At 40.0% G+C, this 144179-nt stretch overlaps 3 protein-coding genes across 14 annotated transcripts in view; 1 reads left to right on the forward strand and 2 right to left on the reverse strand.

Moving 5' to 3' along the window:
- TMEM131 (transmembrane protein 131) overlaps positions 1-3711 on the forward strand; it is a 642113-nt gene extending 638402 nt beyond the window's left edge. The window contains exon 41 of one of the 2 annotated variants that reach the window (XM_032100312.1): positions 2696-3711. In XM_032100312.1, coding sequence (XP_031956203.1) covers positions 2696-2992 — 297 coding nt within the window. In that variant the 3' untranslated portion in view covers positions 2993-3711. The other variant, XM_032100313.1, reaches the window with a different exon arrangement.
- A 12256-nt stretch (positions 3712-15967) lies between these two features.
- INPP4A (inositol polyphosphate-4-phosphatase type I A) lies at positions 15968-89804 on the reverse strand. Of its 11 annotated transcripts, none has more exons than XM_032100317.1 (26): positions 89763-89804; positions 65036-65098; positions 62477-62695; positions 61601-61645; positions 60019-60137; positions 59788-59904; positions 58699-58778; positions 57162-57315; positions 56127-56217; positions 55299-55446; positions 52331-52461; positions 51885-51989; positions 51003-51111; positions 49342-49359; positions 46651-46834; positions 44945-45163; positions 43560-43830; positions 40770-40802; positions 37705-37877; positions 35843-35966; positions 34888-35014; positions 34367-34507; positions 32932-33029; positions 29271-29383; positions 28776-28930; positions 15968-18935 (listed from the first exon to the last, which is right to left on the reverse strand). In XM_032100317.1, exons 3-26 carry the CDS (start codon positions 62580-62582, stop codon positions 18803-18805), a joined length of 2994 nt encoding a protein of 997 aa, XP_031956208.1. In that variant the 5' UTR covers positions 62583-62695; positions 65036-65098; positions 89763-89804; the 3' UTR covers positions 15968-18802. The 11 variants fall into 11 exon arrangements, with proteins under 11 accessions (XP_031956208.1, XP_031956209.1, XP_031956215.1 ...); XM_032100318.1 differs by having other exon boundaries at positions 49342-49356; positions 57162-57273; positions 89763-89797; XM_032100324.1 differs by having other exon boundaries at positions 43692-43830; positions 49342-49356; positions 57162-57273; positions 89763-89796.
- A 50744-nt stretch (positions 89805-140548) lies between these two features.
- LOC116440051 (cytochrome c oxidase assembly factor 5) overlaps positions 140549-144179 on the reverse strand; it is a 5411-nt gene continuing 1780 nt past the window's right edge. The window contains exon 3 of the mRNA XM_032100331.1: positions 140549-142964. Coding sequence (XP_031956222.1) covers positions 142923-142964 — 42 coding nt within the window. The 3' untranslated portion in view covers positions 140549-142922. The remainder of the gene's footprint in view (positions 142965-144179) is intronic.

Genomic DNA, 144179 nt, shown 5'->3' on the forward strand with positions numbered 1-144179 from the left:
CACTGCCAGCTGAAATCCTTCTTCATGTTGACTTCTGAAAATGTTTTTGTAGTGAGTAAGAGGCAGTGTTTACTTCACCTGGGAGCAGTTCAGATGGAGTGAGGGAAGGTAGGGACAGGGGAAGCCAGAGAATGTCACACAGCTTCTTATAGACACAGGCTTGCTGATCATGTGGCTTGTCATGTGGCTACAACCAGAGCTGGAACCTCACTGAAACCATGTAAGGAAAGATGTTTGGATTTTGGTCACATGGAGGGCAGGTTTCTCAGCATTTGATAGAGGGAGGGCTTGAGGACAACCAGAACAAGCTCTCTAGCTCCTATTTCCCAGCTGCTTCTGAAAAATTTAGCAGTGTGCTTCAAGAAGCATCAAGATGGAAGCCAGACAAATGGTATAGATGAAGTGTCAGCTACTCCATTTAAGTACTTTGATTTGGGAGGAGACATTTTAGGAGCTAACTCAAAGAGAAGATCACTTAATAAACAAGAAGCAAGCAGCAAACTGACTGAAATATTCAAAGCTGTTATAAATGATAGTGATATTTTCAAGTGCTTATGTCAAGCCGGAACAGGAAAGCTTGGCTTTTCCTGTTACTGAGCCTCCTTGCTCTAGGTGCCTGATAAGAGAGCAGGTACCAGGCCAGGGCCTGCCCTTTCCTCTCTTCTGGGACAAGAGCCAAAGCCATTGTTGCAAACAGCACTTAGGCAGTGGCTTCTGTGTTACCCTTTTTTTCTAGGAAGGTTTCTGGAGAGTTGATTTTGATTGTTCTCCTTCCTTATTCCTCTTGCTTTCTCCTTTTATGCACAACTCTGCTTCTGTGCTAAGTAGCATTTGCTTTCTGGATCCCATCTCCCCTCAGCCTTGCTGCCTTGCTAGCACTTCTCCCCAAGTTTTTCTGACCACATTCCCCTACTCCCTGTTCCTCTATTTCTCTGTGTGTAGTTCTGCCTGCCAGCCACTTTGTACCTCCTTCCACCAGCTTTGAAAGGGCATAGCAGGTGCTTCTCTGCTGCTCCTTTCCTGGTTGCTTCTGATATATGAGCAAGTGCCTTTCTATCAGGACCTCCCAAACACTTTCGGGACAAGTAGGAACAAATAGTTCCTGGCTCTTGCCTGCAGCAGGAAATAGGGTGGACTTTTAGTGTGTTAGGGCTGGTGCCCGAGCAGCAGAGTGAGTGTTTCCTGCTTAGTAGTCTAATGCTTGTATAGCTTAAACATAACATTTATTTTTGTAACAGTAATAACTGTGACCCTGGTCTGGCTCAGTTTCTCAGTGACATTGGAGGGTCCTGATGATGTTGGCCTGCTTAACCCCCAAGTAATGCTCAAAACTCCTGTCAAGCCCTTGGTAGCAAATTCTGTGGTGTGTTAGCATCCAGCCAGTTTTGGGTATGATTAGTCTTGAGCCTATCTTCTTCATTCCAGAGCAGAGAATAAAAACCTGAAAGGAAGAAATTCTCAGATTCTACCTTGTTTTCTTTCCTAAAGGGATTTTTATTTAAATCTTCAGATGCAGGGTACCCTGATACTGGTTAACCTTTAGTGTGTGTTATCTAAGGGCAGAGATCGTGGGAAAGGGGTGCCCTATCTCCAGCCACTAAATTCAAACATAAGGATGTTTGTACCTTACAGCACTTACTCAACAAGTCCACTGCCTTTTGGGTGTATCAAGTTTCCAATATATTTGCCGATTGAATTTACAGGATATGTACATTAAATCTGTTGACACTGGGGTATGTAGTGCCATAAGCCCACATGTAGCAGGTTCTGTGCTAATATTAGCAGAAAGTTATGCTAACCTTTCTCATCTCCATCTTTGGCTGCTTCCGGGTATCACTTTCCACCACACCACGGGTCAGGTTCCTCTGCTTGCTGTTTGCTACTGTTTGGCCTTTAGTAAAATACAGTTGACAGAACCTGGGCCTTCCTTGTGTTCCTGCATGTGTTCTCTAGGCTTGCTGTACCTGTCCTATATATCCCAGATGCATTTGTGATGTGCTGGAACTCACCTGCATCGGCACCATGACCATTTGTCAGAGATTTCCAAGTGTCAAGGACAGACTTTCTGGAATTCAATGATAAGTGGCCAATTCTCCTATCCCCTCTCCCTTCATCTGGAGAAAATTTGGATGGGGAAAAAGTATATACTGGGAATATGGGTTAGGTACAGTGGGACTGAACACAGGTAGATTCATCCAAAACAGACAGGTCTGACTACAGGGAGATAAATTTGCAAACAGCCAAAAAGATCAAAAAACAACTTTGCTGTTCCCTTCCATTGCATCTTGAATTTTGTTGGTTTTTTGATACTTAAACCATGTTTATCTGCCTCATTCTAACTGGTTTGTTTAAGCTTAAATGTTCTGGCCCTTGTGTGTTGAATACTCATAGTGCTTAATTTAGCAGTGGTGTGGGGATGTCTCAGCTCAAATGAAAACAGCTTGAAAGCCTGTAATGGACTGCACTCTGCAGCCCGTGCAGCTCCCGGAATGTTTGGCTGCAGGAGCAGCGTGGTTCCTCTGGGCAAGCTCTTGTAAAGGGAGCTCAGCGCTCCATGTTGCAGTGAGGATGAAAGGGGTTCCAGAGCAGGCTTCTTGTTGCTGCTGCTCAGACAATTTTCTTTTTGGGGGGCTGTAAACAAGGTGAAAACTGAGGCTACCAAACTGCCACTTACCTTGTTCTGTCTTTACTGCAGTCGATCCTGGGCAACCCCAGTGGCCTGTGGTCCACCACTCCATTCAGCAGTTCCATTTGGTCAAGTAATCTCAACAGTGGCCTTCCCTTCACCACTCCAACAAACGCCTTGTCAGGCATCGATCTCATGGGTAGTGAAAACTCCGCCGCTGCTCCACCGCCACCCGCTGCTGCCACCGTTGCCAATCCTGCTGAAGACATGGGACAGACCTACAATCCTTGGAGAATTTGGAGCCCAACGATTGGAAGAAGAAGTTCAGATCCTTGGTCAAATTCACACTATCCTCACGAAAACTAAAGCAAAAAGAAAGAACTCTTATCCAGGTCATGATACAATTCTGAATGCAAATTTTTGAAACGTCATTTTCAGGCCATTGCTTCCCCCTGCCCCACTCCCCATGTCGGTCATGCTTTCATCACTCGCTCCTTTTTGAAGTCTGTCCTGCAGTATGGTAGTGTGAGATTGCAGATAAGCTTGGAAATGTCTGGGTGTGGTCACAAATCCCAACTACAGCTGAAGCCTGTAAATATGAACAGTTTCACTGGTTTCATATTTTACCATCTGCCATCTTTATTTAGGAAACAATTTGAACTCTAAAATGGTCCTGGCATGCAATACTTTCATGAAAAGTTTGGGTTTTTAAATTTTTTCCAGTGTTATCCTCCAAGTTCTAATTTAAAATCAAAAGGCACTTTGTGCTAAAATGCAAAGTATTTTTTTAAAATAAGGCTGTCTTTGTTAACACAGGTTGTAAGAATGTAAAAAAGGAAAAAAATCAACAAAAAATACCAACAAAACCAACACAAAACCTTAAGAGCAAAGTGGCTGAATGTAAGAGCATTCTGTTGAGACTGTAATACACTTTGTGCTGTTTGTACATTTGTAAACCTGAATGCATTTTTAAGTTGAACTGAAATGCACACAGCCAAGACTTGTGCAAGAAACAAGATACCATGTGCATTTCTTACAGATACAACTTTGGGTTGTACTTTAAAATAAATACGCTTTTTTCAAGATTTGTCTTCTGTAGTTCTGTTCCCCTTATTTTATTATTTTCTGAACTTGTGTATGCATGACTCCACTTGGCACAACCTTTGGGCCAAAATCTACTGCACACAGAGCCTGTGTTACCAGAAACTTCACTGCAGATGAAACCTGGCTTCTCAACAGCGTGGGTTTGTATTGCAGCAGAGAATAGAAACTGTTCTCAGGGTTATGCAGTGCCACCCACTTGAAAATTCACTGGATAGCAAAAAGCTGGAGAAATAACTACATTCTTGAGTTTCCAGGTATCAGGCATAAGAGCAGCTGCTGTTTATGCTACGCCCATACCTTTGTAACACTGTTCTTGCATGGGTCTGAACAAGAATGTTACTGTTCTTAGATACTATTTATCTGTCCCTTGAAGTTTCCATTCATTAACAGTAAGGCAAGCCCCACTGACTACATATATGCCTCTGAGCTGAAGCCAAGTAGAGATGAACCCTTCCATTGCCAGAAAGCATTAACAGACACTAGCACTGTAAATTTACTTATGACTCAGTGGCACTGCTACAAATTTACAGCAGCAGATGTTTATCAGAATCCATTCTGTAAAAGAGTAAGAACTGTATATTTTAGTTAATATTCCTTCTAGCATGAAGGTTTTGTATGCAACAAAATATGAGTGTCCCATTTATTTAACCAAGTGAGCCCCTTTCCAGCTTGCATTATGTGAACAAACTCTCCAAGTGTGAGGCTGCTGCCTTCCTGGTGCCACCAGCAGAAGCTCAAAGATACAGATCTCTCAAATAGGAAACTGCTGGAACTCCTTTGTTCTTAAAATTTGAGTACTTTTAGAGCCATGCAAGGTCATGAAATGTTCAACTTGGATTTGTATGCAATTTCTTTCTGAGAAACTGAGCAAACAACTCTCTTACTGCATGGAAATAAAGAATAAGCAATTAAGCTCCTGACGTGCCAGGGCCTGCTTCTCTGCAAATGGTGCTTGGGAAGATAACTAGCAGTAACTTCAAGGTGAAAGGAGCTGCTTAAGGTCATATGCCACCTCTTTTACCCAGCAGGTGTTTACATTGGAATTGATTCCATGGAGGATAGAAGCAGAAATTAATTCTGAGATGCTAATAGTCTGCAGTGGTTTAATCAGTGAGGACAGGAATAAAAAAATCTGGTTTAATAACATTTCCTTTTGAACAAGACAAGGCAAAACACAAGTAATTTAGATGCCTTTCTCTGTCCCTTCCCCTTCCCCCCAAAATTGTGAGCCATTCCCTTGTGATAATGCAAATAACCTTGGCCACTGTTAAAATACTCTTAGTTCTTGTTTTGGAAGAGCTTCCTCTTGAGCACCAGTTAAACATAAGTTCCAGTGAAATGACCTGAACTGTGGAGATTTTTGACACACAGTTTTCAGTTTTCTAAGAGGGGAAAAATCATGTCTTTCTCCCAAGGGAATTATCCAAGGCCTAAACACTCCCTGAGAGTCTTATCTTGTTTCTCCAATGTAATTTTGGAGAGCACCTTCACTTTGTTTTGCCGACTTAAAGAAGGCAAAAGAGGTGCCTTAAAGAGAGTCATAATTGCAATGGACAAGAATTTGGGTGAAATAAAATCTAGGCAAAAGTCTGGTATAACTAAAGAAACCTCTGTGTATGGTAAGTACAAGTACAAGGCAGCTTTTGCTGCCTCCTGCTGAGGTCCTTACTTGCCAGCTTCTATGGTACAGTTACTCTTGACATGCATTGAAGACTCTCTTAAGCAGCAGGTGAGGTGGTAATATGACAAGCATCCACAATCACAGAGTAATGGAGAGGACAGACCTCTTGTGATCTTATGATGAGGTAAAAATAAAAGGGAATGAAATTTTGACAAAGCACATGCAGTCTTGGATGAAAATCTAGATGGGGTTGAAAACATTGCAGCGTGCTGGGAGGACAACCTGAGCATGGGGAGATGCAGGGTCAAAAGCTCAGCAGCAAGGTGACTGCAAAAGCAGCATGAACGAGACTGAAGCTCAGACATGAGGGAAGTTCTGTCTGAAGTAAAAAGACCAGAGGAAAAATATCTTTAAGTCCTCAGAAGACAGGCTGTCCTAGAAACCATGGAGCTCACAGCTTTGGATCATTTGAAACATTTCTTTGGAGCAGAATCAGGGCCAATCTGCCATGAGGCACCTCTGCTCTTCCAGACCTGGAAACTAATGGGAGTGCAAAGTTCCCAGCAAGGAAAAAAAACAAGAGAAACAATTACTGTTAATTTTGGTAATTAGTTCAGTGCTCCTAAAGGGCAGTTCTGGCCTGTTACTAAAATCAGGAAGCCTGAGGTGGGAAGTATGGCCCTAACATGTGAAATCAGTTTAATTATCATGAGCTCTATTTCCAAAAGCTCTTGAGAGGTACTGGACACTTCATTAAAGTGTAAGGCTGTATCAGAACAGGATCTGCAATTCCAGTCAAGGGACAGTGAGTGTTTATTTAACAGATAGAGACACTCTGGGCCCAGCTCTGTCAGCAGCAGTGCAGGATGTGGCTGGGCCACTGCCCTGTGAGAGAAACACGGAACTGGGGGAAGCTCCAGGGCAATGTAGGATGAGAATGTGAGTGAACAGCAGACTGCCAACACTGGAGCACCGCAGTGAAATTGTACAGAAGTTGTGCTCTGCACTTCAGCTGACGATGAGCTGTGCCTGACTGAATGAGAAGTAAAAAGAGGAGTACACAAAGTATGAAGCTGTCTTTCGCTGACACTATTTCACCCAGATGTTTTAACACAAAGTACAGCTTTAACCGGGCTTTGTCTGTTTTCCCAACCTGTAATTATGAGCAAGTTTTCTGAGTTCTGGTGTTTTGGCCTTATGAAATAACTGCAGCTCTCAATGAGTCAGTTTGTTAGAAGAGGGATTGAAAATAACCCAGCTTCTACTGTGTGGCTGGTGCAACTGGAAGAGCATTCAGTCACCTTGTGTTAAACAGGTTCTGCTTCAAAACAGTCTTTTGCCCAGAACCTGTTTTTGTCTAATGCCACTCACTGATGGACCTAATGTTCAGCTGTGCTTTAGTCACGTACAACCTAAAGCAGTCTTCAAGATGATGGGATCAGCATGCTGTTCAGCAGTCCTCTGAACACAACTTCTAACCATGCTTGCGGCTCCTAGTGTGTTGCTTCATGCTGTGTAATCCAGCAGCAAGCAGGGCATAACTTTTTTAATGTGAGTATATATATATATATATATATATATATATATATATATATGTGGAACGTGAGAACTGTCCTGAACAAAATTTAACTTTTTTACCTTTTTTTGGTTTTGAGCAGAACTGTGTACCAGTGACTGCTCAGATCCGAGGACATCAGTTGGATCAGTTGATCTTAAACAGCAGATTACATTGTACCAAGAGAAGTGCAGAAAGCAGAGGGAAGTGTCAGTACAGATTTTATGTCCTCTTTATAAGAAAATCCCCTTGAGATGTTTCTGTCAAGCTGGGATCTCAAACAGTAGTCCTCCAGAAAGGACCCTATATCTGAAAATTTACTGTGCTCTCTATTTGCCTATTGTGAAGCAAATGTTTGAGTCAGAGTGTCATTAGCACTGGATAAAGTGGGATCTTCAGGAGGTACACTGACTCTCCTGAAATTTTACAAGATAACACTCAAGTAGTCCTTGAGTGGCAGCAGGAAGTGAGTGGGTTGTTCTCACACTGCAGTAACAGGCTTCACATGGGACTCTCTTGCAAGCTGTGAAAAATCACAGCTCAATTACTTGCCCTAAACAAGCCAGAGGATCTGGAGTGTAGCATCCATAAGAGAGAAAAAAGGTATTGGCTGGGGGAGGGCACCAAGGGAGTGGGGGTGGGTGGAGAGACAATCAAATAGATACAGGCTTACCATTTTATAGTTAAGGGGTTAATAAAATTTTCCCAAAGGGAAAAAAAAAAAAAAAACAAAACCCACAACACAAAACCAATTAGCTATTCTGGAAAGTTTCCTGAGTGTTTTTAGTATGAGTCCATGGCAGGATGAAATCACTTGTGTTTCAGCTTAGTTACAAGGATCTTGCTGGGAAACAAGTGTACCAGGAAAGCAGCACCTGGAGAAGCTTCCGCCTCACCCACTGTCACTCCCTGGCGCACTCTGGAGTTACTGTCAGGGAAGACACTGCTCACCGGAGAGAGAACATTAACTTGCTTTATGGCAATGTAGGACACAAGAGAAGCCAGTGAGGACGGCCCACTGCCTGTCAAGAGGGAAATATGCAGAAGCTGTAATCAGAGGAGAGACTGAAACACTCCTTCAGTGGCTATTGCTGGCTTTCTGGAAGGGGGAAGGACTTTTATCCCCTTTGGCTTTCCATTGCCTGTCTTCCTGCTCTAGCCTGTCCTTATCAGTCAATTACCAGCAAAATCCTGCCAATGCTGAAGAGTCTGACAACAAAGAATGAAGCAGGTCCCTAAAAACTACACAACATTCTTCATTAAATGGGTATGACTCAGCTTACAGCTCACAGGGGAATTCCTGATGTGCTAGAAATCTATTTGGACAACAGTAATTTTAAGGAATATTCATTTATGTCTTATCCCAAACCAGGAGTTTATTCCTATGAGCTTCTGATGCAGGTCTAGCTGCCAAACCTAGCCCACATTTGCTCATCTGCCAAATTCTGCTCTGTGGCTGAAGACTGGATCTCCAGTTCAAGGGAGGGGTGGGGTAAAAATCAACAGATCTTAAGAACACATCAATAGTATCTTAATGCTTCAGTTTGTATAGTTTGTATAGTAAACTATACAAAGGCCATGGCAGAAAATATTATATTAATGCTTTGAAATAATGGGGAGGCACACAAGGAATAAAATAGTTCAGCTGCATTTAGCAAGTTAGTGAGAAATTCAGATTTCATGTGCATGTGAGGAAGGGAGGTTGGAAAAAAGAAGTTTAGATTGGCAGAGAAAACTTCTTCACAAAGAGTTGTCAAGTATTGGAACAGGCTGCTCAAGGAAATGGTGGAGTCACCATCCCTGGGGGTATTTAAAATACATGTGGCACTTGGGGACATACTTTAGTGATGGACTTGGCAGAGTTAGGTCAACAGCTGGACCTGATGATCTGAGGAGTCTTTTCCAACCTAAATGGTTCTATGGTTCTGTTTCTATAAAAGATGGTCTTTTCTTTGAAGCAGCTGAACTCAACATTTTAAAGAAATGCTCCAAAAGGAAAATTCATGACAGCTCAAACAGAGAGCAAACACCCACACTACAACTATCAGCACACAGAATATCTCATGGTTATTCAGAAATTAATTTCAGATGTGAAAATGTGGGAGCTGGGCACTGGCTGTCAGTTGAACCCACAGTTCCAGGTATGTGGAATGAGAATGAGGTGCATTGTGAGCTGACTTAGTGCCCTTGCATTGATCAACTGCATGAAAAATCCATATGGTGCAGTTATTAGAACAATAAAAACTGAATATTGCTCAAGTCAGCTGGTTCAGCACCAGAGAACTTCAGGAATGGACAGTATTTGTCCTGACTTAGCAATTTAATGGAGCCTCCTTGTGAAAAGACTGATTTAGTCTGTACTGCAATAATTCATGGGGGGAAAAAAAGGCTTTTAGGAACTCTGATTAAATCGGCACACTGGAAAACACTTCCCCAAACTCAATAAATTTGAGTAATGCCGTTTCCTCCCTTTGCAGAGTGAAGAATGAGTTCCACTATTGGAACAACAGCCCCCCTCTGTGGCTGCAAACAGCAATCCGGACACCACAGCAGTGCCAGTGGCTTTGGGATTTCCTCTAAAGCTTTTCCTTACACTTTTTCCTGAAAAAAGCAGTTCAACTTCAGTAGTATCATTTTACTTTAATTAGTTGTGCATTGGGAAAATAAACACTCCTTTCCCCACTGTCAGGCTACACAGCTACTGTTCCTCAATAGTGATGTGCCAGGAGTCCTGAAGAAAGAGGAACTGGAAAGTTCTTGCAGTTCAGTAGGGAAAGTCCACAAACCAGGGCAAAAACCAGTCACACCAGGCTTTTACTTCTCTTCAAGCATAGAATCACAATGCGCCAGACAAGCCTAATGCAATCAAACTATTTATTTCCTGTATTTATTCTGGTATTTCTTTCATCAAACTAAAAGGAACAACTTTTCTTTCTTTCCTCTTCTGCATTCATATGTTCAGTATGTCTTTTTCTAGATCTGCTCATCTCACAAAATTATTTTCCCAATATAGAATAATTGAAAGGATTCTGTACGTTCAAGACAGCTCCTCCAAATCACACGGAACATTTTTAAAACTCATTTCTCCACCCCTATTTGAGAAATTTTATGCAGTTATTTTGTACTTTTGTTCAAATCTCCAAACACACACGTTGGTTTCGGCTCTCCCCCCCTATCTTTCCATCCTCTTTATCCTTGTGAAAGGCCTTTGCTGAGATTTTTTTTTTCCAGGGCTCTGCATCCTCTCCCCTTAGAGCATTTCAGTTCTTACTCTTCGTGCTGTCCCACTAACTAGTTCCAACTCCCAGCACCTGACAGGGCAAATGATTTACTCACCATCTATATTCCTTCCCTTACTCTACCTTATTAAAATGGCAATGTTATTGCACTGTGTGCTGCTGTGTCTTTTTTCCTGAGACCCAAAGGAGCCCCATGACTGCCCCGTGCAGGACTGAGGTCACCTACATACCAAGATTCATGAATAAATATTGGTTGTACAGAGAAGGGCAACCAGACTCATGAAGGGTGTAGAGAACATGTTTTATGAGACACAGCTGAGGGAGCTGGGGTTGTTTAGGCTCAAGAAGAGGAAGCTCAGGGGGAACCTCATTGCTCTCTACAACTGCCTGAGAGGAGGCTGTGATAAGGCGGGGGCTGATCTCTTCTGCTGTGCTTTCAGTGAGAGGACCAGAGGAAATGGCCTTAAACTGAGACAGGGGAGATTCAGATTAGACATTAAAAAAAATTCACTGTTCAGATGGTCAGGCATTGGAATTGGTTGCCCAGGGAGGTGGTGGAGTCACCATCCCTGGAGGTGTGCAAGAGGTGTGTGGATCTGGCGCTGGGTGATGTGATTCAGTGGTTTAGGGGTTGCAGTGATAGTGCCAGGTGGGCAGTTAGACTGGATGATCTTGTAGGTCTCTTCCAACCTTGATGGTTTGATGATTCTATGATTATTCTATGATTAAAGGAAAGACCAAATTCTTTAAAGAAAAACTCAGCCTAGGTCTAAGTGCCTTCAAAGCTTCCACCCCTCTCAGTACCACTTTTCTATTGGATTTTAGCCCTGACTCGTGGGTCAGCTTTTCAACAACCAACTGGCAGCATCAGCACAGTCCCTGCACCTGCAGAACACTGCAGTGGCACTTGAGTACCAATACAGGGGATGACCCTGAACCACCCCCACACGCCCACACATGGTCACTCTCAATCCCTGCAATTCCTTCCTTAGAAAAGCTGCCCACCTTTTTAGTAGCACAATTCACCAGTTTTGTATTCTCTAACTAACTATCAGTCTTGATCTATGAAAACAAGAAAAGTGATCATATTGCTGTCTATCTACATCCACAGCCTGACAGTAGACAGGAATGTATCAATAAAACAAAATCAGTAATAAAAAAAATCCAAAGAAAACAGCTACAGTTTATTGATGAGCCATTGTCTTTCAGGTTAACTACTTCCACCACAGAGACAAACTCAGTTCAAGTACTCTGTGCACAATCTGCATAAACATCATAATCCTCATCTTCTGAGGACTCAAATGATGAGAGCCCAAGAAGAAATAAAGAAGTGAATACTCAGAGAAGGGGAAGTAGAGATGTGACACAATGGAAAACACCATAAGGGCACTAAATAAATCAACTCAGAGCTAACACTTCTGACAAACACACTTCCAAAAATGCAAATCATTAAAAAAAATTGTGCAAATGCATGTGGAAATTTCGTGCTATGTTTACGCTGCCCTTTCACAGATATAAGGTAGAAGCCACTGTTGAGACAGGATGTGAGATAGGGCTGGGTTTTCCTATCACTAAGTACAGATATATTGAGGCTTCTAATTCAGGTTGGTAAGGCTTGAATCTATCTGGTTGCTCAATCTTACCTAATAACTGCCTGTTTGATTAAGTAATTCTCACTTCTGTGCTGTCCAAGCAGGACCCAGAAAATGAGTTTCTCTGGCCTCTGGGTAGCCTCACCAGCCAAACAGCAATGCTCACAAAATGCAAGCCCCACTCCAAGAACCCTGTTCATGGAGGGAACATTTGGGCCACAGAATTACAAACAAGAGGCTGTTTCTTGCCTTCACCCCAAACTGTGAAAAACAGGTAGCTAACCTAGGATAAGCCCAAGAAACCGTTTGTCCCTGGAAATGCCTCACGGCATTTCCTGCCTGCCTTACTGACAATACCTCCTGGCAAAATGAGATGTCACTTTCCCATCTCTCCACTCAGAAAAATCCTCACTGAGTTCCCACAACCTAAACCAGGAGCACCTCACTGCCTTACTGAAAAAGCCACCTGGTGCTTCTGGAGTTGCCTTCTGAGGATGACTGAGGGAAAGGCAGAGAAGCAAAGAACAGAAAAAGAAGAGCCCAGTTTCCTGCATCCTGTGCAACAGCTCATGCAGTGAAGCTGCAACGAGTTTGGAGAGGAAGGACCATGCCTGCTGCTGATGGATTTCTGAGGACTGCAAAGCATCAGAGAGACTGGAATAGGCAGCTCTTGAGGACCTTGTCCACAAGCCATGTTACTCAACCAGGTGTGACAGACGTGGCTGGGGTAAGGCTGTAGCAGTGCCTGCAAGGCCAGAGACAAATCCCTGTCTCTACTCCCAGCACTGGGGTGAGAGAAGGAAGCCCAGGCTGAGGTGAATCTCACTGACAAACTTCCTTATTAGCAATTCCCAATACAGAAAGCCTCAGGAAGATCATCAGGCAACCAAGACACCTACAAGTTGGGCAAGCTATAGGTTGCAAGTGTCCTTTGTAGATTTAGTCAAAGTGGCTCTTGCAAAGCTTTGCTGATGGCAGCAGTGGAGACAGAATCTGGAGTGTGCAACTCACTCCAGATCCAGCAACACAGCCAAGGATGAAAGGCGGATTTTGTGTGCTGGGTCAGCTCACGTTACCCCACAGGACCAATCACAGATAGATACATATGACACATAGATACACATGATAAACACAAACATTGCCCATTTCCTCAGTAAATAAGCACTCTACTGGCTGATATTTCTTAATAAGCTTTACTCTAGCTCCTGCCATCAGCCACGTCACACAGGTGTTCCAAAGTGATCCACTTCCAGAGACTAATCCCACAGAGGTATTGTAAAGCTGTATTTTCCACACAGAAAGTTCACCTTTTTTTGAAGAACTAGAAGTGTCACGAGAGAATTCTAAATCTAGCAAGGAACTGAGAAAAGTCAGAGACTCCTCTTCAGCCATTTGCCTACAGACCTTGAGGTTGTGGATACGGCCACAGCATTTCAAGGGAACACCCACTCACTCACACAACTTGAAACTAAAGCTGATTCAAAATATATATTTGTGTGCTGTGAATCCAAGGCCTGACACACTCAAGGGAAATTTGGTCAAAACATAACATGAAGAACATGGAATGAAACACCACGGTAAGAGGAACAGAATGGGGCAGGAATACCCCCGAATGAGAGAGTTCTGATGTCAGAAAAAAATACAGAAAAACCCATCAGAAGAACTGTATCCTATTGCAGCTAACAAATGCTTTTCCAGACCCGACAGATGTCTCTCAAACACCTAGGCAGGATCACCTCATGTTTGTTACAAACCTATTTTACCAACATTTTCAGAGCATTTCTATAGCAGCAGTTAGTCTCAATGATTTCAATGCTAGGTTCTAGCGCCATCATCTGCCTGATACCAACATCAGTTGGTGGCAATTCTGTCAACATCTTGATATACCTAAAAAAAAGGGGGTTATTTCAATCTGCTTTTCAGGACTTCTCAAATCTCTACTGTATGCTTACAGCAGCATTTTGAGACATGGCTACAATTTAAGCAATATGTAGACAACTATTAAGAGCACTTAAAAGCTATCTTGCCTTAATGTAAACGTTTTACTGCTGTTATTTTATGAACTCCAAAGATCAACTTGCTTCTGTTTCAAAATGGAAATTGCAGGTGCCACCAATGTTCTGAGCCAATGGAAAACTAAAAGATAAGCAGCCACCGGAGTACGGTCTTTAGGATGTTTCACTAAGTGCGGGATCTAACAAACACTACAACAGGACTCTCAATCTTGCCAGATTAAAGGATGCTACATTCCCAGCACATTTCCACAAGAGATGCTGCACAGTGGGAAAGCAGATGGTCCGTGCTGCCAAGCAGCCCTTGCCCACGAGGAGCAATGTTTGAGGGAACGTGTGTGAGCACCACACCACCAGGCCAGCCTCGCTTCCACAGCGGCCTCCTTCCCTCCTTCCTTCCCTCCCTCCCTCCCACCACTCTCTCTGCCCAGAGGAAGGCAGTGGCCACTGCTGTGGGGCCACTCTGGCTGGCCAGCACACCCAGTGTAGGTGGGAATATGGAGGTGGCTGCAGGTGGAAGAGGGCGAGTAGGAATCCTGGCCACGCCATGGTGCTCCCAAACCTCCCCCATGCGCCTGTCACACAGAGCATTCTGAGTTAGAAGGCACCCACAAAGACCATCGAGTCCAACTCTTCAGTGAATGGCCCATACAGGGATCAAGCCCACAACCTTGGTGTTATTGACACCACGCTCCTGGGCGTTTCCTGTGGTAACCAAGGTTTTGGCCATTCCTGATGTCTGGTCCTGGGGCACAGGCTGAAAGGCCTCCAGTCCCAGGTGACCCCTGTGTCCATGTTGGTCATTCTCGTTACTTACCCGTTATTTGCTTACCCCTCTTCAAATCACGTTGTGAATAAATGGATAAACTGCATCCATCCCGAATTGTGAAGGGCAAAATATTTTATGAATTGGGAGAGAAAGTGTGCCTGACATTTAAAGCAATGTGAGAAAAAGAGGTTACTGTTATGTTTTCCCCTTCACTGCCGATAAGTCTTGTAGTTCATTGGGAAGAGCTGTTTTAAACAAACCCACATGCAGTCAGCAACAATATACAGATCCAGAGTTTCTGAGGTGGGTCTTAGAAGTATTTAGGAATTCATAAACTGAAGAAGGCTGAAAAAGTTCACCCGTGGTCACCAAAATTGCCTACAGTTTCTTCTGATGAGGACTCTTTCTCTGTTTTAAACGTGGTTTGCTATTTTTTGTTGTACCCTTCTTGGTTTTCTATTCTCTGTTGCATTTTTGTGTTTCATCTATTAGTATTTCCTCTCCTTTGTCAGAGTACACATTTCAGACTTTAGGCTGATACATTTGTGGCATCAGGTAATCCCTTCTGAAGTGCTGTTGGTGCCTCTACACAGATGCCTGTATCAGCACTTCAAGCCCTGCCTGAAGACTACAGCAAAAGTCATGGGAAAAAGATGGGAGTTCTGCTCCACAGCAAAGCACTTGGTCATTGCTGCTCCCAGCAGCTCCCTGTGGGATCATTCACAGCCCATGGGCACACACAGGCCCTTCACACAGCTACAGGTCCACAGGCAACCCAGACTCATGGTCACCACGGGTTCTGCACAGAGCAATCATTATGGAGGCACATTCACCACCTTCAAACACACAACATCTTCTGATAGCTCAGAATGCCTTTTAAAGATGTTAGATTTTCAACCATTTTTTAAACACCCCACCTTTTTAATTTAAGAATAATACTGGTAGATACTTTTTTGACACCAATTAGAAATTTTGAAATTTAGAGAGAGAGAGAGAGAGAGAGGGACAGAGACTTTATTTAATTTGAAATCAAAATGACAATCAACAAGGACAACCTATCCCTGCTGAAAAGCAGCCCAACTGCTCAAGCTGCTGGAAGGATGAGTTGGCTCAGTGGGAAGCAACAGTAGAGAAAAAATTCTAATGGAAGGAAAAGTGAAAGAACCGAGAACAAAACTCAGGAAGTTCTTACAGAACTTCTTCATTTAACTGCTGCTGCACAACGTGTGGCATGTGGGACAAGCTGGTGCCTGACTTAACTACAGAAAATTGGTAGCAGCTGTTCTTTAGCAGGGGTTAGAAGTAACTACTTCTGGACTTCACATCTGTGTGAAATGTCTCCCTACACAACTTGGCTTTATATACTCTCCAACAGGTAAAAGTGTATCAAGTCAAAGAGCCTGAAAGTGTTTATTTTCACTTACCATGAACACATTAAAAGCAAACCACTGTTATTCTTGTCAGTTCTTTATTGGTTTTCATCCTAAAGACTAGCACATTTACAGCATACATGGATTGGATGAACTAGAATATATAAAACAGTAGCCATATGTTTATGATATATTAATACTGCCCAAAACCAAATAAATAAAAATATTTCAATGCACAAAGCTTGGCAAATACAGTCGTGTTGGGACAAAACTGTGTCATATTATACAATAATTTTACACGTATAAATGAAACGAAAGGCAACTGTGCTGTAGGTACTTTCACAGAACATACACAGAACATACTTGGCAACAGTTTTCTTCTTTTACCTTTGTATGTTTTATAATTTAAAAAATGTACTCAAAAAAGGAACATTAGATAGAACTTCATTTTACAGTAATCCTTAGATTCGCCTCTCCTGTGCAACAGAAAAGCTCCCTTCCCCCTTGTGAAGGTCCCATGTGGATTTCATGAGTCACAGCTTTCCTGGAGGAACTGCGGGAGCCCTCGCTGTCGGTGCTGCCCTTGGGAAGACCCCGAGCTGTGCGTCCCGGCAGCGCCGTGTCCAGGATGCGCCACGGGGCCACCGCGCTCGGCGCGTCGGCACAGGCAGCACAGCTCCCCGAGCACAGCCCCGCGGCACCTGGGGCTGCACCTCCACCACACGCAGACAAAATTCAGCAACTTTTTCAGATTACATAAGCATACAAAATAAATAAAGGATTGCTAAGCTCTAGAGCAGGTCTAATGATTGTTGGCCACCACCTAAGAGAGTGGCGCTGCTAATGGTTACAAGAGACATCTTGTTATTTCCTTCTGAAGCTGAACATTGGAAGATTTTTAGTGTAACAATACAGGACTTAAAATTAACCATGTTTGAAATATACAAAAAAAAATCAACAACTCATAAAAACTAAGGGATACAAAGAGCACAGTTTATACAAAAATAAAGTAGCATTTAATAATGGGCCAGGGACTGAAGGCTGAGCAGAACTAATGGAATAACATGTCTAAAGAGATCCCATTGAAATTTTTTTTATCCTACATTTGTTTACTTATTAGCAAAAAATGAAACAAAATTATCATTTATTAATTGGCAAACAGGATTTGCAACATTTCCAAGGGACTGCTCTACTGTAGATGATTTGTTCAGACCTGGGGTAGGTACAATACATTGCTTTTGCACAGAATTCCATGTTTTGCTGTCCTAGAGAGTCTGAAATAATGGTAACAGCCTAGTTCAGCAGAACTCTCTGACTTGGCTTTGTGACATGCTGCTCAGTGATAAACTGCAAAAAGCAAAATGCAAAAACTGCTGGACCTGTAACCCCCAAAACTACATGGGAGCAGAATGAACATGGCTGATTGATAGAGCAGTGACAGCACAGACAAACATCAGTGAGAGGGAGAAAGAAATCAGAAAACAGCCATATACTTACCTGGCTGTTGCTACTCCCACAAGAATAAATGGGCAGATTTTTTCTATTCTAAAACTTAGATCCTTAGAAACCAAGAAGGAAAGGACGGTGTGCTGAATGAAACTAGCTAGAAATTATTTGATCCTGTTAAAATTTGGAAATGAATGTTTAGCTGCTTTATAAAATGCTATCTTAGCTTCGAAGGCATTCTTTGGGAGATTATTTCTGAAGAGATCTGTTGAACATTTTTTATCAAATGCTATCTAACTGACCACCTTTTTCATAAGCTAGAACCCACCTGTGGTTCTCAGGCACAAGCAGTAGCACTGAGCAGTTCCTTTCTATCAACACAGGGCATTGCTACATTCCTCAGAAATACCCTGACACCAGTCACACTTCCCCCCACCAGGATTCTCAACAGGTGAAATGCGAAGGTAAACAGAAACCAATTTTGGTTTTGGAGCAAGAGGAATGCATTGGGCACTTTGAGCATTTTTGTAATGACATACAAAAGCAATACAGAAAAATCGTACGCTGACCAAAATAATGTAACACCCCAAGATACTAATGCTTACAATCCAGAAGTGATATAAAAAAACCATGGGTAAAAATGTGCTAATTAATATACAACACCATGGAATATACTGAACATGTCGTGCAACATCAACAACTTGCTTGTTGCACTTGCCTTAGAGTGGGGAAGGGCATGGGGAACTGTTGCTGACATTAATAGTTAAGCATCATGATGTTTCTGAAATACTTTTTAAAATCAGTTGTGTGCCCAAGGCCTTATCTGCCAAAGGTGACAGGAATTTGTTTTATTTGAACAGAATTATAAACCAGACCTCACACGTCTGGCCTTTTATATGTTGTTAATTTGACACATGAAGATGGCATCCTATGTACAATAAAACAATTATTTCTCCTGGCCCTTATTGTGCCGATTTTTTTTTTAATTAAACCCCCTTTTATCGATTGTAACAATGCATTCTACAGTTACTAAACTGTCTAGGATCCTTTTTATTTACAGCTTCTGAGTTTTACTCTCAGTTTTAAAAAGTTTAGGAAAAGCTCAATCTCAAATCAACTCAGTATAAAAAGATGTTCTGTGGAAGAGCTGCCTAAATGCCTTTCCTAGAGTCCTTGCCCATCCAGGAGGTACCTAGCTATTTGCATATAGGTAATTATTAAGTAGCACAATATCTGCTCATCTTACATACACTGAAGGCTATTTAAATGGGCAGAGAGTCATCACACTATTCTCAAGCTAAGGTGTCAGAATAATTGTTACTATAGATTCCAATTTGGTAACATGCTCTGTATGACCTAGCGAAACGTACAAAAAGGTTATTTATGTCTTCTGGATGACGAAATCATGTGTTAATCTAGAGTGTACCCACATGTTTTAATGGAACAGCAATTAAAGGACATAGTATGCTTATGTTTCAACTTTTCCATAAGTTCCTTCTGGAGGCCTGTAATACTTTGGGAAAGCCTTCAGTTGCAGGGAATTAAATGCATACTTGCGACATCCAACATTCTTCATTGTATTTTCTCGGCGACAACCCTCACTGGGGAAAAAAAACAAGCACAAAAAATGACAGCAGTAAAAGGGGAAAAAAAAAGAAAAAAGACTTAAACTAAGATGAAATGAACTGGTTATTTTATAGCATTAAAATAAAGTCGGTTCTATTTAATGAGCGTTTAATTAATTTGCCACTGCAAATATTAAAAAAATGACTCATCATACAATGCTGGTAAGAAGCACACAGAATGGACACAAGCTATGTCTGATCGCTAGTTTTGCATTTCTAGAAAGCAGCAGCACATCTACCGAAAAGGTTCTTTCGTGCCGGTTTCATGTATTTCAAGGTACACTGTTGTGGAGTTCACATGCCATTCACTGCACAAGGGATCCCAAGGGATTGCTTATAAGCAGTTCTGCTAACTTACTAACACATAAAGCTGAAAACCAAAACCTGCTGATCTCTCTGTAAGAGCTTTAAAGTAATTTTATTGTTCCCTGTATATCAGTATTGTAAGTACTTACTTCAAGATTAGAGCTGATACAAAAATAATGTATGACTTTCCAGTTATCTCTGCATGCATAAATGGACTTGAAAACCAACAGTCTAAAAAGAAGTCCTAATCATGAAATAGCAGTGCAAAAAAGACTGGCTGCATTGACAGTCATCACCCCAAAGAAACAAAGCTGTGCAGAATTTAATTTTCCCCCAACGTTTTGGTGCAACTGCCCCACATTACAAAGAGGTTCTGTGCTACAATAGAAAACTACTCCAGTTATAAGGCTTCTTTACACTTGTAAATCTAATTCAGAGTTCCTTTGATTATATCCAAAAAACAGACATACAAAGAGGAAGCACTATGTTTTAAACACATATTATAAATCAATTTAGGCTTGCAGGAGAATGTCTTTCCCTGATTGAGGACTGGAACCTAAACAATGAATACGAGACCTTCATGGCAAAGTGTACAGTACAGCATCTTATGGTGGAAATGACACATTAGTCCTGTCTTGGAGATGGCTGCAGCATCTACCAGGTAAGGTGAGATCATCTGATTCAAAAGAAGGGTTTGGATTCTGGTTCAGTTTGAAAGCTCTCGTGCTCTTACAGACCTCACCGTTCTTCTAATTTTGGTTCATGGAACTGGCTGTAACTGTTCTGTATGTAACACCTAGTTTGGCTTCATAAAATATAGTAAATTTTTTTTTTCTTTTTGCTTTAAGGAACAGTTTAACTAAGTTTGAAATTTGTCTCCAGAGCACATTCTGTGCTTGCCTTTTATAGAATGGATCATCTGTGATGACACTATTTTTCTGGCACTGGTTTGTGTTTCAAAGCTCCCCCGACGGCTGTTGCAGCCAAAGAGATACATCAAAAGTTTGCACAAGTCATACTTCGGAGTACTAATAAAAGCAGTAAGTTTAACTGGCAAATATGGGATGCTAGGTGAGCATTTTGACTCCAAAGTGAATCATTCTCTTTATAACACATTTCACAGCATCTGGTTATTGCACGTGTCCCTCATGGAGCAGTGACAAAGATGTATTTCACACATTTCACATGCCATCTTCCTTCTCTTGGAGGCACATAAGCAGGATGCACTACTGCATCTGAAATCTGGATGCCTTAACAAAAGCACAGACCAGGCTCCAAAAGGAAAAAAACCCCAAACTTGTCCCCACCTACGTTCAAGAAGAAAATAAAAAACCTACATTGTTTTCACAAAGCCTAGGCTTTCATTCCAAATGGTTTTAAGGTGGTCTTACTGCAACGCTAGTGGTAATCACAAGCAGCACCTTCAAACAGATTAATAATCTCAGGGAGTTCAGTGGATATGCCTGCCACCTTACTACCAGAGGGTGGCTGGACACTGGAACAGGCTGCCCAGGGAAGTGGTCATGGCCCCAAGTCTGCCAGAGTGCAAGAAGTGTTTGGACAACGCTCTCAGGCACATGCAGGGATGGCTGAGCCAGGCCAGGAACTGACCCTTGATCCTCATGGGTCCCTTCCAACTCAGGATATTCTGTGATTCTACTAAAGTTACTTTCACATCTGGTTAGGCTGAACCCAGGACACTCTCCACATTGCAAGGTCAAGGCCACAGTCCAACCTGACAACTGCTCACTTTGTAAACAGGTAGCCTGGGGCACCCAGAGCAAACAAACCAGTGCTAAACAGAAAGAAGAGATGATGGGTATGGAGACACAGCAGTATCAGGTATCAGCACAGCACAGGGATATGTCCAAAACCACCACACCCTGATAAACCTCAACAGCAGTAAGGATGTACCAAAACTAATTGCATAAATAGGATAATAATAAATAGGATACGTGCTTTATATATATAGATATATAAACATATAAGTCTTTGTGGGGGTTTGTTTTGTTTTGTTTTGTTTTTTCTTTTAAAAACAAAATTGGAAGAATAGTGAGGAAAAATATTAAGAGATAGTGTACTGTACAGTCTGATTTCATGAAGACACAAATACAACCACACGCTTTTTTTTTTTTTAAGTTAGAATTATTAAATCCAAATTTAGGATTTAATTCTGATTTTTATTCTAACTGTACTTTTTTGGTTTTTTATTTCAGCATACTTCTCTCAGCAGCTCTCAATTCCATTAAAATTGATAATAAAAGCTAAAGCTACCTATGTCTTTTGAGCAAGTTAATAATAGTAGAAAATACAAATCACAGTACTAGTTCTCCTCAGAAGCCCAATGTCATCTCAGGCACCAAGCGAAGTAAAACTCTTTATGAATTTATCAAACTACATTAAATGAGGTTAGTTTTTTTATCAGCTATTGCTATTGACAAGCTCTGCCAGACCACAGCAGCAACAAAATCTTTCAGTTTAAACAGGCCTCCCTTAGTTTGACGTTATATATAAATGACAATCTAATTTCATCTGCAATTACTCTCCATCACTAAACTAGGAAGCCACTTTCGTCTCACCACTTAAATAAATGTTAACTTACCATTGCTCACTTATCACTAAGTCCCTATCAGCATCATAATTTATTAAAGCTGTGCAACGCTTAAAAATGGAAGTAACACTAATATTTAGTCTAATGTAATTAAAATAAAGCCGAGTGGAAAACCTGAAACCCACCTACAAAAGGAGTTAACTGATACCTCCCTCTTCTTGCCTGAAAATTAAAGACCATTATCTTTAACTTCTAGGATGACCCTATTTTACAATAAGTTCTATAACAGAGTACCTAAAATAGATAATGGATCATTAGCAGGCTAATGCCAGTCACATCCCCTTCCTAACCACAAGTCATTCTCCTCATGTCTTTAATACATTGCAAAATGCAGATCTACAAATAGAATGAAATAATTCTGCATGCAGCACACTGCAAGTTGTTTTCTGAGTGTTTTCTAGTCTATTAGAATATATTTAACCATGAGAAAGGAACAAGACTATGGTTCTACAAACTGTTCAGTAATGTAATTTGGATATTATGCTTTGAAATTAAGGTATAAATTTGTTACTTCTTTAAATAAATTTCTTACAATTTCTTATAAACCCCACCCATGTTTTTATTTTTCTCTTCATACCTCATAAAAATGAAAGGCAAGATTAGCATACACCTTAAATATACAAAAAGATACAAATTTTTTTCAGACAGAGTTCCTTTCTCTGGAATACATGAAACAAATAACACAAAACTGTATTTGGTAAGAGATCTCCAGGCCGGGTAAAGTAACGAGGTAACAGGCCAATGTCAGACTATGTTACAAGCACTGAAAGCAGAACAATAATTTAAAGTTTCAATACAATTCTTTTCGATAAAATAATTTGATGTATATTTACAGTTTAGTACAATAGAAACGGAAAATTGTAAGGCATAATAATAATTCTTGGCAGACAATGCTATGACACATTCCTTTGTCCAGCAGGTACCAAGTGGCAATACACATTCAAGCACTTTTTTGTTTTTGTGTTTTTTGTTTTGTTGGTTTTTTTTTTTCTTTTTTGTTTTTAAACTCTATTTTCACTTGCAACGTAATCTGGCCACCAGGTATGCTATGCTCAGAAACAGCCACACAATCAGTAAATTGGGGCTGAGAGCTAGTAAAGGAATGGAGTAGAGGAGGCTGGGATCTAGTCTGAAATCTCGGATGGGCACCAAGCCACTCAAGTTCTTCTGGGTGACTATCTCCCGTGTTCCAATGCTGTGAAAAGGAAGAAGGTTGGGAAGAGGGAAAATAAAACAGAAAGGAAGACGGACATGCAAATGAATGGATAACAAGAGATGGCAACACAAGGTGGTCAAGAAAATGAAAAAAATGGAAGAACGCACAACAAAACCAGAAGATGAAGTAAAGAAAGAGTGGAAAAACATCTCAAAAATATGTACCAGTACAATTATAGAAATAAGGAGAGGGAAAGAGAATAAAAGAGAAAAATAAGAAAGAAGTACTGTAGTCCAGTGAAAATAAACACATGTAGGTTGAACATTAATGGTTTTCCATGTTCATTCTTTCAGATTACCAAGCAATAATACCCCATGCTGCTCTGCCATGCTTTGGCATGCTGCAAAGAAGTGGAGCTCTGAAAAGCAAGCTGAACATGAATAACCATTGTAGTATTTGACCCTTTCAAACATCTTTCCATGGGGGCTGCAGTGATTTAATTGAACCTCTTAACTACCTGTCCAACACAGTAATTAAACCAAACCACCCACCTATTTTTCTGCTTGGATATGAATTTAAGCGTATATCAATAGGCATTTTTCTGAAGACATGCTGTGTGCACCCACTTCTTACATTGAGCACCGAAGGCTACAGTGGAGAACAACTCTTCAGATAACCTGAGGCTTTGTTGTGTGGTCTTTAATTTTGGATCACTCTTATACCCTGAGCAGTCCAACTCTTATTTTTAGTTTACAAAGCAACAACTAAATAACCAAAATGAACAGAAGGATGGAGCACCTCTCCTACAAGGAAAGGCTCAGAGAACTGGGTTTGTTCAGCCTAGAAATGAGATGGCTTAGGGCTGACTGAATTGCAGCCTCCCAGCACCTGAAGGGAGCAAACAAGACAGAGGGAGAGAGACTATTTACAAGAGCATGTAGTGACAGGACAAGGGGGCATAGGTTCAAAGGGAAAGAGAGGTTAGATTAGATACTAGGAAAAAATTCTTTACTCTGAGGGTGGTGAGGCAGCCATGGATGCTCATCCCTGGGAGCATTCAAGGCCAGGCCGGATGGGGCTTTGAGAAACCTGATCTAGTTGAATGTGTCCCTGTCCGCGGCAGGGATGTTGGAACTAGATCACATTCAAGGTTCCTTCCAACTCAAACAATTCTATGATGCAACCTGTAAGCCTGATGCTGTTAGAACTTGTGCACTTGCTCCATCCATAACAAGCCATCCATAACCTTGATGGCTGTGTAGCGGGGTTATGTAAGCATCAGACAGTGGCCTGTAAGAAATCAGACATACCCTGGAGGTGGTGAAAAAGAGCATTCAGATGCTGGTGACACATCAAGTCAAATGGAATTAGGTGGGCAGGGAACTAAAACAACTGTATTTCTGATCTGGATTTGATCCAAATTGGTGATCAAGATATGTTTTCACTCCTGCTGCCCACACTGGGCAAGGGCAGATTGAGTCTGTGATGCCTACAAATCCCAACTACCTTTGTAGCAGTGGGGAGGGGGGTGTGTGTGTGTGTGATCAGGAGAATCAGCCAGTGGAAACCTAGTGCTTACTGGAAAGCAGCCAACAAAGGCTCAACAAATAGCCTGGAGGAAGAAAAGTGTTTTAGAATATAGATAAAATGTAAAACAATGGGAGAGGGCAAGAAGGAAGGTTAAAAATGACAAGATGGCATTATGAACATCACATGCCACATCTCCACCATTAAAAATCAGTATCAAGCTACTCAAATTTACACAAAGACGTATACACAGACACATATGGTGGGAATGGAGGCAAGAGCTGGAAAGTGCTTTTCTTGTCACTGTTGGCCCATGTAGATGCTTCCCCCTGAGGGGTGAAAAGTCAGCTTTTGGAAATATCAAATATACCAAATTGTATGGTGTCTTAAATCAAAACATTCATCAGCAGACTACCTCTAGGAGAGGACTGGGGTTAAGACACAGCAATTTCCCTTCTAATTTAGCTCGCATATAGGAATCCTCTCTGTTAGGAGAGGCTGGGGCTGCCCCATGCTGGACACTGCGGGTCCCAGCCAGCTTCAGTGACCCACTGAAGCCACAGCTGAGCCCTCGGCCATGCTGGTGCCTCAGGGAAAGAGTGTGTGAGAAAAGGCAAAGCCCTGCATGGCAGTGAAGAGTGATGGGAAAAGACCTGAGAAAGAGCCCTGTGAGGACCAAAGTCAGGGAAGGAGAGGAGAAAGAGCTGAAGCAGTTTCTCCCACAGCTGTGGAGAGGAACTATCCACACTGCAGCCCATGGAGGACCCACAGTGCAGCAGATGAATATTTACTGAAGGAAACTGGAGACCATGGAGAGCCCATGCAGGAGTAGGTTCATCCTGAAGGACCGCAGCCCATGGAAAGGACCCACACTGGAGTGGAGGAAGTGCAAGGGGGAAGGAGCAGAGGAGAGCTGTTATGGACTGATTGCAAATCCCTGTTCCACATCCTCTGTGCATTGCTCAGCATGGGGAGGAGGTAGAGGAGCTGAGAAAGAAGCAGTGGAATACTTTGGCCTGGGACAAGAAGGGTGGTGGAGGTAACGTTTTTAATTTTTGTCTTTATTTCTTAACACCCCCAATCCATTGGCAATTAATAAAAACTTTTTCTCTGAGTCTGTTTTGCCTGTACCAGTAACTGGCAAGGGATCTCCCTGTCTTTACCTCAACTCATGAGCTTTTTCACGTATTTGTTCCCCCTGTCCTGTTGAGGGGAGGTAGTGAGCAGCTGGGTGGGCATCTGGCAAGTGGTCTAGCTCAACTCAACATGATTTTATTCTTAAAGCAGGTCAATCAGTGAAAAAATCCAACCAAGCCTGGTTTAATCATAGCTGTTTCATTGCAGTGAGTGGTCATACCCAAACATGACTCCTAGGACTTTGTTATGTAATCCTTTTAGTCAGCACCATCATGGCAGCTAGAAGACATGATTTTCCTCACCTCATTTCCAGCTGCTTTTTAAGAGCCCCTGTCAGAGACAGCTCTTCTCCGTTGGCTAAACTGCTTGTGTTGCAACTTCCTAATTCATTTAATTATGGGCTACCTGAAACATGTAAAGGATTTTGCTGCCCAGGATGATTTTGACTGAAACTGCCTTAGAGCACATTCCCACGAACAGCTCCACTGGCATTTCTGACAGGACAGAAACCTGGTAGGGGGAAGGAGGGCAGGGAGTCAAAGATGGGGAGTGTGGGCTGCAGATAGAAGAGGCTATAGTTGGACTTTCACCTCCTGTTTCTGCCTTTACTGGTGATGTAGCTATTTCCTCTGTAGCCTGAACTTCCAGACATATCATCATGATTTTACATTTTGTGGGCCGGGATTTACTGTGTGTTTGATTTAGGACTGGAAAAGCTGTAACTTTTTTACAGAAAATGAGTTTACTCTACTAGGATATTTGTTTCTAAGGTGACAGCCACGAACTTGTATCAGTGAATTTCTACAAGAATCTACAAGAACTCTCCATGTTCTCTCCCTGATGTCCCTGCTCACTGAACACAATTATCACAGATACATAATTATCATAAGACTAGGAATGAAGGGAAGACCTTGAGGACAAGTAACTGGGAATTAACACCTCTGAAGATCAACATCACATAGAAGAAGATTATGCTTTCTTAATTTTTTCAAGAACGGTGTAAGCAAGGATGCTTTTCTTCTCTGGGAAGTTGTCAGTAGGGAAGAGATGAAATACTTTGAGTCTCACAAATTACTAGTACTTCTTCCTTGTCCTTCAAACTGCCTCAGAAACTTCAAAAGTCTTTAAGAACAAACCAAACCTTCCTTTTCCAGTATAGTTACACAAATAAAAGATCCAAGGTAAAAGAACAAAACCCATGTTTTCTGAATACTCTGGAAGCAATTTGCTACCCTTTCTTATCCTGTATCTGTCATCTAGGTCAGGTCAACCTGTCCAGGCTGGAATGGGATTTGGTGGAGTGGAACTCCGACCTATTTGTTCCATAATCCTATATCTCCCATTAATCTTTTAATTAATTCTGTGCCATTGTTCCTGAGTAGAGTTGACAAATGATTTTAAAAACACAACCACCTATCCCAAAGAGCAATGAGATGTGAGAAAGAGTGATAGGCTTGAAGAATGCTCTAATCTTGGTTTTCCTTCAGGACTAGTCAGTATTTGTTCTGCAAAATCTCTCCTAGTCCAAGATTTAACAGAAGAGAAAGTCATGTACCTCACCTGCCAGAGGAAGTCCCTGATGTTGGTAGAACACTCAAGCCATAGGTTTTGATTAAATTGGCCCTCTTTCAATATCCCTGTGTAGGTCAACACAAAGCAGTATTTTTCTTAGGTCAATACTTTATCTGATCCTGTTATATTAAATTGGTCGACTGAAGGACCAAAACAATGTTATTATTAACCTTTCTCTCTCGTGTCCATGACTGCATTAAAAAAAACCCAGTGACCCAGTAAAGAATTTGAAGAAAGTAACAAGATGCCCACTATTTTTCCTAGTTGGTTTTATTCTTATTAAATACACAACTGTGAAACTGTGTAACAGTTTCAGATGTCTATGTCAGCAAGCTGCATAATTTAAATAAAAATGTTTGAAAACCACTAAGTCTATTTTAAGTTAGTAACTTCTCCCTCACAAAGCTGTTTCAAGTTTTGTTTCTAATATCAAAGTTTAATTAGTTCTTGAGTGCAGTCTTCATGTACTGTCCTAATTCTGTGACAATGTAGCAAAAAGTGCAGCAAAAACCTGAAAATAAAGAAGTCCAGTGCCACCCAATTAGATGTAGCTATAAATCCCCAAATTACTAGGGCAAGAGGCTGCAAGTGTTATTATATGAGACACTTTTCTTCAAGGTAACTGAAGAGTAAGAAAGGGTCAAACAGCAAAAACATACAGAAAGGATAAGAGAATTGAACACTCTAGAGAATTTGGTGAAAAGACACACAGTACAGTACATTCGGTAAGAGTGAATGTTGAAAAACAGGACTGAACAGCATTGTTGAACTACATTGATAAAGACTAAAGCTAGATTTCTTATCCTTTCTTTTGGTATGTGACTTACGGAGTTTTCCAGCAGTGCTTGAAACAAGGCATTGAACAACAGTAAACAGATTTTATTATTTTTTTTTAAGTACAGTACTTAATTCTGCAAACACCTCTGCTGCTTCAGAATACAGAACATCATTATATTGATATGACAACAGCACACTGACACGTTGTGATGAAATTTGGTTGCTGTAGTGTGAAACACTCATACTGACATTTCACCCAGTGAGCAGTGTTTCACTGCTAAAGAATACATGTGGCAAACCAGTGCAAACTGCAGGTGTCTGTGTTTCAAAGAACAAAAGACAGGTCATCCCTGAGTAATCTCCCTGATCTAGAACTAAGAAACATAGTGCTATGACAGTTCAGGTAAAGTCATCATTAAACAACTTTCAAAGAAGCACCAGTTTCCTGTTCTGTAAGCTCAGCATAAATGGAAAACATGTTTTCACATGCTCGTCGGAAAAGTCCTCATTTTCTACTGAAAACTCAAGCCCATCTGATACAAATCTGGTAAGAACCAGCTTTAGCATATGCAACTCACATGCACAGGAGGGATGAATTCTAGCAGTCAGTTCTACAGTTTCCTGACTTCAGTTTACTTTTTTTTTTCTTTTGATGGAAACAGAGACCACCACTCCTCTGCAGTTTGCATGGTTCCTTATTTAGGAGTAAGTGATGCGGTCAAACTCTTACCTCCTCATACACTCCAGAGCCTGAGTGAAGACCTGTGGAGCCATTCCATGTTCATGCTGTAGGATCAAACACTGCTCCAGGGTGACCGACATGGCAGTCCTATCCTTGGCACTTTTACAGCTCGTAAATCGAACACCATTAAGTCTGCGGCATATCTAGAAATGGGATATACAGTCCATCACTTCTTCTACATGCATAACCTTCTGTCAGAGAGAACACCTGTACTTCCCCTTAGAGAGACACAAATGTTGTGTAGGGCTTTGATGTCAAAGTTAGTCATCTTTCAGAGAGCAGAACTTCACTGCATTGAAGGGAAAATTCTGATATGGAAAATACATTTTATCTCCCCATGTCCCATTCTAGAGGAGGTCTAGCCTGGCAGCATTTCCAAGCTACATGCCAGCAAATGAAGAAATTCAAACATATCAGTAATAAAAAAGTGGAAAATACATATGCATACAGGTGAACTATTCAGACACTTAGATGAATAAATACCTCAGCAGCTTGCCAAAGGATATCAACATTCTTGTTTTTCCTTGCATGTACATTTTGTCCCAGAAATCTTAACAGTTCAGGCAGGCACGTCTGACTACGAGATCGAGGTAGACCTATAAAACAAATAAAACCGACGCCACTTATTCTTCTATATTCAACAGATCTTTTACAAAGTGTTTATATGCCTGTTGCAAACACACTTGCGTTTTCTTGAAACTATCAAAGCTTAGAACAATTATTCAAGTTCTGAATTACTTAGTACCATCAACAAAACAAATTCAAGCTTAATTAAACTTAATTGGAAATATAAACCCCAGTTATTTAAAACTTCAGGAACTCAGAATCTAATAGCAATATAATAAGAGAATGAACAAAGGGAGTAAGATTGGTATAGTATTTTGGTTTGTGTGTCACAGAGGTGACAGCAGAACATGCATGTCTTCAGAGAAACTCTGAAGCTATTGTATATACTGCTCACATTTTTTATTTTAAATTTGCAAGCTGGTCAGCTTTCAGTTGCAAGGAACACCCTCTTTGACAGGACGCCTCATTTTCATGATCTGTTTATTAATATTTCACTAAGTGGAAATAAAGTAGTGGAAATTTTTCAGAGCACTTTCAGTACTCATCTTCTGTGTTTGAATTGTTGCACACCATCTCTTACATATGTAGCAAGATACTCCAGATAATCAGTTACAAGTATTCAACAGGATGTCTTTTTTATTGTTTCTTTTTTTTTAAAGGCGTAACCACAGAGAACACCAACTAAAGCTGTGACTGAATAAATAAGGAGGTATGCACTGCAAGAGATGACATTGTGACAAAAAAAAATCCTACCTGAGTGACAAATGAGGTTTTATTTTAGGCCTACTTCTCACAGCAAATAGTATGTTAGACTAACCTGACCTCCTCCTACAAGAAGGTGACGCAGTGAGTAGATGAGGGAAGGCTGTGGACATTGTTTACCTGGACTTCAGCAAAGTGTTTAACGCTGCTTTCCACAGCAGTCTCCTGGACTAAGTGGCTGCTCATGGCTTGGTAGGACATACTGTTCACTGGGTAAAAACCACCACCTGGATGGCCAGGCCCACAGAGTGCTGGTGAATGGTGCTACATCCAGCTGGTGTGGGTCCCCAGGGCTCAGTTCTGCAGCCAGTCCTGTTTAATATCTTTATCAATGATCTGGAGGAGGGAATCAAATGCACCCTCAGTCAGTGGCAGATGGCACCAAGCTGGGCAGGAATGCTGATCTGCTGGAGGGCAGGAAGGCTCTACAGAGGGATCTGGACAGGATGGATCCATAAGCCAAGGCCACTTTTATAGAGTTTAGCATGACCAAGTGTCAGGTCCTGCACTTGGGTCATAACAACCCCAGGCAGCGCTACAGGCTGGGGACAGAGTGGCTGGGAAGCTGCCTGGTGGAAAAGGACCTGGGGGTGCTGGTCCACAGCATCTGAATATGAGCCAGTGTGTGCCCAGGTGGCCAAGAAGTCCAGTGGCATCCTGGCCTGTGTCAGCAACAGTGTGGCCAGCAGGACCAGGGCAGGGATTGTTCCCCTGTACTCAGCACTGGTGAGGCTGCACCTCAAATCCTGTGTTCAGTTCTGGGCCTCTCCCTGTAAGAAGGGCACTGAGGTGCTGGAACCTCAGTGGTGTTCAGAGAAGGGAAACTGAACTGGTGAAGGGTGTGGAGCACAAGTCTTATGAGAAGCAGCTGAGGGAGCTGGGGCTGTTCAGCCTGGAGAAAAGGAGGCTCAGAGGGGACCTTATTGTTCTCTACAACCACATGAAAGCCAGGGGGGCTCTTCTCCCAGCAATCAGCAACAGGACAAGAGAAAATAGCCTAAGCTGCACCAGGGAGTTTTAGATTGGATGTTGGGAAAAATTTCTTCACTGAAAGAGTGGTCAAGCACTGGAATAGGCTGCTCAGGTAAGTGGCTGAGTCACCATCCCTGAAGGTATTTAAAAAATGTGTAGATGTGGCAGCTGGGGAGACAGTTTAGGGGTGGACTCGGCAGTGCTGGGGAAACAGTTGGACTTCATGATCTTAAAGATCTTTTCCAACCTAAAAATTCTACATTTATATTCTATAATTAACAATTTTGTATCTGTCCTGGTCTTGTCTGCTTAAACTCTACACCTAGAAAGTAAGTAATACCTGTAAACAAAAAGAGGGCACAGGCCATCTCCTCTTTCTAAAGACAAGGAGAGCTAATACAACAAGGACAAGGAGCTAGTGAAGCAAAGACTAATTAATTTCTTAGAAATTCTGCAGATCTTAGAATTAAGAACACAGGGACAAGGACAGTGAATAAAGAATCAACTTTTCTTGTGGACTGTTCTTGAAGGGAACATTTCCTACAATCTGCCAACAGATACCTCACTGGGCCCTTTGTCCCCTAGAATGATCTGTAGGGTTTTACTTTTGCCTACCACAGACTGCATCACTGGGCATAATCACCTGGTTTGCAGTTAAATGTAAATGCTATTCTCTGTTGACAAGGGTTCAGAGAAAAGTAGATGTCACTTTGTATATCCTCAATATCACCACAACTTTCAGGAGAAAAAAAAAAGGCAAAAGCTAAAAGATGACTGGATCAAACATAAGAGGTTTGGGGAAGAGACAAGCAAAATTAAAGAGGAGAGGAAGGAGCTGAATGGGAATTATTATTATGAAAGACTAGGCACAGACATGAACAAAATCCATTTTAAACTGATTAATTTTTGAATCTTACAAGAAAATCTGATCCTAGACTTCTATACAATAAAAAAATTAAATTTTGCAGCTAACAATCCAGAGTATTAATTATGCAGGATTATGAATGCCTGGATGGAGGGAAGCAGGTTCTGCTCTCAGCCATATCAAGAACATTCAGAGTAACTGGACATGCAATAACACACTCTACAGATAGAATTCTTAACTATCCTGTTGCATGCTGTTGCATTTGAATTTCTGGAATAAAATTGCAACAAATTGTAGGACACATGAAATAACCTTACAAGAGATTTGATAGCAATAATAATGAATTGATGAATTTTCACCGTTTTTTGTGGTCACATGTAAATAACACTTATGCCACTGCCTTCTCAAAAAAACCCCAAGCAGTAACAAGCAAATTAACCAGTAAAAAAAAAAAAAACCAGTAAAATCAAAGCTTGTAGCTATTGTCTCTCTTCCAGGCTCTCTGCTGTTGGCTGCGGATGCAACAATTATAGGAAAGTGCCAAAGGAAAAACAGAGGGAAAGTCGCTGATTTCCTAAAAACTGGCAGTTGCTCTCTGTGCAGGTTTTATCTTAAGTGCAGGGAACATCACCAAAAACTGCACATAAAAGTGCTGCTGCTGCTAGAACCTGTCACTTTTACACCTTTACCTTACAACAATCTCACTGCCTAGCTGGATGATTACACAGTACACACTGCCACTTAGAAAAAGATGTAAAAGTAACCTTAAAAAGGAAAGTTAATCAGTCTGACCTTTAAACCTCTTGAATTCGCTCTACTTAGTACTAAAGTATTTAAAAAGAGTTGCATCATTTCTTGGAGGTTACTAATGCTGGTGTATCATCGACATTTACAAAACCAACGTAAAGCAAACAAATGAAAAAATCAGCCTGAATTGTGCTGTTCAACCAAATTTATCATTAATTACAAAATACTTACAATCATCAGGCAAAACTTCCTTGAACTGCTCAAAATATGAATTCAACCGCACTAAGCTTTCCATGTTAATTATTTCTTGCAGTGAGGTGTCTCCAAACCTGTAAAAGGAGAAGGAAGGAACAATTAAGCCCAGGGTAAAATGTTTCTCTTCTTCTTTGAAACAACTGCTCTTGGCAATATGTAAACCAAAAAACAGTTTAAAGATCAATCCCAGGAGTTCCCTAACCATTCAAATGCCAGGTGAAATGTAACAGAGAACTGTTGTAATGACTCATTACAGAGAAAGGAAATATATGAATGTGAGGGGGAAAAAGGGAAGGAAGGTATACAAAAAATCTTGTGGAAAATAGTATTTTAAATTCTTTGGCTTTCATGTCTCTCTTTCAATATTAAATTCCTACCTGGCAAATTGTTTTACCTAAATTTAAACTTTTAATAATGAATTTACTAGTTAGTTCATAAACCAATAATAACAACCACAACATCAGTAGGTAGGACTGAGAACGTTGACTTCATGTATGTAAATGAAAAATATGGATCCAGGAGTAATAAACCATGAATAAATATTGTCAACAATGCCCTGATTTATCTCATCTAAATATCTACATACACAGATGTACACACAGAGTGCTGACATCTGTAACTGTGCTAGTCATCTTGGGCTTGCTTTGTAGGAAACAGAGGACAACAGTAATTTCTGGAATGCTTTTGTTAGACTTTTTCTTGCTGTCCACCACCACAGTGCACACTTCAGCCTGGTACCGAGGCTGCTGTCACAACATGCATGTGCCTGACATTGCTGGAGTTCTCCATTAGAGCAGTGCTCTGTCAATGTACTCTTTACAGGATATGGCCACAATAGAGGGAATCTGCTAGCTCTTCCAGAACCAAACAGTTTCACTAGAAAATATAATTACGTAATTATGCTTTTCAGCTTTATAATAGCATTGTTGCATTGCATAAATACTGCAAGGCTATGTTAAAACAGACGTACACCTTGCCAATTATCCTGGATTTTGACAGTGACCAGGAGAGGGAGTCTCAGGGAGAGTGCAAAACCAAGACAGCAAATACGCAGCAATACTCAGAATGACCTCTCAGCCTCTAGTGATCTGTCACTCAGAGAGGTCTTAAGTCACAAAGAGCACCTGTGTGCTAAATAGCCCTTGATAGATCTCCTCAGTGTAAATTCACTTCTGAACCACATAAACCCACACTAGTCTCAAACCCATGAGGTAAGGAGCTTCACAGTTACGTGGTATATAAAGGACCTCCTTTTGTTTGGCATTTGACGGATTCATTTAGAACAGAGTACTCTTGTTTGTGTACTGGAGAAACTGAATCGCTGTTAGTTATGCAAGAGTGCAATTCCACAGCAACGTAGTTCCACTGCTGAACTGCCAGTAAGGCTGAGCTTGACTGACTGGATACCTACTTCTCTGCTAGGGTTTGCTGCTCATTGATTCCCACGTTGAAAAGAACAGGCTGAACCCTCAGTAACATTCCACTTTGAATCTCACGTGGCAACAAATCAAACAAGGCGCTTGGCAGGGGGATCCTCACATTAAATCCATCACTGAGAACAGATAAACAGCTGTTAGACATGGGGATCAAAAAGCTACATTCCAAGAATATGTTATTTATCTAAAGAGGGATAACACCTAGAATATAACATAACCATTAAAAAGCAACTATCAGTCAAAACTGACTTTAAAGAACTGCCACAACTTGCTTCTAGTCAGAAAATCTATTCTAGTTCAAAAACAAACCCGCAGCAACCTGTAATGTTGCATTTATATCCTCATGGACATTCAAATAAGATCTGCCAGTATCCTGACAATAGCTGATTTTGCTCTGCTCATTAGTACTGCAGTTCTTCTACAACTTGGGTAGAAAAAGCAAAGTTTTGGCATGTCCCCATCTCATCAAGAATAAAGTATATTTATTGTTTTTTACCGATTTCCAGTGATGACTGGCAGCATGTCAGTAGATGTGTTTGATGTAGCCTGAGTTACTTTAAAGGTTACATTCCTCAAGTCCATGATTCCCAAACTCATGTCCTCCAGCATTGCCAACTCCTCACCTAAATCCAAGAGGAAAAAGTGAATTGTAATTACTTGTTATGCACAACTTTCCTTTGTCAATTTGATGACAATAGTAGATCATCGCTCCATGAAGAAGTTCCACAGATGAAGAGGTCCTGCAGCTCAGGCCTCCCCTTTAACCTAGAGACAATGCCATGACTGAATTTTTGAGTTCAGCAAGTTTAGAAAATACCATTTATCTAGAACAGTCCAGACTACTGTCCTTCAAGTAGTTTATATGCTGATTTTCCAAGTTAGATGATGCTAGTAAGTACTTTTCAGCATTGTCAGAGCCATGATACCCTTTGTACTGGAGAAGTTACAAGGTATTCTGGATTTGTCTGGAAAAGCATTCCCTAACCAGCATCCAGACAGCTTTTGAGACACAGGAGTGAAACACTCCTGAGTGAAGTACTTTCCCTTTTTATATTCCCTCTTCAATCACACATTGTGCTGCAAGACTACACAAGTTTCAAGAAAATTCAAAAAGTGAATTTTGGGCAAAGTTTCTCCCAGCTTACCAAAACTTTAATCCATTTATTTTCTGAAAAAACCCAAAGACCACTGTGATACGTTTTAGCCTTTCTTAAACCTTTGACATTCTATTATAAAACAAATAACACTTTATCTTTTAGATATTCAAGTAAGAGCAAATAAATTCAGAGTTGTTAGATATTAAGTACTTCAGCTATAATCTATCTTTGCATTTTAGTTTTCAAAATAATTTTATAGCTGAGCTGCAAAACACTCAGATCCCATTGTAGCCAATCAAATGCAGAATTTGCTGACTCAACAGCTAATCCCACCCACTGGCCTCGTGCCTTTACCATAAGTGCTCAGCAGGCTCTCAAACTGTGCCAGCAAGCCAATGGTGTAGAGTTGTCTTAGAAATCCGTCATCATGCAGGCAGTTCCTCAGCTTGATAATGAAACCACAAATGAGTGCTGTCAGCTGTGAGAGAGGAAACAGACAAGAATGAAATGATTCAAGATAAAAGAGGTTCTTCAGCCCCAAACAAAAATGATAGCATGTATAAGAGGTGCCATAAAATCTGTCAAACAGATGCTCTTTTCCCTTAAACATCACTCTTCCTTGCAGCTGAAGAGAGACAACCAACCAATGAAAACCCAAAACATTAAAAAAATCAGATTCAGGGCATGCTGCTTTCATCTGGCAAGCTGTCTCAAAATGGGGCTGCTGTGGATCTCACACCTTTTTGTTTTCTGAACACGATCACTTGTGGTAGGGTCTACAACTTAGGAATTACAAAAATTTCTCCTTAGAGAATTGTTTTAGTTTTAGACAGAAAAGCAACACAGCTAGTTCCAAGCCAAGAATTTTGATATTTGGTATGAATAAATTACTGCTTTTCAAAAATGGCATTTGAGAAAGCTTAAAAATGCAGTATCTGTTTGCATTATGCAGATTCAAACTCTGGTGTTACAAGATATTCAGCACAAGATCCTGAACATCTAGTACTAAGGGCAGTACTATGATCTAAGATTAATTCTAGTCTTAATGCACTGTCAGCAAAGGTATTTCCCAGGTTATTGCCCTACACTATGTACACAGGTGTATGACTTTGTTATAGAATTAAACAGAAGAGAATAAAGTTCTGATCATGATAGGTAAACATACTCAAAGTATTGAGTTTAAAAATTATCTGCAATATGAGGTGGGTTTTATATAGGAAAATTCCCTCATTTTATCCTGATGAGATCACAGATTCAAAGAATCATTAAGGTTGGAAAAGACCTCTAAGGTCACCAAGCCCAACCCAGCACCACCACCATGTACACTGCTAAACCATGTCCACAACTGCCATATCCACACATTTTTTTAAACACTTCCAGGGATGTGACTCCACTACTTTCCTGGGCAGACCACTCCAGAACTTAACAACCCCATCCATGAGAAGTTTTTCCTAGTATCTAATGTAAATCTCCCCTGGCACAACTTGAGGACATTTCCTCTCATCCTGTCACTTGTTTTACATTTTTGATATTACATTTTGGGACAAAAGCCCTGCCAAATGATGTCCAGGAAATAAACTGTTTGAAATAAATGAACAGGATAGTGATTTCACAGGAAAGTGATTTCACACTATAGAAGTATAGAGGGCAGAAGAAATTTTTTTCTCTGGGCAGTGGAAATTTTTTTAGTGCAGTGTCTGCACAGTGTCTGACACAAGAGATGCCAGCAGGTGCAGAAACAGAACTTCTAAGAAAAAAACCCCAGAACTAATTTCTCTTCCCATAGCTGGGCTTCTCTCCTTAGATACCATATGTCTTGTTGGGTTTCTCAATGCAGAAAACAACAAAAGGTAACTGAGGGAGTACACTTGCTACTCACAGACCTTTTTGCTCCCCTCTTTCACATCTTACTTCTGCTTTAGCTTGGAGACATTGGAAGGCAAAGGTTGTTTCTGTATACAGCAGTATATTTTCACTAGTTCTGGGATAATTTTTGTTTTCAATAGCAAATGTGTATCCAAGGGGACACCTAATTTATGTATTGTCAAATGCATGTAAGTAACCAGTAAAGACAGGATAGCACAGCTTGTGAGGAGAAATCAGTGTCAAACCTGGGAAGAGTTCTGATAAATTCTGGAAAGAGTAATCTTTCATATTTCATAGAAACCCCACCAAACGTGGAAGTGAAATCAAATCATGCATATTTGCTTGCTTACAGTCTGGCAGAAGACAACATCCCTGCGATACTGAAGGCTCAGGCAGAGCCCTATTGTCGGGGCACTGTCCTGCATTAATAAAAAGACCATGGCTTTCTTTGCCTTGTCACTCATCATGGCTACGCAGTCAGTGAGTGTGGTCAGCAAGGGATAAAGAGCTTCGCTCCATTCACCTGGTTAAAAGAAAAAAAGAATTAGCAGCAGTGGAAGCACTTTATTTGAAACAAACACACATTAAGAAGAAACTTCCTGTTTCAAGTCAAAGTTGTTGATAATTCCCATTTAGAACTCGCTTTATTTTGGCAGGATTGTTACTCCCTGCTTTGTAATAATTAAGTAATCTTACAGTGTAGTTATTGCATGAGGAAAATGTGGAGAATCTGTAATCTGTAAGGCTGTTATGACTTTCCATGTAAAAGTTAGCAGAATTTGTGCCCACACAACAAGCTGTACAATAGCTGATTAGGAAATCATAACAGAAACATGAATAACTATATACAGAAGTGTATATAACTGCATGTTCATGTTCAAACAAACCTTTTCACTGCACGCACATGGACAGACAGTAAGGAGCCTATTGTACTACAGAAATAGGGACCATCTGCTTAACCATTTCTGTCAATGAGATTCTCCCAAATATCTTGCCTTTTGAATCTCTAGGCTCATAAGTGTATCATTCAACTGCCCCACCACCTTATTGATCCTTATTGCACCTCAGTGAGGCAAGATGATGCTCATCTCCTATTTGCAGCTAAGATTAATAAGGCGGAGAGGTGAGAAATTAATGTAGGTACTCTTTTAAGTGTTTTCTGTCTCCTGAGTGGTTTTAAAGGCTTTAAGCTAGCTAACAAGAAATACTAAATATAGTGATTTAGATGGGAGTCATACAGATTCTTGGAAGTAGTTTGGAGCTTTTCTTCCACTGAAATACAGAAGATATGACCTAGAGGGATTCTGTTCAAGGTCCTGCACAGGAAGCACAGAAATGAAACTGAATTGTCCAAGTCCTATTTTGGTACCCCAAATATTGTGCCATTCCTTTTCCTTAAGAGACTACTCAGCCTTAAAATATCCCACATGCTCAGTTCCTTTTCTTTCCTTATTTCATCTTTCATCTTAATCAATCACCAATTAAAAAAAAAAAAGCATTTCCATGAGTTTACAAAAAATTATTCAGATGCCATACCAAAACTCATTCTCTCTGCAACATAAAAAGAATACAGAGCAGGGCTTTGGTTTTGCCCTCCTTAATGTAAGGTTGAAACAGAAGAACACTTCTCTTTTTAAAGGGAAGGACAATATGTTTTATTTTTTAGAAGCACCAGAGCTCACGAACAGCTCACACACAACTCCCACCCCAGCTGGCTGCAGGAACAAGGCAACATACAAACCAGAACCTGCATGAATGAGACACTTGAAGCCCCTGAAAGGAAATTGTTTGGGATTTTGACTCAAAGGCAGAACTGAGAGTCAGTAATAGTAAGTGTTCCTTTGATAACCAGCCAAAGAGGGGAGCTCTGAAAGTCTGCTAACAGAAACATATCTGGCAAGATTAACAGAACTATCTTTTTGGCTTTTGTTCTATGCAGTAGATAGATAACCTAACAAACTACACAAAGGGGAAGTTGTTTGACTCTGTTCCATTGCCTTAAAAAAAAAGCAGGAAATGTCAAAAGAACAGGCAAGGATTCACAGCTTAAATTCTATTCAATATTTTATCTCAATATTAGTCGATGCCATAACATGGCCTTGTGAACACTTAGAAAGCAAAATACAGATGACACTAACAGTGTTTCTCTTACTGCATTTAAGAGCTTTTCCATAAACAAATGAGAATGAGAAAGAGAACTGAAAGTATCTTCCAGCACATCATCTCATTGTCTGGTTGTACACACATGTATATAGTTACTAACTCAGTGAGGATTTAAAACTGTAGTGTGTCTGACAGCACCTCATTTGAAAGACATGTTTATCTCTGGTAATCAAAAAGTACACTGCTGAAGATAATGCAATTAGCAGATGGGGTTTCTTCTCCCAACATTCACATACAATGCAGAGGCTCGTCTGGGGTGGTGAGCAAAAATCCTCTGTGCTTTGTATTCTCTTGGTTTAAAATTCTTGCCATGAAAGAACAAACCCTTGTCAGTCTGCAAAGTTCTAAATTATTTTTGCTACTTACTTCACAGAGGTGTCACCTGTGTTCTTTTATTTTTTAGCCAATGGTAGTTGTTATCAACAGCAAACTGGAATAAAAGGAATTGCACTCCCAGTCTCAAATTAGGCTGGAACAAGGTAGGGATGTTGGGAAGGCCTACAAGTTTGCATAGCAAACTTTTGCTGACTATATACTACTGATTATTTCATAAAAAAATAATGTCTTATTAAGAGAACCAAATACATAAAGCTTGTAGGACATAATGTCAGGTGGGAAAAGTTCTTGCATTTTTCACCCTAAGGGTCTCTCTTCTCCAGAGCAATAAAAATATTATTAAAACAGCTACCCTCCAGGGCCTTAAAAAGATATTTTTAGTCTTTTCATATTAAGTACAGAAGGAAGAAGGTTAACACTGGGATGAGACTCCTAAATTCTGTATCCTGAAACATGAGACTTGCAATCCCAAATACTACTTGGTGTGCACCCACAACAGAAATTTTCCATCAGCCTTGTTGACTCCTCCATGTTCTGCTCAACTTCTCATCCAGAAAGACCAACTCAACAGCCCGTGTGAAAGGGCATGTCTGAAATGCCACACTCCCACAGACTTCAATGACATTTGGAATAGGCCTCAAACCACTGTCACCTACATCAGTTTGCTAAAACACATCAGCTGGAGAAATCAAAGAGGCCATGAACATTCGCTCTCCCATATCTGGACATACAAAATGACCAGATACCCCCTGCACTCTTAGGAAATAATAACTTCTCAACAGCTTAGGTAACTCACGTGGTGTTGCAAAGCACTGCCATTTCAAAATGGTCCATCTTAAAGCAAGGCACTTGTTCAGTTAACTATGAACAAACCCCTGCAGTTTTCAGAAGAAGCAGAAGCCATGAATGCACATACCTGGGGCAGATTCTTCCGGAGTAGGGCTGCAATCTGCACAGAAATGGAGGGGCAACATGCATGATTAAGGAGCAGCAACACAGTCTAAACACAAGCAACTCAAATGCTCAATGCCAGGGTTCTCAAACATTTTCACTGAGTGAAGAGGAGCTCAGCAGAAATACTCTGTTGCCCATAGGTACCGAGGGCATGGGCATCTCCTCCACTCCATTGTTCTGATCAGAGGAACACCTGGATGGGGACTTGGAGGAAAGCCAGTACCTGCTAGCTCAGAGGCTCACTGTGGATTACCAGCAAGTGCACTGTCAATCCCCAGTGATCCACAGGGCACAATTTGAGAACCACTGGTTTACTGCAATTATAGAGTATGCTGGCAGTAAGGCTGCTAAACAGAAAAGACCAGCAGTAAGTTCAATGCACTTAACAGAAAATGACATTAAGGCACCCACAATGCAAGAGTGGTAAAAAACCAGTACCTTGCTACCTTAGTCAAATCTGTTAACAATTTCTGAGATAATTAACAGAAACATTAGAATGTATATTAAGGGCTGAAACCCCACCAGTGAAGTCTCTGAGTATTCCATACTCACTTCAGAGGGAGGATCAAGCTGTCAGATGAAAATATACAATGCCAACAGTAAAAAAAAAATGTACACCCTGTTATAGCAAGTCTTGCATCAATGAAAAGTAGTTTACTAAGCTAATAGGATTTAAGCTTCTGTTGTTTATATCTAGAGTCACTAGTCAATGAATTACAAATCTGAACATAACAACATAAAATATAAAATTCAACTAGTGTGCATCAGGACAATCATCTCAGCGAGATAATCAGAAAAAACTTCTCAGTAAATTAAAATTCATCATGTTCACTAAAGAAACGATATGTCCCCATGTGATTTTAGTAACGAATATCTAAGCCTATAGCATATGTACATTTGAAAATATATTTTTTAAGTTTCCTTTCTACTATTTCAGGCAGTATTTTCTTTCACAAACATTCATTTCTAGAGAGATCCTCTAAAGCCCTTCAATAAAATTTTACTGTCTCTCTCTTACCAGTTCTGGAACTATCTTGCTTGGCTGGTTTTGACATTGCTTTCAAAATAATTTCTGTCTGCTCTCTACTCATTTATTCAAAATTCATAATTACTAACAGGAAAAACATTAATTCTTTGAATACACAACAACAAAAAAAGTTGTGATTCTGAACTCAGAGAACCTTCAATTCTGCCCCAGGTTCTGTCAGTTAAATAGAAAGATTTTTTTTTTCCTACTTTGGAGGAAGAACAGGGAAAAGTTACAAAAATTCTTTGCACTAACAAAATCTTTGGTAAGGTCACGCAGCCAATTCCACTTTTACATGGCATAAGTGTCAAGATACAGAGCAGATTTAAAAGATCCACTGAAAATGGAAGAAAAATATTGTTCTAAGGTGTTTTCAGCATAAAATTGTCTTGGGAAAAGCTTCTGATATCACTCATCACACATATTTCCTGGGCTTTTTAGTATTAAAAATCCACAACATTTAATCATTCATGTGAATGTGCATTGAAGGTTACTGATTAAACTTACATGTAAATACATATAAAACTTCATGTAAACTAGCTAGCAAAAAAAATATTTATAGGTATCAAAGTGGTAGAAGAAATTTAGTCAAAGATTAATAGTGTACATATTCTGAAACAAGAACCTACTCTCCTATTTTTCAATAATACACAAAAATATCAGTCTAATCTAGAACATGGTTGTCTAAGATACTAAGTAAACTACATGTAACATGCAAAGCTACACAAAAAAATACTAACATTTATTTTCATGTCCTTTTTGCTTTTTTTTTTTTCTTAAGGCACTGCCTTCCACTGCAACACTAACAATGTGATGGACATGAAATCACAGACACACGTAAGGGACAAAGGGCCATCAAATGATAAGACTGAACAGGACAAAGGAAATGAGAACACAGATCAGTCTTTTTAGAGCTTCACTTCGCCCACCTGCGCTATTAAGTGGCCAAATCATAGTGACCACATGTAAAGAATGTGAGAATATGTCAAATAAGTACATAAGTAAATGAAATAATTCTGAAATTTAATGCACAGCTGCCAAACTGTCAATCTAAACTGATAAGGATATATTTCATTCACATGCTCACAACTTTACACTGGGTTCAATACAACATCCAGTTGACCTTAAATTTTGAATGGATTATTCAACTAAGAGCTTGCACTGCCAATTACTACCTTCCAGCTACAAGAAGTCTAAATAATGGAATGCCTCAGCACCACAATTTGGGTTAAAATTTGCTTTGAACTCCATTAGGTTCATCTGAATTCAGCTCAATCTAATGGGACTGCTTGGGCTCCTCTCCCGTGCTTTAGCAGTCCAGCTGGGACCATCAGTTTTTCAGTAGTGCCTGAACTTGTCTCATGATTTAATTATCTGTAATAAGCTTTGATTGCTGCAAAGAAGCTGAAGCCAACAGGAAAGCTACCAGAGGTGGTGTGTCATGTGATAACCCATACAACTGCTTTACCAGCTTAAAACACACAGCGTGAAAACCAAGAGCCACTGTCATCAATGGATTTGGCAATGATTTCAGTGGGACCAGCATTTCAAAATAAGTAATGGGCTTAGCAGCTCCCAGTACACCAACAGCTCCCTCTGCCTGACATCACTGCTTTAACACCACCACTGAATTAAAAACACACAGAGGGCTGTAAGGGAGGCTTAGGAATGATGCCAGCACACAGGAAGAGAGCAGCAGTGAGAAGCAGTGTCTGGCATACGCACTTGTCTTGAGAGAATGGCATGCACAAGATGGTGTGGATGAAGATGGTGGTGAGGATGATGAAGGTGGTGAGGATGATGAGGTCTCATTTAAATCTTCTGGATTTATCCAGTAGGCACGACTGTCCCGATTACCTTTCTTACTAGTACTGCTGACGTCACACTGGAAAACATCTTCACAGCTGTCACTTTGCAAGCGCTCCTTCTGGAGAAGTTTGTCCACTCTCTGTATGATACACTCCAGACTTTTGTCGACGTTCAACCAAACTTTCTCCTTAAAAGAAAACATTTCTTTTTCAGTTTAAAACCAAAAGAGACGTTGGGTAACAAATCCCTTGGCAATATATTTTCTCCTGGGATTCTAGCCATAACTCCTCTGCAAAGCTTCCTCTGGGCTATTGTGGTTACAGGTGTGCACACACAAATTATGGATATATAAGTAATGTACACCAGGATGTCAACAATATGTAGTGACATGACTTGTGTGGTAAATAGCAAAGCTATTTTCTGTGTACGTTTGCCAAACAATTTTAAGTTCCTCTTCCTGCACTATTATTCCAATTTCTAGATGGCACTATTGTTTACTCTTGAAATGTTTGACATAATTGTATACAATCACACATCTTTTTTTTCTCTGTAACTCAGTGAACAACATCTAAAATTACTGTATTATAATACTGTCTAAATACTGAATTAGCTTTATTTGTATCTTATTACTGTGACTTTGACTGTAAGTCAAAGTATGCCAAAATAATTACAACTAGCAAGGGTCCATTTCCAAAATGAATTGAATCTCTTTTAAAAATTGGTATTTCACAATGTTAATAATTGCTTTAATTAATGTTGACTATTTGCGAGATTTAGTTAACTTCTGTTTATTTAACACAGTGACAGAATTTACACAGTCCAATTCTCATTTTGATTGGCAGTGTGGTAAGGAAAATCATTTAAATACATGGTGCAAACAGTTTTAAAACGCTGTTCATAATCAAAGCAGTGATCAACTGCAAGTTCTAAATGGTTACAGGGGAATTTTTATAAGAGGAAGGCTAAATTGCATAGCTAGCACACACAAAATACACTTTATCTGGGAGAAGTGCAAAAGCCCATTGTAGTACGGTCAGTTTTTCACTTTAAAAGCTATTTACTTTCTCTTGGACCTCACCTTAAAAATGCTATGCACCTACTGTAACAATTTCCACTGTTTAGGAGACCCAGAAACATTTATTAAAGACTGCTTGTATTCCCATGCCAAGGAGTAACTGCCAGCAGGATAGAGACAACATCTTTGCTAGCTGACCAATACCTCCTACATAGTCATCCTATGCATTATTAAAAAAAGAAAGTAAAAAGAAGAAAGTATTCATCACTCCACTACGCAAACATACCCATTCCTCTTCATGCCAGTCCACCTGCAGAGAAGATCGGCTATTTCTTCCCGTCCATCTGGCCACAAGTGTATCTTGGTCATTCCTTAGCATCACTTGTTCTCCTTCTCCAGAGGTTGGAGATGCTTTTGAAGCTATATAGTCTGGCCTTGCAGCGTTCAGTCCATGTATTGAATTTGCCAACAGCTTGCAGTCACAGACTGTGACAAGTTGCCGGGTCTAAAAAGCAATAAGGCCCCACATTTTAAAAAGTTTCATTATTCCATACACAATTTATACTGTAGTTTTTCAAGGAAGAAAGAAGTAGTATTCTGTAAAAGAAACTATTGCTTTAAGGCGCCTTTAGAATACCTTTACAGAATGACCTTAAAAAATAGTATAGGATCCCAGAACACAAATGATACATTTCCAAAGTCTGTACTACCATATTAGACTTGCAATTGTTGAAAATTTCACTAAGGAATGTGCAATTCATCTTTATTTGCACTTCATTCTCCATTTGATGAAAGATTAGAACAATGTGCAGACACATGTGCAGTGCTTGAGCTCTGGAATGGGCTCCCCAGGGAAGCGGTGGCAGCACCAAGCCTGACAAAGTTCAAGAAGTGTGTGGACAATGCTCTCGGGCACATGGTGTGAGTCTGGGGGTGCAGGACCAGGATGATCCTGACTGGTCCCTTCCAACTCACTGTATTCTATGATTACATAGTTCTTTTACCCCACACAACAGCTGCCACACCAGAAGGATCAAGCTTCACCCCAATCATCCTGTCCGAAATCAGAACAAGACTTAAGAGGAGGGCTGAAGGTATAACCCACTATCAATGCAATTTGTTCCCTGTCTTATTTAGCCCTGCTGTATTATAGGATTTCTGTAAGCCATATGAATATGAAAACTATGTGGCCTATGTGTCTACTAAAAAACCAACAAACAAGACATTAGTATGTTATATATACACATAATCCAGTTGTAGAAAATCCCACAGCTCAGTTATACACTGTACTCATTTAGAGTATTATAATAAGTAATACATTTACACGAGGTCACATTATACAAAACTGTATGCATATCCCTTCCACTGGGACAATTTACAGCAAGCTGATTTGCCACTACTGCTGTTTAGAACCTTCAGACTGGCTTCAAGGACAGAAGGGGTCAGTAAAACTGTATTTGGGTTTTTTTCTCCCTCTAAGGTTGTGTTCAGCTGTGGGTCCAGTCTGGTTTTTGTTAGCACACATCAAGAAATAACTGGTTTACATCACTATAATTCAAGCAAAGGCTGTGTCACCATTATTCCTTATTTCACCAGTGGAAAAATACAGAATTGTTTCATTAACTCTCACACAGTTGCTGCTGCTTGACAGATGACTCAGAACATTAAAAAATCCCAGGTGATTATGGAGAAAAGGATATAAAAGAAAGTGAAGAATGCACATTACTGCAATATGATGAATGGAGGGAATCAGAGGATATTGCTCTCCACTGCACTTTCAACAGGAGGTGAAGGCAAGGGTGTGGAAAGTAGGAGACAATCTAAATAAAACCAGGAACTTTTAAAGGCTGATACAATTTTTTTTTTAGGACTGTGCATGTTACAACACACTACTGAAAAAGGTAAAATAGATGTTTCAAGAAAACCTACTAAAAGCACAGACAGAAAAAAAAATACACTGTGCTTCAGCAGGAAAATGAATTATTCTCCTACCTTATCTGCTAGGATGGCAAGTGTTCTTTCAAGGCCATTAGCTGATCTATCCTTGGCAGCTCTTGAGAGCCTTTCTGCATAGTAACTGACTTGTGTTTTCAGGGTGTTGATTTGTGCAATAATTTCCTTTGCTCTAACGATGTCCTGTGGGATGTATATTATAGACTGGGAACTTGTTGAAGTGCTGAAAAAGAAAGACTGATTTTAGGGGGGAAATTGATCTAGAGGTACACACATTACAGTGGCATGCTGGGGAATTAATGTCAGACAACAAAAATTTACCTAAACTAGTGATCAACAGTGAAAGTCCAGTGGGCAATTGCACAGCAGGAACATGATCCTAGAGACTTCTCTGCCTTTACTAAAAGCATTCAGATGCAGATTTACTAATCCCTAATACCAAGGGGCTGTGGGCAGAGTTTGTACACCAGAGGGACAGTTTTGCTGAGGAGAACGTGGGTGACAGATTTTGCCATCAGATACAGACCCACTGTTTGCAGAGACATCTTGCTCCATTCTCCCTCTCCTTACAACACAGATACTTCACTGAGGCCTTCACTGAGGCCTGGTTTACAAACATGCTTTACCACGTATCTACTAACACCATGAAAAGAAAATCTGTGCTCCTTCTAACAGTGAAATGCCACCCAGATCCATAATACAAACACTGTGGTATTAACAAAAAAGTCCTTTTGCTAGTATATAATTTCCTCTATTGCAGACCAGGATCAAGTTACACCAGCACAAGCAATTTTGTGATACGTAAAAAACCAACACACATCTTCAGGCTAATCCAAGGACACTGTCCTTTGTGTAGTGTCTGTTCACACACACTTAATTTACTAAACTAGGGACAAACCTATCTTTATATGGGGATAATGCAGCTACACTAAGACTGCTTATTAGACAGTGGAGAATAGTTTATGCCCTTTTAAGTTTAACTGTCTGCAGAAGTTGCTTATCCAATCCTCAACAGACGCTCTATAACTGCTGGAAAGAGAACAGCACTTCCAAAGGTTGATTTAATCCCACCTGAAAAAGTCATTCACAAAAGCTGCCTTTTAGCTTAGAAAGTTACTCAAAGCTGAAGCTGTGCTCTTATTAAGTATGAACTATTTGGAACCAACTGACCACTACTCCCTTTGTCAGGCAAAATGCTGGGGTTTTCCTTCCCAGTAGGAAAGGTACCCAAAGACCAGGCCTTTACATCATCTCCAGCTGTGACAAGTATGATTCATGACATGGCATCAAGCATGAGGTGACACCAATTGTGTATTATCTTAATTTTATTTTTTTTTTTACAGTCATGAATGGCTTCAGCATAGTAACAGCACAGAAGAACCTACTGTTTGCACCAATCTCAGCACTGTTAAATGGAGACAGCCATGCTGAGAAGCTACATGGAGAGGAGTTTCTTTTCCAGGCACAGATACCACAGATCACAACCTCCAATGAGTGTGAACTCCTCTGCTACCCTTAGAGCAATGCTGTTAATTTCTGCAACGTATCTGTGAGGTAGGACAGGAGGGTTGCGTGGGGCACACTTTAAAATCATGCCACAACTCCAATTCTTGTCCCTTAAAGGATATTAAGGCAAGGCAGAAGCTTAATGCCAGTATCTGCCTGAGCTCCATTACAAAAGAAAGATGAGGGATTTGTTTTGAAAGGACGTAACTCAGAACTGATTCTTGAAAGAGTTTCCCTGTTTGTGCTCTGGTCGCCCACCCAAGTGCGGCAGAGAACAACCACTCCCCAGTACTGCTATGCCATGCAGCAAATTAATCTCAGCTTTTAGGACTTTCCCTGTACTTGATTTGTGCTTTCTAGTGACTGGTGATCTTAGTGACAATTCCTCTGAGCAATTTCTTTCCACGACAGTGTGGTTAACATGCATAAAGACATATTTGGCAGAAAAGGCCATGCAGCATATTGAGATTTGATTTAGAATTATTATATTTTTAATCATAAACATTTGCTAGGATGATTGGGGGAAAAAATTTATGGTGTGAAGTTCACGTATACTTACTTTCCAACCTGCAATTGCTTTTTCAAATGAACAGCTCTCATTGTATTATAACAGCAAACTGTAACACAGACTTAAATTCTCAGTGAATTAGGGGTTCAACCTTAATAAGAGTAATTTAGAGCAGAACTTCTGCATTTTTGAACCATCCAGTAATGTCTGCTTTTGATAGCACTGAACACCACAACATGAGAAAAAATAAACAACAGTTATGTGAAAATGTTTTAAATAAAGACATGGATTACAAAAATATAAACCATGCCCAATCTATCACTATTAAGATTTTAAAATACATAGAATTATCTTAATTATCTGCCATCACTGGCAGAAAAGTTTCTCATTCCAGATAGTTTTCACTGGAAATAACAAAGGAAAAGATATAAAATCCTTGTCTTCTGATTTTCAGTTTTTTAACTTATGATCAGAGAGAGCCAGGAAACTAGCTGTTCATTGCAAACAAACATTGCAGATGAAATGAAATTCATTCACACATCATGTTCTACAAAGCAGCTACAATTACTTAGAGCACAATTAGGGATGCCATGATGCTTGACATTAAAAAGCCCTGCACACTCTAAAACACACCAGATCTCTGCCAAAGAAAAGAAAAATAAAACAACGGAGAGAACAGAAACCCTCTATAGAACCCTCAGAAACAGAAAACTCACCAACACTCCTCATAACTGCTAAAAAAACAAAAAACCAAAATAAAATTAGCAGATTGTTAGCAAATACCAAAAGCAGAAACAAAACAAAGTATGTTTGGGGAAATAACTTATTTGAGTCATTTCTTCAACAAGGTGGGTACATGAACTTGGAAGCAAAAACCCACAGATTGCCAGATGACCATGGGATGATCTGGGGAAATGCTGTGAATGCACCAAGCACAGTTATGCCAATGAAAGGAGAAGGAACTGAATGTAACAATGAAACTGAGGAGATGGATCTCAGTTCTACTACACTGGTTTTTTTGATAACATAGGAGTACTTAAAATGAAAGTTGTTCTTCAAATGTTGAACCTGCAGTTTTCATGGACCCAGAAGGAACAGTTCTGAAAAGCTTAGAGGAAAAGTACCAGATAGAAATTAAACTCTCCAATCAACTTAATTATTGGGTGAGGGGAAAAATAACAAATCCACATGGGAAATTAGCTATTGCAGAAGTAAGGACCACTTCAGTGGCTACTCTGACAGAAGGAGGCTATTTCAAAAAGCCATAGTAGTATCAAACAAACAGAAAGGGTGAGCCTGGCATACCAGTGTTCCCAGGTTTACATTTTCCTTTATGCCTATCCCAGTGCACTCTCTAAGACTGAATAATTACACCAGGTATTTTTGCACCAATCTTTGTATCAGTACATATCTGACTGACATTCACAGGATGCTGCTATTCATTTCTCTACTGCCAAAATTAATTCTGCAGTTGGTTCCCACGTCATTCCCTCCTCTCTATCAGCTCCAAATCCTACTAGTCCTTTCTTTGGAAGGGCATTGTCAAGGTCTCCTTTCCCCTGACTACGACTCCTTGTCCTGCTGCTCTTGTTTTCTCTCCAATGCTCCATACAGCAGCAGAAGCAATGCAGACCCTGCAGCACTCTGGTTCCTCTGGGAGCTGGAGTGGGTGCCATGTTAGCAGATGTGACCTTCCCAACTTCTGCACCTTCCTCTAGCTCACACAGTTACACTTCTACAGAGGTCACTAGGCAGTCCCTGAAGACAAAACATGGGGGTCAGGTATCCCATCTATACAGCAGAGGCCAGATTCAGAAGCCTAAACTATGCATAAACTTTAGGCAATGCAGGAAGACCTCCAGCAATAGTTTCAGAACTAAAACCATTCTGTCAACAAGGAATTTACCAATCAGGTACAGCAGGTTTCTACTAAAGAGAGCTCAGCAACAGGACCTTGAAGCTATGAGAGGGGTGAAAGTCTCCTGAAAATAATGGGTTGAAAGCATGATGTAGTGCAGCTGAGGAGGTTCAGCAGACAAATGTTCTGACCCACAAATAGGCAGAACCCAAACCCAGCACCTAAAATAACTAAATTAAATGAATCAACAAGCATTCAGAAAAAATCGAAGTTTTCATAGAAAGGCTCTTAGAAAGCGCCCATCACTAAACAAATAAATACAGTAATATAAGGAGGAAACTTACTTCCCTTCCTTTCCTTGGAAAAAAAACCCCACAGAAAAATCTTCAATACAAAATATTGTATAGTAGTACTATTGAATGAAATAAAAACATAGAATGGAGTGATTTTCCAAATAACTGAGCATGGACCAGGAAAAAAAGGCACAATAATAGCTGACACAATAGCATTTCTACTTACTGTTTCTTTGCCTCTTCAAATTTATGCAGCTTTTTCCTCAAGCCACCTGATTTAAAGCCTTGACAATGAGCTGCTGGTGCTCCTATGGTGACTATGTCGTAGTTCTGATCTGGGATGGACAAAAAGGACTTACAAATGAAAACTTGTCATCTTTAATGTGGGCAAACAATTGTGTAAGTTCAAAAACTTTTCTGAAAGTAATTTTTGGAAAACTTTGCTGGTGTTTTGAAAGACATGGAAAACTGAGTTGTTCTAGAGGCCCTGGAAATCCATCAAGTACTTTTTGAGGTGAAAGACCCATACATGAATGCAGGTCCTCTGTTTCTTTAATCTATTGACAGTGAAAAAGAAGTCTTGAACACTGGTCTTTATACAAAGCCTGACATTATTGGAATCCCTCACATGGACACAAGTGTGTCACGGGGAATTACTGTTAAAAGAAAGGAAAACCCAGGTTATTTATGAAGAAACAAGCTTGATGTGAACAAATGTTACTTTGCATAACTGTACATGATGATTCCAGAGAAAAAGCACACAAGCTTAATCAGAAACAACAGTCAGAACCTTTGTTATTCTGCTGCAATACAAAATGTCTGGAAGGGACACAGCAACTTAACCCAACCCTAGTACAAAGGCTAACTTGTGCCACCTAGAATTCCGTTAACTCCAGAATCTAGTTTTGCCACCTGTAGAACAGCAGTAATTATACTTACATCTCTTCTTTTGCAAAGAGATTTGGAATCTGAGAATAGAAGGTGCTATAAAAATGCCAAATAGCACTACTAAAGTAATTTGTAGAAACTTGGCTGTATGGTTGAGGATGGAAATTTTAAAAAATGGAGAGAAAAGTAGTAAGATAAGCAAAGAAAGGGAAACAGATACCTGATCCTCCATCATCCTGGACTCTCATCCTCTGTATATGTAAATTTGTAGGAACGAATTCCAATTTTTTATCAGCTTTTAAGCTACTGGCTTTAAATGAAGGACCTGAGAAATGCAAGACAAAAGTAAGCATAAAACCCTTCTCCTTGTGCCTATACTAAAACATTTGCTATGTGCTGAAAGTAAAGCAGAGAAAATTAAAAAAAAAAACGAAACAAAATCTCTCTGTTACTGTTCACACTTGTCCTTTACTTTCAGAGTAAGATAAGAGAATGAATAAAGCAGGTAAATATTCCCATGTAATTAGCAAACTCACAATAAATATTAATAAAGACAAGAAATATAATAGCATTTTTTACTCATCATAAAACATTCTGGGTGCCCAATTTCAGAGAAGCACTAATAATAAGGCAGAGAAGAATCACATTTTTATCAAAAAAAACCACCTTTATACTGGTGCAGGTCAGTTAGATTTTCCTGGTAAGTTAAAATAATCGTTTGGTACTGTGTAACTATTTGTCGACGAAGGCTTTCCCAACATGGAGACAGTTCTCCCAACTCTTCTAGTTCACAAACCCTGGGGCAAAAAAAAAAGAAAACAGGGGGGAAAGACAGGTGTTTATATCCATAGTCCACTTGACCAAGAATGGCTTTCACATTGCAGCAATGAAGCACCATCCTCAGCTGACACATTCTCAACGTACGGTGGTCTGAGCTACTCACCAGACTGGAAATGCTTCCAAACACATACCAAAGCACAGCCCAGAGCACAGGTTGAGCTCTAGTCCGAGATACATTGCTTCCTCACAGGCAGAATACACTGTGCTCCCCCCAGGAGCCTCAGGTGTTGGTCAAAAGCAGAGCTTCCCACCTTTCTGCAGCTCTCAAACTATATGAGGATTTGTAAATGATGGGAACTGTCATCATGTCAGGTGACTCGGGACAATGGGGACCTTGTAAGGACACCTTACTGAATTGTGGTGGCTCTTTAAATAAGAACTATGACACAGATTAGGTGGGATATTAGCACCTATCAGATGTTGGGTACAAGGATTCAATTCACCGGTAAGGTACGTACACAACAGTTTGCAAGGCCAGGGAAAGCCTAAGAAGCATAAGCATTAATAAGGGTTTGGAGACTGAAGATGAGCCAACAAAACCTTCATCTGAGATCCAGGATTTTGGGCACTCAGGGTAGAATAAAGGATGACTGGATATCCCCAAATACAAACAGGAGAACCCCTGGCTTTCCCCTTGTACCCTGACTGCCAGGTTTCCAGTCACACATGGCAATCCTGTGTTACATACTGTTTCCCAGCAGTGCTGCTGAGAAAACACTCATGTCACGTTTGTATTACTGTCTTCTTGGATTAATACATTATTCGGAATAAAGAAAGAAGGGTAAAAAATAAACAAGTCAACACCAGACACAATTCAACAGCACATTGTCCCAGAAAGGTAGAATAATCATCTGTCAAAAGGATCCAGCAGTTCTATTTGCAGTTCTCTCAGTATCTCTAATTCGATCGTTTTAACCAATTGTGTATGTATAATTTAAGACATCATTTCACAGAGCAATTCCCACTCCACGGTACTTAGGATATTATCAAAAAGAACTAAATTTCCAAGAAAAACATCAGATTGATTTGCCAACAGGCAACAGCATATAGTATATGTATTAGTGACCTGGATAAAGACACTCCCAGTTTCATCTTGAAACATGCTTTCTCCATAAGATGCTATTATGATTACCTCGTCAAACTCCCTGCTCCAAACCAGCCATGCACCTGAGCCCTGGTCTTCCTGAAATAAATTCACAGCTTAACACTTCAAGTTTACTTGTTTGTCCCATAGAGCCAAGACAGCAAGGAATATGTATGCCATAAATAATGAGGCAGTCAAAATATCACACCCCTCAGTTACATGTTTCCTTTCAAAGGGCTCTGGCCCACAGGAGTTTTATCTAAGAGAGCAGTTGTGATTATCCAAGGACATTTTAAAAGTCACCAGGATGTGAAGACAGAAGCAGCTGTGCTTTTGTAGCTGTCTGTCATTCCTCTGGGCTGCAGCACTGAGAATGAAGAACAGAGCGCTTGGTCAAATCTGAGTGACTCTGAATACAAAGTGTGATTGTGCACGTTACTGAGGGTCACCTCAACAGAACAGAGACAAGGCAGCCTTTCTCAGTAATTACACAAAGGCCTATTTACCTTTGAGCCACACCACCCAGTGTACATACACAAGGTCATATTAATAATCACCTGGGCTGTTATTAACCTGTACCTGTTTACAACAGGCATCCACTGATCTCTGCATGATTTTAGCAAGAGCCTCTGAACAGTCACATTTCAAGGCTAAGCCTCCAACTTCACTGTCTACAATCTTACAGAAAGACACATCTTTTCCCTCATTCGCCCTAAATTCCCCTATCTTCAAGTCCTTAGACTACATCCATCATACACGGTACCTAATGGATAAGCTTGGCAACTCTTTATTATTATGGTTGTACCTCATAATGAATAGGTGCTTTTAAACCTACTGTGAGAAAGCTGTAGAGAAACAAAGACAAAAAAAAAAAATAACCCTTGACTAAATGTGCAATGGCATATCCCTAGCCTGCTCCATCAAGGTTGTAGCAGGATACCTGAACAAGATACAGCATTCAATCTCTAGAATCTAAGTGCACATCACTAAAAACATAACATCAGAAAAAAGAATCAATGTGAAGTTCAGAACCTCAATTAGTTTTCCCATGCATTATAACAAGTCTGCATCTTCCTGTGAGAATTTATCATTTTCACAAAATATGAAAATGAATGGATTAACCCATGATTTTATTCCACAATATCCCAAAGGAACTGAAATGTCCTAATATACAATAGTAAGAGCACTAGTTAGTTTTACTTTTAATTAAGGTCAGATTTAGTTAAAGTCTATAGGATTGAATTCAAACAGAGTCAAAATAAAATAAAAGCCCAATACTCAAAAACACAGCTAAAATTCTTTAACATTCCAATCTTGGCCTTTATAAAGAATACATAAACCATTAGATTGGCAAAACACAGCCTACAAATGTAGGGAAGAAACACTCATAAAGGAGTATGTTGCCTGGAAGAGAGTTAATTGCTTCAGAAAGAAGCAAATTCATAACAAACCTACAAATTGCTTAACAGATTTCCTTCTCCCTCCCACCTTCTAAAATGAGACAACGTCATTACTGTACTACAGCACTTCATTTTACTTGCTTTTATTCTGCTTTGTTTTCCATTCAAAACTACTCTTCTGACTCTTGAAGCCATTTCTTATCTCACTGAGTAGTCAGTGCATTAACACAAATATATTCATTCCTTTGTAACTCAATAACAGCCACATCACTGCTGTACTACTGCACATGTAAACCTTCCCAAAACTCACCTTGCTGCATCTTCTTCTAGAAGCAGCTTCACAAATTGTCTGGGGATGTGCAGTGACAGGATGCTCTCTGCCATCTGCTCCAAGATTCTCAGGTGGTTTCCATCAGTGGTTGGGAAACGATACATTCGGCAAATGGCACCACCAAACACTAGAGCATTAAAACCATATTATTTAAGACTAGGGTTTGATTTAAAAGTATACAAAGTATCTTCTTTCTTAAAGTAAATGGCTTCAGTTCATTAACATGCTGAAACACCCTGCTGTAAAGATCTGGTTTAACCAGGCATCAGTCTACCTTTTCCAAGCATGGTCATTCTGCAAGGACTATTCTTCAAGTGTTTGTGGGAAACGACTCCACCCCAAATCACTTAAAACGCTACTAAGGAAATTAAATGGAATACATATTTAACTTTTAAAATGCTTTTTCTTTTCTTTTTTTTTTTTTTTTGTCTATGTACTGTGCATTTTCCTCTCATGCAATCTTTTCCTGGAAAACTAACCTTTCTGCAAGATTCTTTTTTTAAAGCAACTTGTCCCTCTCCTCAGCCTGCAACAATTGCTTAGGAACAGACCATGAAATTGCATAGAAAATGTTATATTACAGTCAACTTAATGGCAAAAGCCTGCTTCTGCTGTTTTTACAATACAAAATAGTGCATATGATAAAATGATTTATTCTGGTATGACCCTCAAAGGACTGCTCAGTCAGCAGCCTGTCCCTATTCAAGTGAAACATCTGCTGAAATGCCCTGGGGCCACAGGCACACAGGGAGAGATTAGCTTTTATTGATGCCTAAAGCTTACTTGTTACAGCCCAGGACAGCTTACCAGATTTCAGCAGTGCATCCTTCCGCAATGAAGCATATTTGGATCTGATTCCTAAAGACTCTGTTAAACTTTCATCAACTGGCAACACAGTCTGAACAAAAACAAAAACAAAAAAAACCAGAAACAGTAAAGAATGAAACCTCAGTGCCTGAGCAATATGCAGTGATGACCTATCACACAGACTTCAAAGAAATATTCAACTCAACACATGCTTTAAATAAATATTTCAAATATTTTAACTGTGGACAAAAAGTATTGCAGGCTGAAATAATAAATCCTAAGCATTTCTATTAACATCTACTGCACAGTTCAAAATGCCACAAAAATTTTCATCCAGCCTGTCAATTACTTATGTTAGCACAGTTCCAGAGTCCTTACAGGTACTGCATCAATAGGCATGAACAGATCTGGAGGATAAAAAGGGATTCTAATGCACACTGTGAATCTAATACACATATAAAAGTGCAATGATCACCAAGATATTCAAAACATAAGGTTTACAGAATTAAATATATGTCTAGGCTGACAAAGTGCTGCAAACATCTGCTCTCAAACAATTATTTGGGGATCAGGGAAAAAAAAATCCAGTAGTAAAGTAACCTCTTCAGTTTTACTGAAATTCTGGGAATTCCCTAGCAACCTCATCACAGTTTTGCTTAATAGCACTTTCCAATTCACAGTGTGAAATGAAATACCACATCTCTCTGAAACTGGTTATCCATGCACAATGTACACCAATTACTAGTATCAGAAGCCTCTTCCAATGAAGAACATGACTACTTGATACCAAAGCTTAATCACTTGATATTAAAATTTTTCCCAAGACTTTTAACCCCACACATGAGCACCAAGAGCTCTACAAAACTCAAAATGGCTTCATCACCATTAGGCTGCTCCTTACAGCATTTTGAAAATGTAAAGCACTCCTAAATATCAAGATGGACAGGGAAGTTGCCTGCAGATGTCAACCTAGCTTGTTTCAATGCTGGCAATAAGTCTGCACCCTTCTAAATTTGATATAATGTTCATACTCACCCTTCCATTAATTGTATCAGGTGACCTTGTGACTGGAGGCCTTTGGTCAGATTTTTCCTCCATCTGCCATCCAATAACTGTGATGTTACCTACACGGTCACTTTCAGCCGACCTGCAACAAATACTCTGCGTTGAGATTTTTTTGGAGGAGGACCTGTTCATCAACAAGGAAACACTTATAAAAGGCTATTGATCTTCAAACTTAAAGAACATTTTAAATAGGAAGCTTTTCAACTTCATTTGGAATAATTTTATTACAGCTTAGTCCAACAGGAGAACATTCCCCTTATTCTGTAGGGATGCTGTACGGAATTGAAGGCAGCCTAAAACCACACATTGTTTCCATGCTTCTGTAAAACCAGAAAGAGTCCACATTTTACAATTAGGCAAAAGCAACTTACATTGTGAACATTATTGGGGGAGATATTTGAATGTACATGCACATGTGTGTGGGCTGCCTGTGCATTTCAGTGTCTGAAACCAAACTTTTAACTCTCATTGGGGCAGTTTAACTCCAACTGGTACAGTTGCAACTAGCAGATTTTGATAATATGTGGACCAAGCAGAAGTACCACCAAATCTTCTCAACAGAGAAGTCAGTCAAGGTCACCAGTTATCAAGCTGATCACACCTTGTGCTTCTGCAGACAGACTATTTAGACTGGGAAAACTGGGGACCTGACATTCCATAAAGAAACTGATGCTAAAAAGAAGGATCCTGAAAAGAAGTGGTCTAGAAAAGAAGAAGATCAACACTTTCAATGGAGGTAAGACCCCTGAGGCAGAGAAAAATCCTGGACATAAGGGAGTCGTGTGCAATTACAAGAGATCTTCAGGAATCTGGGCACCAGCACCTGAGACAGGACACGAACAGCTGGGCAGCTGGACAGCAGGAACCAACACAACTTTCTGCCCCACCTTCCCAGAGCAGCAGCCATCTCCCTGCTGGGGAGGGAAGCCAGCACCGTATGCACACGACAGAAAGGGTAGCAAATAAAGTGAGTGAGTCAGAGACAGAGAAAAGTAGGGCAAAAGCCACTCTCCTGCTGGGTTTAAAATACACACAGGTACCCAGATCTATCATGAGTGTCATTTATTCTGTCTCATCCGTGACATAGTAATTTTGGCAGAGACATCATGTTATTATTTTAAGATGGAGTCTAAATGGTATTTTAAGATAGCTGTTTACATGTAAAAATACGCTGAGACAACTAAGACAAAAAAAAAAAGTTGCTGGAATAGGCTGCTGGGGAGGCAAAAGAAATATGCACACAAGGTGACAACAAGAAAAGGTTTAAAAATCATAGAGTATACTTATAGACAGTGCTCTGTTCTCAGCTTACATATAGTTAAAGGTTACATGACGATGAGAACAAACACATGTATTCACACACTTTGATAACCAGAATATACTTGATACCAAAACAAGAGAGTTTAATTAAGTCCATTTTCAACTTAGTCATGAAATAAGAGGTTTTCATCACATCTTAAGCATGTTTTGAAGAACTAACACTTAAATGAAGGAAAATATTACAAACCTTAGTGTTATGTGCAATCTGTGGTACTTCTCCTGAAGAAGATCCTTTACGGTGAACGTCCCAGAACCCAACAAATACATCTGAAAGAAAATGAGTTCCAGAACTGTATTTACCTTTACAGTGAGCAAAGGCTCTGACCACAGCATTGAAGTCTAAAATATAATTATTATGCATAAAAGTCCAGGAGCAAAAGCATAACTAAATATGCCATACATAACTAATTAAAACCTCTTAAAATTTAATATATTTGGTAATCTATAATTTTTTTTTTTTTCTGGAGGACAATATGCATTTTTGTTTCTCTAGGATATGAGTGGAGGCACATCAGTATATATGAGCTTAGGCCAAGCAATACAGGAACATTGGAAGCAATGACTGAACAGGGCTGACACTGGATCCTTGACCCAAACTTGTCTCCTCCTGAAGAACTTGCCTCCTCTGGAGGTATTCATTTTTCCCTAGAGCTTCCCTATGAAGCACTGAAGAGAGAGGGACAGCTCTGCTGCCCCTGAGGGACCCATGGAAGAGAAGACACATGGGGCCTGTAACAGTATTCTGGACAACAGTCTGAGAATAAATGGCCTGTATTGCCAACAGATCCAAGTAGCAACATGGGAGCGCTGACACTGAAATTTTTTTCAGTACAGGAACAAACCATACACCTGAACAAAATCTAATGTATCAGGGCAGGGTGATTTCTGAAATTTAGCTGCTCTGTTCCAAAGGACAGTTTCATTATGGCATTTTGGCACAGGCTAGAAGCCTCGGTTAGGGGCGTTGAATCCTATTCATGACTTAGTTCACTAAAGATGTCCACAATATAAGAGCACAAGTGACAGGACCTTTTTAACTTAAATCCATGGTTTCCAAACTTGCTGCAGACAAGCCTTATTTGAGAAAACTGGCAATGCTTCTCACTCTGCCAAATCAATCTCATTTGTTCCTCCTTTTCCTACCCATCTTGTTTTCTGTATGATCAGTGCTGCTATCCCTTTGTTTACTTCTGCAGAAGTTACTAATTTTATCTCTTTGCCTCTCATTTCCTTGCTCCACACTGACTAGGCAGGCAACAGAATAAAGAAAACTTACTGTTCCCTGAGATCTGTCTTTGACATCATACACGGAGAGTTTGATTTGTGTCATTTGATTGATAAGAGAGTCTTGGAAAAAGGCAATGCTGCTTAGAAAGATAGGATTACTCGTTCCCTGTAATCATAAACAAAAAGCCAAAAGTTAATGTAAGGTGATGTTTGTTAGGAAGAAATGATTCCTGTGCTAGCTTCAATTTTAAATCTAATCTAGAAGTACCTCAGCACTTACCTCAATAATTTCTGTCTGTGCATGCTTCGTCCAGAATGCCTGGGGAGGTGTAGTTACACTCACTGCTACAAAACTATTTGGTTTTCGATCTAGCGATGGAGTTAGCAGCTCACTGCAAGCTTTAGGTATGCAACAGATGAATAAATTTAGATTCAGGATCTTTTTCACATTGCTGTAAGACTCTACATTTTTATAAAACTACATTATATACCCTGAGCAATCAAGCCACAAAGGGCTTAAAATTCATTCTACCACCACACTGTAAAAGCAGACATGACTCACCTTTGTGCATGCAAACAGTAAACATGCAATCAGATCAGTCTGGCTCCAAGCTCTAGAGCTGCAATTTAAACTTGTTCTCTTCTAATACATGCCTATCCACTCCCTGGCAAGCTCATTCTAACAGCCTACATGCATAGGTTTTCCCCTGGGAATCTCATGAGCGTGGCTGCATTTGATTCGAAGTCACGCTCCATTAAGCCCATTATCAAATGGCATTTGCCCAGGGAGAACCAACAGAAGCGCCTGAACACTGATCAAGCAGCAAGCACTACTGAGGAAAACCAGCTTGTAATTGTAAAATGACAGCAATTTATTTCCTCTGAAATGTTACTGTGAGTTTAATTGCTGGGAAAGGACTGTGGTGAGTAGGAAAGAACTTTCAAAAATTTCAGTGAGTGACTCTACACAATTACATTAAACTTCAGAGCCAAATTCTATCTAGATAGATACAGTTAACTACAGTGTGGTCCAACTCTGCTTCAGCTATGTGCAGGAAGTTAGTTCTGAAATTTACCTAAGCAGCTTTGTAATTCTAGATATTTTTGATTTATCTGAAAATAATTGAAGTACCTCATTCAGCTCTGAGAGTGCTTGTTAAGATTATTATTCATAATGCAATTACACACATCTACAGAAATTTTCTAACTTTTCATTAGCACACTGTTATGAGCATAACCTTCCAAATACTAGTCCACTATTAAGCCAAGAAAACCATCCTGCAGTTGAAAATGTGGACTGAATTTTCATGAAGAAAATATTTTTCACTTGTTCTTCAAGTGAGGTGAGTCAATGCACAAGCTTCTTGTCCAAATTCAACCATCTCAGGATTCAGGTCACTTGTGTCTTGCATTATCACTTGACAGCAAAGACCCCAGAAAGAAGGTATGCATAATTCACAATTCTTAGAAAACATTCTGCCCTAAAATGGTGTTTCCAGCAAATCTTCAGTCTGCTTGAAGACCTGAACTGCTGACATACTGACACTGAAGACAGTTTCACTGCATCTTCACATAAAGAAAGTAAACATTTAATAACAATATTCACATAGTAAACATTTAAAATTTTATAAGACCTATGTTTTACTTATAGACTCCTAGAAACTCCACGAAATGAAACTGCTGGCTGCTTATCAAAAGATACTGTACAGGCAGTGTGAAAACTGTACCACATCTCCATAAAAATCAGAGCAAAGTTGCAAACCTTACTATATGAAATGCACTTCAAAATCAACACTTAAAAAACCCCACACACATTCAACATCATGCATCATTAAAGCTAGCATAAAAATCACTAAGCCTACCTAAACTGAACTCTAAAATCGGCTCATCTGGATCCTGAATGTTTCCTGTAAATCAGAAAAATTAACACAAGATTAGCCAAACATCACTGCCACGTGAATTCTTTCCTGAAGTTGCAATCACGCAGAGAAAGAAATTACATTTAATACAAAAAAATATTTTTCTTTAATTAAGTGAGCCATGGCTGGTGTCTAAAAAATTTATCTGGTAATCCTTGGTATCTAATAATTATTTGGAAAACCTGGGATGATCTCAGTTTATAAAACATACTAAAATATGTAAAGCAATGTGAGATTATATGCAATATGGGAATATTAAATGCTTAATCTCAATAGAAAACAATAGGATTAAAGCCTGAGCCACTATTAACTCCAAATTATTAAATCAGGTATGTCTACTCGCTGGTAATTAATAGGACGAAGTTTGAAAGTACCTGTCTCTCTCACTAATGAAATAAAGTCTCTGAGGGTTACAGTCCTAATTTACTAACCATAAAAGATAAGGGAGATAAACCTCAGCTCCCTGAACTCTCTTGAAAATTTTATACAATGTCAAACAAGGAGGTTGCCAAGACTCTTCCTAGACCTTGACATTATTTTGTTATTTTCTCCCCATTGCTTTTTTTTAAATGATAAACATAACTACACAAAATCTAGCTTATTTTTTTAATCCTTCTCTGATTTTAATGATTTGTCTATTTTAAAAGTAGTAAATTCAAGATTTTAAAAATTTTTTAGTATAATTCCTTTATCTCATTACCTCCAGATAACCAGACACGTCTAAATCTCCAAGCAATTAAAAGAAAAAAACCCACATTAGTACAAGGCAGATTCTGAAAGGAGCAGCAACAGAGCAGTAGATGATAGGAAGGTACAAACCTGTTAGAGAAAGGCCAACCATGTCAGAGGTGACATCAATGGTGGAGGCCCTCTGCACAGTGCGGGATTTGGCACCATGGCGGGGACTGTGTTCTCTTGCTGTCATTTTCTCATGAAGAGCCCTTCTTTTCTTGCTGCTTGCCTTTACTGATGTTTGTCTCACAGAGTAGCAGAGTGCAGCAGGTTGTCTCCAACTGCTATTCCTCTAACATTACCATGCTAAGCAACAGAGAAAGCAAAAACAGACACCAACATTTCAGGCCACTATCAGCTAATGTTCTTTTCAACAGCAGCAAACCTACTGCCATACAATCACCTCAGGTCATTCAAATAAAATGCTCAAGGCAGATCCAATGCACAGTAACTCCATTTGCATGAACCGTACATCTATAGCATTTTACAGCAAATTGTAGAAAACTGGACCACATGCAAGAAAGCTTTTCTGTCAGAGAATGGGGCTTGAGAGAGACATGTTAACAGACCAGCTGCTCTTCTCCTTTGTCTAAGTTGTTAAACCATGAAGTTTCCTCGTTTTCATAATCCCTGGTAAGCACAAGTAAATTTGTCAGATGGGGCCTCTGTCTGCAGAGGAAGGACTAGGGATAAGGACAAAGGGACAACAGGTCTGCAGAGTGCAGAACAAAAGGGCAGGAAATGTTGTTAGTGTCAGCACACTGTGTTGTTCTAGGCTCTACTGCCATGAGAAAGGGATAATGAAAACTATAAATAAAGCCTACTGGGTCAGAGAGAGGTTGAAACTCTGGGATGGTGGTGGAAAGAAAAAGCAAAAAAGGATGCCTGCTGATGTGGTGTGGCATCAGGTGCTTTTCCTCTGCCCTACACTTTTTTGAACTACAGATATCCATGACAGTTCTTCCCCTCACAATGCCTATGAAGTGAAAAATTACAGTAGGAAAGAAAGCCTACAGAAAATTTGGTTATGATTTTAAATATGGATGTTCCTTCACTCAGCCGTGCTAGCACTGCAGTTATGGAACTTTTGTATTTGTTTCAGACTATTGTGACAAAATCCATTAATTTAGGAAGTGAGGAGTAAAATCTGATAAACCTGAAAGGTACTAATAGAGTGACTAACACCTTCACAGCAGCCCCTTGTTCATTCTACAAAACATTTGAACCACATTGCAAAAATGGAAGAATATATATTTTCCTTTTAGGTTGATGGACCTAACAATGAGCAAGATGCATTCTAATTAAACAAAACACCTAGCTTATATTCTGTTCTAAAATGCCACTTTAAACCTGTCTGAAGGCCTCCAAAGGAATGTTCAACCTGCTTAACTTAAGTCTCTGAATTTAACTAATCAGCATCTCCCTCTGCAGGATTTCAAAAGAATCTTCCTCTCTCCACGGGGTACCCAAGCTTCTTCTTAACTACCACTGCTTCACTGGACATCAAAAATTCAAATTAAGCATCTAAGATGCAATTTAAGCATCTAAGACAACTGAATTGAACGCAGCCCTGGCCATCTACATCAGCTTAGGAATTAGATTTTAAATTAGTACCTCATTCTAGGGAGGAAGGAATTCAGGCTGTATCTCCAAGACAGGCCAGTCTGTTGCCAATCAGAACTAAGAATTTTATTCAAGTCAGGTTTATATAATATGTCACAAGTCAATTCCACATAGGAAAAATAAATAAATTCTTGAATGGAAGAAGCAGAAATTGAGATCTCTGAACATCCCATCCCCAAAAGCTCTGAAACTCAGTGACAGCATACAAAACAACACTCTGCCTATAGATACAATTTCAGACAGCCAAAAATAAAAGCAGGCAGTTTTCCAATTCATATTTAATAGTTGAGGTAGGATAAATTGTGGAGTTTATCTAATCCAATCCCCTTGTTCAAAGGAAGCTTTTCAGGACTGCGTCCAGTTGGTTTTGGACAAGAATGTATTTCTCTGGCCAACCTGCTTGTTCCAAGGTTTGATCACACACAGTAAAAAAGCTTTGTTGTATTTATTAGTGTTTAAGTGGCTAGTGAACAACCAACCTTTCTCAAATAGTACTGAGTGTCCTAGTATTTAGTCAAATAAAACTTCCATCAAAACTCTTTGACAGTTTCCAAGGCTTTCCATTCTCCTATTTTTTCCCTTCTTTCAGCAATAGGCTTTCCTTGGTTTGTTCTTTATATAATGTGATGTTTAACAGTCTGTAAGTCTCTTAAACCTACCTGCCTGATGAAAAGATGTACAAAATGTACTTGCAGAGATTTAGACAGGATCCCATAGTCCCTTCCCCCAAAATCTACAAATAATATATCAGAGAATAACTATCATGTTCACCAAGGTACAGGTCAGCCCAGCTGCTTTTCAGCTAAAATCTCTGCAGTTGATGACATCATTAAAAACGGTCAATCCTTGATAAGTTAAAAGAGGGCCATGTATCTAATTTGTTTTGAACCTATTCCTATTTAAATATTACTGAATGTAGTAATTTTCCAAGGCTCGCTAAGATCTCAACTATTCATTTAAATTGCAATATTAATTCACCATCTAATGATACATCTTTACATTACTTACAAGTATCATACTTACAGAGGGCTCTTTTCCTCATGTGGGGAGGGATTTTGTATATCATAATATCAGTTAAATCCACATCTAAAAGAATTAGGAAAATAATCATCATAAATGCACAATCATTATATACTGCATAAATCACAACCAGTGGGCAGGTACCATTCTCAGATTAACTGTAAATTTCACTTCTGATTACCAGTGCTCACAATAAAGTTGACTGAAAATAGAAAAACTGTATCATCTTCTACTGGACCTCACCCAGCACTAGTCATGGCAATACCCAGTCAGAGTAGGAGCACAAAGAAATTAGCTTATGCTGAAAAGAACTGACTGCAAGTCAGCATTTGGTGAGTGGGTAGAACAGCTGTAGGAAACATATGTTAACATGTTTACCAAAAGGTTTGGTGCTATTAAGATAAAGGAATATATATGATATGTTGAGAATAAGACAGCATTTGTTACTACACTTGCTTTTCTACAGCTAAACTTTTAAAATGTTGTTGTTTGGAAGAGTTATAACTGCTACTGTCAGAAGAAAACATCCTGTGTCAAAACACAGCAGTTCAAAAGATCAGGGTGTATGTCTCTTACTCCATTGTGTGAAAATACTATGTGAGGGAGGCTTCTATGAACAGCTAGCAATAAGCATACAGTAAAAGTGAATTATTTTTAAGCTTACTACAGGTTAAATGAAGATTTGTATTTGATAATGCTACCATCTCATTCAAGTACATTTATATTAAAAAGCTATGTGTTTTAAGACCTCCCATCTATCCCATATTACAGTAAAAGAAACACGGAATTCCAGTCTCAGTTTCTTGATTTAATCACCAGCCCTACCAATTACCCAAGACTGCTTAGGAATTTAATATGAGCTCTTATCACTTACAGAAAGATTTTATCTCACCTAAATAATAGAGGAGGCAGGTATCTGATCTCAGCTCACTGCTCAGGTTCGCTGTATAGTCAATGGTGAGACACAGGGACTTTTGGAGAACGAGTCACTATTTTCCAAGGTAGGTGGGATGAGTCACCCCATGGAGATACTGCTCTCTAATTATAAAAATTATTTAGATTACTAGCTTAGTCCTGATGCTGCAGCTGGGCAAACTGGATTCCTCCCACTGTTGTGCTAGCTCAGGCAGGGGTGAGTTCCCTCTACTCAATTCATAGCCAAACAACAGTTGCTCTGATTCCTCTCCTGAATGACAATTGTTTCAACAATTTCAACCTTACAATCATGTTTTTGATAAAAACCAACGGAGGTAGCATTCTTACCAAATTAAAGGTAGTATTAATAGATCACATAGTTTCCTTAGATGGTACCTATCCTTAAATGGATAGTTTCCAAAGACTGGTACCACTCAAGCAGACAGCAATGCCAAAGGGCAATGTAATTCATGTCGAGGCAACCTCTCCTGAAGATGGCACGATTTATCTACACATTAGTCTTTGGCTTTGCTCTTACTAATACTGCAGACAGTGGATGTTGGCAAGATGTGCAGCTTTGCACTTCATGAAGCTTTGCTGCAAGCCCAGTTTCCAACAGACACATGAGAAACTGTTGTTCACCTCCAGTATCAGTAACGGCCACGTCCACAGTTCAGAAGAGGCTTCTGAACAAGCCTCCCTTCTGTTATGTGAATATTTATTTGGCACTCTATTAGTACAAAAGCATATGACCAGAAGAAAAGGTCTTCATCTGATGCCACTTCTGCCCTGCTACCCTCAGTCCTGTCAGTCAGCTGTGAAAAGCAAATGCCATCCTGCTCAGCTACGTGGCCTCATGTCTTCTGGGACTGAAACTTTGGGACATTTGGTCTCACTCTGCTTGCAAGATCTCAAGCAAAAATGATGATCAATCATCTCAGCCCTAGAATAAACCCCTGATGATTAGTTTGTACAACTACAAGCTAACACTCTCCTTATCTCACCAATTGTTTGGCAAAGTGCTTTGGTCTGTTGCCTTCTTGAAAAAAAAAATCTCCTACTAAAGTACCCCTTGAAACAAACGTGTGAGGTAAGATCAAACCTTATTTCAGCCTAACATCTACTTTTTTGACACTTCTTACACAACTGCAGGAAACAGGATTTTTCCAATTCACACATCAATAAGCAGGAGAAAGAGGATACTCCAATTACTGACTGAATCAAAGTCTACTTTGAGACTGTACTTTGCTACAGCCGTAGCGCTCTGGGCTTATGGCATTTGATCAGGTAAAGAGGCATACCAAAGCAAAAAATGCAACAGCAGTAGAAGGCTAAATGTTACTGATACATCTACACGAAGAGAATAATAGACAAAATAGGAGACTGCGACAGTTTCCTTAATGCTTTAAAAAAAAAAAAAGCAGATGTAATCCTACTGAAAGTTTACCATCATCTCCAAGAGGGTGTGAGAAAGTAGGTGTGGGTTACTTACTGAACTGCAATTAGTTTTAGAGTCTCAAGGCTCTCCAGACTGTAAAGAACCATTCCCCGAACCTTACAAATTAGGCTCCCTGTTCCTAAAAAATACATTTTGAAACATCAAGGTGGCTCCTTCAGCCAACTGCATTCTTCAAACATCATCTTCATAAATAGTTTCTCCGATTGAAAATGTTTTAACAATACACAAAATTATGAAAGTGAATATTGCCTGATTATATTTTGGATCTGCAGCATGGCCTGGTTTCCAACTAACATTCTATTAACTATATCAATATGGACAAAATAATGGAAAGGATGAAATGCCAGATTATGCTAAGTTATGAATATGTTGCCTTTTGTGTAAGAGCACCATCTCTAGTATAACTAGCATGCAGGGAGTGTCTCATTATTTATTAATTACCTCCAACAATAGAAAACCTTGGTAGTGAAACAAGATTTGCCATGTTGGCTCAAACCCAATCTTTCAGCAATTCCAGCAACCCACCTCCAACAGCTGTTTCAAAGATGATACAAGGAACTTTATTAACCATGCAAAGATCTGAGGCGAAGGTCTGGACCAACCTTGTCACTCATGGCTGCAGAGGCAGCCCAAGAGCAGAACATCAGCTCAAAGGACAGCAGCTCCCACCTAAACCCTGCTAAACTCAATTAAGAGCTATTTTCTGTACAGTCTGAAATGCATTTCACTCTTCTGTCTCATTTAATGAGACTGAATGTCCTGAATCTCGCACAGATCAAACCAGGACAAGTCAAAGCCATGAATTTGGCACCTTGAGTTGTATTGTTCCAGCCAAACTCATGGGGGCAGCAACACAGAGTATGTCTACTATGGTCTAGATCCATAGGCTGACGACAGTTTCAGTCCACTCATTCCATGGTCTAGGCCTTGGGAAGGCAAAAGACTGCAAGTGATGCCAGCATCCAGTATGAACCTTTGCCTCCCACTGACACTACTTCCCCACAAATCCATACTCAGCAGGTGCTAATCTGTCAGCTCCACAAAGAGGCTCTATCTCCCCCCCTCAGTCTGCTTCCTAAGCCTAGGTTTCTCGCACAAGCTGGTTAAATGCCCCCTTCTCCCACACACCAGAATCTTGATTAAAAAAGACAAAAATACTATGTTTGGCCTGAAGAACCTTCTTGTCACTCTCTGAAGCTCACCTGAGGATTCTGAGTAAGTGAGTAACTGCAATGTGAACAGGGAAAAGTCTTCCATGACAAAATGAAATCAACTAACACAAGATACAACAGATATATTTGTGCAATGTGGAAATCCCCGAATGCAACCTTTCAGTGATATTTAGATAAAAGGACATTTCAGCACCAGGAAGTGGCTTTCTTTCTTTTTGCTCTCCTGTCCACAGATCCAACTTAGTTGCAGGTACGTTTGTAAGTCACAAAATTTCTTCTTAATCCTTCCCCACTATGAAACTTCAGCAAACTCAAATAATCTAAAAATCTAATTTTACCTCTTTAATATATTTGAGTACTTTTTATAGGAAACTGCAATTTAGGCCACTTAGTTCTTTGTGCAAATTAAAACTATTTGTCTATTTCACAATAGAAATACAATTAGCATTTTTCTTAACAAGATATTGTTTTAATTTCAATTGTCATTGCAGTATTTTTATTCCTTTAGCGTTTCTGTGAGCACAAAAATACGCAAACCCAGAGGTGGAAGCGAGCATTTGTAACACACGTCTGTTAGCCAAAAAGGAAAAAGCACAGCTCTGTTTCACTTTGCAGAACAGCTTTTACCAAGTTGAACACAGCCCAAGGCGATGGAAAATGCTGAGTTTTGCTACAGGGCTGTTTGAAGTCCAACCCTCTCAGTCTCCTCTGTCACTTTACCAGCAGAAACTGAAACAGCTTACAAATGGTCTTTACCCCAAATTAACCTTTATCCTCTTCACAAGAAACATGCTGGGCACTTTGTGGTAAAGTTTCCTGTGCACGGGATGACTTCTCTCCTCATGACCTGGGGTTCTCACACTGCCTACAGAGACATGGAAAAGCCCATGAGAACAGGGGGCACATTTTCTGTTGAGGACTTTGGACTGGAAACACTTCCCTGAATCTGATGGCTCTCCCAACACCTGCCTCTCCTAGAGCAGCCTTTCATCATAACCATGAAGCTAAACAATGAAGAAATGCACTGCTCCAGCTGGAAAAAAACAAAGAGCTTGACTCCCTCTCTGAGCTTCTCCCGCTGCAAGAAAGAATGAGGCAGGGGAACAAAGGCAGGGAAAAAACCCAATGAAACAGGACAAACAAACAAAAACCAAACAAACCCACAAAAAAAACCCCAACCACCTCCCCAAAACACACAAAAAAAAAAGAGAAAAAAAAAAAAAACCAAACCAATGAAGCAAAATAAAACCCCAAAAAACCAAACAAAAAACCTAAAACAAAGCAAACAAAACAAAAAACCAAAACAAAAAAACCAAAAAAAAACCAAACCCAAAAAAAAAAAAAAAAAAAAAAAACCCCCCAAAAAACTCTAAAAAAACTCCAACAAAACAAAAACCAAAACCAAATCCAAACCCCAACACTTTATGACCTGAAATGGAGATGAACCAGACACACATAACATTTGCTAAAGATTTCATACTGCTGTTGACAACAGATCAATGGGCATTAACATATTCTCCCTCATACAGGCAGTGAGAAGGGTACCACACACAAAAAAAGAGGGATAAAAGCACTGAAACTTATCTGTCAGCAGAAGTTTTAGTTAAGTCTGGATTACAACCAAATGTCTAGGGAACTATCTGACCTTTCTGCCTATAATATTCATCCATTCCACAGACTAACATAGCACTAATTAAAGTTAGTGTATACTGGTCAAAACAGCCCAGCACTGACAGCACTGTCCTCTGTGTGTGTGATGGGACCTGATTGTCTGCACTGCCATCACTGAGCTTCACCTGTGCAATGGGACTGCACCTCAGAGTCACAGCCGAAACTTTATTTTCCTGACACCGCATTTTCCCACATGGAAGGAGTGACCCATTAGGTCACAGGCACAACAAAAAAATCTTCCAAGCACTCTTCCTTTCCACATGGCATTGTTCTGACTCACTGTGATTCCTACACTTACTGTTTTAAACATTTATATAAATGAAAAATAAACAACAGCACCCAAAGACAAACCAGCAATGCATGAATTCTTTCTCTAATATATGGGTTTTCAATAAGATATAACTAATTGACTCAGGATTTGAAACAGTATCAAGTATTTAGAAAATTAAAAATAAATGTTAGTGTAGGAGTTGTATTCCACAAAGGTTATTACTAAGATTTAGGCAGCACAGCAAAACCGTCTTAATTAGTCTTAAGCTACTAATTCAAATCTGATGTTCTCCATCAACATTGTTTTGTACTCTTGAACTGTGTTTTGTGCATGTATTTCTGATAGATGTAACTCTTTTTCTTACACAGTGCATGCCTAGACTATGCCTCATGGCTCCAGTACTGGATATCCTTTCAAATAATTTTATGTTGTTCCAGTATCTGATTCCTTTGTGCTACTTTCATTTCTTCTATTTCATCTTCCTGGAAAATAAAATTATTTGTTTGCTTACACTGACCTTTCTAAGTCAATGGGAAAGAGGGTTGCTGCAGGCCAAGCTCCTGACTGCATGGCTCTTTCCTGCATTTCTTTCTCAAGTCATGTGAACAAGTGGTGGGATGCTGGCAGTTTGCAAGCATAAGCATCTAACTCCACTGAGGCCAACAACAGTCTATGCTTCCCACCACTGCTCCCATTTCAACGCCTCAGTGGAACAGCTGTCCCAGTGAAAGGAATCCTTTTTAATGCCAGTACTACCCTGTGGGTAAACAGTAAGATCACCCTGTAACATAGAATGGAGGAGGTATGCTGTTTTGGTTTCCTGCCAATTTCTCAAAATAGTTTCCTTGACAAGTTACAGGAGGCCTGCCACTAGTGGTGTCCCCCAAGGTTCAACTGGGCCCACTACTGTACAACTTATTCATCGAGGACTTGGATGAAGGGGCAGATGCCTCCTTAGCAAGTTTTAGTGACACAAAGCTGGGAGAAGTGGCTGATACCACAGAGTGCTGTGCAGCCCTTTGAAAAGACCTCAACAGGTTGGAGAGATGGGCAGAGAAATCACCCGAAATTTAACAAAAGCAAGTGCAGAGTCCTGCACCTAGTGAGGAACAAACCTGGGCACCAGCACAGGTTGAACGCTGACCTGCTGGAAAGAAGCTCTGCAGAGAAGGACCAGGGGGTCCTAGTGGACAACAAGCTGTCCATAAGAAAGCAGTGTGCCCTTGGGGCCAAGAAGGCCAATGGTGTCCTGGGATGCATTAGGAAGAGAATTGGCAGCAGAGAGGTGAGGGAGGGAGGTGATCCTGCCTCTCTGCTCAGCCCTGGTGAGGTCACATCTGGAGTGCTGTGCCCAGTTCTGGGTTCCTCAGTGCCAGAGAGACATGGAGCTCCTGGAGAAGGCCCAGGGAGGCCAATAAAGGTGATTAAGAGACTGAAGCATCTCTCTTACGAGGAAAGGCTGAGAAGGCTGGACCTGTTCAGCCTCGAGAAGAGACTGAGAGGGGACCTCATCAGTGTATACAAGTATCTGAAGAGAGGGTGTGAAGAACCAGGCCCTTCTCAGTGGTGCCAAGCAATAGAACAAGACACAACAGGCAGAAACTGATGCACAGGAAGTCCCACTTGAATATGAGGAAGAACTTGTTTACTGTTCGGGTGACTGGGCACTGGAACAGATTGTCCAGAGAGGTTGTGCAGTCTCCCTCACCGGGGATATTCAAGAACCATCTGGACACAATCCTGTGCCGCGTGCTCTGGGATGATCTTGCTTGAGCAGGAGGTTGGACCAGGTGACCCAGTGTGGTCCCTTCCAACCTGATTCATTCTGTGACTCTGTGATTAACTTGTAGCAGAGCAACAGAAACCCAATCATGCAGAGCTCCCAATCATAACATTGGTGATCATCAATCACTTTAAAACATACTGGAATAATATCTGGAATATATTGAAATTGTCTGTATTTGGCTGCTAAATTAAAAAAGCCTAAATCAGCAGCACAGAACTGGAATAAAGAACACAACCTACAAAGAGAATAGATAAGTGCCTGTCTTTGAAGCATCATCATAAGAGGAAATCAGACCAAATGTCACTGACATATTTCTATGAATTTTATTACAAATCAGTATCTAAGATCGACAGCTTTCTATCAGAATACTGTATTTCAACAATTGTTCCCTACCTGTGAAAATTCCTGTAAGGTTTCCCAGTTTTGACTTTCAGCCTTACCAAAATACTACATTCACTGTTGAGGTATGATTGAGCAAAAGAGCGATTATAGAAAATAACAGCTGGATATTATGATGTTAGCTCTGAGACAGAAAAGACAAAAAGTAAAGTTTGGTAAGAGTAACAAAAGGTATTTCTACTGCTCCGACGGTTTGCATGTGCAAAATGAGCAAACATATGAACACCTGAGGATAAATAAAAATGTTGCAGGTACTTATTTCAGAGGTTCATGTCTCCTCACTCCAACATATTATGGATTAAAATGCTCCATTCATACAGAGAAGGTAGCAAGTACTTGTGCAACTGCAGTATGTGTTGTGCAACACTTTATTCCACTATAACATTCTTTTCTTTCACTCTCAGCTACTAACAGACCAGATGTAATAAACATTTCAGCCCAAAATTCCAAGAATTCAAAGAAAATTAAGACTCCTACAGAGTATGGCCATGGATTTCTGAAGTACAGGGCTTTTAAAAACAATTTTCAAGTAACTGTAACCACAATCTACTGGTTTGTTTTCAGCAGCTAGTACTGATCAATGTTTTAGAACTGGCGCAGTTTAGTGGCCTTCAAAAATTTATTTAAAAAAATAACAAGTGCTGCAGGGATGATAGCAACAATCACAAAAAATATATAAATGGTATGCAAAGACCAAAGAGAGTATATTAATGCTGAGCTCCTTGCAGCACTCAGTGCTTAAAAATATGAACTTAAATGTCAGAGTTTCATCAGTTTTCTAAGCACTTACATGAATTCTAAAACTGGTATACTACAGGCCAAGTTTACCTGAATCTCACTTATTTTAAAAGCAAATTTTGCATGAATACAAAAAAGCCTGAAAATATGAAGGATGTATCCCAAATTACTTTCCTTTCTTAAGTTCATGACTAACTCACTCTCATGACTGATATATTTGACTTCCAATTTTTTCATGTTAAGGCAAGCCACAGTGATGCCGACTTTTGCTAACTTCTGCTGCCTCCCACCACACTTTATCAGCAATTCATAAGCATGCTGCCTATCTCAGCAGTGAAACCTCCACACCAAGACAGCAGAAATGATAATTTTGCCCACAGCTACCTGTCTTGCTCTTCAGGCCCTGGTGAGAGCAGCTGCATTTCAGCCACACTGCATTTACAGTCCATCACCTCATCAAAGCCACTTTCAGCAAGAGGTTAAACTAAGATACTGAACTGTGTCACAGTGTGGGCACATGGTCCTACATCCACTCTTTCTGCTGGAGAAGCAGTACCTTCTGGCCAAAGAGTGGGACCAAAAGCTGGATATAAAGACTGGGTCAGAGCAAAAGCTTAATCAAGCCTGGAGTCTTTTCTGAGAGCAGGCAATACTAGAGACTGAGAAAAACAGTATAATGAGAAGCACTGGTATTCTGTGTGGCACTCCCATATTCAGCTGACAAGCATCCTGAGAACTTCTGAGCCAGGCATCACACCCAGACCTCCGTATTCAAGGTCTGGAGGTAACATGACAGACAATGTGTCACCAGCATCTCTCGCTGGCCCTTGCAGCTGTTACCCTGTAGCCCTGTAGATACCACACTGCCATCACCAGTGACTGGCCAGAAGCATTGCAGTGGGGCTTGCAAATGCTGAGCACTTAGGCTTTTCAGGCTTGCTTTGTTTGAACTTTTGTTGACCTGCTTGCAACTTTGTTTTAGCCTGCAATTAAACTTGGTTCAGCTGTGACAACAATTTTTCCAACTGCACGGATGTCTGTGGCTGATTTGTTTTTATTTTTGTTTATACTTGCATGGTACCATCACCATTTTACAACTCAACACAATGACGTAGTGTAGAAAAATACAGGCCTGGTATGATAGCAGAGGCCTTCAGACTTGGAGACACAGCATGGAGTAGAAGCATGGGATAAAAAGAGAGAGGGTACGGAGCTGGCACTTAGAGGCACTGTGGCTATAGCTCATTCATGGTCACTTAAAGAACTGCAGACTTAAAGCTGCACAAAATTGGTTTTAGAGTGATCAAGTGTATGTATGGTATCACATACAGTAAATCTAGATGTAACTCAGAGCTGCAGACCAACGAAAAAAGAGCGAAGTTTCAAAGCTTGTCAGCAAATATAAAAATGATCCCAACTGGACCCTAGAGCGGAGAAGAAGAAACTACCAACGTGAACATCATAATCCTCAGATATTCAGATCCTTCAGTATCTGAAGTCCTTCGGATGCTGACAACTGCTGAAATACCTCCACATACCCACCATCAGAATGAAACCACCTTACAGTCCAGGGGAGGAGGAAAAAGGTGAGCATTACAGCGTGATAAAGGTAGACACTTTATGTGTGCAATGAATTTAACTGCATTGTTACTTGTCGAGACTTTCCCCTATACAGAAGCATTATTTCTTTTCAGTAATTACTGGATCCAGCCAAGTAGTGATTCCTGGATCAGGCTGTAATGACTTTTAATTATAATAACAACAACTACTTATCTTTAGATATAATGTGGGTTTCATCTTTGCACTTATATAATAAAAGATTCTGAGTATAACAGCACTTATGTGGAATTTTGTGCCGTTCTTCACTGTTTACATGTACCAGCAGATGCTGCAGTCCCGTGCTTTGTGAGATAATTTCTTCAACAGTTAGGAGCACTAATTTTACTGTTTCCAGCCTTTTCAGGTCCTGCAGATCTCATCTCCACTCTACAGCTTCATTTACAGAGCTTTTACAGAATAAAGATGCAAGAATGAGAGCTAGCTATAAGAGGCTAGTTAGGACAGTTTGTGATCATTTGGATAACTTCCAAGTTACAAGCACAATATATTTGCTTCCACTGAAAACATAACATGATTGTCTGCCCACAGAGACACTACTGTGAATCATGGACATCTTTGTCAAATAATTTTTTTTAAAACAGCAAATGTCACAAAGCTCAGCTTTTTAACTGTTAGAAGTGAAATAAACTAGAACTGCTTGACAAAACTAAATGGAACATTATTAAACTCAGTTATCAATAGCTTTCAATCTTTTCTGATTTGAAAACGCCCTGAAAATTTTCCAGTGGAAGAACAAGCTAATTTAAAGCTACTGATCGTGGGTTGTATTCCTCAGTCACTTCCCACCAATTTTATTTGCATAGTTCATGGACAATTTAAAACCATCAACTTAAACATTATAAACAGCTGTTTCCATCTGCTCAGAACTACACAAAATATTCACCTAATATTCTAAATTTTTCCAAGCTTGGTCTCAATTTAGAAGCAAATTTGTATTTGGAAAGTGTGAGCAAATGTCTTTCTGGGTATTTTCCAGTTCTGAAAAGGGAAAGTCTATTAATAACTTTCTTTATGCAACTAAGAAAGAAAAAAAAGAAAGCAATCTTTTTTCAATAATGTAAACTTTTTTCGACCAAGAAAACAAAAACAAAGTGTAACTGAAACCCTACAGAGCAAATAGTTCTTTATAAAGTATACAGTTACAAATAATTTGTACATTTGCTAATTCAAACAAAAGTGAGTTAGAAAAAAAATCAGAGCCTGGCATTACCTACGCGGGAGAAGTCAGAGACCAGTGGCTGAAACGCAGGAGAGTAGCCTCGACCTTTTAATACTGAAGCAACAACAGTGTCAAAGCCCTGTGAAAACCCAGCTACTAAAGGATGATGCAGAAAAAGTGGTATTAGTGTGCATCCAACAAGGACTTTGTTAATTCTTCCACTCTGAATATCTCTGTGGCCAAGTACCTTAGGAGGGGTGGCTCTGGGGTAACAGACCAGATTTTAAGAACTCTACAGGCAACAAGCTACCAAATTGCATCCTTATTTTGGCTATGAAATTATCTGAGTGCTAGAGAACGTCAGGTATGCAGCCTCAGTTCACAGTAAAGACTGTGAAAGTCACTAAAATACTGTCCTCTATACTTCATTTACACTCTACAAGTTATTGTATGACCTAAGCCCCATAAATTGTTTAGCTAATTTAAATGATTGGTACTGTAAACTACAATCTTACAAATGGATGAATGCTTTCAGAGATCCAGAGGGGTTGAGAAGGTATAAAAGTTTGACTGTACAGTCAGGTAGAAGATGCAAAAGTTAACATATTTATTAACATTTGCATAAAAGCATGTATCATGAAACTGCAGCTATATCTGCCTTTTTTATCTGCAGATAAAATTAGGCTGCCTGGGAGTGGACAACAGCAGCATCCAAATAATTAGAGTTAAAACATATTCAGTTTTTCTCCCCACTGAGAGTCCCCAGGCCCATCCTCCATAAGCAAGAATAGAATTTGCAAGTACTTATCCAAATGGATTTTCCTAATGTGTTCTGTCATATTATACAAGGACTCCTTAACCTGCCAAGATTAAAACTCAGAAGGCAGGATTCAACTGGGCAAAATACACTGTGAATTTCTCCTCAGTTCTAGGAAACCAGTGACCATGTGGTAATTGCTCTGTTTTTCAGGCACTTTTACAAACCAAAATCTCTTCAGTTCTCATGTTCAGATTTTCTTTTTTGATCACTAATATGGAAACTGACCTCAGGACAAAAGATATCTTACTCCTTTAGTGCTAAATGATTTCAGAGCCAAAACATTAAGTTACAATATGCCAGTGTCATCTCTGTTGTGATGGATGCAGCTGGACATAGAAAAGATCTTTCCTATTCTGTGAGGCTCCTATTTAGCAAACGGATTTAGTCTAGTCTAATGAAAGATGTTTTGTAATGGATGCCAAGTACCTATTGGTACTTACTGGTGCTCCTGGGGAAGGGGAAAAAGGACAGTTTTTCAACAAGACCTACAAGAGCGGCACCAGATGACTGGAGTTGTACTGGGACAGTTACAAGCTGCTTTAAGACTTGAAGAAAAATCATGAGACATTATTTGTCTGCACTTGCCTCTTCCCTTCACTGCATAGCAAGATATCCAAACTCAATTACAGACAAGCTGGAGTACAATCAAGAATAAATATCAACAAACACATAGTAAAACACAATCAACTAAAAGCACTCATTCCCAGTGCTCTGGGCATCTGTTTTGTCCTTGGTATCCATAACCACTGCCCCTCAGCTTCACTTTTGCTCCCAGCAGAGCTTTCTCAAAAAAACAGTCCTCAACAACTTTTTCTTTCAAGTTTTTCCTCCTTTCATACCAAATACTATCTGAAAGCATTTATCTCCCATCATTCCTACTCAACGAAATAGAAGACCTTGTGTGCCAGGGTTGACTTCATAACTATTACTTAACCCATCAAAGCAAACGGGTTAACACATATAACCCTTTGTTTGAGGATAAAATGCACCAACAGGCACCACACAAAACAATGCTGATTTGTCATACTTTGAGTCCAAAACAGAAAAAGCTTTTCTTCTGGTAGTATATGTTTTTCAAAGATGATTCATGGAGAAGTATCTGGAAATTATTGAAGTTTTTTATTATTATTAAAGTAATTCAGAAACTAAATGCTACTTTTCAAGCTATAGGTAAGTGCCACGTCTTAAATGTTTACAAAAGACTTTTTTTCAGAATCTATCTTTAACAGCCATTTAAGTACACTGTTAAAGAACTCATCCTTGAACTAGCAAAGAGCTCATCTGTTTGATAGTGCATCATTGTTGACTTAAATGCCCTTGAACACTAATTTCTGTTTTTACCTACTTCATATTTCTATGGCCTATGAACTACAAAACAATAACAAAATAAAGCAGTGATAACTTTTTTTCAGTAACAATGGAAACATCAAAATCACTATGTTGATAAATAACTGCAATTCTATGCCAAGTTTTAACCTTGCTATACTGGCATGTGAAGATACTCATAACTCTTCTGCTAAAATGTTCAAATATAATAAAATGTTTCAAAGCAGCAAACAAACTATTTATACGTTATATAAACAATTAAAAGTAAGACCTTTTTTCCCAATAACAGTGGATAGTAGATTTTGCTGCAAAATATGGTATCGCACAAAACAGATTGCAGTCTGATTGTTTACCATCTTTTCTGTATTTCTACTACCAACAGATTACTACCATGGCATTTCAATCACTAATTTGACATCCTTCAACTTGTTTTTCACATCTTCTTTCCTAAAGCTGTTACTTTATTTCTGTGAGGAAGCTGTTAACTTTTTTTTCTGTTCTTAAAGGTTATTAAATCTCCTTCACAGTAGAATTATAGACTTCCTGTATTAACCTGGGCTCATGCATTAAAAAAAACCAGAATACATGGAGACTCCCAGTTATTTATTTAAGAAAGAAAGCAGTTGAAAAATATTTTAAAGGAGTGTTTTCCTTTAGTTTCTGTGGCAGTTTAGCTAGGGAAAAAGTTTCCCTTCTCTCTAAACTGAAGACAAAGTCTTTACTCTGCACTTCAAACCAAAATGAAAGCCTTAAAAAAAGGAAAATCAAAAGCAGCTCACACTGGCTGCTTTGCCTCCCACCACCCATAAAAATCACAGTTGGTGCCTTACAGGTTTAGTTTATAAAGTCAGGTCTTGTTCATCTAGTACTAACAGTCTTCACTGAAGACTAAGGGACCTGTCATGTTTATTAGGTAGAGCGTGGGTCACCTTATGGGATGGGATTAACAAACATTAAGAGTGCCAGCTGAATAACATGAAAAACACCTCAAGGTGGAGATCTACAAGTTTCTGAAAAATCACAGAATCATTGGAATAGGTTGAAAAAGACTACTAAGAGTAGGTTGGAAAAGACTACTAAGATCAAGTCCAACCACTAACCCAGCAGTGCCAAGTCCACTACTAAACCATGTCCCCCAAGTGCCACATCTACATGTCTTTTAAATACCTTCAGGGATGGTGACTCAACCACTTCTCTGGGCTGTTTGTTCCAGGGCTTGACAATCCTTTCAGTGAAGAAATTTTTCCGAATATCCAATATAAACCTCCCCTGGCACAACTTGATCAAGGCTGTTTCCTCTTGTCCTGTCACTCATTACTTGGCAGGAGAGGCCAACCCCACCTGGCCACAACCTCCTTTCAAGTGGTGTAGAGAGTAACAAGGTCTCCCCTGAGCCTCCTTTTCTCCAGGCTAAGCAACTCCAGCTCTGTCAGCTGCTTCTCGTGGGACTTGTGCTTTAGACCCCTCACCAGCTCCATTGTCCTTCTCCAGACCCAATCCAGCACCTCAATGTTCCTCCTGAATTGAGGGGCCCAGAATTAGACACAGGATTTGAGGTGTGGCCTGACCACTGCCAAGTACAGAGGACGATCACTACCCTCATCCTGCTGGCCACACTATTGCTAATACAGGCCAGGTTGCCACTGGCCTTCTTGGCCACCTGGTCACACCCTGGCTCATGTTCAGCTGCTGTGGACCAGCACCCCCACATCCTTTTCTACTGGAAGCTTCCCAGCCACTCTGTTCCCAGCCTGCAGCACTGCCTGGGGTTGTTGTGACCCAAGTGCAGGCAGGCAGCACTTCACCTCGTTGAACCTCAGACTTTAGGCCTTGGTCAAAACCCCACTATCCCAAGATGCTTCCAGGACACTATGCCAAAATTATATATGTACATAACTGGAGTTTCCTCCACACAACTCTTTTTCTCTACACCTGCAGTTTGAATGTTTGACGGTATTTGGCAGCTGCCTGGGACAGCTCCAAAAATCACCTTATCTCAGACCACAGCAGATTTGACTGAAGGAAAGTCTCCAGAGTGAACATGCACAACCACAAGTGAAAATGCCTTCACTTAGAAACACCAGATCAATGTTCAAAAGTCCCACTAAAAATAGCTCGGTGTTAAAAGCCGAGCAGCACTTTTTTTTTCTTTTTTTCTTTCTTTGCTCATGTAAAATTGACAAAAGGCAAAACTACCATTTCAGACAGCTTATTACTAAAACGTTTTCAAAGACTATGCTCTTATAAGGGCCTGTGCTATAATACGACTTTCAGACTATCTTATCTTTGCATTCTAGACATTTCCGGGGTTAAAATTTAGCAGGAACTGCATTAAGTGTAAGGTTTTTCTAATACAGAAATTACAGAATGATCTTGAACATAAATATTCCACAAGGAATATATCCTTGTTTCAAAACAGAATCAACATAAACACATTTCAAGAATAAATTATCTCTGTCATGCTTGACTACAAACCCCCCAAATACCTTGGCAAAATTTATTTTTAGTTCTTATAGCATATATTCTATCCTAACAGCAAACATACTATTAAAAACATCATATGCAAATAAGTTGGAACAACCTTCTCTCTTGTACTGCGCACAGTTCAGCAGAGATAGAGTTCACGTAGATCCCGTTGTATTGTATAAAAATATTTAGGTTTTTATTACTGTTTAAGAATCTGCGTGAACAAAGCATGAGGACAGTGTTTACCTTGATTAAACACCATGCTATGAAAAGGTTAAGCAAGGTGCACAGTCTTTGGATGGGATTTACTTCACTGAACTGTATTGAAGTTAAGCAAAACAGGCAACTGGATAGAACTGCATAGGGAGGGATAGGAATCTTCAAAAGGTCATTTTTTCTGACTTGCAAACAGCTATCTTAAGAGACTATGAAACAAGATTAAATTTGCATTCCAACATCTCATGTTTAGTAATGATCTGCAACAGTAGATTGTGCTTATTTGATCCACCACCATCCCCCTCACCCCTCATTCCCTCCCCACACACAAAGAATCTGGGTTTGCTGGAAATTTTTCTGTTTCTTTTTCTTCCCCAATATGACTGTGAGATGTCTTTTTCCTGAAATTTAGAGGTGGGTTCCCTCAGACCTTATAATCTTTTACAGAAACGTCTTCAAGTGATGTTGTTCCAGTTTTTCTGGGCATCCTTACAAGTGACAGCCATGCAGGCCTGAGATGCTCCAAGTGCTGTCTCTCAGGAAGAGGCTTAGACAGATTTTCAAAATAAACCCCCAGTTTACTAGCCAGAAAAACATGACTTGGAGCTAAATAAAACCTAGAATACAGAGGGAAGAAAAGCCATATCTAAACTGGGACAGATTCTAAATCTAAGGTAGTTGACCATGACTCTAATAAAAAATAAACCTGAAAAAGCCCTGACACATTTTCACACTTATCTTCTGAATCCTCCCCTCCTTGTCATCCCTCCTCTTGGACTGTCACTCAAAGCACTGTGTTTCCAACAGAACAACCCCCTTCCAAACTACTGACAATTCAGTCCATAAACAGAGTTTTTCTTCACTGTGGCAACTTTCCAAGTAAGGATTATGAGATCATCATACAATTGTTTTTATCACAGAACAATAACAACTTAGTACTACTATACAATAATTAATTAGGAAGAAGAAGAAAAAAAAAGAGAAGCCATACTACTCTCTCCTGATATTCTTCTGGGCACTTAAAAACCTCAAAATCCCAGGCTGAGCACTTATTAATAAACAAATAACTAGAGAACTAAACATAGTGCTGCCAGAAGTACATTAAAAATGTTTCTGGCTGTGGTATTTTCCTCCTGCTATTTTATGAAGATTTCGGGTAAAGAGCAACCTGATCAGTATCTTAATAGCTGACAAAGTCAATTAGAGCAACTAAGGATTTGCAAGACATTAGAATGTACATTAATCACCCTCGGTCAAAGGATTCAGCTCCTTTTTGAACCCAGTATTGGGACAAACCAGCATCCAGGCAAAGGACAGCTCTTCACTAATGTACAGTTTTAAGTTTCAGTGTTTATCAAACTGAGAAGGTATCTGGGACAAGGGCTGTCACTGACTGTAAGTGCTGTACCCATCATTTGTCACTACAGGCACATCAGAGATCTACAACCACAATTTCCAGTTCAGAGCAAGCTTTTCTCTCAGTGGTCGTAAGTTTGCTATCCAGCAGTCAGCTTCTAAATGTATCTTTGTCACAGGCTAAACTTAACATGCCTTTGTCCAGCCCTACAAATTCACTCAAAGCCTGATTTATCACATAGCATTCCCTGTGTAATGCAGGGCAACTGCAGGGCAATACAGCAGACAGTAAGCATCACACTCTGTAGGAGTGATCAAAAAGCACAAGCTGCCAAACAGCCTAAATCCAAAGAATCCAAGCAATCATTGCCCTTCATAAATCTTTAAGCTTGTCCCTAACTGTACATCAAGCATTCTCCTACTGACTACTGTCATGTCTTATGCAATTATCGCCATGCATTCTACATAGGTTAAATATTTTATCCATGTGCTAGGTGCACACACAAATTCAATCAGTAAGACATGCCATATATTCAGTTCACATCACCCCTAAATCACACAAGTAGGCACTTCTGTTTTGGTATCATAATCTTCCTACAATACCATACTGTTACACATAGACCTGCACTAGTCCTCCAATGGTCTGCAGAAATCCTGCTTGTTGGCTATCACCTAGCTGATATCAGCCACATTTCAAAGCTCCCCATGACTCCAGAAGCAGAGTTGCAGCAATTGTATTTCCCATTTTACCAGTGTTCCTGACATATCCAACACAGCTGTCTCAGACTCCTCTTGTAACATAAGTACTTCTTCACTGTAGCTTTTCACAGAATGGTTTGGGTTGGAAGGGACCTTAAAGACCAACTAGTTACAACCCCCCTGCCATTCCAGTAGATCAGGCTGTTCAAAGCCCCATCCAATCTGGCCTTGAACACTTCCAGGGATGGGGCATCCACGGTTTCTCTGGGCAACCTGTTCCAATGTCTCACCACCCACAATGTAAAGAATTACTTCTTCATATCTAATCTACCCTCTTCCAGTTTTCTCTGCCTCTCCTACACACTGAGGTGAAGTTTCTCAGATACTGCAAGAAGTGTTGCACACTTATTCCAGATCAGGTCCCAGCCCAGATGCACCCAGCTGAGATGCCCTCCCTCAACTGGAAATGCCTCTTTTGACACTTCCATGTAACCCATACATCATTTTCATGATGGTGTCAAACTGACAGACTAAAGACAAACTTGAACCCACTTACCCTCATATAGGCCTTTCTCCTTCAAAGTCTTCCATTGCTGAACTCTCTCTTCATAGGAAAAGTTGTTGCATTACTTCCTAAGCTGAGGCTGTAGCACCATCCAGTTTCAGGCATTCAGCACTGATGCCAGAGTCAGGTGCCCAGGCTCTGTTAACAGTCAAGACAGAAAGCAGGAGTTGGGTGCCTATAAAAATCTGCCTCTTTCCACTGATTACATAAGAGCTCAGACTGTCATACTGCTAATTTTGACATCAAGGTTAAACTGGGTAAGCGAATTCATGACAATGTGTGGCCTGACATTTTGCTGGGTTGAATTCCATCCCTTTAGTATTATCTAATTGTCCAATTAATTGTATAGTCATTCCACCTAAAACTGCACACTAGAAATTAACATCCTCCTCCCATCTGCAAGTTTCAACAGCTTGCTTTCAATACAGCATGCCGACAATATCAACCAGAGAAAAAACAAAACAAACAAAAAAGCCTCAAGAAAACTAAACAAGTCAACTCCCAGAGAGTAATTCATCACTTATATCTAGCTCCTTCTGTCTCTCCTGTGCCAGTTCTTCAGGTGCGTTTACATGCATGCACCTGTTCTTCCTCCACCTTGAACAATAATTTTGATGCAGCACCATGTTAAATGGCTCAGTAGAATCCAGAGAGACCAGATCTAGCCCATTTATTTTTCTAGAAAACCTACTTTCTTATTAAAAAAAGATACTAGGCCAGTTTGACATGACCTATCTTAGTGAAATAGATTGTGTTCCATCCTCCCTCCACTCAACTCCCATGTCTTTAATTATTCATTCCTTAGAAAAAAATTTTAAGGTTATTAGGGTCAAATTAACAAGCCTGAAGTTGCCTAGATCACATTTTCCATATATATAAAATTCAACAGTATGAGGAATAAAAATTCTCTAAAAAATCCTAGTAATGGATCTATATTTCAATCACATATAAAAAAAGGTACCTTTAAAAAATTCCCAATTTGGAAACTCCCAATGGAGCAACTTAAAAAGTCATTCTGACAGCCAGAAAGTCTAATGGGTTTTAAAATATGAGACATGGAAAAACTGGATGCTTCTTCTCAGAAATGTAAAATCATGAGTAAAACACCCAAAGACCTTCTGAAACCTTCCTGAGACCACAAAAATACAGGATATAGCTAAAGCCCTTGGTATACCTTTATATGCGTTGGACTCAAAGATCTTGGGGATCTTTTCCAGTCTTAATGATTCTATGGGAAATCCCAGCGCAAATCTGAAATGTTTGCGGGATTCCGTTACACAAGCCTCTAAGAGTTGCACAGTACCTTAAACTCTCATTATGCAGTACAATTTCTTATATTCACAAACTGTTGAATATGTTCATGTGGACTTTTCAATTACTTGGGTCACTCAAGCATACAACATCTGGAAATGTTTCTGCTATACGGCATGATGATTTTCTCGGTAATATTCAAAGGCTTTTTAAAAGAATAAATACACTACTCATTTCAAGAAAAACGGTTCAACATGCTGTAAAAATATGTCTTTTGTTTTTCTTCCTCTTCTTGTTTTAACGTTTTGGTATCTCTAGCAGCTTGACATACAAATGCAAAAAAAAAACCTTAAAAGCACAAAACATTTCCTTAGTCTGCAATTTTAAGCTCTTCTTCTGACCCACATTTGCATTTCTCTGCTTTGAGCTGAAAGTAATCATCTTGTTGAAAGGTGATATTTGTATATGTCGCCTCCTTCAGACAAATTTGGCCTGAATTTTAATATACTTACTTGTTGATTCATTCTTCTAACAGCAGAAGCGTGAGTTGTGCATCTTGGTGCTTTAGAAGTAGGTTTGCAGCTGTCTGCACATGTCACACAATAGTCAAAACAGGCAAGCAGTTAAGGATTCCTCTGAATATCATGGCTAAAAATGTCTAATTGTGCTAAATTAATAGCTATGGGGCATCCAATAGGAGGGGTAGAAGTGGGAGAGCAGGCACCAATCTCTTCTCTTTGGTGACCAGTGACAGGATTCCAAGGGAATGGCATGAAGCTGTGTTGGTAAGGTTAGGTTGGATATTAGGAAAAGGTTCTTCACCCAGAGAGTGGCTGGGCACTGGAACAGGCTCCCCAGGGAAGTGGTCACAGCACCAAGCCTGACTGAGTTCAAGAAGCATTTGGACAATACCCTCAGGCACATGGTGGGATTCTTGGGGCTGCCCTGTGCAGGACCAAGAGTTAGACTTGATGATCCTCGTGGGTCCCTTCCAACTCAGGAGATTCTATGATCAAATAAATTCTGGTTCCGCAAGGCAACCCAGCTTAGGGGCAGCACATGAGCAGATGCATAACTATAAGCTTCAGTTCCACCGAAGCAAGCAGAAAATTTAAGATTTTCCTGGTGTAGATTTTAAGACTGACCTGACTTTTTGGGAGACCTCAGATCACTGACAACTGCTCCTGACTTTACCAAGGGCTGCAGCTCCCCAGTGTCTACAAAGGACTTTTATCGAGATGTCTGACTTCAGATTAAAGATACTAATTTGAAAATTTTCCCTGCCCTCCCCAAAGTTATGAAAAATCCTGCACTAAAGTTAAAAATAACTATGAGCCTATTCTGCTACTTATTCTTCAGAGAATAGCATGCTAGTAATGCCTCAGTCTGAAGCAATCTGCAGATTTTTTGTCTTTTATTGCAGTGCTTCAAGCTATTGCAGTCTGTATGTATGGGGACCATACAGAACGTTTGCAAGTGTTTGTACTGCACAGTCCAGACCTTTTGATGTATGGAAGTCTGTACCTGAGGACCTACACACTCACTTTCTCTCTTATCTTCCTAGCTAAATGGAAAATACGAATGGAAGTAGGAAATGATCCATATGCAGAGTTTCCAAAAAGGAAAGTAGCATGGTAGGCAGCTGGTTTTGAAAGTTGGTTTAGATGGTTCACATTAAGTGTTAATTCTCTCAGTATGTTTTAGTGAAACAATTATTACTGAAATCCTCATTATTATTCTGTGGTAGTTCATCTATGTATCTCCCAAGGATAATGCTGAGATTATTAACAATAGGTACTGGACATTTTGTAATTTAAACATTGTAATAGCTTTATAATTAAAATGCAAACACAGGAGTAAAATTAATGTTATCGAATTGAATGCAAGCTTGGACAGGATAAGTTCTGAACACTTTAAAGGGCTTGATGTAAGAGTAACATTTAATTCCCAGAAAAAGCTTAATTTTTGTGCTTGCACAGAACATAATATAAATAAAATATCTGTAAAAAGTGACAGCAGTCATAAGAAAGAACCAAAGTAACAGCCCACAGATCACTGTTGTTTCCAGATACTTCAAACATTTGAAATTCTACCTCTGCCTTCTCCCTGACTATGTGCCCTCGACAGCTGTTCTCACTAGCTATGTGACATCATGTCCTCTTACTCTTCTTTCTTTCCCTCTCCCATGCATTCAGGCTCTATTCAATATCTCATGCTTTTGTTTAACATGTTACTCAAACTCAGTTCTCCATCCCTCTCTTCACTGTTAAAGTCTGGTTAGCTCTGTATACTAAAGCCAGCAGTCAGAAAACCCCCTAATGGAATACAGAATATTATAGAAAGGCCAAGTGCCACACATTATGTAATGACCCGCAACATGTAGTCACTGCAATTATACATGCCGTGTCTGCATGGGGCATGAATTGATCTAGCATGAACAAGAGGATGATGATATTACGCTCTAAGAAACAGGATCACTGCACATTTAACACAGCCACAGAGTCACACATGGCCTGCTCTGAATTTATACTTTAGAAACTGGCAAGAAGGAAAAAGGAACAAACTAGCAAATGCTGGTGGTTTTTGTTAAAAAAAAGCCCAAACTGTAAAAGCAGATAGTAAACTTGCAGTAAAACCTAACAGCAAGAATCATAAAGCAGCTTGCTGTTCTTATATTAATGATCACCTCTCCTTAGTCACCCATGCTGTTTGTCCACTCATTATCTACAGCAGCATATAATTTAGCAGGGCACATTTTCTATAGATGTCACCCAGAGAACTGACTGAAGAGAAAGCTGTGACTCTTACTTAAAAAGGGTGACAAATACCTGTCGTACACATATTAAGGAGCCTCAATCAAAAAAACTATGTGGAGATTTACATATGCAACATGGAGTTTGACTCCTAATAAAGAAGCCACTAAATCTACATCAGTGGAAAGCAAGTATGCACCAAAATAGCAAGCAAGCAGGCAAACAGAAGTGGTGGCGTTCTCTTTTCCTTCTCTCCTATTTTCTCTCCAGACCTACTCTAACACAAAGTTTCAAGCAGGTAGTGCGATCTGACAAAATATGGAGTGGGTTGCACAGCCAGGGCCATATTTGAGAAACACTTAATTAGGATGATATGCTGTCTCTGTAGGGCAGCCCCAAATGCTGGTTTTTAGCTCTATTGTAATGGATTTCTTTGCAAGTGTGGAGACAGACCCCACATGGGAGAAGTCATAACTGTCTTGGGGCAGAATGACAATTCTTTTTTAATTTCTTCAGCAAGAAGCTGCACTGAATTGGATGGAGATGAAGGATTGCCTCAGGCATTTCTTTTCCAATGCAGACAATGCTGGCAATGCTAATTTGCTGCTGGCAACTTTACCCTGGCCTTCTTGGGATGGAGAAAGATCTCTAAGTGCATGCCTGACTCCCAAGTTGATCTTCACTAAACAGTTCAAGATGGTGAAAGAAAAAAATTACACAAAGCCCCTAGAGCATCCTGTTGTGCACCTCTATTCCATTCTGCCCCAATTAAATAACCGAGTCCATAGTATCGACCATTTGCTTTAATTTCAGATGTAGGCACAATCATGGCAGCACACCTCTTTAGACTTTTCAGTAATTGATCCTCAGTCTGCATTAAGACACACATTTGACACAAGAAAAGCAATGCTGCAGGAGAAAGTGCATCTGCTGACTTTGTCTGCTTGATCTTACGAACGAATTTGCTCTCCCTTAGCAGGAGCAGGGGAATAACATCTCTGAGAAGTCAATACTGTTCACCATTGACTCTACTCCACCATTCATTATTTGTTGAACTCTGTAAAAGGGCACTGAGGGCACTACATCAGGGACAAGGCCACTGAGGTTCACCCTTAATTTCTGCATGCAACCATAAGCATCACATTTGACCAAGAGCATCCTGTTTCACCTCTCTCTACCTCCTACTCCCAGACCAGAAAAACCTCCTGCGTCTACCAGAAGACTCATTTTATTAGTCTGCTTCATACTGCCTTGTAGTTCAGGCCACATCCCCCATCTCATCAGCACATGTGGCCCAACTTCTCTTACTCTCAGGAATACCAGAAGCAGCTGTTCAGCTCAACATACAGCTGCTCTGCACACAGGAAGCAAGAGGAGTCCTATGACTGAACTTTGGTTAGAAACAAGTGGCCAAGAGTCTTCTCACTTCTGCTAACAGGAACCCCACCAGGACACAGATTTCTCTCTCAGGTCCTAGTAATGTGACCAACAGCCTCTGCACCCTGCCACACCACAGGACATAAAGTAGCTCTTTCACTGTGGAGAAGTAAATACTTGACAAAGGTTTGTGAAGTGCTCAACAGGGTTCACTCCCCATCCTGAAGGATACTGCTGTATGCTACAGCAATGCTCAGTGACTGGCAGACCTGCCTTCTTCCATCTCAGGATGTTTAAGGAGGAAAACTAAAGAATGACTGGTTTGTTCCTATGGTAGAAACAGGTGACAAATGTTGGCCTTTCAGCACAGGCTGTTCTTGAAATCTCACAGACTTCCAGAAACACAAATTGGTTCAAATACAAACATATCACACTGTCACTAGCTACTGAACTACCTCACCTTCTGTGGACAATGCACCCAAATAAGAACAGAAAATCTCTGGCCAATATAATGAACTACCCCCAATACAATCCATAGGGTAAAAGCATGACACTGGTACCAGAACACAGGATCTTGTCAGCTTCATTATTTCCCAGGCTGAAGTTCCTTCAGATTTGTCTGCCCCTAATTTATGATGAATCTTTGAACTCTTGCATTCAGTGTCAACAGATCATCACACATTACAGCAGTAATCACTAAAATTATCTTACCTTACTCCACCTTTCAGAAATGAAATTCAGCATGTGTATCCAGTTCTTTTTTTAATGAAGTCTGAAAGACACAAAAAGGACAAATTACTTCTGACTGAATCTTTTTTTTTTTTTTTTGGGGGGGGGAGGGGGTAAGTAATAAATATAGGAACAAAACCCCACTAAAAACATGTGAAAAAATGCAGACTGTTAACATTTTATAACATAGCTTCTCTACCATTTGAAACAAAATTGTTCATTCAGTTTCACACCTTCACCTCTCTATTTACACTCAGAATTACAGAACAAAGCCATTAACTGTATAACTGGGAGGTAGCAAATAACTCTATGGATCGAACTATTTATCTTAAGGTCAAAACACAAGCTTTTTCAACTACTATGCTTTCCAGTGTGATTTTTAACCTGAAATATCTGCCATTTTGCTTCAACAGAGCATGTTAGAAATCTTTGACTGTGGTACCACAAAACTGTGGCAAGTCAACAGGTTCCAGTATGGAGAAGATGCTTCACTATCAAAATGTACAGATGGAGCAAACATAGAAATATATACACTAAGATTAAGAAAGGTAAATCTTCATTTCACAGAAAAATGCACTGATCAGTCATAAGCAAAGCACTCCTCAAAACATTAAATTCAGGGAAGATTCATACATAAAGCAATGTTCAAATTTGTGATGCAGTAATCAAGATGCAATTCATCAGTTTACAGCAAAACTAGCAAAGCAGAATGAGGACTGAAGTAAAAGAAAGACGTTAAAGAGTACTAAGATAAAACAGTACACTGCAGACTAACAAGAACTTCTGCTACCAACTGGGACCTTATCAGTTGAAAAAAAAACAAGAAGAAAGAAGACCTTCGAGTCAGATAAGACAGCCACAAAAAGGGAGAGAGCTGCACTAGGGTGTAGCAGGCAGTGTGCTCTTGTTGCTACAAGAAGCAGCAATGAACCTAATTCAGGAACACTTGCTACAATAAGCTGAACACCGTCCAGCTCAGTCTGCAACATGTAGAGAAAGGTTTGTGCAGACAAGGAAGAGGCACCTTCTGCAAAAATACTGTTAAACTCAGCAAAGTGGAAGCTCAGCTGAGTTACAATTTGCTCTTCAGAAATACAAGACAACGGCTTACACCACTGTGGTGAAGAAAGTGTTAAGATAAACAGGATGTTAAAGTAACAAACCTAACCTGATTTATAAGCCTAATAGCCAAGGATAACCTCGTTTCCCATATAATAGGAGTGTTATGCCCCTGTTAAAACGAGACTTAACAACTCAGGAAATTCCATCCAGCCCTGTGCTTTCATGGACTCATCAGCAAAGCATCTAATATTTCTTACAAAATTATACCTCTTCACAGAAGTGGCCTGTAAAGCACCTTAGGTTTTGTTCTCTTTTCATTGTCCAAGGTGAAGGCAGAACAAACTCGAGGTTCACTTCTATGACTGTCAGTTCAGAAGTTACAAAGCATTTAAGTAACCCTGGCTTTTTGTCCTCCATGAGGACAGACATCTAACATTATATTGGAGGTCTTTTCAGGGTAAGTGTGATATGCACGTTTTCAGAAAAAAAAAGTCACACACTATTTAAAATAATTTTTATTTCATCAAACTCAGTTGCAAAGTTCCAATTGAATACCCTTTATAACTTCAACTGTATTTATTTAGAATGGTTATTTTTTTCTTTTTCCACTCTAAAAGCAGGCCAAGTACTGTGAAAGCTCCCAGATACCATGAAAGCCACTCCCAAGTCAAGTCATTGCCAGTCACAGTCACAAGATCAAGGGCTGATACCATGGACCTACTACATTATAATCCTGTAATATACTGTACCACCATTCACCTTCAGGACACCTAATATAAATACTTAAACCTGGTCAGTTATTATTCATTTCATTTAAATGAAGGAATTAAAATGGCAGAGATGATAAAGGAATCTAAAAATTCTATTTACAACACTGTGACAAAAACCAGATTAGTTCTATGGTGACAGGAAAATCCTTTTCAACTTTGTGGCTTAGCTCATGTATCTGTAAAATAGAGACGATGTAACTACATCGAGCTTCTCTGCTGCCAAGTTATATTTGTAACTTGTTCACTACCTTCAGGAAGTCACACCCATCTTGCGAAGCAACACTGAGATTAGTGACGTGTTCTAAAATCAGCCCATCAGTGAGATTTTTTTAAAAGTATTGCAACTTCTGCAGAGAAGGCAAGACCTACGTACCAATGTCTCTGGAAGTTCTGACCTCCCACAGATGCCCTCCTGCTCTGCACCCCCTTCTGAAAGGAACTTTGGATTTTCAACTACATTTCTAGAGTCCATCTTTAAATTCTCCTCTTTGACACAACCACAGTTTTTCACTGTATTCCAGTTCTGTTGCACTTTGGTACCTGATTAAGAATTGTCAAAGTGCAGCTTTAGCTATAACAACTAAACTGAAGACCAGCAGCATATGCCCAGGTATTACATTCCCAGAGGTGCCAGTGGCACTTGCAGATGAACGATTCTAACTGTGCACCAATTCCAGCCACCCTTTTGCACCCTACACTGTAAAGCTTTTTAATTATATTGCCCTATAATATCCGTAAAACCATAGCAGAGTGTGGTAACATACTACTGTAGACCGCACCATAGGACCATCTTCTTGACATGTTCTGCCTTCTGCCTCTGGCCTTTTGCACTAAGACATCTTCATGACAGAAAAAAAAAAAGATTCTATTAAAGACTGCAGCATGGTTTTACTTAATTAAAACCATACAGAAATTGTTTTGCAATCGACTGATGATGGCAATTCAAACCTGAGAGCTTGCTGTCAGATTTTAAAACCAATTGAGATCCTTCACTACAAGGAAATTATCTACAGTGAGGCTTTTTTCCTCCCCAATCACTTATACTTGCATCCAGGGTTACTACACAAACTGAGAACACCAGTTCTCAAATAAATCTGCCACACTGTTATTCCAAAGTACTGCAGAAAGTGAAGCACATGACACTATTTTCTGCAGAAAATCATCAGTGTGATAAAAATAACATAAAAATAACAGGGAGTATACATGCTCCCACTGGAAAATCCCTCACTTTCTCCTCCATGTTCCCTTCTTCCTTCTTTCTGACTCACTGAATAGCCGCTAAATCGTTCCAGGAAGGAAGGCACAACTAACACTTTTCCTTTGCAATTAAATGTGGTGTCAACACCTCTGAAGGTACCTGCAACCCATGACACCAGGTGTAACTCTGTCTATTAGTTAAACAGGGAAAAACAGCCACTTTGACTGGAGGCTAGCCTTGATAGCTTTTATCCAGGTACAGTCCAACAGATGCGATATTCCCTCGAAAGTTTTGCCAATCTAAACTATTGTCTCCCATTGCTTGTCCTCAATTTTCCCTTCCATCTGTCAGCAAAATGGCACATGTTGGTTATAACCTAAACTTCTTCTAAAAAAACCTCCAAGCACACCACATCAAAAGCAAACAAAACAAAAACATGACTCCATCACCCTACCCCACTTCTCCCCAGAATAACCGGACAGAAAAAAAGCAAAACAGAAAGGTACAATGCAAAACCAAAGCTGACAGGATCGAGATGGGGAAGAACTGTTTGCTGATTATACTGGCAAATTTAAGGAGCAAGAACCTCTGCAGTGGACAAGAAGCTGAGGATGAACCACATGACAGCAAAGCTGCAAACTAACACTCATTCAAAGCAAGTTGTTAGATCCAGTGTAGCTCAGAAGATATTTCCTGTAAACATATTTTAAAGGCTCAAGGTTCCAATAATCAGCCTACAAACACAGGCAGCGTGTTCCATTCCTAGTGGAGAAAGCAGAATATACAGTGTGTCCTGCTGTGCTCTGATCTTCTCCTTTGCTTTGTGGCAAATAAAATACTGCATTCTCTGAACTCTTTTGCAATTATATATGATTTCCTGAACTCTTTCTTCATTCCCCATCTTGAAATACCAGTTTACAGGAACATAAGAACATAAAGAAGATAAACTCACTTCATTCTGAGCAAATCATTATTGTGATCAATGTGGCACCTCTTTTTGCAGTAATTAGACATCACCATTTTGCAGTAATTAGACATCACCATTACATCAAAATACACCCTCCAGAAAAAGAGGAAATTTGCCTTGTCTTCATTGACTTCCCCAGAATTATTTCAGATTTGCTTGCATTATGTATGCAACCTGTACTGTGCGCATTATGTACACAACATTAAAATTTCATCTATTCTCAGCTCCTGGTTGTGAAGAAATAAAACACACGTCTGCAACTCTATATCACTTGGTTGCAGCAGTGCTTTAGCATTCCTCATGCTAGGCCATGTTCCTGAATGAGTCACAACTTCACAATTTGAATGAGTTGGGCAGAAACACAGGTACAATTTACCTTGCTCTGCACCTGATTTTTATTAAAAGAAAATCACAGCACACAGCAATACCTCCCCAGGTTGAACACACATGGAGTCAGAACCCAGAGCATTAGGTCCATTCCTCAACATTGTCAAATGCACACCTCCACAGTCTAGATAAAGAGTGCAGTCCTGCAAAATGGGAAGCCAGGAAGAGAAAATTACAAAAGATAGTCTCAAGGTCAAACCAGTTTGCACAAGTGGATCCTGTATTCCATATTCTATTTTACTATTCCATATTCTAATTTACATATTCTATTCCATATTTCTATTTACTAAAGAGAAGACATAGTTCCATTTTGCAAGCATTAAGGACCCAACCATCTGCTATGTGTTCATGCAGAAAAGATGAGGTGACACCCAGGACCATGGTGCACCAACTGTGAACAGTTTTGTAATAGTATTGACAGTAAATGAATGGTGTCCAGTACCTAAAATTCTTACTCTCTTCTCTCATTTATTCTATCATTGTCACAGTGAAACACATTTTAGTTAGCTACCAAATGCCTACATTGCCTCTCTCTTTTTTTTTTTTTTTTTTTTATCATGGGAGGCAATGTCTGCAAGCCAGGTAATACTCCACTGTAAAACTAAACATCCAAGGAACAATGGCTGGAAATTATATTCATGCAGTTTAACCAACTGATCATTTTCTGAAGATGTTCAGTTTTACACAAATTCCCAAGATGCTGAGACATAAAAATGGGTTTTCCTTACCGCACTGACCTTGTAATGTTCATTTTATGAGCCCCCAAATGCAGCTTGAGAGCTCATGTAAATGGGAACATTGGGTACTTCAGCCATGAAACGTGCAGCACAATATGGAGAAATCTAGGCTGCATTATTAACTTTTCAGATAAATAGTCATGTTTACTGTGAAGGCTCTTTTCTCAGAAATATAAATCACAAAGGAGTGGGGGAAAAAAGTGCAAGTTCTAGGGAAGTTGGGAAAGATGTCATACTTTCAAAAAATAAATGCTGCACACCATAACATTCTTCCTTCATCAGGTACCACAGCCCTCCCAAATTTGACACATACCTTCTCAGCAATCAATTTTAGATGTCTGCAAATGTTGCTAGTGACAATAATGCACTGTGCTAGGAAGAAACAGCTCTTCCCATTTATCCTGGATGCCTTGCTCATGACCGGAAGGGGGATCAAATCTTCACACAAATTGAGTCAAATGAGTAGGAGAGCTCTTGTCTCCTGCTTATCACAAATATAACACCAGCTAAGCAGATCTTCACTGGTAAGTGTTCTGTCCTCCACTTGTCTTTCTGCTAAATTTTACATTAAATTGCTATTTAAAGACACCCTTGGTTTTTAAAGAGATAATTCTTACCTGTGCCTAATTTTTTCTAGCCCTCAATAAAATCTTACTGGTGGCCCCCTGTGACATTTTGATTTTCCATGAAATTAAAGACTATGGTGATGTTTACATACCTGAAATATAAATCCCACTAACAAGCACAGGAAAGAACATGCAGTTCTTCTTGAGCTATTACGAAATATTTGCATCCCACAAAAAGGCAAAGCATTTACAAGGAAGTCAAAATTGAGATGTGGGTGTTGAAGCCAAACCCCTCCCTTCCTCAGTTCACACACACACAGACACTGGCAGCCTTCCCTCACTTCCACACACAAAAGGAGCTGCTTCCTTCACACTCCCACTGTGCAAATGGAAGTTTATCCTTCCATGTGCCCAACCAGGGCCCCCCCTCACTGCTCTCTGTACCTTGAAGGTGCTCATCTCTTTCCACTATCCCCATGCACTCTGCCTCTCTTACTACATACCAGCAAAATCTGCCTCTCTTACCATGTACCAGCAAAAGAGTAGTCACTTTTCCATGCAACTTTTCTGCGTAAAATCAGTGTCCTGTAGACATATCAGCGTTATAATTTCATGTTCTCATCAGAATCTACAAAGCTATGGGACAATGATGAGAAATCTTTCTTATGTAGGCAGAACTACAAAGGCCACATTCTTCCTATTACTCACTACCTCCTATTTACCAAAACACAATTGAAAGCCATTTATTTCTCTCAGGAACAGAGAATAATTTAAGTAACTTTTCCCAGACACCCACATTTGAGAGAGTTTATGACAGAAAGAGCTCACTCTAGCCAGCTCAGTTGCATGCATTTTTATGTCATGTATTTAGAGCCATGATACTAACATTTAGTGATAGTAATACCTGTGACACAATCCTTTTCATACCAATCCACCATACAATCATAAAGAGCTCAAAAGAGCTCTTCTTCCAAGTTTTCCTGAAACAACAAAGGACACTGTCAACACGGTACTATTTATTTCATGTCCTTGTATGTGTACTGTACAAATCAACATTTTATCATTTTGTTCCATATGTCTTCAGGAGAAGCCCTCCCAATTGCTTGAGAGAAATAAAATTTTTTTCCTGGCTTGACTGAAGCCAGGAAAAAAAATAAATCTTATGCTGTAAAGTCAGACCACTTGTGTCTATTTCTGAAATGAAACAGAAGAAATTTTTTATAGCAGTTTGTATTTCAGGAATCTGGAACTTATAATACATTCATCTATCACACACAGGAAACCCGATGAAGTTACTGGCGTTTAGTGCAATCCAAAATACTGCAGTGCTGTCTTTTTTTTTTTTTTAACAGCATATTTACTGCCCAAATAACCTGCATGCTCTGTTATTCACCTCTGCCTGTAGCTGCTTTGCCATCTGGCACTATCAGGTATTTATCTAAAAAGTAAATTTGAATTAAGGATCATGAACCCACTCCCTTTAAACTGTGTTTCACCTGAACATAGAAGGTCAATTCACAGTTACGAGAGACATCAAACCTACCAATTAGCTGCTGTTTATTTAAGCTCACACAGCAGTCAAAGGTACTCTGCTGCTTTTAAAGGCTAAGCATCAATTTGAAATGAAAACTGAGCTAATCCCAGATTTCTGCGTCCCTATAAAATACAAGGAGAATTCTGCACAGAAATAACATGCCATCGTAATCCAGGCCATAACCTCATTTAACCAGAGCAAAATGAACTATCCTCATCCTTACACTGGCTCTGACTCCGGAGCAGGACAGGGGGACTGTAGTCATGAAGCCAAGTGGAAACTCCAACCCTGAAGGCAAATGAAAGGACCATCACTGTTACATACCCATAGGCTGTACCCCTCACAGTTTATTTAAACTAGCACAAGCCTAAAAATACACAAAGGTTTAAGCAGACAAAAAATGAGACCGCGACTTTTTCTGTGTGATGCAAAAGCTTGTGCAACACAATGAGGTGGAGCCCCTCTTAGCAGTTCAGGCCTACTAGGGCAAACAGGACGTGTTCACTGCCTCCCTCTGTGTCCCCCTGCTTGAACTGCTCCAAGATTAGGTGAAGAGCTTTCCAGGACACACTATAAACAAAGATTTAACAGCTCTTTCTCCCTCCTCTTTAAAAACAAGGCAACAAATCTAATCCCTACAAGAAGACTTCTTCAGAAAACAGGAAAAGGGGCCAAGGTGATGCCCTCTAGATGCTTACACATATAGAAGACCCCCAAAATAACTGACATAAAAATTGTCATTTCTAAAAATTACACAAATAAAAAGAAGAGTTCTCTGACAAACAAGATGCTTCAGTATTGCAAATGGTGCTATTCATACTGCTCACATGCAAGGATTTTATTCCAATATAACTCCAGTTTACATGGGCCTATTTCAAACATGCAAAAAAAGAAATGAAAACTTGTAAAAAAACCCCAACTCATACAAACTTTTTCCCTCCCTCCCTCCATTTCAAATTCCTATTTGAAAATAGAAATGCTGTGCTGTTCTGTGACAAAGATGCACTACACAAACACCAATATGCTGCATTTTCATACACGGCAGAGTCCTTTTTCAGGAAGTCTAATGTCAAACAGCATGTCGCTATAGAAAATATGGCAACCATTTTTTCTGGGGAAAAGATAAAAATCCTTATTCAGTGCATGAACCATCTTTTGCTCTGTGTAAAAGCTTCTGATACAGCAGTGGTCCAGTCTGGGTTGATCATTAATTAAAACTGTAATACAGTAAAAAACTATCACTCATATTAAAGATGACTCACATAAATTAATTGCAATGACAGGATCAGATTTCCCTCAGGTGAGGCTAGTTATAAATCATTGCTGATGCAGCTTTTGCATAAAATAGGAGAGTGCTTCCTCCCACTAAAGAATTTCAGAGAAATGCTTTATTTTCTCTAGGGCCCTCATTTCTCCACCTACTACCCACAGCAACAGCTCTGTTTCCTGCAGTCATTTCCCACTGTCATGGCAGGGAGAGGTAGAATATGCCCAAGGATGATGCTACTGTCTGTTCTGAAACTTCTGCTCAAGGACTGAGAGAGCAGAACACCCAAGAGATCAGACTTAATCCAGCAGCACTGCTCCCTGATGGCCAGGAAGGCTGACAAAGGGCTCAGAGTAACACAGAGCATGGCCGCAAAAGAAGTCATGAAAAAAAGCAGGAGGTTTTACAAAGGAAGAAACAGATAAAGGACAGTTGAACACCCCCCACCTGTTGTTTGCAACACAAGCAGCACAAGGAGCAAAAGGGAAGTGCTAACTTACATCATCTTTGTGGCTTTGTGCCACTCAAGGCTTTCCCAGGCGGAAAACCTACCAAGGGGAGAGAATCCACACCAGAGCAGCTCAACTGAGAATCAAAAAGGGGGCTTAAATTTCAGCAAGACGTTCACAAAAGCTTTAAAGAGGGTAAACATAACAAAGCATGGCTCTGTAGCAATGCGAAGACAAGAAAAACAGCTGTGATATCCTGCAGGTTAGGAACAGGAGGGGAGAACAGAGAGCTGGGATCTTCTGTTTGGGTTTACAGAAATGAAAGGCCAAGGAGATAATGAATTCTCACAATTCAAGTCCTGCTAAAAGTACCAGTGAAATAATCCCAATAGCTTCTGCCACTTGTTACCTCTGCAGCCTAATGCAAAGCCAACTTAAGGTGATAAACCCCAACTTTCAGGGTGCCTAGAGAGCAGGCTTTGACAAACCCTATTATACGTACTACAAAATCCCTGCATGGAAGGATCAAATGCAGCTGGTTCCTTTGCACTTAACACAGATACGTTCACTTCCCTGCACAAATCTCTCCTACCTTTGATATTTATGTTTTCAGTCGTAATTTGCTAATATATCCCAAAGAAGGCATGGAATTATTGACATGGTATCACAACAATCAGTGCTAGAATTGCATTAGTTCTTCCCAGAAGCTCTCCAATTCACATAGCGCAAACTGTCTAGCTATCTTGCATGACTGGAATTTTTGTTCTTTTTTCAGCTGACATTCTTTTTCACTTAGTGGCATCCCTGTAGCAGACAGAGGGACACAGCAGGCAGCACAAGGACGATGTGAATCAGAGGGAGTTCTCTCTGGTGGTCAGCTCTTACACAAAGAGTCTATGGACAAACAGGATGGAGAGGACCTCTTCAGGTTTGTGTTGATTCAGGGGCTGTCATCCTGGTTTTCAGATGTTAAGCATGTTCTTGAAATGTCTTTTGAAAACATCAACTTTAACATTAATTATTTAACTGCATCCACAATGCATTACAATAAAGAAATCATGTAAACTAAACTGAAGATAATGGAGTTTTACTATAATAAATTATTTGTTGTGACGATACAGAATTCATATCTAAATGCATACTTAATGGCAATCATGAAGGCAAACACAGTTCTGACACAATCTTAAAAAACAATAATTCAGATCCAAATCAGTGGGAAAATTAAGACTGTAAAGAATGTTTTATTTCTACTTTTTTGGATTTGAGAAGAGGAGACTGACATGTGCCAGAACTTTGTTAGTGAACAGTCCCAAAACCAACCCTAACACTGTTTAAACTATACTATACTACTATAGTATAAACTGCATTTATAATGCTGCAACATGAGAAATACTTAATATCAGAAACATAAGTTATTAAAATTAGTCAACAAAATTTTTCCTCTGGGAGTTGGGCATCCATGACTGACACTGTTTTAGAAGCGCCTCTCACACTGTAGTTTTCCAAGTTGGATATCACCAGAAGTAAAAAGATACTACAAATGCACTAAGAGACCTTACTTTCCATTTTATTACGAAAACTAATCTGTTTTAAAAGAGAGAGTAACACCAAATCTGGTTAAGTCATAGCAATGAAAACACTGTACATCAGCAAATGCTATAAACTAGCAAACAGAAGAACCTGTGCAGTCACCCAGACAGAACCTAAAGTATGCTGTCATTTTTAAATGCTATTACTACAGCACTGTATTTCATCAAGAGAAGATGACAGTGGTCCCTTTTATGTAAATTCTACAAGGAAATGAGTGGTAATTCCAAGTACCTGAAAGCAACCTAGTAAATTATCAGGTTTTGAAAATACCCTCATGCTCTCATTCGCAAAACAAACACAAATGATCTGACTCCCTTATTACTGAAAGCAGCTGCCAACCTCACTGTAAGATGCACTTTAAAAGGACACTGCTTTGCAAATCCAAAATTAATGGGGAAAAAAAAAGAGAAAAGAAAAAAAAAAGAAATTAGGATAAATTCACTACTGCAGTTCAAAACCAGAATCCCTAGCTTATAAAATCTCCTGTGGGGAATACAGCAAATGCCCAAGACTCAATGGATTCTACGTGAACCTAACAAGTGATACTAGTCTAACCTACATTAAAATTATAGCAATAAAGTGAGTAAAATAGCAGTAAAACCATTACAAACAAATGTTATACCGACTCTGCATATGTCAACACTAACTAGAATACGTCTCATTTTTTGCATATAACTAATTGTTAGAACAGGACATATATATACATCTATGTGTTTTTAGTGGCACAAGATGAAAATCACCCCAATATCTGAAAATACCATTTATAGTATTTGAAGAAACTGTTTACATCTAGGCACTGCACGGATCACATGCACAGTCCCAGCCTGAATGCTGAAGGCAAAACAACACAGTGACTCTAAAGGTAAACAATTATTTTGCTACTTCTAATGCAACTGCTTTTTTTATTCTATTAACACAGGAATTCAGTAAGCAAGAACTAGAGAACTGCAGCACTCTCCAAAGAACAGAGCTGCTTAAAAACTACTTGTTTTCCTTGCCCTACCATCTAGCAGCACTGTTTCTTCAAAAGAGGTCTTCTGTCCTTAACATGGCTGCCATGCCTTACACAACATCAATGAATGAGAAAGTTATTTTGTTTCCTAGGACACGCACTGCCCATCAGCCATATGATTCTCCATATGGCACAGCAAACAGTCCAGACAAAGCTGTGCAGTAACACAGCTCCAAAGATCAGCATCCTCTGAGAACAACAGCAACAGAAATTCAGACTTCACAAGCTCCAAATTCCCTTTTGTATGTATATAAATAAGCAGGCATTCTTACCTTAAGAAAACAATACTACTAATAATAGCAGTGCTCAGTAGAGCCTCCTCTGTTTCATCTGTGCTCGTAAAAAAAAAATCTTGGTGCAACTGTCTGCTGCAGCAGGTAATCAATAATATAACCTGCTTCTTCTGTTGCCAGAGCTGCTCCATCTGAACGCTAGCTAACGTGAATACTGTCAGTGTGAGTCATACCAGTGACTCAGAGCAGATGCAGAGCTGCAGGAGGAGTTTAAGTTTCAAGGCTTCCTCTTGCTCCAGCTCCCTGTCACACAGGCACTCACTGCCTGCCCATGTCTCTGTGTACCTGCACACTACCCCAGCTTGTTCTTTCAGCAGAAGTTGGATTTTATCCTCTGCATAATCTTGGAGAATTGGGTGGTTTTGGTTTGTTTGTTTGTTTGGGGGTTTGGGTTTTTTTACTCCAGAATAGCAATTCTGCTTCTTCGCTGCAAATATATTTATCGTGAATGCAAAAGCTTGCTCTGCAGACCTAGTTAACACCATGGTACGTCAGGTGATGTGCTACTGCAAGATACCTGTGGGCTCACGTATCTCATCAAGACTAGGGGCAGAACTCAAAAAACCCAGGAAAGACCATAAAATAAAAGTATTGAGTCTGGGCAACATCCATTTATTTGTGACGACTTCATAGCAAAGTGTCTCTGATTTCATTAAGTACTCTGGGCAAGGCAAATTTGGTCTTAAATGCAGTGAGATGAAAGAACTGTGGGAATGACTGTAGGAAGGGATGCACATGAGCAGAAATGCTGTGGGCCTTTTACCAGTCGTAAACACCAGTTTACCTGTGCTAAACACCAGTTTAGCAGGGGAAAGAGCCTATAGGAAAAGAGAACAGCTGCATTATAAACAGGAATAGTGCATCTGGGTTTAGGGTTGAGTTGATCTGGCAGCCTCCCCCACAGCTATCCATCTCACTAGGCACTGATAACCTAGTCAAAGGAGCATTCTGATCATGTATTTATTTCCCAGGCCTGCCAGACTCCCCACCACAAAAAAGGCAAGAACAGGCATCATGAATCCAAAGTTAGGCACTTAATGTTGGACACTTTTGATATGCAATGCTGTACTGATCCCACTTATTTCTGAAAGGTTATACCTTTCATATATTATACCAAGCAGTTGCAGTATTTAACAGATCCAACCTTCAAAAGAGGCAGATGAATCCAACTAGTACTGAGCCATCAGGTTAAGCACATGGAAACAAATTACAGTGGGATGAATCAAGCAAGTATTGTCAAAAGAAGCTGCTGGCTGAAGGAACAATGCTATTAAAATGCGTAGACCTGCTTAACAGTCACTCATATAAACATCCCAGATAGTTTGGGGAAAAAACACTTGGTTTATGTCAAAGCATTTACAGCTGAACATCCTTCCTCATGCTTAGCAAATGTCCAGTTGGCTATCACCCAGATAAACAGATTTGTGTCGAGATTTCTCATGGAAAGGCTAATATCAAAGCATGACTTTCATGGGTCTGCGTGTTTTGTCATTTTAAAGAATTCCTTCTTTTTCAAAGCCCAGTCAAATGAAAGGTACCCTTGCCCATTCAATCCAAGTATGTGCAGCACTCTTCAGTATGGTATCTTGTTGTTAAAACTGCTCAACAAACTGTACTACTGATGGCAAATGATTGCTCCATGTATCTCAAAGCAGCCAAGAACACTGCCTTAGCAGGGATCAAGAGATGAGAAGGAACCAAGCTGAATAAAACAATCCTTGAAACATGGTCATGGAGACAGCATAAACAAGGGGGATAAAGAATAGCTGGTTGTCTCGGTTTTGAAAGACAGGTGTCTGCTAAGGAAGGCAGAGGCCCCCCTTGAAGTGGCAGATAGAACCCCTTTTCCCTCCAAGTTATTATATTTTGAAATCAAGGGCCTTTAGGCAAAGATGTGGGAAATAGGAATAACAGTTCCTTACTCTCTCTCTATATATATGTATATAACCAGTCAAACAAAACAACAACAACTCTGGCAGTAACAGCAATCACAAACCCAGTCCCAGCCTTCTCGGCTGTCAGGCCCTTTCCCCTCGGGTGCAGTTCCGCTCGCAGCCGGCAGGGGCGCTGGCGGCTCCCGGTGAGCAGGGCAGGTGCGATGGTTCCCCCGCGGCTGCAGGGGGCGCTCCGGAGCGAGCTCGGGGAGCACGCGGCACCGGTGCCCTGGGATCCCGGGAAGGGATGGAACAAAGGCTTCACAAACCCCTGGGCAGCTGATCCCGGGCTCTCAGGAACAGCAGGCTGGAACAGCAGGCTGGAACGGCAGGCTAGAACGGCAGGCTAGAACGGCAGGGACGAACGCAAATCCCGGGTGGCAGACGAGATGTATCCAGATGGGAAAAACCCACGGAGGCCCAGGCAGGCAGGGCGAGCAGGGCTACAGCGTAGCGAAAGCTCGAAGCAGCAGCGGAGCAGGGCAGCCACAGCTCGGTCTCCAGCAGGGCAGGGAAAGTGGCTTTTGGGGTCCCGGCGTTGTTTCCAGCAGGAAGAAAGAACGGCCAAAAAGAAAGAAGCAGCAGCTCCTTTCTCTGCAGCTTCTCTCTCCGGACGCTCAGAGCGAACTGACCCCACACCCAGGTGTAGACAAAGGAGTAGCCAGGCCCGCCCCACTCCCCTTTTTGTCTTTCTTAAGTACAGCTATTTGTCCCGTAGCAACATACATATGGGAGAAAATTCCTTTAACAGGAAAACCTAAGACTAAACTAAACCCCAACACTGGTATCTATGAAGATACACTGAATTGAACTCTTTCCCCTAAAACCACTAGTATTCTATCGCTTGGAAAATCCCATGTTGAATCCCATCCTTTCCCCCAATTTACTGATGACAGTGAATCTTTGCTCCTGTCAAGATTCCAAGGCTTCATTTTCGTGTTTTAAATGCCTGAATGCTAAGAACCATGACATGTCAGGGAAAAGAAAAAAACAAAAAACACAACAGCAGCAACAAAAAAACAAACCTAGACCCCTGAGATTTTAATCAGGAAAACTAACATGGTCCAAATGGCATCTATGACACAGGCAGAGAAGAAGACAAAACTGAATGATACTTCTCATGTCTGGGGGTTTGGAGGATGGTTGCTTGCTTTTGGGAGGTGGGGAGTTGTGGTTTTCTGTTTGTCTGCTTTAAAATATATGGCATGCAATTGTATATCTACATTCAATTTTGTGCTGCTGTCCAGCTAAGAGCATAGATTTGGATCAAAGCTGACTCAAAGAAAAGAGCTGTTAAAGGCCTCAAAGAGATAAAGCACATCAAGAGCAAACACCCACTGTGTAAAATGCATATACTTGCCTGAGCTGCAAAAGACCTCATCTACAAATCAGATGTGATTTAGCTGCTGTAGGCAGCAGTTTCTTGTTGTTTAATTGATCAGTCTTTTTTGCTGGATCTTCTGCAGTAGAAAGGGGTTGGGTCAGGGGCTGAAAAGTGGGAAAACCTGAAGCTTCTTAACCCAGCAGAAGTAAATGTACACAGATGTGGATGAAATTTAGGACAGCCTGCTGAACTAAACACTGCTGCAAGAGATTCTGCATTAAGAGGCAGGGTAGACTACTATATATTCTTTAAGGTCTACAGACAATATTTTTTCCCTTTTCACTTTTAGGTAACAAGCAAGCAAAGGCTTTTCTCATAGTACCTATTCAACATGCTACTAGGCTCAAGAATCTTGTTCCTCCTCCTCATCTCCCTGTCTCCAGGAATTTGTTTGGAATTTTTTTAAAAGTCATCATTAAGCCAGCAATGGTGGAAATGGTTTCCCACAGCCTATTCCAGATTGTCAAATTTCTTATTAACCTGCTTTCTCATGAAAGCTCAAGATTGTCCTTACTGAGAACATGAATCTCTGCTCCTGTTTCTGAGCCTTATTCTTCTTAGGTTATACTGTCTGGGAATGGGGGTGGGGAGGGAATGGAAAACATTTTTAAAAAGCATTCATTTTCTTCAAGGACAGACCTGGCTCCTGATGCAGTACAGCAACAGAAGCAGATTGAGAACAACTGCCGATATCCACAGTGCCTCCATCCACCCTCACCTCCTAGCTTTCCAGTCATCTTTCCAACAGCTACACACTCTGTTGCATCCTAATGTTTTATAATCTTGTTTTTCTGACCCTTGTGCGAAGGTAGGAGTTCAGAGATAATAATTTTTGAGAAGCACGGACACACATTTTAAAGATGAAAAGCAGAGCTAATTTCCTGAACAGGCTCATACTCCCTTCACCATTGATATGGGCATTACAATTCTTTCCAAAGTACCAGTGAGCAGCCGCACAGGGAAGTGAGCACTATGCACACACAGAGTAGAAGACATCCACTGCAAAAGGAGCATGTATTTTGAAAATATATATAGGCAAAAAGTTGAGAAGATAAATATTTTTTGCATTATCTTACAAACACAGCTAACTGACTTGACACATGTCCACAGCAAAGCAAAATGCAGAAACTAGATCTCAGTGTCTTGCTCACTGGACTGTCAGGCATCTCTGTTGGTGCATCTCACTAGCAGGTCCCTTTCTTCTATCTAATTACCTTTCTTGGGTATTTTGATATGCCGTGACAAAAGCACTGTTTGCTTCTCAGGAAAATTAAGACTCCTGCTGGGAAAAGTGTCAGAACCAGAATCTTTACCGTGCACAGACAATGAACAGAGGAAGCTACACATGAAAGCAGATCTTTAGTGATTTGGTATGGGGGGAGGGGAGAGGATGATGCACTTACCACAGTTATCTCAAAGTTTCTGAAGATAAGCAATAGGACACATTGTAGCAGTTGAACTTTTTACCTTCACTACATCATGCACCACTCCGTAGCATCTTGCAGTCCTCTCTAAAAAGCAGTTAGCAAAGCAACCCACAAGAGGCTGTGGGAAACCATTTCCACCACACAAGTACATCTCTTCCCTGAGACCACCTCCTCAAGTTACTGCTACAGCTATGACCCACGTAAAATGTATTTTTTATTACTCCCTAACAATCCAGCGCTACACAGACTGCACTGGGAAGAGACAACGAAGTGACAAGCTGTCAGTAACACACTGCATGCAGATCTCGGAGGGAAGTAGTTCTGCAAATCCAGTGAAAATGCAAAAGACAACCTAAATGCCCATTTCCTCTTTATTGTCTGTTCTCAGCAAATGAAACAACAAACTGCAGAGACTAAGATAAATGAGGTAAACAAGACAAGGACAATATATCTCATAGCAAGAAAGATGTACCGACCAGATGAGAGACTGGTTTACAGACACTGCATATATAGACAATACACAGCAAAGGCTTGCTTGGGTAAGAAGGACTCTCCAGATTGCACTTGATGTCAGCAGTGTCAGCTGATCTTTTGGCAGCCGGCCTGCTCACATCTATCCGCTTCTGCTCTCTTTTTCTCTCTAATGCTAACATCTGCCCATGTTTTGCATTGACAGAAAAGGTCAGCAAGACCCTAATGACACATTAAACCTGATAATCAAGCAATGCACCATTTACAATTTGTGTGCCCGCTCTGATTCCCCTTATATTCAGAACTCTGCTTTTTCCTAAAAAAATCCCAATACAGGGCAAGTGCAGAAGAATCTGTAATCTCAAATCTGACATATATGCCATAGAGTTCAGTTTGGATAACAGAGAAAGCATGTCAGAACATACCTGGTCTCCCCAGGCTTGCAAGAACATTAAAATTTGTTCTATCTATATAGACACAAATTTCTTATTCCAAACAATCTTTGTTTTTCTATACAATGCACAACTACCTTTGTAACTCTGTTACAAAGCAGCATGCCCATTTTCTGCACTCATACAATCACTTCAATTGAATCCTGTGAATCCTAAGAAAAGAGACACCCAAACAAACCCAGGCATAAACTCATTTTGAGGCAAGCATGTCTGACTTATACATCATGGTTCTTCGTATTGTCAAACAAAATTCTACACTCTCATGGATATTCTCTAAATCCACTCATTTTGCTCATTCAACATACTCTATACATTTTCAAACCGAAGTTTTTCTTGTTGTCTTCACAATGCATGACTTGCAGGTCTCATGCTGGTGACCTATGACTGGTAGGTTCTTCAAAAGCCTCAGAAAGAACAATTGTCAATGCTGGAGAAAGTGGATGCAAAGACTTATTGTCTTCCCAGTACCATCTGCTGCACTGGGCAAACCAAATCAAAACCGTCTAAGACTGAATGCAAAGTTGGACATTTTTGATGACTATTCCTGCAGCATTTGTTATAAAATTTACTCCTCACTTCCACAAAGAAAGAGCAGCTGTAATGAGAGAGTTCTGTGGTTGCACAACAGATGTCTAATGCTTTGTCTTGTCTTCCCAACTCATCTGTAGTCCCTTGCAAGTTAACCGGTCCCTATTTTCAGCAGGGAAGTCATCTTTCGATAGGTTCCTAATTAGTAAGGCCATGAAAAGTAACTGCTTATCTAGACATGTTTACAGGCCTCATTCTCTTATTCCTACTTTTGGCATTGTTTGCCTCCATCGTGCAAAAAAAAAAAAGTCCTGCTCTCAGTACAGTGCAGCACTTCACAAAATGCTAAGAGGACCCCCAAATGTAAGCTGATCAGTAGAAACCTAATAAAATGAAAGGCCATGGAGTTAAATGATTTTTCATCTCTCTCAAAATTCTTTATTTCTTCTTTCAAAATACATTAGAAAACAATCCAATCATAAAGTTATCTGCAAGCTCACAACTTTTAAGTCATTATGTATTTGTGGTGCACTGCAAATTATTCTCCAGATTAGTTCCACCCAATAATCAATGGGACCACTCAAAGACTAAGGTACTGTACACACTGAACTGTGCATCCAGCGGGAGCCCAAGGCGGAAAAGCTTATTAAAAGTGTTGATAATGGAAGTGTTTCTTTCATGATTGATCTAAATTTTGACATTCAGAACTTAATTGACTTGAGATCATCTGGGATTTTTCCTAAAATTAGGTCACAGAAAAAGTTCACTAAAAGTAGCACTGTGGTGTTTCTAATGGGATTTCAAAAAATCTTCATGTCAAAGGCTACATATCTTATTCTAAGAACAGTTAACTCCAACCAGAAAGCCTACAGAGATGGAAAAAGAAGGCAAGTAATAATGATTAAAATAAAGAATAGATTCAGAATCTCCTTATTAAAGAAACCATTTTCTTTTCTGGCAGGTACATAAAAATACAGACCCCAAAGAGACCCACCAGTTATGACATCTTTTTCCATGTATCTCTTGGAAGAGCAGGTGCTGTGATGGGTTTCTGTTTTTCTCTTCAATGAGTTTCTCTTGTTTATGTATAATCCATAAGCATGCATTAATATATTGCTGTATGTTTAGATTATTTGCACCTTCTAGTAGAGTAAAAGGCCTCTGGCATGGGATGGCTTGGGATGACTAGGGTGAGACCATCTGATTACAGATGTTTGCATCATACAGTGTTTAGGGAAAAGACTTTGAGTCCTTGAATTTTATGTTAACACGCAACCTCTTGTTTATAGTTATACTGCACCAATCTAAATTGGTAAGATTACTAGCATCGTCTTTTTATATTACAAAGACAATAAAACGAGTATTTTTTATCAACCTCCTCTCTCCCACTTCCACCTTCTTCTAATTCTGTGATGTACTTCAGCTGTTTGGAATTGATGGCTGCTCCTGAACCTGCCTGATGATGGTCATAGTGGTCACAGCCCACAGGTCCTGCCACTGCACCCCTGGGAGCTGCAGCTGTCCTTTCCAGCCTGGCTGGGCCACAGAACCAAGGCTTCCTTCACGCAGAGATTAGTTTGGTGAAAAGGACAGGTCTGTTGGCAGGCATTTTGCATCTGAAAGAAAGCGAGGGTAGAGAAAAAGAATGCACCTGGAGATGAGGTCACGGTTATCCTCATTACCTGTTCTCTTGATCACCTCAGAGCTTTTAACCCAGACCAGAGGAAGGCGGGTTTTCCTTCCCCACCTCGTTTTGGGTTTTTCTGGGGGGGAAGGTGTGGGCCTGGATGGCTATATTTTGTTGTTTTGGTTTTCTTTTCAAATGACAAAATGAAGCAGATTGAGTCTGAGGCTCAGAGGCACAAGTTTCCAGGGCCCACCTCATTTAGCTGGTAATGATTTTACTCATTACTTGCCTGACATTACGCAAAGAGTCTTGGGAACTGAATCTTAAGCTCTAATTAGTGAACTTAATATTGTACAAGCTTTCTTTAGGGTATTATTAAGTAATTCTGGGATAAAGCTTAGTTTTGGAAGGAAGATATCCATTTATCTCCCATCCAAATCTTGTGAGGTTGACTCTAGTCAATGCAGAACTCTTCAAAGGACTATTTAACAAATGATAGTCACATTCCTAGAAAGGTGCACTCCAAACTAAATTCACTTTTGCAAGTTGAGGATTTCAAAAACTCATCAAATCATTTTAGAGATAAAGAAGACTTACAGGAAAGACCTGGCTATAAACACAAAACCACCAGTACAAGTCAGCAAGAGCCATAAAGACAGGTAGTATAAAAATACTTCATCAATTGCTATATATTTCAAAACAGCACTAATTCTCTGTTAATTTTTCTTGGGAAAAACAATTCTAGTAATCCTCCATTCAAAGCCTTCCAAAATAGGCTACAGTACATTAATATTTGCTGATTATATGAATAGTGAACAGAGACAGCAAGTTGAGCAAAGAACACCACCACAGAGCATGGAAATGACGTGATCCACACCCATAACTGTAGAAGCACTTAAAATACACAGGCAGTAATTCAGCATTACAGCTGTAGTTAAGATGAAAAAGGAAACAGAAACATTAAAATTAAAGACAAGTAAAAGCTATCCTCACACTAAACCAGTTTCAAAAGTATGGGTGTCTTTTTTTATGAAGTGGGTCCAAAATAGGGTAAGGTTTAAGCAGCACCTGTTTTGGGCAGAGTTTCTAAATAACCTGCCTTTTTTAGTAATTCCAATAATAGGCTAAAACCACACAAATACTGCCTAAACACTATTTCAAAAGGACTTGACGCTTTGTCATCTTTATATAAATAAGCTTAAAATTTATTTTTATAGACTATAATAGGTAGACAACACAAGCCTTTTTCTTGCACAAAAATGGGGCATATTTCTTCTACCTGCTCTTTCCCCCCAAGCCCTTCCTCCCAAAAAACAACTGATTGCAGGTTTAAAAATATAACTAAGACATGAGCCCTTTTACAGACAGTAACAAACTTTGCATGAAACTGGTAGCAATCAGCACCTATAAGAGAGTGAAAAGGAAATAATAATTTTTTACTCACATAGAAAATAATTCCACACAGGAAAGCAACATATTTTTGGTATCTTACTTATGATCTCTTAGTTTGTTTGTTTTTAAGAGAAGCCTTTCCAGGTCTATTATTCCAATGTGCAAGCTCCTGTAATTTAGGTACTAAAAAGATGAAATAGGTAAAGTTTTCCATTGACAAATGTCCCATTAAGGAAAAAAAAGGAAAATAAAAAGTGGGAACTTAAAGTACTTCATTAAAGAAACAAATCTATTTATTCCTCCTACAGATGCAGCCTGCTAACCAGCAATAAAGGAATATTTAAGAACAGGAGCTAAAAAAGTCATGACTTAAAATTCTGCAATGCCTCTTACCATCTTAATAGGTTGAAAATTACTACAATTCGCACTACCTCTTACATGCAAAGTGGAGGATGAATAGACTACATTAACAAGAATGTCCAGGAGAGTCAGGAAATACACTGTATTCTCTACTTTCTCAGCAAGAAGATGGGAAGAGTGCAATTCAGAGCACCCAAGCTAAGCAGGAGATATGTTGCTGACTTAGATTCTACCAGGAATCACCTCTATAAAGGCAATTGCTTCCCTTGAAAACCACACAGGCAATGAAGTCTGCTGGTGCTAATATGCCCCAATCAGGCCTACCAACAAATAAAAAATTCCACAGAAGATATACAGAAATGCTGCAGTGGCTTAAGTCAAACAGCCATCCAGCAGAAGCAGAGCTCAAAATAGAACATAGATGGGAAGAATCTCTGATGACATTTTTTACAAGATAATATAAGAAACCGAGGAAATGTCCTAGCTGGGGAATCAAGACTCTCAGTAAGGCAAAGATCAATGTTACCATCAACAGGATACAAGTTTCAGTTAAAACACCAACCTGAGAGCAGTTCTTAGCATATGGTCTTGAAAGGAGAGAACTTAATAGCACTGTGGTGGCTCACTAATGGGGCAAGCATTAGTTTAGAGAAGAGGAAATGGAGACGCGATGGCAAAAGTGTACAGCAAGTCATCTTAGGGGAAAGTGTGGCAGGGCAGGAAAAACAGCACAGTTAACGCTGATGAAGAAAGATGCAAAGAGGTGGATTCAGGACAGGAGGAATTCAGGCAGAGACAGGCATACGTTTCCCCGGGCAAGAGTGAGCTGACTGATTGACAGGCTGCTCAGAACAAAAGGAAAGATGCCTGGGAAAGCTGTGACAGTAAAGGGAGAAACAGGAGACAAAAGGACCTGGGAAGAGATCATTAGGAAGTTTCACAGAAGTATTATTTGGCAACAAAAACAATGTTTGCTAATTCTCTGGGGGAAAAGACCCAAACTTTTCCAGCTGAGTCTCCCGTTTTGAATTTAGGCAGAAGAGTTTTAAGGCTGTACATAAAACTTTGCTGTAGTTAAGTATGTTTCTTGACAGTAGCAAGGCCTTTTCCACTGACACAGCTGTCTGAAGAGCCATGAAGATCTCTATAGGTTTCAGTCTGGAAAAAGGTCCAACGGCATTTTCTGATGAACATATCATTCCCTGAAAGTTTGAGTCTGACTGTCAGGAACCCAAGTGAGACACTACCAACAAAGCTCTTTTTAGTCAGAGGCTTCGAAAGTCACTTCCTTCCTTGTTCAAGGGACTAACCATTTACTATGAGGCAATAAATTCTTACATCAAAGCAAGTGCTACTTCACGTTAAGTATTTAAGGTCTGCTTAGCCTCTTTAATGCAATAAAGGCAATAATACTGAATAAAGGGAAAGCAATACCATGCAAGTTTCCAGTGCTTCAATCAGAAACTCCTGGCTGGGCATTAAGCAGTCCTCAAAGGTTTGGCTCCTGAAGCTGCAATATGGAGCTATGCAAATCCTCCAGGATTTCTGACCATGCTGGAGCACAGTTACACAAAACACATGACAGGCTGCGCTTGGATGCTGTTTTGGACCACCCATCCCTGAAACTCCTGGTCTTTTGGCTCGTGACAGAAATACTCCTTTATTGTCAGTACAGCTTTCTCCAAGTGTCGCTTTGCCGATTGGCACCAGTGCCATTTTTCAGAATTGTGTGGCACCGAGAAAAAAGCCAACAAGAATAAAAATATCAGTACCTCCAGAAGAACTGCTGTGCAGAGCCTCCACAGGATATTCTACTGCATGGGCTTCAGGCCTGGAAAGGCACCATGGCAGGTGTGGCCTCTAATACTGCAGAAGCCACACAGAAAAAGGAAAAATGATACTGCAAGTTTATGATACTCTATTATCAACACCCTGAAATTTATAACACAGCCACCTGAAGCAGTTACCTTTTATTGTCCTCTTTAAGTCCACACACTAGTTTTTGTACTTTGAGCAGCTACTTAGTACAGGGTCTTCTTGAAGAGCTGGACGTCAAATACAGGAGGAAAGGATAACTAACAGGATTGCTTTTTTACATCTTGGAAGTTTGGGGGGCTGCTCATCCTTTTTCCTCCAAAATCTGCTACTCCTCAGTTTTCTCTAAGTACAAAGAACACTGATGAAGGCAGGTGTGAAAAAGGTAGATAAATAGGGAGCAGTACTATGGTACTCCAATCTCAGCCTAGTTTCTAAAAACTAAAGACATTACCAGCTGAAATACAGGACAAATCTGGCTTAAATGCAGCACCGTGGAGAATATCAGCACCAACAGAATGAAAAACTGTCTTTAGCTCACACAACACTCCACATATCCCAATCTGTGTACCAAAGCAGACCAGCCCTAGTTTTTCAAAATAGCCTAAAATTAATCCCAGCACGACATGAGCCACTGGATAGCATCCTTAGTATTCAATTTGGAAGAGCACTAAGAGCAGCTGGTGCAGAGCAGCATGTCTCCAAGCTAATCTCTAAACTGTTACCAAGTCCTAGAGTGCTCCTACTAACATCTGCAAGCACAAAAATGAGGCAATTCAGGAAATTACTGTTAGTCCTTTTTCTCTTCCCTCAGTCTCTCAAGCAAGCCTGAAAGCTAACAACTCTAATAAGAAAGAAAAAGAAGAAAAAAAGACAAAATCATTTTTTAGGTAAGTAATTAGACTGGTAGGTCTTTATTTTAGACAGAGATTACCCAGTTAAATATCAAAAAAAAAATTCCATCTCCTAGATATTTTTTATCCCGTTGCCTGTATGAACAAACAAAATATAATCTATTTTTGCACCATACAATCATCATGGCTACTAAAGGATGAGACTTGTACACTTGGGACTAATTAAAGGTAATGTCAACACTTATGCACACATGCACCACAATCAAGCACTTACCTTTCTTTGCAGGTGAAAACACAAAATTAGTCAGCCATTTTTTTTAGTCATTTTGCTCTCTTTTGTCAAGTCTGTCTGCTTTGTCACCCTTCAAATTATTAAAACAGTGCTGCTACAAAATCATTCAGAGCAAGGTATCTGCTTGAAAAATATCCCTATAGACAGGTGTAACTTTAAAAAGTTAAAGCAGAACAGTTTTTTCCTGGTATTCTTTTAAGCAATGTAAAATTTGTGCCAAAGAAGTAACTCTTGTATTTATGAGAAAGCCTTTAATATATTTCTCAAAAAATGTCACTTAGAACATGAAGCTACATAGACAATCAAACTTGAATCTCTTTAGGATACATTCAGCAAATACTTCAAGAGGACAGTACAGAGGTACAGGCCTACCCATCTTACTGCACATACTCATCCACATCTGGCTCAATGCTGCACAGAGAGACTGAAGACCAAACCAAGGAAAGGCATGTTTGCAAAGAAAATTAAAGCAGAAAAACATCTCAGGATGAAAGTACTGCGAGAAGCATTACGTAGACAAGATATACCCTCTGTCATTATGTTGCCCCAAGGCTGGGGCAGAGTCAGACGTTTTAAAGCACCTATGGACATACATAGTGTATCAGAGTTATAAACTGTGTGATATTCAATGTTTTCCCCAAATGCCCAATTCCTAACATTGCAAGACTAGGTAAAAGTCTCAGATCTGATTCCTAAAATTAAGTAAAATTAATCTCTACTCTTCTGTGATTTAGCAGAGGGAATTTTGAAGACCTGAACCACAAAAGTTCAAGTGCAAGAACGCTATTACAAGGACCTCCACCTTAGGGTTATTTGAAACCTCATCAATGTTTACACCTAGCTTGAACAGCGAGTTTTGACCACTGGCAGCAAGGTAGCTGCACCCAATTACAGTCCCTTGGACTGGAACACTGCAGAAATATTTAGACCAGGTTCAAGTAGCAAAAGGAAGGATGCATGTTGGCACAAAACACAAAAAAAGTAAGCTGGTTCCCTCCATAAGGACAGTGCTTTTCTCTCAAAAGAACAGCACCAATGTGAGATTTCCCTCTAAAAAGTCAAAGCCATCTTCTGTCCATCGCTACATTGCAGGGTGCTCTCTGCTCAATTATGCCTGCCCTATGCCTCCGTAGCTATACATCCACAAGCAAAGCAGCAAAGCCACCTCCCCTTCTCCCTGTAGTAACTCCTTTCAGTTTGTTTTTAAAAAATGCTCAAAGACAAAGTAGTTTTCCCTATGGTTATAGGTAATTTCTTTAACAGAACTTATTTAAAACACTGACTCCAGGCAAATAACTTCCTGTTCTGCAAGTAACTTCGCCAATGCCAGTACAACTTACTCAGCACAAGAAAGACACCACGGCTGGACTTCAAGCTGTTTTCAATATGTAGGATTGGGTGACAAACAGGAAGAAGTCAGTTTCCCAAGGCGTGAGTTTTGTGCCTCTGAGCACAGGAAGAGCAGAAAGCCAACATACATTATCAGTCATGAGTGTCTCAGATGTCTTGTGCAAACCTGTCCCCTTTAGAACTAAAACTGCTAGAAAGCACTGATCAATAACTATATGTAACTGAATTGCTTCACTTTGTGTAAGGCTGAAGTAATCCATCTGGCAATGAATAAAAAAAAGTCAGGGAATCTGTAAGGACATAAGGCACATCCAAAGGCGAGACTAGCAAAACCTAACACATCTGTGATCCACGTTTCTGGGGTTTTTTGACAGGTATAAGCAAAAGTGACAGCAAAACTGGAGAACCTCTACTCTAAAATGTAAACTACTTGAGAAATCCTTCTTAGTAACTGTTTCCTTGTTTCATGCTTAAAACAGAAAACCACTTTAAGTATTCCAGTGACACAAGTTAAAAGCACTAAGAAAACAAAAGTATTTAACTTTGCAGATACCTCAGGTTCCTCTGACTACATCTGCTGCTTTCAAATAGCAATCCCAAGTTCAAAATGAAATCTGTTGGTGTTTTAGACCTCATCCTGCCTCTGGCTCACACTTGTTATACCCATAACCCTTCAACAGAATGAATTCATGCCACTAATAGGTCATATAATTTTTCACCTCTGTGCTACAAGACATTCTACCATGTCTACCTGTAGAGGCCCCAGCAAGTCAGTTCAAGCCAGACTGGTGTTGGTTATACCAGCAAAACCTGCAGAAAAAACAATCTGAGCCAGCCCTTCACTCCTATCCTACTTCCAACAGCAGGCTCACATCTCTCAGCATGCAGACAACTGGGCTGAAGCCCAAACAAACACAAGCGCTCTTACAAAAGCCTCTACAAAAACAGTAGTGCTGATGCAAGCAAGAACATCCTGTTTCAGCTCATTTCAAACAGTTACCTAGAAAACCCTTAACCTTGCTTAAACTATGTTTAATTGCATTACCTAATCATTTCTCACTTCCAAAAGTTTGCAAAGTAGAAAGAAAACAACAAAGTTAAAGCTGTGCTTTTCTGTTCCTCAAAGAAGCAACAGGCAGCCACCTGAACTCCCACCTGCAAGAGCTAAACCTTTCACGTTTTGTTGATGAACCAGAACATGACACCATTCATTTAAAAGGAATTACTTTTTTCATCTAAAACTAAAGAGCTATTAGTTCTAGTAGCATTTCTGTTTTCTGTATACTGCCTCTTACCTTTCCTCATGTCAGCTTGTCCTACTTCTCCTGCTACAAAAACAAACAGATGTTTCTTTCCTTTCTACGATTCTATAATGTAACTCCAGTCTGGATGATTTCCACAGAAGGAAAAGTTTGATCCAACACCCACTGATGTCAGAGGAAGAGACAAGTCAGACCATAAAGAGAGGGAAATAGCCAGAATGTAAAAGGTCTGTTCTGACCAATTTAATGTCTGGCTTTTGCAGTTTTTAATGACACCAAGAAGTGCCAAGAACAAAGACTCCCTCAGCTGGAGTCCTGGCAGGTATCATAAGCAGACACAATGGGTTTGTGTAGTCTTCATTCTCTGTGTACTTATCATGAACTCCATTTGCATAGTGCAACCTATTTATGCTCCTGCTACAGAACAGAACTTGAAATCCTTTTTTTAAAAGGGAAAACCCCTCCCCAAACCTCAGAAAAATATTACATCATTTCATCCTATCTTCTGTTACCTACAAAAGTTTCTATTGACCATAGTTACCTGAATACACACTCTGTACAGCCAAATTTAAGAGCTTCTGTGTATATGGAACTTACATGCATATGTAATATCGCATATTTGCAAATGTTTCTCACCTACAGATACTTAGACAAACACCTTTTTCTGAGCAGAAAACCATCTACAGACGTCTCACTTATCTCTCTGTGCCCATAGCCAAAAAAACAATAAATGTACGTTCAAATAATTTTACCTTAAGCAAATCTGTCATTACTAGGTCAAATTCAAAGAGGAAAGTGGCCAGTAGGTCAAAAGAAAAAAACATAGTATTTTGATTGGCCTTTCCATTGTTTTTGGAGAGCTCCTGAATAACACACTACATAAGAGACAGCTACCAATTGTATTCTGTTTCACTGAAATTAAAAGCCAATTTCAAGGGTAGCAACAACTCTGTCCAGCAAACAAATTATCATAATAACTTACCATCACAAGTTGTTTCTGTTTTTAGACTTTGTTTTCCTTGAGCAATGAGAAAGCACTGATTTTAATTTCTCAAGCATTAAGAAAACTCTCCGTCTCAAAGCCTACATTCACCCTGCCTGGGAAAGAACACACACTTTTTTCCAAAGCAACATCATTATTGATTGCACGGCAACTATCAGCAATTGCAACACACTTCACATCTCTCTGGGTTCTGTCCACCCATGGCCACTCACTCACTCCCTCTATCAGCGATTCTTTGGACAAAACCAGCAACAACAAAGGAAAGCAAAGCCTGCAGATTCTAAACCAGGTGGTAACTTGTACCAAAACATAAACAAAACCACCCCAAAACCCGAAGAACTATTTGTGAAGTTTCTGCTTATACTGTTTCTTGGGATATTCTAAAAGGACTGGATCTCAGCAGTCAACAGCCACATTTAGCCTTTTATGTCATCCTCCTATGAGTCGTGTTGCATTTTTCCCCCATGATGCAAGTAGCCATAAATAGATGTGAGAATCCAAAAATATGAAATTAATTTTATGGGATTTGTTTTCTTTACTTAAAAAGGGATGATGCTGGAAAGAAAGAAAAAAAAATCAAATCATACAGTGCAATACATTAATTACATTTAGAATTGTCTAGGGAAAAGAATGATCTGAGCAAATTCAGCATCTGAAACGAAATCCAGAGTTTTACAGCACACCAAAATAAAAACACGCAGAAATACAGAACTTTCCCAAAGTCAGAGTACAGGATGTATGTTTACTTTATGCAGAAATGATCACTGTACATAATGGACATCACTGTCATGCCTGATTAATAGATATCATAGTTCTTCCCTTCTTTTTGATCTACAGCCCCTCAGAACTAAAAGGAATTTGACTAGCTTATAGATGATGTTGCCTTGGTCTGAAATGATTTGCTTTCCTTTCATCAAGAAAACATCCCACAGTCAAATACATCTTGATAAATGTATTTTTATAGAGACCCCAGGAACTGAATGTTTTTCCTGAGTATTTATTTTTCACTAACTAAAGTCAAAGAAAATCTGAAAATGCTACCAGAAAAATGAGGATTCTGCAAATTTCTAAAAACATCTGTGAAAATGGTAACTTAAATCATGAAAAGAAATGTCTTCAGAAAAATATTTTCTTCACAAAATATAAATAGGCATCCTGCCATATTTATGGTACATTTGTTTGTCTTCCAATTATAAATTTGAGGAATGAAAACAAAAAAACCCAGAGTTTCTTACACCTACTTTTGTAGAAAGCCCCAGAGAGAAAGATTTCCATCTTGAGATCTCCAAGTATTTCTACTCTCCAAGACATTTTACTTTGACTTAAGAATTAGTGATTTTAGAGAGTGCATACTAAATAGATGATTTTTACTAAAGTAACACAAGCAAAATACTATTGAAATTTCATTTATATGAGGTATGTTAGAAAACAGAATTGATAATATCCATATCAGCAATTTCTAGCTTTGCTGCAATTTTAACTGAGAAAAAAATTTTTTTCAAAATCTGGAGCATACAATTGCTAAAGAATTTGGAAAGTGTATGAGAGCACAGGTATCACTGGAACTTTCATTCAATGAAATACTGATATTTCACTAGTATTGATCTTGAAGCTTTGGGTTTCTTTTTCTAGCAGTACATCTGTTAGCTATCAGAAGAGTGAAACATTGAATAAACGTCCTAGAAAATACATGCCTGCATGCAGAAAAATTAACATTATTCAAAGTTTCCAGACAAGATTCAATGTGACAAATAAGTGATGCATCATTGCCACTGAAAGTAAAATTATTATTCTTTCCTTTCTCTTACAACTTCAGTACAAGTCCAGAAGAAAATGTACAGAATTTTTTTTCATCCCAATGTTTTCAAATAGAATTAAACACTGCATGTTTCACTTTCCTGTTTCTTGTTTAGTGAGCAGGAATGACTGCTTTAAAAGCTGAAGCAGTCAGTCCAAGCAGAAGACACATGCTTCACGTTCTTCAAACAAAGGTCTTAATCTGAATAAAGGTTTAATCATTTTGCACAGTTAAGCCTGTACATTTATGAAACATTTTTGACAGGAGCTTTGAAAATTGTTTTTCTAATGTTGGTATGAAACCAAGGTGATCTAAACAAAGAGGCCTTTTTTCTCTATAGGCAACTTTTTCATTAAATGGGTCTTCCAGTTCAAGGCCTGCAGTGTGAAGGAAAACACACTGCTATTGCTCAAGGTTTATATGTTATTGAAGACTTAATTCCTCTGAGCTGTCAAAACACGACCTCTCAGCAGTTCAAACTTTCAACCAAAAGAAAAAGATGACATTCACAAACACCTTGAAGATCACAAGGGAGACCTAGCTAGAATCAGAGCTGGCACAAAAGCCTTTCTCCAATGGACAATTCTCTTACACAGTTAATCGCCAGCCTGAAAACAACATCCCCTGAGATGCTCATTTTGGAGATAACACTGCAGATCTGAAAGTCCTTCCAGGTGAGCATTTTTATTTTGCTTTAGTATCAAGCAGTTCTGCTGTGCCCCGTGGCTATGGCCCAACACTGCCCTGGTGCCTGCTCATGCTGTCAGCAGCAGAGAGGGGCTCTCCACTTGGAGCAGGTAGCATCCTGCGTTGCCTCAGTGCACAAACAGCCCTTTCCCTTTCCCTCCTATTCTTGGCAAGGGAGGGACAGGGAGGATGGTCCCCCACACTGACCCCTACATCTGAAACGTATGTGCACATGCAGTCCATGGCAACCTGGATGCCAGCTTGTTCAGCTGGGGTTAGTGGGACCATAGGGTTGTGCAATTAACACCCCACCAGGATGATGGGCTAAACCACTGTTCTCCTCTCGGCTCCAGTCCAACAACAGGAAAACAGCTCCCACTGAATTATAACTTGTTTTCAGCAGAGAGCATGGTAGTCCAGATCCCAGCTACAAAGTGCTATGTTGAGCAAATTACATGAGAAGTTTCTTCTCCTACATGTCCAAAAACATAAAAATGGCTCTACCTAAGCTACAGTATAGCAGTTCCCCTATTGCCCTGCCCTGGCCCACTTGTGTTCATAATCGCATCTATATAACCACTGCTAATGACTCACTGAAGCACATTAGTAATCTGGGATTTATGCCATGGTTTTTTTTCAGTCAAGACTGATTAAAGTGATTTGGCAATACTGCAAACATAATTCAGCATCCCTGGCACTGTTTAGAAAACTGTGATCACAGCATCACGTGTATTAAGACAGGTGGTCATTTGCAAAACTACATGCTGATGCATCCAAAGAACATATATTCAGCCAGCCATTTGAACTGTGGCTGAAAAAGATGGGTTGGAAAAGAAGAAGATAAGATCCAAGAGGGTATGAATAAGCAAATACCCTGTTCTAGAGAGGATAAAACTCAGCATTAAAAATAGATACTCTGTGCAAAACTCAAGTGTTGCATTTTACATTAACAAATTAAAAACTAAGACTTCTATAAAAATATAGATAGCTGGTTTCGATACAACACACCTTCTCACATTAATTATTTAAATATGTTATCAAATTGCAACAATGTTTCTCCCCCACACCTCCTCTTTCCTTTCAACGTTGCCTGAAATCTGTTCTCCAATGACAGGAGCAAACACACTTTGCTTCAAGCATTCTTCTGACACCAAGAAATGGAAGCAGGGTATCAAGTTAATTAAGAGCATGGTATTAAAAGCTGTGTTATCAGCAAAGTGAAGGTGCAGACAGCCGCAGATTTTCTGTGACTCTTTATGAGAGAAGTTGCCTCCACTTCCACCTGAAAGCCAATATCTAGTGCTCTGAATATGGAAATTCAGTTAAAGCCTGGAGGTCAAACAGCAAGAGATTTTAGATTCAAGCAGATGTAAGAGAGAAATTCCAATTTCAACAGGTAGCGACTACAGCTGCTATAAAGGGCTATGCCCTTGTTTGGAGGATTTTCACACATACAGTTGTTAGCAAATCCTTTCCAGAGGAAAAATAAGCCAGTCAGCCTGACAGCGCAAACAAATGACAGTATCACATTTCCAAAGCCTTCCAATGTGTTGCATGTCCCTCTCATCACCCACCATCATGTTTTGCAGTAAAAATCATCTTTATGGGGACATCACAGAGCTCCCACTCCAGCTTAAGGGCCTTCCTGTTCAGGCCCTACTACTTCCCTACTACTCATGTTACCAAGTTTAGTCATTTTGTCTGTAATTTTAAGGATTTCCACACTGATCATTACTGCCAGGAACACCCCTCTTGAGCCTCAATTCTGCTTTCATTTCCATCCCTGGTAGCACCCAATGCTGAGTGATGCAGAGGAATTCAATATCTGATAAATGCAATGTCATACACACTCACCAGTACCAAAATATCACTTTCAAATGTGAATGTGACAGAAGGTCTCTGGAAAGGAACTTTTTTTAGCATTTGAAGCACACAGACACAGAATAACAGGTCTGAACAGCATATGGCAGAGTTTCTTTGTGTAAAAATCAGACAGAAAAGAGCAGGACATGCGCCTGAAAGGCAACATGGAAAATGGCTTTAGCTGGGCCGTCAGAAAAAGAGAAGAGTTATCAACTATGCTGGTACTTTGGTAAATGTAAGCACATTCTATGTACACATAGAGGTGCAGTCACTTTTTCTCCCAGAAAGCTTTACTAAATCATATTGAAGAATATTCAAATGAATGCCCAAAAACATGTAAAACAACCCAACAAAACTATTTAATGATAACAAGGAAACATGTAGCTTTATCTTCCTTTTCAACCTCCCTTTCAACCTACTCCCCCATTATGTTACTCACAGCGCCTGCTCTCAGCCGTGTGCAACACATCATTTAGGAGAAAACCAGGTCTATACCCACATTATTTCCAACCACACACAGCACAACAGGAGAGCACAAATACACCCTGCACCGTTTTATCATTCCACTCCCGTCAGCAAACACTAATCTCAGATAAATGCAAGACTCTATTACAAAGTATCTCCACTAAAGAAAGCAAACAAAAAAAAACCCCCTAACTTTTCTCTAGAGTTACCCACCTGCACAATGCATTTAAACACTGTTAACCAAACCCTTCCTACACAAACACCCATTCACCTTGTAAAAGGGTACAACACCTGTTCAAAAGCAAACAGGGAGGCAAGTGATGGAATGGGGAAGGGGACTGACTGCCATTCGACACCTTGGAAAGGCTTACCCTTTGGGAAGGTCAGGAAGCAGCTCTTCAGAGACAGAGGCTGACTAGAACCACCTCTCATGCTGCCTAGTCTCCAGGAGGATAGAACTGCTCATTACCTGTGGGATGTTGCTTAATTTTAGTTCAGTAAGAAACAAAAACACCCTTAATATCCCATATACCATGGTACTCAGAGCCACCTGACAGGAAGGATTGCAAGCCAACATTTTAGTAACGCATCAAACTTCCAGCTTCAACACAAACTTTCAGCCACAAGAGTTTCACCTTGACAAACAGCCTAACGAAGCACCCTGTCAGAAGTAAAACGCTGTTTGTTTGGACCAAAAGAGTAAAAGTGGTAAGTATCTTGCAGCTGATGGAAACAGGAAAGATGAGACTGAGAATGCAGTTACCAACAATATAACAAACCATTTCCTTGGTGTCAATGTCTTGTTGAAGACATAGTCAACTATCAACTATAGCTTTATTTTTAAGTCATCTTTCTTCCTCTCTGGAAATTAATTACATTTGCATACTTCTTTCTACCCACAGAGTAGCCATTAAAGAAGTTTTCATGTTACTAATCTTCATCACTAAAATCAAAGTAGCTGAAAGTATTTTAGGATAACCATGCAAACTGAAATATTATTTCTATACGCATCAGCTACAATTAATGATTTTCTTTGATTTAGGTATCTACAGTAGTCAACATGGGAACATCATGCTTTACTTCTAAAAAGTAAAAAGCTTTCTTTCTTCCTTTTATAATTTAGCACGCTAATTTTGAAAGTAGAGCAAATTCTTATCACTTAAAATTCTACACAGCCTCTGTACTGGACCTTCAGTTCACACAGAACCTTGAAGGTACTCCTTTCAAGCATTACTTCAGTATTTTGAAAATTTATTGTGCAGAGGGCTGCTTCTCCTTTCATTTTCTTTCTGAGAAATGCAAATCTCCCAACTTCTAAACTTTTGTGTACTTTCACTTTTGGACAGCTAATTCTGTTAACGCACTAGTACCAAAATTCCCTCAGAGTTCACAGTTCCCCTTCTGTTTCTTTTTTATTTTCCCTTTTTTAGAGGGTTGTTTTGGTGATTTTTTTTTTTGCTTTTTCAAATCTTCCTTCTTGCAGTTCTTTATGTTCTCCTGATCTTCAATCCCAGTTCTAAAGTGTCTTCCATTATCTCCTTCCCAGCAATATCATCAAAATGACAGATATTTTCCCTATCTTCTCCATAAATTAATGTCAAGGTCTTTTAAAGTGTGTGTGCCTAGAACCCATATATAATCCTGTCAACAGTTCACAGGCAGCCCATGCCTCTCAACTTGGGCTCTGCAAGTACCCTTTCTGTTCAGGTATGTATCTCTTTCCACCTTCATGGCTTCCCTGTTTCAACTGATCTAAATTCTAGTCTAATCCCAATCTGGAATCATAACTGCAGCAATGAGGAAAAATCAGTTGAAAATAAAGCCCCGTAACACTCATATTTTCTTTTTTTTATTCCCAAAGTCTTGCAACATTTTAGGTAAATTGAGGCTCTCCTCTTTCCAGAGCCACACAGCCATTACCCTCCCCAGAGGGTGACTTCACCGACTCTCTAACCTGGATGCTAAAAACAAACAAACAAACAAAAATAAAGGCAAGAAAATAGATGGATTTTTAGCACTTCTTCCTTCCTCCAATCCTTAGATCTCACAGTTTAAATTATACCAATTATTCACAGCTGCTAATTTATAAATCTCAGCAGCAGGTCTCAGGTGGAAAGTATTGGGCCAAGAGGAGCACAGCACTGCCACAACATTGCTCCCTCTGCACCTTGCTCCTTGGCGCTACCCACGTGCTGGGAACCTCAGCCTCAGCAAAAGGCTGCTTTAACACTCCGCTTAGGGTTAGGGTTATGCTTAGGGTTAGGCTTGGGAAAACCATAAAGCCTAGAGCTCCAGGGACACTGGAACTACAAAAGGCATGCCAAGGGGAACACGGGGCTGCCACAACGTTGCTCTCTCCACACCTTTCTCCTTGGAACCACCGCCTCACAAATGGCTGAAGTACACCATATTTTAGAACCTTGGAATGCTTCTGGGAGGGCACCCGACAGGAAGGGTCACGGTATCAGAGCAGCTTGAAACTAAATTTTTTCCATGAAACACCTGTCTCAAAATCTTTATTTCAGAAACTGTATAGCTCCTGATTCTGCTCTGCTGCAGAAATACCACAAAATGGACTTGTCTCCTTTCCACTAACTCATCACTTTCTAAGCACTCCAGGGAGATGCAATACATACAGATACTGATGTCAGCACCAAGCTAGTATCCTTTGCATAATTTTGCACCATGAATCCTTAAGACAATGAACCACATACAATGAAACAAATCCAGACATTTTTAGAAGCTCATATAAAAGTGGGGTTTGTCCATTCTCATAACCACTGTGAAGGGCCTCAGAGAAATCCAGAACTTTTGTAGAACTTGCAACAAATATTCACTCAGGATTCACTGGTGCTTCTGATAATTTTACCTGTCTCAAAATACTCAGCCTTCTCCTGAAAGTCACAGGTCCTTGCAGCATGTATTACACATAGGAAAGACAAAACCATTCACCTTATTGGTATCAGAATAAACTTTGCAAACGTGCCTGCCAAGTCAACTTGTTAAGAGGGCAGGACACGTTAGCATGAGCCAGCATCATTCACAGGCATAAAAAAATTGAAGACATGAGGGGTTTCAGGAAGAGCAGAATTTCAGGTGATCACACAGCATGCTATTTTACTATTTTTAATGGAGAGCTATGTAAAATCTCCCAAAGCTGGGAGAAAAATATAAAGTTTATGGCAAAGATTATTTCAACAAGCCTCACAATTTTGAAGGCTTCCTGTGATTTCCAAATGTCCGAAGTTGACAATACCACTGCCACTTATGTTTCTTGATACCCTTTTTTAAATGCTGCATGTAAAACTTAGGCTCATGACTTATTTTACTTGAGACATGTCTCCTATGGCTTCTCCTAAAATAAACTTCCACTGGATTCTGACAACCAGTTTCAAAGAACTGTTTTCCTTCACATCAATCTCACCAGTACAGCTCACCAGGTGCCCATGCCAAATGCAAATTTCCAGAGTAAGAAGTGGAAATAGGAGGGGTAAAAGGTACATTGATAAACCTCCACTCTCAGACTGAAAGCTCTCACGGGCATCCTTGCAGAATAACTACTCTACCACGGTGCAGAGGTATTCCAGCCCCTACCTGCCAGACATGGTGTGGAAGACAGATCCAAGTGGAAACTCCTGGGATGAACTATCCTGTTCATATACGCACAGCAGTGGAGAGGACTATGTTGTTTGCCTTCTTTCTTCACACAGCAGCAGATGCCTCAGGAGCAAACACATTCTGGAAATGGTAGCATTTCAGCCCTAAACAGGAGATGTTCAAAGCAACCCTGGATTGCTACAACAGAATGGTAATACAATGGCACTCTGCTGTTCCAAGAGTAAGAATTAACATGTTACTTTCCAAGCTGTAGAACCCTGAGTTAACTCTTAGGTAAGGGAAATGAGGGGGAACACATGCTTTTGTCCCTTCAGGGCAACAGGACAGAAAGAGAATAAGGAGGAAACTTAACCACAGAAATAAAGAATTTCTATTCCTATGCCAGGTCTATATGAGATGTGACATTTATGTAACAAAACATTAGAAGTTTTCACTGCTCTTCCTGGAGGGGGAATCTCTAGAAAAACACCGATCCTCACAATTCATTCCCTGCATATTGATGCCCCAAGTACCTGCTTTCTGCTAGGACTGGAAAGCAGTATTTTTAGAACAGCTCTCAAAGTCTCCCTGGGCTTAGCAGCCAGTCTAACTGCTGAGCTGCTTCTCCAACAGCATCTCTTCTCCCAGGGCACTATTATCCTGCTGGGAAGTAACAGACATTATGCACTCACTGAAATACAGATATAGATATAGATATAGATACAGATATATAGCAGCACAATACGTACACCAAGAGCAAACAGTGGCCCTGTGATGACTTCTAATGGCTTTATTTACATCTCACCAGTCCATTTTTAGCAGTACGCTCATTCTACCTATGAGATTTTAATACAATTGCTCAGTTCACATCCAAGCCTGCAGGGTGCTGAAGATCCCAGTTTCTGAGAGCACCTGGACACTTATTGCTCTGCTGTAACTGGGCTACCTATGTTATACAACAGAACTGCAAAATATTTTACATAGGCAGGTTCATTCGATATGTTAATGAGATTTAATCTGAAATCTCCTCAAAATTGCAGAGAGCGCACACATCCAAAACTCTCAACGCAAACTCTCTGTAGGAGCTTTCACACGGATTTCTTGACTGACTGTATTTTGCTGTATTTTCCTTTTATAGAGTGGTCAGTAATCTTCTGGTCACAAAAGATTGCTTGCTTCCAGCTTAAAAGCCTCTTGGGAACACAGAACTGTAACCTGCCATTCATATATTAAGTACAGAACATTTCGAAACACCACAACATAGGAATCACAAACTGAGAACCTGATACAGAATTAAGAGGGCTTGTTTCCATATCCATGTCTAGATCAAGTGAAGCTGTAAATCCATAGCTCATGTTGGATATCTGTGTCTCTAGCAGTGCTACCACAGCCACTAGTATTTCCAGCAGAAATACAGTTCTTACTGATACTTCTTGGAAAGAGTAATTTCACTAAAATATAGACTGGGTCAAACTAACAGGAACACTTATTCTTGGGTAATCTGTTCTTGCCAAAAGAAACATACTGTGGAAAAGATTCAGTCAGAGCATATGTAGTTTTCTCAAGTCTTACAAACTTTGTAAGATGAAGTCTGTCTATTACTTGAATTAAAAAACCTTTAAGTCATGCTGACAACTTAGATGGCAGCAACCATACACTTTGGGTTATTGCTCAACAATGTTTCCTCACAGTTGTTTGAGAAAAGGTACATTGCTTGGGAAGAAAAGGGTTTTGCTATACAGCAAAGCAAAGGTGCACTTCAACATTTCCACTATTCTTACCAAAAGGGGAAGAGAAGGAAAAACTCTATTTACAGTGAAAGCAGTTCCTTGTTAACACAAGATTTCCCCTATTTTTCTAATGGCCAAGTCATTTAAATGCCATCACTAGTCCCACATTATTTTAAAAACCTCTTATATGCTACTGCATGTCAAACGTTACGCTGCCATGCCACTGAATGATAGCTGAGATACACGGGCTCCCATGAAGTGAATGAACAGTTTGTAAAGCACCTCCTAATTGTTCAGCAAGGAGGAGCAGTCAGAAGCTGGGACCAGTAGCATCTCTACCTGTAACTATGCCCGCTCAACACCACTTCTTAAAAGACTACTATTTTCATTTGCTTACATTTTTCCAAAGTGTGTGCCCAGAAATTTTTCATGCTGAGTGTTTGTCTCAGACTGGTTTTTAAAGAAAAATCATCAGATTCAGCTCAAACAGTTCAGCTACTACCAAGAATAAGATCTAAAGAAAAAATGTTGTGCATAATATGAAAAAAACCCCCAAAACAACTGTCAGCCTTTCTGTTCTACTCTAATCCTTTAAAAAGTCACAGTAAACACAGATCCAGTAGAGGCTAATTCACAACTAAATCTCCAGAGATGCCAAAAGAATGAGTACTCTTGATTTCCACATGTAACATAGCTGCACATACACTGCCTTACAAACACCTCAAGGGCTGCAGAAGACAGTTCCTTTTAATAATCATTTGTCAGTTTGGCTGAATATTGAACGTGAACAACAGAAACTGTATTTCTATGACAAGTCTTCAGGAATAAGAAAGAAACATAAAATTCAATAACATAAGTAAAAATGGTCAAACCAAAGGAACAGGAGAAGTAACTGAAGAGAAATACTGGCAAGTTGTCAGAAGACCAGGACTGACATCTGGAAGTAGAAATAAGGTCAGAAACAACTTGGCTGAGAAGAAACATTGCAGTGAAGAGCTGGGAAATTGCCAAGAATGGGCAGACCAAAGAGGTGGGACGAGCAGCATAAAGAGAAAAACCAAGGGGAGAAATCTAAACTGGTGCAAGGAGACTGGGAACCATCTCTGGGAAGGGGAGAGGTGCTGGACACAGATTTCAAGGGAGAACCAGCCAGCTTCTGCAGAAAGAATAAAGTACCAACTAACTTGGGTGTCCAACTCAAGACACTCACAATTCAACTTTGCAAGTATACAGCCTTTTACATAATATATGCAGTAATAGATGGGAGGGCTTTTACATAACATATGCAGTAATAGATGGGAGGGCTTAGCCTTTTCTATGAAACTGAAACCAGACCTTAAATCAGGCACACAAAAACTGAGAAATATTGTACTGACCAATGGCAAAAGGAAAATTTTCAAAGACTTGCCTTGCACCACACAGAAACTCTGGGGAGTGGTAGGGTTGTGTCACAGGCCTCTGGAAGGATGCAGCTCTCAATTAAAAAAACAACTTTGTCCTCCTCTTCCTTTAATCTCCTGCTTTGATCGCTGTACAACTTCCAATTTCTGCAACAAATAAAGCTGTTACACTCACTCATGGTCCTTACTGAACAGTTCATCCCCAGATGAGACCCCTCCTGTGCGCTAAATAACAAGAGAAAAGTAGATCATCTAACTAAAGATTTAGCATAATTGGAATCCATGAGGCCGAACTGTGGTTACATGGATTGCTCTTTTAAGAGAGCTATTTTGACAGCAGTGTAGGTCATTTGCAGTTTAAAAAGCTGTATTCATACCTATAACTGTCATGGTTATGTGGAGCAGCACTGCTTTCCATTCGGCAGGGAACCAGTTCCAAACACCTCTCCCAGTCTCAGAAATAATGATGGATGGTCCACCCACACTTCCCGAGCAGATGTTATGAGATCACTAGAAAACCTCGAGGACCATGTTCATCCTCCATGTTCGTAGAAATATGCGACCGGACAACAAAGCAAGTTCCTGAGTCTACAGGGAGTTAAGTGTCACAGGCCAAAAGTTTCCAGCTTCCAGCTGTGACACCAACTTTTAAAAATAGATATATATACAAGACTTTTCTACTGACATTATCATCTACTGGTACTATGTTAATTGCTGCTGTAACTGTCTGTGTGATACCATATAATTTTGAACTTTAAAAAGTGACCCATAAAACCTGGAAGGGGTAAGACAGCCATGAGATAATTCTCTTATGCAGATAACGTCTGTTCTCAAAAATGGAAATGCTGAGAAATGCTCTACAGACTTCTGGACCTGGACAGGAAGACTTATCCCAGATTTTACATTTTATGTGTAGCGTCTTCCACAAGACAATACCTGAGAACCCTTTTTAAAAGAAATTGCACAATGTTCAATAAGTTTTAATATTTACAGAACTGTTATTGAATTAACAATGCACTAGCACTTAGCACTTTATGGTAAAAAATTTAACATAAAAATGGCACAAAGAGCTTAGCAAGTAGCTCTGGTGACTGAAGATACTACCACAGTGCTGTTCAAGTTTATGACCTCCCAAGCAAAGTCAATGGACCAAATCAAGTGAACACTCTTCAGAAATGTCAAGCCAACAGTTTAAATTAAGCCACTGAACTTTGCACTGAAGTTGCTGAAGCATAGGGACACATTTCATTCCACCTGCCCTGCTGTGGGAGGCAGTAGTTTCCAGCCTAAAGAATGTAAAAAGTAGCTACGGGATTGAAAGAATTGTTAGGGGCAAGACAAAATGTAGGTGGGTAATGGAAAAAAACTAAAAAAAATTAAATCTTTAGAGATTTTTAGAGATCAATACCTACTATATTCAGCACAACACAAAAAATACCCCCCACATGTTGGTTTTTGAAAAAGCACTGTGAAAAATTAGAGGCTTAGCAAACTATGAAAAATGATTCCCTTAACACTGGTCGTCACAGAGAAAATGTAGAAAAAGATCTGGAAAAAGAACAGAAGAGACTCCAAGCAGGCCAAGTATTTTTCAAATTCTTGATACAAAGCCATTTCATTCTGAAGTCTTATTATAACTCTTAAAGACTGAACAATTGTTTAAAAATTCTTCTTAAGTCTGAATCCAAGCCTCAGACTGCCAAGGGTTAAGACCTAAAGCAAACACAAACCACAATTATAGAAAGGTCCAATGCCTAACCTTAGCAGTAAATCCAGCACTGCATTTCAACACAATAGATTTAACAAGAGAGAATCAGTGGAAGAACAAATTCTCAGCAAATCTCTCTGCCTCCACTGCTAGCTGAGATTTCCACCTTAGAGACTTGATCCACTCATGGCAAAGAGAAATTCCAGGCATCAAACTCCTTCTAATCACATTTCATTTTGCTGGAAGGAAATTAGAGAAAACTCAGGGATACAACAGGGTAAAGCCAGGTAAAGCAGTTTTTCATGCATAGAGTTAATCTGGACTTCCTAGCCTCGTGTAAAAGGAGGGAACCAAGCATGTGCAGAGGCATTCCCAAGGAACTGATTACAGTTGCAGGATGCTGCACAGTTTGCAACACCGCAGTAAGGGTACCTTAGGTATAAACTGCCCCAAGGAATTGAAGTGTGCTGTTTCCAAAGATTTGCAACATCAGTACATATATGCTTCCTATAATTAGTCATATAGTGAGAAGAAAAATTATTCTTCTAAAAGTTCAGATGCATGGTAAAACATATTATTTTGTTAAGGAAGACTAAAATACCCATGCTTGTGAGAGCTGATGACCCCAACAGCTCTAAAACCTCTTACCTAGCAATGGGAGTTAGCAGCATGCAAACCTTGTACCAAGCCTTAGTCTGCAGGTTCTCACTCAGAGTGACACAGCCCCATTTGCTTCCCATATGCTCAGATTCACGATGCATCTGCCAGGGAAGTCCAGCTGTAAAGCCCAGCCCCAGCTTCTGCATCCTCCCCAAGCCCACTCCAGCTAGAGCTACAGGTTCGCAATACTTCCAGATTTTTTTCAGAAATTACAACTCCAAAGTGCTCCACTGGCAAATGCTACGTAACATTGATGAGAAGCATACTGGATGAAGTTTTCTATCACTATGTCCTGTATCTCTTTCTATCCTCCTTCCTGTACTCTCTTACCCTCTACACTCATTTCCCTTCACATCCTTCCTCTACATCCTCACTCCTTTTCTCCTATGCTATGCCCTTTCACCTCAGTCAGTTACCTCCTTCACAAGATCTGTTCTGTCTGCAACAAACTGGAAGAACACAGCTGTATTTAGAGAGAAGCGACTCACCCACAACAGGCTTCTCTGTGAGCACACCACAGTAACAGATGCACAAACAAGATGCAAGATGCAGGCATCCATGAGATATACAAGCATATCAAAGGGCTCATACTTGCATGAGTGGGGCAGGTCTAAACGTTAACAGCTCAAGAATGTCAATGTCTTTTTGAAAATACCTTGCTGGTTTCATATGAGGTCTAAGCAGCATCTCACTGCTGTACATAATAAGTACTTTTAGTGAACACTGATGCACATTCACAAACCTCTGTTGCAGAGAAATCCTTGGTCACATACTACAAGCTGGGCAGAAAGTCTCCTTCACCTAAGGTCAAGATCTCAACTTGCCTGGAAATTAGGGGAAAAATCACGTTACTCTCTTATATATCATCAAGACAGTTTTAGCTAAGTCAGGATGCAGCTTGGTACTTCAATTTCCCAATTCACTATTTATTGCATATTTGGTAACATTATCATAAATTCAATAATTTCACACTCAGTAGAAGTTCAGAAATAGCCTTCTTGCTGAGTGAATATACTTTACTGAAGGCTTCAATTGCTGTTTTCAGGAAGTGCTAATATATTTCTGTAGTACTGGCACCTGCCTTTCCTCTGCAAGACAGAGAAGTGGGTGGATCAATGGGCTGACAGAAGCACAATGTCCACCTGTGTTGGCTCATGGAACATCATTAACCCCAGTTTCTGGTAAAACAGAGCAGTAACTGCCAGGAAAGCCTGGAGTGTTTGCCTTCCATTTTCTCCTGTACACCTCCCTTACCATGTACCTCATAAACCACAAACACTGGCTATGACCCTACCACTCCCCTGTGCCGTCAAGACACATGCCCTATTCTCAGTCACGTCCTTAATTTACAATGCCCCTGTTATTTTCTGTACTTCACTTGATCTGCTCCTCATTCTCGACCTGCTTTGTCTTGGTTGTTCCTTGGTTTTGCCTCACATGCCACCAGTCTGTGGTGACGCTTCCCTCACAATAAGCAAAGCTCTACAGAGAACAGAACATGGGAAGCAAAGGAAGGAGGGCAGTGGTAGCAGGAACTGCCTGTGAAGCAGAAAAGGGAAATGCCTCCTTCTATCTGAGAGCCAGAAGAATCAACTTCATCTGTAGCAAAGAGATTATCATATTAGATAAAGCAGCAATAGGTGTGATTTAAACACATTTGAGGGTATGCCTCTCTGTCCAACAGATGTGAATGAAGCAGACACACCCTAAAGCTTTCTTCTTCCAAGGTCAACACTTTCCAACAGTGTTTCTGCAAAGGATGTCTGTTTGAGATTTAGGTAGATAATCCAACAATGGAGAGGAAATTCAGTTTGTCAGACAAGAAACAGGAAGGGAAGCGGCAAGCAGAAGCAAAGAGCGCATAAGACCGAGCTCTGAGCTGTGGTGCCTGTGTTATTTGATCTCCCACCTCCAAAGAAAACAGGTAGAGGTTTCAAACTTCATCTCCAAGCAAGGCAAATTCTCTTCATATCCAGTCAAGAAATGGGGAAGTTTTTCCAACAAAGACATCTACAAATGGGGTCCAAGAGATATCATTATACTCTAATGGTGTATCTTACACACTAGCAATTGAGCAATTAAAATTTGCTGTAGCAGAGCACAGCCCAGAAACCTGAATTAATCTTAACAAGGAAACAAGAACTGAAAGGGGATCCTTGACCTTCTCATTTTCCTTTCTAATTCTAGTACAATAATACAGAGACTGAGGAACCAGAACATACAGGAAACAAAGCAGTCATTTCTCCTAGCAGCCAATTCACTCCACAGGGAGAACTTCCATTTAATACAGCATCTGTACAATCAGACTGGACTTGAACAGGTCTAAGAGATGACTAATGACATCCAACCCTCAATATATCTGAGACCTTAAGACTGAAAATTCTGCTACCTGAGAAGGGGTACAGCCTTCAGTCTCAGCTGACAGCAAGTGAGACAGATATAAGCAAGTTTCTGCAGAGGTGTCATCATTGTCTTCAGTAAGGGAGCCAAACACCCTCTGAAGATGACATGGCTCTTTTGCCACACTTTGGCAGGGTTCTTTCTTTCTCCATGGCTCCCTGCAAGCTACCACCCACTACAGATTAAGTTAAAATTAGCTTATTAAAAATAAATTAAATCATAGGCAAAGTTGTCATGTATCTAGCAAAATGCAGACAGCCTAGATACAGATACTTGAAAACAGCCCTGAAATCATATTTTTCTATCAACTTAGTACTGCAGCAGGGAACAGTGAGTAAAAGAGGTCACATCCACCTCAAACTTTGAAAGTGCCAGAACTTCTAAATTTAAGAACACTGAATGTCAAGTTCCTGCCAAAAATACATATGCCCCCCCCGCCTGCCATTTGCTCCCACCTAACATTTGCATAGAGAGTCACAGAGACTTGTGAAAAAACTGGCAAGATATTGCATTCTCTGAGTTCCTAGAAGCAAGGCAGCCCACTGAATTAAGATCTTCAGAAGCAGGAAGAAAAACTTAAGCTTTTAATTAAGAGCTTTTGTGAAAAGCATCAGCACACAGTTGTTCTGCAGTGGGAAACTGCAAAGTAATCTTTTTTTCAGCACAACAGGGTTTTTTAGAGTTTGAGGGCAAAGATGAGTTTCTCCCTCTGTTGCTTAAGAAGTAACCCAGCAAGACCTTCCCAGCTGGGTCTCTGCTGCCGGCCTAGACAAGCTCAACACCAGAGGCTTTCTGCAGAAGGATGATATCGGCCTGGGGATGGAGAGCTTCCGTCAACACCGTGCTGGACCACCCAGGCAAAAGCCCCTCTAGTGTCTCTGCAGTCCACGCTGGGCTCTGATCAGCATATATTGACTTTGTTCATGGTACGGGGGGAATGTACGCCACTGGGATAAAGCTTCAAGTTCATTCTTAACGCTGCTCCGCCAAACCCACATAAGACGGATGAGGGTGCATCCGTACTGCAAAGGCATTTCTACCATATTTCACAACCATATTCCAGCTCAATAAAGGGGCAAAAATCTGAAATATGCACCAAACCAAACACACCATCTGCTTCCTTTTAAGGCTTCTCAACATGGGAAAGGAATCACGAAACCCGGCCTGTAATAAATTAGGGAGGTTAAACATCATCCCTGTATTCGATGTCTGGCTCCCGCGTCCCCCCTCGGACGCGGCTGTTTACGCGCTGTACCATCCACACACGCTGTTCACACGCACCGCCGCAGCCCGGCACGGCTCGGGACGAGCCGCAGTGAGCGCCGAGCGCGCACCGACAGAGCCGGCAGCGCTGCCCGTGACAGCGCCGGGGCCGAACCCCGGCGGGCAGGGCCTCCCCAAGATGGGGGCTCGGCCGTGCGCGCCCGGCGCGGAGCCGCCTCCCGCCGCAGCCGCACGACCCCGCCGCGCTCGGCGACCGCCCCCGCCCGGCCCCGCACCTTCTCCCCGCTGCCCCCCGCTCCGCGGCCGCCCGGCCGGACCCCATCGCTCACCTCCGCAGCCGCGGCTCGCCGGGCACCGCCCCGCGGCAGCCACCGGCCCCGCGCCCCAGCGGCTCCGGCGCCCGCCCGCTCTGACGGCGCCGGGAGCGGCGGCCCCGCCCCGGCCCTGGCCCGGCCCCCTGCGGCCTCAGCCGGGCCGGCAGCGCCCGCTCGGTCCGCCGGGGCTGGAACGGGAGCGCTTCGGGCTGCCCTCGCCGGCCGCCCGAGCCAGGGTGTCAACTCCGGCTCCGGAGGATCCAAAAAATATAGAAACTAGGATTCTCTTGTATGTTCATCTGCAGTCAAGCACTGGAGGTTTTGAGAAAGAAAATGTCACCGGTCTGCAAAGCACCCACACCACGGCTATGATGTTTGAGCCAAATTATTTGAGCCAACAATCCAGATTTGGTTTTGTTTTCTAATATTTTATCACTGAATCAATTATATTGGAAAAGGCCTCTTAGATCGAGTCCAACCTATGACCATATCAACTAGACCATGGCACTGAGTGCTGCATCCCGTCTTTCCTTGAACGTCTCGAGGGATGGTGACTCTACCACCACCCTGCGCAGCCCATTCCAATATCTAACCATCCTTTCTGTGAAGAAATTCTTCCTAATGTCCAACCTAAATTTCCCCTAGCACAGCTTATCACTGTGTATTCTTGTCCTGTTGCTGGCTGCCTGGGGGAAGAGGCCAACCCCTACCCAGCTACAACCTCCTGTCATGTGGTTATAGAGAGCACTAAGGTCCTGCCTGAGCCTCCTCCAGGCTAAACAGCCCCAGCTCCCTCAGCTCCTCCTTGTAGGACATGTGCTCCAGACCATTCATCAGTTCCACTGCCCTTCTCTGGACATGCTCCAGCACCTCATTGTTTTTCTTGAACTGAGAGGTCCAAAACTGGACACAGCACTCAAGGTGTGGCCTTGCCCATGTGGAGTACAAGGGGAGAATCACTTCCCTAGTCCTGCTGCTCACACTGATACATGTTAGCATGTTCTTTCTTTCCATCCATCCATCCATCCATCCATCCATCCATCCATCCATCCCTCTCCACACTTGAAGTTGCTCAATAGCCTGTCTCACTCACGTGCATGTGCTGAAATTGCTGTGTAGCTGGAACCAGAGCTCCATTTCTTAACCAATTTCTGTGCCATGCTGTTATGAGAGATTTATCATGCTTGAGCAGTGTTAAGAAACATTTGAAAGAATGTAGGAAGAGGTCACAGTCCAGCTCTGGCTCATTCTATTATCTTTACATGGTGCACAAAAGCCAAGGAGAACACAGGTTACCCACAAATTATCTTGTGGGAACTCCCAGGAGGGAGGTGAGGGGCTCCTGCATGGAGGAAAGATGCTGAAGTGGGGAATTATGCACACACACTTGTCTGGATGCCTCCAGCCAACCGTGCATGACCCAGAGGACCACTGCCAAGAACCAGCTAAATCAGTCCCAACACTGCTCTAGTGTAAGGATTTTAATTTGCCTGTTGCAGTTCCCTCGTGCTGGAAGCTGCCAGCTGAAGTTCCCAGTACAATGTGAATTGGGATAGAGAAGCCAGGAGAGGCAGCTTGAATTTTTCATTTTTCTTTCTGCATGTCATTGGTGAAATTCCATTAAGGACTCCCTGCTTCAAAATCACACAGAACTTAGAGAGAAGAGGTGTTTTCAATCCATAGTTAAACATGTGGAATTTTTCACATTTACCTTTGCACATAGTTTAGCACAAAGCTAATGAACCCTGCCACGTTTTAACAAAGAGACAGAAAATAAGAGTTCCTCTGCATACCATGCAAACTTAAAGCCATCCTCACATAAAAATATTAAATATACTTGGTGAGAACAGGCTAGAAAGCAAGTAGAAATTGTGAGCACCCTTCAATTTAAATACAGATCTGACAGCATTAAGAAGCAAAAAAATCATAGTTTATTTGCAGCTGATGACATTTTCAGTCATCATCAACCAAAATACAACCTTTGTAAACAGCAGCCTTGGACAGCTCCCCACCAAGGACTCTGGAAGAACGATGTTTACTACTGATATTAATTTAGTATTAGGGAACCGAAACAGCACTAAAACCCAAGGGATCAGAAGGGCCTTATGTTGCACTAGTGTTGAAGGAGAATGTGGAGAATTACCATGTTATTTGTAGGCAGAGCAGTCTGAATTACCCAGGGCAAAATACAAGAAAACCCAGCCGGGTAGGAATGGATAGGCTAGAAAGGTTTTCCATTTACCTCATTTTTTTGTTAAGATTATGTTTTCTTCATCTGAGAAATCCGTAAGTAACAAATCTAACAAATAGAGGGGAGTTGTATTTCAGTAGAGTTCCTAGAGAGCTGCTCTGAGACCATTACCAGGTTTAAGATTATTTCACATTTTCTTCAAAGGCGTGTAAGTATGTATAAACTCACTGACAATTTTATTTGTGGACAACTCAACAGCTGATGCTGTGATAAACAAAAGAACTAGGCTATCACATAAAAGTTCTGGAACAGATGATAAAGCATACTGTTCAAAACTTTTACTATTTTTTAATAGCCAAATCTCAGGTTATACATCCAGGAAAAGAACACAATGCTATACCCTGGGGAAACAAGCCATACACTGGGAAAACATCACAGTGAAAAGCTACTGACTGAAAAAGGCATCAGGGTCATAAGGGACAGGGAACTGAACACAAGATACCAACTCAACATAGTGTGTTAAGCGACAAAATGTGACACTCACCTCGGAAGCACAATCAATAGTGTACAAAGAAAGCAGGGGATTTACCTGTATGTAGATCAATGAACAAATCTGTAATAGAAGTTTATCTCCTTCCTAAAAGCAGATGGCAAATCTGTGAAGGGACTAAGGAAGGCAGGTATAACACAAGATTTTAGGAAGTCAATCCCTGCACTTCATTGCAGAATATTAAAGGCTTTTTTTTTCTTTTACTTTCAAATGCATTCCAGCAGGAAAACATAAGATACTACTCACTTCTTTGTAGAGCCATCCCCTCTTCTTCTCCCAGATGTGAAAACTGAAGTCAAATTCTATCCACCAGACAGACATGCTCTTTCTGCAGAGGGTATACTAGCTATTGAAATATTCTATCAAAACATAATTAGATTTTATGCCCTTTTCAAGAGCTGATGCCTTCCTCTGGCATATAAACCTTCACAGGTCAGACTACATGAAAGGTGTCAAACTCTTACCTTAACTACTACTATAAAGCAGGAAGGGACCTGAATGTCCAGTCTCAGCTGATAAAGGGCTTTATGGATTTTCTGCCTTTATATTGAACAACACAAATTTATATACATCCGATAATCAATCACCTCACCACACCACTTACCCTCATCTTCCTCAGCATGCCAGCAGTCCAACAGCCTGTAACAAATTTCTTCCTGCTCAGAATCCCAGAAATCATCCTGCTATGACTGTTAGTGATGTATGGCTGCTACAGAACCAAAAGCCTGAGACAATAGCTAACACATCTTAGACCTTTGTGACCTCAGAAAGACTTCAAAACTTTCCCCACCAAAAAAGCCTCAAAAATTCCTGTCACAAATTGACTTGGAGAAGTTCATATTCCTCTTCCTTTGAGTGGTAATGAAGGACAACACAATACGATTTTACAGTAGCACAGTTTATCATTAGAACTTACTAACTGCAAGTCAATTTCTGCTTTGCTATTTTTCCGTAGCTCTTTTTAAAGCAATAGTAGCAATATTGCAGATTTTTAATATCTTGTTCTAGGTCACAGAGATTTACTTGTATCATTTCCTCTGTTACTAAAAATCTTTAGGGAAATCATTCTGTTTCATTTCACTGCAGCCCATTAGTACCTACAGGCCAGGCAAAAAAGAATATTGCACAGGAAAACCTCCGTCAGGACACACCAACCTCAGCTTGAAATAAAAATGTATTTTTAATGTTTAGCTATGAAAATACATTATTACTTGAAATATATTACCTTCTACTAACCTGATTAAGCAACTATTAAAGTGCTAATCTTGTTGCTTCTTCCACTTTCAGTGTTCAAGAGCATTATTAATGAATCTACTGTAAATCCTGAAAATGAAGCATAGACCTCTTCAAGAAGCTGTGTTTACAGAATTTTCTTCCTACAGACTGTCAACCAAGTCATTGAGGAGTGTGCCACTTACAGAAATAACTGGTTAATTATTTTCTGAAGATAATAAAACTATGCCAGAGACAGAAAATTCAGCAGGCAGATTTGGGAAAAAGAAAAATGAGGAAGGATCTTAAGGTTTCTGGCTATTATTCTGTCAACTACAATTTATGACTGGAATTATGGTGTTGTGTTCTTCAGCTTTAGACAAGACACATATTTACAATAAATACATGCATTCTAAATGACCACATATCAAGGCAGCATAAAATTCATCATGTTAACAAAGCTGCTACAGCTCTGTATTTATAAGTTTTCTAACCACAAGCTTAAACAACAGATACTGTTTACCACCTACATACTGCGGCTGCATTTTTAGATTATGACTTCATTTAATGCTCTTCTTATGAGTAAAAGGTGTCAATCTAGTTTGTTCCAGGCTTTCACTGAAAATATATTATTTTAAATGTTTTCTTTGGAAAAAAGCATCTCATCCAATCTGCTACTCTCCAGAAACTTTAAAAGTGAAGAGAGATTTATGCCACCCAGTGAATAATGAAGCTCTTTGTAATACAAATGCACCCATTCTGAAGCAGAAAATATTTCAAAATTGAGAGTTTTTTAAAGATGCTTTGTTTTCCTTTTGAGATGCACAACTGAAATACTAAGTGTGTGATACTTTTTAAACACCAACCCCTTTTCTTTCACTTTTCAACATATGTACACATGGGCCTTCGTTAAACAGACTCATATGCTTATTGCTCTGTACTAACTTGAAAGAACAGTTAACGGCATAAAAGATTTTCAGAGTAAATGACCGTAGCCTATTTTTTATTATCATAAACATGTGAGCAGGTCTGCAATATGTGTTTACAGCTCTGTAAATACAACTGTGTTTGCAGGATTGGACCACAGAGAGAACATTTTAATTGTTGAAACGAGATGTTGTAACACAGAGATGTCCTAACACTGATAGAGCCACAGCCTGTGAAGTCAGTCTCAACACCATTTAGGACTCTGACTCTCCATCATGGAAAACAAACGGGAGGAACAAGAGCAGCAGTGAAAGGTCTTTACAAACTGTGTCCTTTACTTATTCAATACAAATTATTAGCACTACTTATATCTGTGATTCTAAAACCAGTACGAGCCTTTTGGTACCATGTCAACCATTTCTCCTCAACAACCCAATTTCACAGATTCCATCTTGAAAAATCTACCAAAAAATAGAAACGTGCACTTTTTTTTAGTAAAAGCCAGTAGTGTAGCACAAGGCACAAGACAAAAACATCAATATGTTTAAATAAAAACATTTTGTGTATTAGGGAAAAAGCTGTAATCAAATGCATAGGACTTAGGGCATTAGTGGAACAATTATTTTTCCCAAAGAAAGCATTAATATCTCTCAAGTAGGACAGCACTCAAAGTCCGAAGATAATTATATAATTACTTATCTTAGACAGAGTATTATGTTACACTATATTGGAATTGAATAATAGTCCCTTGAGCAAATCAGTATTTTGATACCTTTACAGTATTTTCACACTGTCCTAGGTAGTTTAGTGAACCATTAGGAAGTTTTGACACTAACATTCTATTGGATCAAATAATACACGTGTTCTGTTAATTATTACATCCTTAAATATCCAGTAGATTTCATTTTAACGCTTGATCTCCACTGGACCAAGCCAATTGCTAAAAATAACTACGTGCTGTCTACGATGTAGCAATCTTCCTGCTCCCTTCCAAAAGGAGTTGATGCAGCACCATTACCTGAGGCTTAGTCATTGTGGCTGAGAAAGGAATAATTATCACTTGAACCATCAACCTACAAACCCCCGCAGTAGGGCAGACCATGGAAGAGTCCTTGACTACCAAACCCCTGTATCATTTCCACTCTTCTAACTGACATTTAAATACCTGCCATGTGGCTTTATATTTATTTTTAGTTCCTTTTAAATTTTTTTGCCCCATGGAAAAGGCTTGTGAGTAATACTTTGGAATTAGAGTGTAAAGTTAAAGAGACTCTTATAGACATCAATTATCATTTTAGTGTATGTAAAGAGATAATATGGTAACTAGGTTGTGGAAAACAAAGGATGCTTACAGCACTTGAACAAATGAACTAGCTTCCATAGGATCAAGAGAACACAAAAATGTGAAATCAGAGTTATTTAGATGGCAAAAATAAAGTCCAACACATACAAGAAATATAAACATTCTCTGACTCATTACAGAACAGTTGCTTAAGACAGAACTAAACAGTCAACGTGTGCTCATTCACTGAAGTAATCAATTTTAGAAACAATAAGTGTTGCATGCATCTGCTCAAACTGAATGTAAATCAGACACTTGACTATAAGCTTCAGCCAAGAAAAGAAGTTACTACAGCTCTCTCCTCTCTCAGTATTTCCTCATCTTCTTTCTAATCAGCTTGTCTGAAGTTATTTGAGTTTCCACGTGTAAGAGTTACACTACATTTATTTCTTAAAGGCTTGTAGAGGCAGGGACACTGGAGGAAGAAAAAGGAAATGCTCCTCTGGAAAAACAGTTCTTAAACAGAACCAGTTAACATTGACCACAGTCATGGTTTAAGCACTACATAATGCTTCTTACTCCCATAAATCCCACTTCCTTACCAGTGGGGGACTGAAAAACATTACCATTCCCATCTATTACAGATTAATTGGGTAGAAAACCTACTGGAGAGGAAGCAGCTTGCACACACATTTTACAACCTTGGTCAACTCCTCATCTCTGAAAACAGTTCTGTTCTGAGGAACCGTTTGAAATACCCATCTACTAACGAAACTCTTCCTCAACACATCAAGTGAACTCTCAGTTCCATACCTTGTATTATTTCTAATAGTAAAAGATGATCAGAATTTACAGTAAAGTCACAAAAGACCACTTCAAAACAGAATGACACTCTGCAGCTTGTTCTGGATTTCACATTTTTATTGTAATTACATAACAAGTACCCAGAACTTGCAGCTTTATGCTTGCCTTCTTTTTAACATTTAAATGCACATTGAGGTCAATCTGTTGGAATACTCAGGAGCAGATACCTTCCACAAAAACACTGCATGAAAGGATGCAGCAGGTACCATCTTCTTACTTTAATCTCTGGTTTGTGTAGAGAGTTGATGAATCCCGAATTCCCATGGCTAGGTCTCTTGATGAGGACTTCAGTATCCCTTCCTTCCTCTGAATCTTGCCCTGGTATCCAACTGAAAATTGAAGTCAATATATTAAGAGCAGGTATTTTCCAAAAGAAGTATTGTTGAGTGTTCGTGCTACCTTGGCACTTTGTACCATCAGAACAAAGGCCAGAAGAAAGCTGAAGAAAACTAGTGATACAGCCAACAAGCTACAGGGGATTCCAATGAAAGAGACATTATATGATCTTAAACCTCACACAAAATGAAAATTATGTGATAAGCTTCCTGTGCATTCTGAAATAAACAATCTAACAACATAAATGACAGAGCAGCAAAGTAGGATAGAAAGGAATACATAAAAAACAAAGTAGTGTAACTCTGCTTAGATCAGCTTTACAAATGTAACTGATAAACTGAAGGAGGAAAATTCAGATTTGGTTTAAGTGGGAGTCACTGTAAATGTCCGTGAGGAGAGGGATAACTTAAATATACAAAGTTTCTGGAAAAAATAGAAATAAATCAGTAAAAACAGAAATAATATTCAGCTTGTAAAATCTGCAAGTTTATTCTTGGCAATTACAGGAAAAGCATTTCATGAAAGGCTGAAGATGAATGTAAAGCTAAAATAAAAGCCACAGAACTTACAGAAGCTAAACTGCAAGTTCTTTCTCAATGCAGCAGAAAAACATACTTTGATCTTGGGAGAAATCTTCTGAATTTAGATAGCCAGTCTTGAAGATGGCAGTAACAGATTGCAACTCAGCCATATTCTGATATTAGACTGAGAAGGTTTCTTCTACCACCATTAACCAACCTTCCAGAATTCAGAACTGCAGCAAAATTTGTAAAGAGCTAGACTCATGATGACACAGCTTGTCCAATAACCAAGCAGCTTTCACTTTAAACTTTGGCCCTACTTCGACATGTCAAGTGCACTAAAATTTACTCCTCTGGTAAGACTTTCTCCTTCCTTGAAAAGAAAACAGCCTCTAGGCAAAACCCCTGATGATTTTAGCATACTGTAAATTGTATCTGCTTTTAGCATCTAACGTGGTTTTGCACACTCTTTAAGTTTCACTATTATAACAAATAACAAATTTGACTGAGCATGATTATTGAAATTTACAGAATTAACACGACAAGAAAAACATCACTCATCAGCCTTAAAATTTGGGAGAGTTAAATAAAATCATTTAAGAGCCAGGCTTCTTCCAGCATGACTGGAGACATGTAGCTAGAAACTTAGTTTCATTAGGCTCCCTTAACAATCCATAGACAGCAAAA

Source organism: Corvus moneduloides, chromosome 2 (assembly GCF_009650955.1).
Source record: "Corvus moneduloides isolate bCorMon1 chromosome 2, bCorMon1.pri, whole genome shotgun sequence".
NCBI lineage: Eukaryota > Metazoa > Chordata > Aves > Passeriformes > Corvidae > Corvus > Corvus moneduloides.

What these genes read in the sequence shown, in the direction of transcription:
- INPP4A (XM_032100314.1), bottom strand. Translation starts at nt 62,582, where the DNA reads ATGACAGCAAGAGAACACAGTCCCCGCCATGGTGCCAAATCCCGCACT. An exon ending in GATTTTAGAGTTCAGTTTAG is followed by an intron (nt 60,138 to 61,600) that starts GTAGGCTTAGTG and finishes GCATACCTAAAG; the next exon opens with CTTGCAGTGAGCTGCTAACT. An exon ending in CCAGTCATCACTGGAAATCG is followed by an intron (nt 34,508 to 34,887) that starts GTAAAAAACAAT and finishes ATCTGTTCTCAG; the next exon opens with TGATGGATTTAATGTGAGGA.